General features: G+C 47.7%; 8 protein-coding genes across 17 annotated transcripts; 4 read left to right on the forward strand and 4 right to left on the reverse strand.

Annotated features, from left to right (window-relative positions):
• The first annotated feature begins 16,749 nt into the window (after positions 1-16,749).
• On the forward strand, positions 16,750-42,382 carry Prss36 (serine protease 36). Its single transcript, XM_035441613.1, has 21 exons — positions 16,750-16,786; positions 17,092-17,133; positions 17,301-17,336; positions 17,962-18,124; positions 18,461-18,741; positions 21,758-21,924; positions 31,266-31,515; positions 31,613-31,742; positions 32,047-32,318; positions 32,401-32,564; positions 33,545-33,782; positions 33,894-34,035; positions 34,345-34,610; positions 34,685-34,806; positions 35,057-35,333; positions 38,159-38,305; positions 38,526-38,543; positions 40,039-40,201; positions 40,902-41,173; positions 41,261-41,427; positions 41,557-42,382. Exons 1-21 carry the CDS (start codon positions 16,750-16,752, stop codon positions 41,878-41,880), a joined length of 3,678 nt encoding a protein of 1,225 aa, XP_035297504.1. The 3' UTR covers positions 41,881-42,382.
• A 79-nt stretch (positions 42,383-42,461) lies between these two features.
• Positions 42,462-55,124, reverse strand: Kat8 (lysine acetyltransferase 8). Of its 2 annotated transcripts, none has more exons than XM_027404522.2 (11): positions 54,882-55,124; positions 53,260-53,334; positions 53,009-53,184; positions 47,754-47,807; positions 47,483-47,647; positions 46,257-46,346; positions 43,852-43,992; positions 43,668-43,761; positions 43,414-43,564; positions 43,110-43,264; positions 42,462-42,656 (listed from the first exon to the last, which is right to left on the reverse strand). In XM_027404522.2, the coding sequence occupies exons 1-11, from the start codon at positions 55,090-55,092 to the stop codon at positions 42,592-42,594; spliced, it is 1,377 nt and encodes a 458-aa protein (XP_027260323.1). In that variant the 5' UTR covers positions 55,093-55,124; the 3' UTR covers positions 42,462-42,591. The 2 variants fall into 2 exon arrangements, with proteins under 2 accessions (XP_027260323.1, XP_027260324.1); XM_027404523.2 differs by lacking the exon at positions 42,462-42,656 and adding an exon at positions 42,675-42,857.
• A 4,336-nt stretch (positions 55,125-59,460) lies between these two features.
• Positions 59,461-64,679, reverse strand: Bckdk (branched chain keto acid dehydrogenase kinase). The gene is made up of 12 exons (XM_027404524.2): positions 64,575-64,679; positions 63,630-63,994; positions 63,439-63,507; positions 63,253-63,363; positions 62,941-62,988; positions 62,746-62,865; positions 62,567-62,665; positions 62,318-62,391; positions 60,721-60,849; positions 60,552-60,641; positions 59,998-60,156; positions 59,461-59,910 (listed from the first exon to the last, which is right to left on the reverse strand). The coding sequence occupies exons 2-12, from the start codon at positions 63,822-63,824 to the stop codon at positions 59,766-59,768; spliced, it is 1,239 nt and encodes a 412-aa protein (XP_027260325.1). The 5' UTR covers positions 63,825-63,994; positions 64,575-64,679; the 3' UTR covers positions 59,461-59,765.
• Positions 64,680-70,024: 5,345 nt separating this feature from the next.
• On the forward strand, positions 70,025-72,216 carry Vkorc1 (vitamin K epoxide reductase complex subunit 1). Its single transcript, NM_001265617.2, has 3 exons — positions 70,025-70,199; positions 70,985-71,094; positions 72,013-72,216. The coding sequence occupies exons 1-3, from the start codon at positions 70,027-70,029 to the stop codon at positions 72,213-72,215; spliced, it is 486 nt and encodes a 161-aa protein (NP_001252546.1). The 5' UTR covers positions 70,025-70,026; the 3' UTR covers position 72,216.
• Positions 72,217-75,010: 2,794 nt separating this feature from the next.
• On the forward strand, positions 75,011-80,434 carry Prss53 (serine protease 53). The gene is made up of 10 exons (XM_035442193.1): positions 75,011-75,275; positions 76,426-76,446; positions 76,566-76,728; positions 77,180-77,445; positions 77,563-77,717; positions 77,851-78,070; positions 78,729-78,879; positions 78,958-79,199; positions 79,284-79,429; positions 79,626-80,434. The coding sequence occupies exons 1-10, from the start codon at positions 75,218-75,220 to the stop codon at positions 79,905-79,907; spliced, it is 1,704 nt and encodes a 567-aa protein (XP_035298084.1). The 5' UTR covers positions 75,011-75,217; the 3' UTR covers positions 79,908-80,434.
• Positions 80,435-80,467: 33 nt separating this feature from the next.
• On the reverse strand, positions 80,468-89,993 carry Znf646 (zinc finger protein 646). 4 transcript variants are annotated; one of them, XM_027404491.2, is made up of 3 exons: positions 89,858-89,993; positions 82,292-87,640; positions 80,468-80,963 (listed from the first exon to the last, which is right to left on the reverse strand). In XM_027404491.2, the coding sequence occupies exons 2-3, from the start codon at positions 87,555-87,557 to the stop codon at positions 80,863-80,865; spliced, it is 5,367 nt and encodes a 1,788-aa protein (XP_027260292.1). In that variant the 5' UTR covers positions 87,558-87,640; positions 89,858-89,993; the 3' UTR covers positions 80,468-80,862. The 4 variants fall into 4 exon arrangements, with proteins under 4 accessions (XP_027260292.1, XP_027260291.1, XP_027260290.1 ...); XM_027404490.2 differs by lacking the exon at positions 89,858-89,993 and adding an exon at positions 88,994-89,408; XM_027404489.2 differs by lacking the exon at positions 89,858-89,993 and adding an exon at positions 88,733-89,408.
• Positions 89,847-105,107, forward strand: Znf668 (zinc finger protein 668). 4 transcript variants are annotated; one of them, XM_027404518.2, is made up of 3 exons: positions 89,847-89,986; positions 97,642-98,310; positions 98,851-105,107. In XM_027404518.2, the coding sequence occupies exons 2-3, from the start codon at positions 97,664-97,666 to the stop codon at positions 100,064-100,066; spliced, it is 1,863 nt and encodes a 620-aa protein (XP_027260319.1). In that variant the 5' UTR covers positions 89,847-89,986; positions 97,642-97,663; the 3' UTR covers positions 100,067-105,107. The 4 variants fall into 4 exon arrangements, with proteins under 4 accessions (XP_027260319.1, XP_027260317.1, XP_027260318.1 ...); XM_027404516.2 differs by lacking the exon at positions 89,847-89,986 and adding an exon at positions 90,039-90,167; XM_027404517.2 differs by lacking the exon at positions 89,847-89,986 and adding an exon at positions 90,474-90,803.
• Positions 105,108-115,697: 10,590 nt separating this feature from the next.
• Positions 115,698-123,163, reverse strand: Stx4 (syntaxin 4). 3 transcript variants are annotated; one of them, XM_027404527.2, is made up of 11 exons: positions 123,003-123,163; positions 122,740-122,841; positions 122,562-122,655; positions 122,346-122,420; positions 121,414-121,484; positions 118,111-118,219; positions 117,963-118,039; positions 117,644-117,781; positions 116,179-116,289; positions 116,011-116,109; positions 115,698-115,927 (listed from the first exon to the last, which is right to left on the reverse strand). In XM_027404527.2, the coding sequence occupies exons 1-10, from the start codon at positions 123,030-123,032 to the stop codon at positions 116,026-116,028; spliced, it is 891 nt and encodes a 296-aa protein (XP_027260328.1). In that variant the 5' UTR covers positions 123,033-123,163; the 3' UTR covers positions 115,698-115,927; positions 116,011-116,025. The 3 variants fall into 3 exon arrangements, with proteins under 3 accessions (XP_027260328.1, XP_027260327.1, XP_027260329.1); XM_027404526.2 differs by having other exon boundaries at positions 122,562-122,661; XM_027404528.1 differs by lacking the exon at positions 123,003-123,163 and having other exon boundaries at positions 122,562-122,683.
• Positions 123,164-136,328: the final 13,165 nt, after the last annotated feature.

Genomic DNA, 136,328 nt, shown 5'->3' on the forward strand with positions numbered 1-136,328 from the left:
TCTGTCTCGCTCCCTCTTCCCCTCCCTCTCTTTGGCTGCCTCTCACTTGTGAATCAGGTGTAAATGTCAGGCCTGCCTGCTGCTGCTGCTATGCTGTGCTGTGCTGTGCTGCTCTCCACATCAATGGTGATGAACTAACCCTCTGAATCTGTGACTCCCAAATACTCTCTCTGTAGACCAGGCTGACCTGGAACTCACAGGAATCCATCTGCCTCTGCCTCCTGAGTGCTGGGACTAAAAGTGTGTGCCACCACTGTCTAGCAAACGTTTCCTTTTCTAACTTGCCTTCCTTATAGTCTCTTCACAGCAGTAGAAAAGAACCTAAGACAAGGAGGAAAGTGGGGCCCTGGAGGTGATGCTCAGTAGGTAGTGTCTAGACTACACAAAGCCCTGGGTTGGGTCCCCAGCACCTGTCCTACTGTGCCTAGTGAGTGCCCTTTGCCTATAACCCCAGAGTCAGGAGAATCAGAGATTCAAGGTTATCTTTAGCTACATAGGTAGTTCAGGTGCATCTGGAATACATAAGACCTTGTCAATAATTAAATAAAATAGACACAATGATGCATACATGGAATCCCAGAACTGAAAAGGCTGAAACCAAATGATTACTTCAAATTCTAGGCTATCCAGAAGCACATAACAAAATCATATACCAAAAACCAACAGAAAAAATAAATAACTAATGAGAGAGACCAAGTATTGTGTAACAGTTTCTTGCTAGATTGAAATACTCCACCATACAGGGAAGCTTCTTAAAATAGAAAAGAACTGTCAGGCAGTGGCGGCACACACCTTTAATCCCAACAGTCGGGAGGCAGAAGCAGGCTGATCTCTGTGAGTTCGAGACCAGCCTGGTCTACAAGAGCTAGTTCCAGGACAGCCTCCAAAGCCACAGAGAAACCCTGTCTCGAACACACCACCCTAAAAAAAGAAAAAAAAAAGATAGAAAAAAAACCTCAAAATAGCTTCAAGAAATCCCTAAAACTGACCAGATTCACTAGGCCCCTCCCTCCCAAGAACAAGAATAAACAATAAAGACTAAGAGTCACTCTCAGACAAGCCCTGGGGTAAGGAAGAAGCAGAGATTAGTCCAATAGAGTGTAAAGAAGCAGAGGCCAGCTGAGCTGGCTGTGCATCTGTGGGCTGTGGGACTGTGCTCCGGATTTCCAGCTTTGGTGAGCTGTCACCTGTGATGGGTAATATAGCTTTTGAAATACAGCTGTCCTTGAGTCATTTCTACTCCTGTAAGTAACCACTCACTCATATTCCTGCAGTTAACCCCAATAAAGCTTGTTAGTTCACCAAGTTGGGACTTTGGTGGTATCCATACTTTGGTCTGTTGTGGGCTCCCTATCTGGGCCGAGTAGATGCTTGTGTTTCATCTCCCCAGGAAAAGTCTGTCACATAACACCAAGATATAGGCATGTAGCTCACAACTATAATTCCAGCACTTGAGAAGCTGAGGCAGGAGGATTTCCTTCAGTTCAAAGTCAGGCTAGGCTACAGAGTGAGGCCCTGTTTTTTAAAGTCTTATTGGTTTGCTTGTGGGATTTTTTTTTTTTCCGAGACAGGGTTTCTCTGTGGCTTTGGAGGCTGTCCTGGAACTAGCTCTTGTAGACCAGGCTGGTCTCGAACTCACAGAGATCCGCCTGCCTCTGCCTCCCGAGTGCTGGGATTAAAGGCGTGCACCACCAACGCCCGGCTTGGGATTTTTTTTTTTTAGACAAAGTCTTGGTATATTGCCCAAGCTGGATCAACTGCTAAACTCAAGGGTTCTGTTTCAGCTTCCTCAATAACTGGGATTGTAGTCCTGAGCCTCTGCACTTTACCATATCTGGGGAAGGGCTATGGGTGGTTGTGTTAGAGATAGCAGCTCGCTCAGTAGCCAGGCAAGCCTCTACATGGAGGTCCTGCAGAGTGCTGAGATCACAAATGGACCACCACACCTGGCCTGCATAAATTAGCATTACACTGTGCATAGATTGCCTAATCCAAAAAGCAAATTGATCTTTTTAAATAATGTATTTTACTCTATGTGCATTGGTGTTTTCACTGCAGGAATATCTGTGTGAGGATGTTGGGCTCCCTAGAACTGAAGTTACAGACCATTGTAAGCCACCATGTGGGTACTGGGAATTGAACCAGGGTCCTTTTGGAAGAGCAGTCAGTGCTCTTAACTGCTGAGCCATCTCTCCAGCCCCCACAAATAGACTTTTACAAATGTTTTTAGTAGGTTGGTTGGTGGAGGCACAATGATCAAGGAATTGGACAACAGCCTTGGCTTCATGACAAGTTTGAGGATAGCTTATGCTAAGTGAAACTGTGTCATGGATTGGCAAGATGGCTAGCTAAAGCCAGGTGATGCTTCAAGCCTTTAATCCCAACACTCAGCAAGCAGAGGTAGACAAATCTCAGTGAGTTCAAGGCCTGCCTGATCTACAAATCAAGTTCCAGGACAGCCAAGACTATTACAAAGAGAAACCTTGTATCAAAAATCAAAATAAACAAATAAATAAGCAGCCTGCTGAGAAGAGTTATGGCCTTCTCACCAGGATAACTAAACGGAAATGATGATTTTTCTTTCTTTTATTGTTTATTTAGTTCGGTGCTGGAGATCAAACCTAGAATTTTACACATGCTAAGCAAGTCCTCTGACACTGAGCTATGTCGAAGACTCGATTGACTGACTGACCGTGTGTGTGTGTGTGTGTGTGTGGGTGTGGGTGTGTGTGGGGGGGTGTAGATGCCCACAGAGGCCAAAGGAGTTGGAGCCACCAGAAGCTAGAGTTACAGGCTTTTGTGGGCAGCCTAACATGGGTGCAGTGAACTAAACTCCAGTCCTCTGAAATAGCAGCACAAGGTCTTAACTTCTGAGTCACCCCACCAGCCTGATGAATTAATTTTTGAGACAAGATCTTATTGTGGAAACCAGGCTGAACTCAAAGTGTCAGTCGTCCTGCCTCAGCCTCCCGGGGCTAGGATTATAGATGTGCACCACCACAGCCAGATTTATACTTTATTTTGAGGGGGTGTCCCAGGAGACAAGGAGAACCCCCCCCCTCCTTTAGACAGAGTTTCAATTTGTAGCTCTGGCTGACCGAGAAATCACAGGAATCCTCCTCCAGGCTGGGCAGTGGTGGCACATGCCTTTAATCCCCTGCTCTCAAGACCAGCCTGATCTACAGAGCTAGTTTCTCTAAAGCCACAGAGAAACCCTGTCTCGAAAAACCAAGAAGAAAGGAAGGAAGGAAGGAAGGAAGGAAGGAAGGAGAAAAAAAAAAGAAAGAAATCCCCCTCCTGCCTTGATGTGCTAGTACTAAAGGCACACGCCACAGAAGACCTAGAAGAGCTCTCTTAAGCAGTGCTATCCATTTATGTAATTATAACCATTCTAGAAGCTACACTGCATTTTTGTTTGGTTGACTTTGTCATTTGGCGTCCACCACCACCCAGCTTTAAAATCATTTTTTTGTTGTTGTTTTGGGTTTTGTTTGGTTGGTTAGTTAGTTGGTTTGGTCAGTTTTGATTTGTTTTTTTGTTTTTTGTTTTTGTTTTTGTTTTTGTTTTTTGAGACAGGATTTCTCTGTGTAGTCTTGATGGTAGTGGAAAGTTTTCGCATCCTGGTAGTTGCTTCCAAAAAACCACTCCAAGGCTTATATTAATTGTAAATGCTCAACCAATAGCTCAGACTTATTACTAACTAGCTCTTACATTTTAAGTTAACCCTTATTCCTCATTCACACTTTGCCACATGGCAGTATCTTTATTCACATGGTGGGTTCATCTCCTGCTCCCTCTTTGGCTGCTGGCCACTCCTCTGGCTCTGCCTTTCCTCGTCCTGTCATTCTGTTTGGCTTTCCCACCTAACTATCCTGTTCAGCTATTGACCTATGAGCTTGTTTATTAAACCAATCACAGAGACATATATTCACAGTATAAAGGAATATTTCACAGCATTTCCTCCCTTTTGTCTAAATAAAAAGAAAGGTTTTAACTTTAACATACTAAGATTATATACAACAAAAACAGCTATCAAGTAAGAAGTATAGTTACAATATCTAGTCCATTTGTATTTGGCAAAATTAAAGAAAATATTCTAGGGGCTAGAGAGATGGCTCAGCTGGTAAGAGCACTAACTGCTTTTCCAGAGGACCTGGGTTCAATTCCAAGCAACCACATGACAGCTTGATGTTGTCTATAACTCCAGTTCCAGGGGATCTGACACCTTCACACCAATGAACATAAAATAAAGTTAAATAAAAAAAGAAAAGAAAATATTCTATTATCTATTTTATCTTTGTGACTCTAAGATTTTACATCTAATTTACCTTTTATCATAATTAAGGAGATTATATTTTAATTATAACTATCTAGTCTGCACTCCATCAAAGACCCCAGAAGGGTAAAATGTTACCTAATGACAGGGACATCAGGCTGCCTGGACAGTCACCCTAGGTTCCTCTACAGTGTTGGGGCATCCAACTCTGGCCTACAGGCCTAGCATATCTGACAGACTTTCCTGTGAAGCAGGGAACTTTGAAGGTCTGTCCTACCTTGTCTTAGCAAAGTTCAGCAGTCACCTTTCTTGCGTCCTGCTGGTCCAGTTTGGGCAGTAAAATGTTAGCAATTGAGGCAAGGGCAGTTTCTCTGCCCACATGGCTAGCTTTTGCCATAAAGAAAACAAACTCCATATGGAATATAAAGGAATGTTCCACAGCACTTGGCTAACCTGGGACTCTTTCTGTAGACCAGGTTGGCCTCGAACTCACAGAGATCTGCCTACCTCTGCCTCTGGAGTCCTGGGATTAAAGGTGTGCGCCACCACTGTCCACTGGCTTTGTCTTTTAGCAAACTAGAGCTTCACACATTTGCTCTACCACTGACCTAGAGCTGTAAACCACCTCACCCTAGCAACTACATCTTGAAAAGTAGAATGAGTGGAAGAGAATGTTTACAACATTTCTTTAATGTATATATATATATATTTTAAATCTTCACAATCTGGCTCGGCCACACACTCCAAGAACGCACAGAAAAGAGAGCAGGATGGGGGCATGTTTTAATAATTTCTTTCTTTCTGAAATGCAGTTATGGGTGCTTTGGTTCGGTCTGGTCCTGTCCTGACTCAACAACTATGGCTTTTGAGACATGCCTGTGGCACCGAAGGTGGCAATCCACTGGATTGGAATTATCCTAGCCAGAGGCTCAAAGGAAAAGGATCCGAAAGTGAAAGGACCAGTTCACAGGCCTACTAAGGCCTGAGGCTCGCAAGAGAAACTCAGTGTGGTGGAGCTTCCTAGACTGGCACCGCCCCCAAGATGAGAACCTATGAGGGGTTCTCCGGGTTCACAGCCCGGAGACTATGAAGCAGATCACGCCTTCAAAACTGAGCCAGGAGTGGGCGTTTAAATCACTACTGTAGTTGCCTCAGTCAATGATTTTAATAAATTGACTTCATCAACTGATTAATGATAATAGTAATTTGTGGTAATAGTAAAGATAATAGAATAACAGTAATTTGTGGACTGGCAAGATGGCTTAGCAATGGCAACCACTGGCTGCTCTTGCAAGAGAACCCAGGTATGATTCCTAGCATCCACATGGAGGCTAATAAACACCTTTAACTCCAGTTCCAGGGGATCTGATGCTCTCTTCTGACCTCCACAGGCACCAAAAAGACACAATAGATGCAGGCAGAACACTCAAATACATTAAATAATAATAATAATAATAATAATAATAATAATAATAATAATAATACATTTTTAAGTAACAATGAAGCCAGGCAAAGTGGTAGTCCACACCTTTAATCCTAGCACTCAGGAGGTAGAGGAAGGCAGATTTTTGTGTTTGAAGACACTCTGTTCTACAGAGTGAGTTCCAGGACAGCCAGGGTTACACAGAGAAACCCTGTCGGTGTGTGTTGAGAGGGGTGGGTAATGATGAGAGTAATTTTCTTCTAAGGCTTTTGAGCTGAACAGAAATCAAAGAACCTGGGGTCAGCAAGATGACTCAGCAGGTAAAGGCATGACCTGAATTAGATACCTGGATCCATATGGTAGAAGGAGAGGACAGAATTTTGAGACTTATCCTTTTACCTCCACATCCAATGCTGTGACATTGGTGCTGGCAGATATGAACACACATTAAACAAAAATTTTAAAAATGCTTTTTAAATCTGAGAACTTGCCTTGGGAGTGGACTATTTACTGTACATGTGTGAGGACATCTGTTTGGATCTGCACACTGTAAAACCCCACAGCGCTGGTCTGTGACCTCAGGGCTGTGAGGCAGGAAAGGAGAAGAAAGGGTATGAGACAGCTGGATCCAGGAAAGGGGAAGAAAGGGTATGAGACAGCTGGATCCAGGAAAGGGGAAGAAGGAGTTTAGAGACAGCTGGATCCTCAGAGCACACTGTCTATCCAGCCTAGCAAATCAGAGACTTCTAGGTTCAGTGAGACATTTCTCAAAAAATAAAGTAGAGGGCCTGGAGAGGTGGCACACCCATTAAGAATGCAAAAGACCTGTCATACACACACACACACACACACACACACACACACACACAGAGAGAGAGAGAGAGAGAGAGAGAGAGAGAGAGAGAGAGAGAGAGAGAACCAGAGTTTTGCAATGGTTTCCTTTCTCTCATAAATGACTCATATGAAATAATTTTGAAATGTCTTAAGAAACTAAAAAGCAGCCAGGTGGTGGTGCACACACCTTTAATTCAGCACTCAGGAGGCAGAGTTTGAAGCCAGCCTCGTCTAAAGAACAAGTTCCAGAACAGGCTCCAAAGCAATACAGAGAAACCCTGTCTCAGAAAAAAAACAAAACAAAAACAAAAACGAAAAACAAAAAAAACCCTGTTTTGCCTAAGGTTTTAGTTTGCTTTCTATTGCTGTGATTCAACATCATGACCAAATGCAACTTGGGAAGGGAAAAGTTTATTTGGCTTATACTTCCATGTGCTGGTGCATTACCAATGGAAGTCAGGCAGGAAACATGGAACTCAAGGCCAGACATGGAAGCTGGAACTAAAGCAGAGGCCAAGGAGGAACACTACTTACTGGCTTGCCCTCCATGGCTTGTTCAGCCTGATTTCATATTAAACTGCAGACCACTGGCCCAGGGGTCTCACCACCTACATGAATCACTAAGAAAATGTTCTACAGGCCGATTTCATGGGGGCATCTTCTCAGTTGAGGTTCTATACTCCCAGACACATTTTTCTTATCTCAAGTTGACAAAAAAAAAAAAAAAAAACGGGCTGGAGAGATGGCTCAGAGGTTACTGGCTGCTCTTTCAGAGGTCCTGAGTTCAATTCCCTGCAACCACATGGTGGCTCACAATCATCTTAATGAGATCTGGTGCCCTCTTTTGGCCTGCAGGCATACATGCAGGCAGAACACTGTATGCACAATAAACAAATAAATCTTTAAAGAAAAAACTAAAAAAACAAAAGAAAAACAAAAAACCTAACCACCTCCCCAGTTCTAGGGGTGCTGAGGCTGGAACCCCGGGCTTCCTATAGGCAAGAAGTCTAGAAGCTGAATAGTCTCAGCTCTCACCACCTCACTCCTGTTTTTGAGACAGGATCTCACCATTTAACTTTGGCTGGCCTGGAACTTATTATATAGACCAGACTGGGCTCAAACTCAGAGATCCTGTCTCTGATTCTCAGGTACTGAGATTAAAGGTATTCACACCCAGCCCTTTATTTGTTTGATTGTTTCAAGACAGGGCTTCTCTGTATAGCCCTGAAACTTGCTTTGTAGATCTCAATGGCTTTAAACTCATGGATATCCCCCCCCCCCGCCTCTCTCTGTATTCCAAGTGCTGGGATTAAAGTCAGGCAGCACCACAACCTGACGATATTTTTGTTTTTAAGACAAGGTCTTCCTATGTTGTTTAGTCTGGCCTGGTCCTTAAGGCAGTCATCCTGCCTCCGCCCTCTTGAGTGTTAAAATTTTGTTTTGTTTTTGTTTTTCGAGACAGGGTTTCTTTGTGGCTTAGGAGGCTGTCCTGGAACTAGCTCTTGTAGACCAGGCTGGTCTCAAACTCAGAGAAATCCGCCTGCCTTTGCCTCCCTAGTACTGCTACTAAAGACATGCACCACCAACACCTGACTGCATGTTAAAATTACATATATGAGCCACTACTGCCAGATTACACATGAACTTTTATATAATACTTGTTATGCCCGGCATGGTGGCACACGCCTTTAATCCCAGCACTTAGGAGGCAGATCTCTGAGTGTGAGGCCAGCCTTGTCTACAGATTGAGTTCCAGGACCACCAGGGTTGTTAAAGAGAAACCCTGTCTCAAAAAAAATACTTGGTTATAAAACAAATATTGTAGAAAAAAACTCCAATTCATATAAGGCTCAATGTACAAATTAATACCTCTCTATAACCACAAGGGGGCGAAAAGTTCAATCCTGCCCAAACCTGCTGGTGAAAAGCTCTTTGGAGTTACATATGGACATTTGGACTTCTTTGTTTATATATAATTAATTATATGATTTTTTGTACAATTAGAATGCCGTGATGTTACAAAAAAAACCTCTCCCTTTTCTCTCTTTGTATATGCAAATGCTGCCCACAGTGCTAAGGACTGAGCCCAGGGCCTGAGATGTGCTGGGTGAGCACTCCACCACTGAGCTACTTTCTCCAGCCATGTTCTATATATTTTGAAATTTTTATTTTTTGTATTGAGTATTCTGCCTGCATGTATGCAAGTGCACTGTTTGCATGCTATACCTGTGGAAGCCAAAGGTGTTGCGGGGGGAGGGAGTCAGCTCCCCTGGAACTGGAGTTACAGGTACCTGTGGGTACACAGAACCAAACCTGGCTTCTGGAAGAGTAGCAAGAGTCTTAACTGCCGAACCATCTCTCTAGCTTCCAGAGGTAAATATTTTAAACTTGGCTTCTATGGTGGTTAATTTTATTTTATTTGTTTGTATTTGAGCCAAGGTCTCACCTTGGAGCCCAGGTGGCTGGAATTCACACAACCTACAGGAGAAATATCTACTATGGTATGACTTACTGAAGGACCACAATGCTCCATTCACCACATTTACCAGAAAAGTTCAGAAAGCTTTCTGTCCCTGGTGATAGGTTTTCTGTACCACCAATAATAGGTTTCTTTGCTGACGAAGTAAGCCATATTAAGTCGAATTAAAAAGTAAAGGACCAGGTTATTTGGGCAAAGAGAGCCAGAGAGGGGAGCAGGAGAAAAAATCAAATGGCCAATCTAAAGGAGGGGGATTAAATACCCTGTAGGTGTGTGTGTGTATTGGGGGGGGTGATGACATGTTCTCCATAAACTGGGGTTGTGACCAATTGTAACGCTTTAGACTGGGATTAGGCAGCTTCAGGGGAGGAGCCGCCAGACTCCAAGAATGTGCAACTAGGCTTTTGGGCGGTTTTTCTGAGAGGGTTGGGGTTTGGCATCCTATCAACTCTAGGGGCTGCAGCAAGTCCCATTTCATTTGTCAGGGAAGCACCCTGTAGTCACTGTCCTCAAAGGTGGAGGGTCTTTCTCCCAGCGAGCTAACAACTCCTCAAACTCCAGCCCAGTTATTCCTTATCTACCGGGAACCATCCTCCAAATGACATCCAATGCATTCCCTTAAAGGGAGATGCACTTGAAGTAAAGCGGTTCATCTAAGACCAAAGTACTGTGGTCATTTCTGGATCCGTAGGTGACAGCAGGTGCACACAGGACGGCAGGGTGAAAGAAGAAAGGCGGAGCTGGTGACCTGGTGCCAACCGGATTAGGAGATGGGCATTTCTGGTCCAGTGAAATGGAAAGAGAAACAGTCATTCTTGCCACAGGAGAACTCAGGAGGAACGGATGGAGTCAGAGTTGGTGGCGCACGCTGGATGTGCAGGCCTGCAGCCTGGTCTACAGAGTGGGTCCCAGGACGGCCAGGGCTACACAGAGAAACCCTGTCTTGAAGAGAGAGAGAGGGAAGGAGGGAGGGAGGTGATAAGTATTGGATCCCCAATTATTGAGTATCTTCCACCGGTGCAATAAGTCAAAACAGACCCAGTTAGTAAATCCAGATTTAATAAATAGAGCAAAGCAACTCCCAGGAGACTCTCAGAAAGGCAGAAGAGAAATTCCGCGGCAGGACTGTGGAACATGTCTTAAATATCCTGTAGGTGTCGTCTGGTCTTGGTCAGCTCTGGGGGAGGAGCTGGCCCTTAGCGGGCTTTTGGAGGTCTGGAATGGGAGGAGAGAGACCAGAGCTGGAGATTCCCAACTGCAGGATACTCGGAAGCACTTCCTATCAGAGACCTCCAGGTGGCCACACTGGGCTCGAGTTTGGGTATGTATGAGATCCTCACTTTCCTTCCGGTCCTGCAGGATGAAAACTGAGCAACTCTCTCTGAGCAACTGAGTGAAAAATGGATCAAGACAGAAATCAAGAAGAAAACCGAAAACTTTTTTTTTTTTGGGGGGGGGGGGTTGAGACAGGGTTTCTCTGTGGCTTTGGAGGCTGTCCTGGCACTAGCTCTTGAACTAACAGAGATCCACCTGCCTCTGCATCCCGAGTGCTGGGATTAAAGGCGTGCGCCACCACCGCCTGGCGAAAACCGAAAACTTTAAAGAAACGAATGAAAATGAAAACCCGACCAAAATCTGTGGGACAAGAGGCGGTTCTAGACATGGCACTGTGTCTACATCAAAAAATTGGAGATCTCATGTTAGTAACTTAGTGGCACAGCTAAAACTCTAGAACAATAAGAAATAACACCCAAAAAGAAATAGCAAGAGAGCTGTGTGGTGGTGGTCGGTCCATGTCTTTAATCCCAGCACTTGGGAGGCAGAGGTAGTCAGACCTCTATGAGTTCAAGGCCAGCCTGGTCTACAAAGTGAGTTCTAGGACAGCCAGGGTTACACAGAAAAATCCTGTCTCAAAAAAAAAATAGCAAAAAATATTCAAACTCAGGGCTGACATCAATAGAAACAACAAAAATACAAAAAAAAAAAAAAAAAATGAAGTGGTTCTTTGAGAAAATCAGTAAGATTGATAAACTCTTAGGCAAATTAACTAAAAGACAGATCTAAATAAAATTAGAGATGAAAAGGAACATCACAGTAGATGAGAAAATACAGAGGATCATAAGGACATACTTTAAAAATCTGTACTCCAGGCTGGGCAACGGTGGTACACACCTATAATCCTAGCAGTCAGTGGCCAAGGCAGGCAAATCTCTGAGTTCCAGGCCAGCCTGGTCTATAGAGAAACCCTTCCTTGAAAAAGACAACAAAAACAACAACAACAACAACAAAAATAAATCTATACACTACCAAACTGGAAAAATCTAAAAGAAATGGATAAATTTCCTCTTTTTTTTCTTTCTCTTTTTTTTAAAATTCAAGATTGGGTTTCTCTGTGTAACAGCCTTAGCTGTCCTGCAACTAGTTCTGTAGACCAGGCTGGTCTGGAACTCACAGGGATCCACCTGCCTCAGCCTCCCAAGTGCTGGAATTAAAGGCATGCACCAACACACTGCCAAGGGGAAGGTTTTATTGTAGATATGAGAGAGCAAACAGCCAGAGGCACCTGGAAGAGTCCAGAACAGAGACAGAAAGTAGACTGAATATGGCTAGGGTCATCTGCAAAAGAGAGGAGAACAGCAGGGGGTAGAGAAAACACAGTGAGAGAAGCAGGAACAGAGACAGACATACAGAGCAAACAGAGCAAGAATAGCAGGATTGTAAGGAGAATGCATAGCTGGTCAGAGGAAAGCTGGACAGAGTTGAGGGTAGGGGAGGAGCAGAGAAAGACTAGCATGCTAGCATGGACTTGTGGCATGGAGGGAACCTGGAGGCCAGCATGTGCCTTGATATTTTAATAGCACCATAGGTAGACATATGTCCCTTCGCCAAACCCTGAGGAATACTGGCTTGTATCTAACCACCAGAAATCCTCCTATAGCCCAGGAGGAGCCCATTTCTGGATCTTTGGTCTACCTTTTTAAGTGGTGGTACATAGGCAGGTTCTTTTCTGAGGACATGGCAACTGCTTGAATGGTCTTCAACAGAGTAACCCAGTTACTGGAAGTGGGGTGGCTTTCAATCCTGAACACAATTTTTAAGAAAAGGTTTTATATAGCCCATGCTGGCCTCAATCTTGCTATATAGATACCTCAGCCTTGGGCTGGAGAGATGGCTCAGCCGTTAAAGGCTAGGCTCACAACCAAAAATAAAAAAAATAAAATATACCTCAGCCTCCCGAGTACAATTGCTGGTATGAACTGTCATTCCTGCCTGTGGTTTTAACTTTGGCACAATGGCTGAGTCTTAATTTACTGCAACTGAAAAGTTACCAGCCTACTTCTCTGGCAGTGGTCCAGCTGCTCAGGCTGCAGTCTTGTGGGAATTCTGTTCCCACAGGTACCAGCCTTGTTGCCGCCACTAAAGTTAGCTTTAACTAAATCTCCATCATTCTATGTATAAATAAGATGAAAGATTCAAAGGCTGGGGTGAAAACCTGCTAGCTCAGAGATGCTAGGTAGTAAGTAACTAGCTAACTTTTCCTTGCTGGTGTCTTTGAAAAAAAAAAAAAGCGTCCTTCAGCTCTACCCAAACAAAAAGAGGCACACTACTCCAAATCCCTCCCAAGTACTTCCTATGTCTCCCTGTCTCTCCCTGATGCCTTTTGATGCTCTATTGTACCACAAATTCTAACTGCCTTAATAATAAAAACCAGGAGTCAGATATAGGGGTAAATGCTGAAAGATCAGAGAGACAAAGGAGCAAGCTACAGCCACACCTTACCTTGCCAACTTCTCAGCAGAAAAAAGAGAGCTCCTGTCTCCTCCCACCTTATACTCCTCTCTCTGCCCAGTCAAATCACTTTCTGTCTGTCTGTACAGACCTCCAGATCTCTATGGTTAACTAGTGGCTAACTCTGCCCTCTGATCTTTTTTCTTTTTCTTTTCTAGCTTTGAGGCAGTCCTGGAACTAGCTCTTGTAGACCAGACTGGTCTCGAACTCACAGAGATCCTAAGTTTTGGGATTAAAGGCATGTGCCACCAACGCCTGGCCTGCCCTCTGGTCTTCATGCAATCTCTAGTTGTTAGAGTACAAATAAAATATCATCACACTATGATTACTTTCTGTCAACTATTTGCTAACTCAACCACCTGACCCAAGGTTAATTTTATTTAATCAATGCAAATGCAAATCCGGGGTTCATAGTGGCCTAACATCCCCCAACACTTGCCTAAACATATTATTGACAGGAGATTCAGCCCTGCCTGGTGTAGCTAATCCTGAACATGTGAAGAGTCTTACATGTTTTTATTTGTTGTGCCATTTTGTTTTGTTTTTTTCTCTTCATACATTACACAAGTGTTACATCACTGTGCTATACCCCAACCAGTTATTATTTATTAAATTTATTTATTCATGTTGGTAGAAGGAGGGGGAGGGTTGAGACAGGGCCTCCTGCAATTCAGGCTTGCCTTGAACTAGTCATGTAGTCAAAGTTAGCCTTGAACTCCTGATCCCACCTCTACCTCCCAAGTGCCAGCACTGCAGGTCTGCACCACCAGGACCAACCTATTCTATTTCATTTTGCTGTAGTCTGTATCTCTGTGTACTGACCATGCCCTTCACCACTGAGCTGGCTCCCCAGTCCAGAAAAGGAAGAAAGAAAGTGAGGATTATCTAAGAGGTGCTTTTTTTTTCCGGGCAGTGACAATTTTCAGTTTTCTTTGTGTTTTTTTTTTCTTTTGTTTGTTGTTATTCCCTGAAGTCATTTCAGAAAAATAAATAAATGATCTGGAACCCTTTTCTTAAAAGAAAACATCTCTTTTATTAAGAAATGTAATAATATCAAAAGCTTGGCTTCAGAAGGCCTGTTTTTCCCAATGATGAAAGGTCTCTCTATCTTCCAGGCCTTTGAGAAGCTGCATAACACAAATACCAGAGTGTATCTGATGTAACGTTGCACCTTTTACCGACATTTTCAGTCAAGGAAGTCACTTTGGAGTTGGTTCACTTGTGTTTCCTTAACTGACCCTTGAATCCATTTAGAAACTCCAATGTGTCTCCTCTCCGGGTGTGATGGCTGTAAAGCTCAGATGTGTACCTTAAGAACAAAGCCCAGTGAACAACCATTTCTTCACAACCATCATCTGGTCAAGACATCAACTTTCCTGTGCTCTTTCCAGTCAATGTTGTCACCAGAAAGGACTTCCCTTTCCTGGCTTCTAGCACCATCTGTCAGTTTGTCTTACTCCTAAATTGTATGTGAGTAGCCAAATATGACAGCTTATGCCTACAACCGCAGGACTCAGGAGCGGAGGCAAGAGAACTGCAGCCAGCTGAGGCCAGCCAGAGTTACATTGTGAGATCCTGTTTTAAAAAGAAAAAAAATAGAGAGCTGGGCTGTGGCAGCCTGTGCCTTGAATCCCAACACTCAGGAGGCAGGGGCAGGTGATTCTGTGAGTTCCAGGCCAGCCTGGTCTGCAAAGCAAGTTCCAAGACTGCCAGGGATACACAAAGAAAAAACTCTTCCTTAAAAAACAAAACAAGCAAACGAACAAAAAATAGAGGACTGGAGACATGGCTCAGGAGTTAAGAGCACTGGCTGCTCATCCAGAGAACCCAGTTCAATTCCTGGCACCTACATGGCTGCTCACAACCATCTTGTAACTCCAGTTCCAAGGTAATCCAATGCCCTCTTCTGGTCTCTGTGAACACTGCACACACATTGTGCACAGACAAAAGGCAAACAACCATACTAATACTGCTGATGATAATAACAGCAACAGTAAATATATTTGAAAACAAAAGCTGGGGAAATGGCTGAGCTGGCAAAGTAGCTGCCTCAGACTTGGGAAACCCTGAGTCCTGTCTCTCCAGTACGGATAAAATAGGTGTGATGGACTGGGCAGTGGCACCCGCCTTTAATCCCAGCACTTGGGAAACAGATGCAGGGGAACCTCTGTGAGTTTGAGGACAGCCAAGGCTACACACAGAAATCCTGTCTCAAGAACCAAAAAAAAAAAAAAGACAAAAATAGTAGTGATGGTCCATTCCTACAATTCAGATACTTAGCAGGTGGAGGCAGGAAGATTAGAAGCAAGACCAGCCTGGACAACATATGAGTCCTTGCTGCAAAAAAAAAAAAAAAGAGAGAGAGAGACAGGAAAAGGGAAATGAAAAGGCAATATATAATTGAAATAATAGATTATGACACGTATTCACTGACGATAATTTCTATGAGGTTCATTCATATTGTTGCACACATAGTAATTCCTTTTTGGAAATGGGTCCTTCTTATGCTACCAGGGCTAGCCTTGAAGCCCTGAGTTCAAATGATCCTTTTCTCTTAGCCTCCTGAGCAGCTAGGATGACAGATAGATGCCACCATTCCCCAAGAGTAATTAATTGTTTTCATTGCTGCAAAGTATTATGTTGTATAAATACACCATAATTTGTCAATTTTCCTTGTTACTAGACTTTTATTTTTTGGCTTCTGGCTCTTGTAAATAAAGCTGTTATGAGACTATGTTATGCTACATTGTGTTTTGTGACAAGGTCTCAGGTAGCCCTCAAACTTGCTCTACAACAGTGGTTCTCAACTTTCCTAATGCTGTGACCCTTCAATACAGTTCCCCATGCTATGGTAACCCCCAACCATAAAATTAATTTTGTACTGCTTCATAACTGTAATTTTGCTACTGTTATGAATCGTAAATATCTGTGCCTTAGGCAACCCCTATGGAGGGGTTGAGACTCACAGGTTGAGAACCACTTATCCACAGCCAAGGATAACTTTAAATTCCTGATCTCCTTCCTGTACCTCCCAAGTACAGGATGTGATGAGAATTAGTCACTCCTCATACACCTCACTGTCCTTTGTTAAGACCGGGTCTCATTCTATAGTCTAGGATAAGCGGACTGGAATGCCTTCAAACTTCACAGTGTTGGGATCACAAATGGGTACCACCACATTCAGTGCCTTACATTTCTTAAGCAGGCTCCTAATGATAAACAGTATACCAAGAGGCTGAGTGGTTTTCCTAAGTCACATACAGAGAAGCAAGTGACAATCCTGAGAGTCTACCACCCTAGATCAGGGGTCAGTAGAAAGTCTCAGTTTTGCCAGGCTGCTCAGTCCACTCCAGTACCCTTAGGCCTTGCTCAACAGACCGGAGTCTGTGATCCCTTTGTTAGGATGGAATTGAATTCCCTGGAGTCCCTGTCCCAGCCCTGGCCAGTAACACCAGTAACCAGAGCTGTGTGAGAAGAAAAGGCCAAACCACTGGGGAAGTCACGCCCCAATCAAAGGTGAGGTCTCAGGTGAGCCATGCCAAGGGCTACTGCTCAGCTTGGTCCTGCCCTTCCAAGGGCTCAGTGCATGTACTTACAGCAAGCACCCCCATCACTGTCATTTTACTTGGTTTTAACACCCAGAGTTCTCTGCTCATCTCTCCCACATACAGCAGGTATCCTGGAGCTAGGACACCTCTGCTGTTTCCATTCTGAGCCTCCAGACATGTGAGATGCACCTTGCACCCGAGTTCTGGGAGGGGCCTTTGAACTCCTTACTTTCCCCCTTTCAGCCCCAGATCCTCTCAGATTCCCACAAATGGGCTCTAGCCAGGAAGGGTGTGGCTACTCCTGGGACCATCAGGAGGGACCAGCCTCATAGTCAGTGACAGTGTAGTGGCAGGAAGCAGCCTTTCACCTCTCTGGGCCTCCCTCTGACTCTTGTGGACCATGTCCCAACATCTATTTCTCCCCGTTGTCATAATGGGTAAGTTGGCCAGGATGCCAGCACCTAGAGAAAACTGAAAAGCAGGATATGTATCCTGTATCCTTTATAGATGGTGAGATGTCAGCAGAGGCAGAGAAATAGGGTGTCAAGAGGAAGAAGGGGAGGGTGACAGAAGGAGGGAAGGGGCAAATCAGGAGCCTGAGGGATTGTGTAGAAGGCGAAGGGGGAAGGGAGGCCCCTGCGCCATGGGGAGATGGAACACTAACCCTGGATAGAGGGAGTGAGAGCCACACCTAAGTGCATCATCTCCCCAGCCTTTCCGTGTCTCCCTCTTGTCTTTCCAGTGGTCAGCCCCAGCCCCATCCCAGGCGCCTTCCAGGATTCAGGTGAGAATGCTAGACAAGGGAAAGTTAGGCACAGTGCCCTTGGTGCAGGCCGGTCAGGGGGCTGAAACAACAAGGAGGCAAAAGCTGGGTTAGAGCAGGAAGATGGGGGCTGGGCAACGTCGGGGTTCAAGTAGCAAACATCTCTCTCTCTGCCTTCTGTCTTCTAGCTGTCAGTCCTACCCAAGGAGAATCTGAAGTCTTAGGTAAGAGGGAGGCATGAGTTGCCTTGGATCTTGAGGTTTTTTGGTTGGTTGGTTGGTTGATTGGTTGGTTGGGTTGTTTGGTTGGTTGGGTTATTTGTCTGTTTGGTTTGGCTTGGTTTTTTGAGACAGGGTTTCTCTGTGTAGCCCTGGCTGTCCTGGCACTCACTCAGTAGTCCAGGCTGGCTTCGAACTCTGAGATCCACCTGCCTCTGCCTCTCCAGTGCTGGGATTAAAGGTATGCACCAAATCACCGCCCAGCTTTGTTTTGTCTGTTTTTGTTTGTTTGTTTGTTTTGCTTTTTTTGAGTCAATGTCTGTCTAAATAGTCCTGGCTGTCCTGAAGCTCGCTCTATAGACCAGGCTGGCTTCGCACTCTCAGAGATCTGCCTGCCTCTGCCTCCTGAGCGCTGGAACTAAAGGCATCACACCCGGCTGCCTTGATTCTTAAAGAAGCTTCCCGCTGGCTAGGTCATGAGTGCCCAGGAACTCAGCCGTGCCTTGGTCATGTTCAGAAGGGCAAACTGAAGGAGTGCATGGAGGTTCAGACTTTCTCCCCAGTTACCAGGGTCTTTGGAATACGAAGTTCGGAGTGGGAGGGCTTTAACTTCCAGGGGTCTCCATTCCAGATTGCGGCCGCCCCGAGCCCTCTTCCCGCATCGTGGGGGGCTCCGACGCACATCCCGGCACTTGGCCGTGGCAGGTGAGCCTGCATCACGGTGGGGGCCATATCTGCGGGGGCTCTCTCATCGCTCCTTCCTGGGTCCTTTCCGCTGCTCACTGTTTCGTGACGTGAGTAAAGTCTTTGTCCAGCTCTCTCCTTCAAAGGCTAACCTCGCCCTGCAGCTCGCCCTTCTCTGCTTACCCTTCCTGCCCGGCAATGTCATGCTGTCCAGGCTGAATACCCTGGAATAGGAATTATCTTTCCAACGTCCACTGACATCTCCAAGTCCTATTTGACCCTTTCAACCAACCTCCACTGTCTCGGCCCCAAATCTGGATCTGACTGTTCACCCCCTGGGTTCCTACTGACCCATCTTCCCCGCGGCTGTGAGTCTTCGGCCCCAAGGTGATCTGCTGACTCCGTGGGACCAACCTAGTCCCCTTCTCTCCCCGGCACTTGAGCAGGAATGGGACCTTGGAGCCCGCGGAAGAATGGTCAGTCCTGCTGGGCGTGCATTCCCAGGACGGACCCATGGACGGCGCGCACTTGCGGTCAGTGGCCGCTATCCTGGTGCCGCACAACTACAGCAGAGTGGAACTGGGCGCCGATGTGGCTCTGCTCCGCCTGGCCTCACCCGCCAGGCTGAGCCCCTCGGTGCAGCCGGTCTGCCTGCCTCGCTCCTCGCACCGCTTCGCTCACGGCACCGCCTGCTGGGCCACTGGCTGGGGAGACGTCCAGGAGGCTGGTGAGTGGGGCGAGCGACTGCCCTTGCAAGGGTGGGTCCCGGAGCGCCCTAAAAGCTGGTGGGTGGCCCCTCAGAAGCGGGGGCCTAAAGGGAGCGAGGGACCCAGGCGGACCCTTGTGTAGCCTTCTCTGCCCCAGAGGTTGCCCCCACCTCTGGCCTCACCTTTTCTCCCAGTTTTTGTTTTTGTTCTTTCTTCTCTTTTCTCTTCTGGATTTAGGTCGGATTCGGGTTCCGATTTAGGTCGGATTTGGGTTCCGTCCCAGCTCTTTCAGACAAAGCATTCCCCCTGCACATTTCCTCGTGCGAAAGGAGGAAAACAGCTCCCAGGGTGTTGGGTGGCTCAGAGGAGAAAGAGCAAGCGAAGCCTATCTATCGTCCAGTGGCTGTCACAGCGTACTTAACCGGCTGTGGCTACCTTCTGTAATAGGTGTTCAAGCACTGACGCTTAGCACCCGCTTGTGCTTCCATAGCCCTCCCTTCCGTTCTATCCATCCCTCCTCAGTCCGTTCCCCACTTTCGGTTCTCCCTACTCAGAACACTCATTCACTTACTCTTTCGCTAAAGCTGCTTCTATGTGCCAGGCACTGTGTTAGACACGCTCTGAAAGAGATAACCCCAGTGAACATAACAAGAAAAACCCACGCCTTCTAGTAACTGCTATGTCGGAAGGTGTCAGCAGGCAGGCTACTTTTTGTTTGTTTGTTTTGTTTTTTGTTTTGTTTTGTTTTGGTTTGGTTTTTCGAGACAGGGTTTCTCTGTGGCTTTAGAGGATGTCCTGGAACTAGCTCTTGTAGACCAGGCTGGTCTCGAACTCACAGAGATCCGCCTGCCTCTGCCTCCCGAGTGCTGGAACTAAAGGCTTGGGCCACAACCGGCCCGGCTACTTTTCGGTTTTCAACCAGCCCGACTGACTGTTCAGTGTTACTTTGTCACTAGCAAACATGCCCATAGCTATTCCACATCTGCTTTGGTCAGACTTCAACAGGCCTGGGGCTTTGACAGGAGCTTTGTGGAGGAGTTGCTACAGCTGCTGCTTGCAGGGGCGCCAGGGGTTCCAAAAGTGATCATGAGCACCTGGGAAGTCTTTGTGGAAAGAGTCAGGGCATCCTGACTATAGCCTTCAGAGCAGATTCCGGGGAGGAAGTGTGGAGAATGTGTCAGAGGGAGGCCATCCTGAGGGCCCTAGGGGAAAGCTAAGAAGCTAGACTGAGTGGCAGGGCAAAGCTCACAAGGGTGTTGAGACTGGATCTTGAAGATCTTAAGGTCAAGCCATCAACTCAGGGGTCCCCAGACCACCCCCAGACTTCCCTAGCTGAGCTCCAAGGAACAGGTTCAGCCATAACCTGACCTCTCAAGATTCTGTGTGAGTCTGGAAGGACCTCTTCACCTTCCCAACCCCTCTCTGGCTCCTGAGACATCAAAAGTAGCAGCTGGGCTGCGTGTGGTGGTGCCACACCTTTTAATTTACCACTCCAGAGGCAGAGGCAGAGGCAAAGGGCTCTCTGTGAGTTCGAGGTCAGAATGCTCTACATGGTGAGTTCCAGAACAGCTAGGGCTACACCTGGAATCCCAAAAGGCTAGCACTGGGGCCCAGGCTGAGCCTGGAGCGTCCACTTATCGTTTTAGTAAAAACTCAAAGCTGAGTTATAGAAACATTTCTCCTGGAAGGAGCAGGTGCAGAGTGAATTAGGAAACCAACCAGTCAGGAGGCTGGGCTGCTCACTCAGGCCCAGGGTTATGCTGCTTGCACTGAGGAGTAACAATGGAAAACTGACATGTCACAAATGACTTGTGAACTAATTTGGGAAGGTGAGGTAAGGCTCAGCAGTTATAAAGCAATTGTTGCTTGGCAGAGGACCCCGGTTTGGTTCCTGGCACCCACATGGTTGTTCACAAACAAATGCAATTCTAAATACCTCCAGTTCCAGGATATCCTATGCCCTTTTCTGACCTTTGTGGGTACCAGGCACACATGTAATATGCATACAATCAGGCAAAATACTAATATACATAAAACAAAATAATCGTTTAAAGAGGGGAGAGGGGCTTGGCAGTGGTGGCACACACCTTTGGTCCCACCACTCGGGAGGCAGAGGCAGGTGAATCTCTGAATTCAAGGCCAGCCTGGACTATAAAGTGAGTTCCAGGACAGCCATGGCTACACAGAGAAACCCTGTCTCAAAAAAAAAAAAACCAATAAAATAAAACAAAATAAAAGGAGAACAGTGATGACACCCAGATTCTTTTTGTTGTTGTTATTTTGTTTTTTGTTTGTTTTTTGAGGTGGAGTTTCTCTGTGTAACCCTGCTGTCCTGGAGCTCACTCTGTAGACCAGGCTGACCTCAAACTCAGAGATATGCCTTCCTCTGCCTCCCAAGTCCTGGAGTTAAAGGCATGTGCCATAACACCCAGCTACTTTTTATCCAGTTTCTGTTTGGCAAATGGATACAAGATTACATCTAATACACATGATATCTTTGTGAAAGGGATGCTTTTGGGGGGGGGGGGCAAATACAACTCCACACCAGTATTGAGAGCTTCTTAATGATTTTGGCTCCTCCATATTACATTATTGTCTGGGAACCTTGTATCATACACAACCTGTACCATCATCTATGACTTCTCACTGGCTACTTGCAGGAGCCAAACCCAAGAAGAGAAGAGAAGAGCAACAGATGATGTGGTGAAAGCAGTAGGCCAAGATGCCACCTTTTTTTTTTTTTTTTTTTTTTTTTTTTTTTTGCCCACATAGCCCAAGATGGCGTCAAAATTGCTATGTAGCTGAGAATGGCCTTGAGTTTCTGACTCATGTGCCACCACACCTGTCTTATTCCATTCTGGGAACAGAACAGAGGCCTTTATACATGTCAGCAAGCAATCTACCAAATGAGCTACATCTCTAGACCCATGTCGATAGGAATATCCATGAGGCAGCTGAAAGGGGCAAAACTAAGGTCTGGGAAGATGTGCGTTTCATATCTGATTCACAGTCTCTATTCTCTGGTTCTGCCCTCAGACCCTCTGCCTCTCCCCTGGGTGCTACAGGAAGTGGAGCTGAGGTTGTTGGGAGAGGCTGCCTGTCAGTGTCTCTACAGCCGGCCTGGCCCTTTCAACCTGACCTTCCAGCTGTTGCCAGGGATGCTGTGTGCTGGCTATCCGGAGGGACGCAGGGATACCTGCCAGGTGAGAGAGATCTCCTAACCCATAGAAATGAAGGAGTAGACATATTTGAGCCTCATCTTCAATGGAATCCGGGCTGGGGAGTATGGCTCATGAGTACAGTATGTGCCTAGAACCTAGGAGGCTCTGGTTTCAATCTCTGACAACAAAACAAACAGAAACCCAGACAGCCTGGCACAGCAGGGCACACTTGTAATCCTAGCAATTGGGAAGTAGAGGCCAGAAGGATCAGCTCAAGGCCTGTCTGAGCTACACAGAGGTCAGCCTAGGCTACATGAGATCCTATCCCAAAACAAAACAAAGGGATTATCAATGAGTAGGACTGACATAAAGATTATAGGTGAATGAGATCTAGGACTCAACACATGTAACTATTACTCATGGGAGCAAAATGTAGTAAGATATTTGGCTCTAGAGTTAGTTCCTGCTCTGTCTGCCCCTTTGCCCCCTGAGGCATGGGTTAGGGATGGTGGGAGAATGAAGAAAGAACAGACAGACAAGCCGGGCATTGGTGGTGCATGCCTTTAATCCTAGCACACGGGAAGCAGAGGCAGGCGGATCTCTGTGAGTTCGAGACCAGCCTGGTCTACAAGAGCTAGTTCCAGGACAGCCTCCAAAGCCACAGAGAAACCCTGTCTCGAAAAACCAAAAAAAAAAAAAGACAGACAAACAGCAAAGCTGAGATTAGACTCCCACCACAATTGGGGACCTGGGGGTGTTTATTAGACACAGCATGGGGGAGGGGTTAGCTAGACACAGTAGGAGGTCTCTAAGGTAGTCTCAGGCTGTAAACTTCCCAGGGAAGGCTGCAGTTGCTAGTCACCAATCAATTGTTTTAGACTCCTGAATTGAGCTTTGCCACCCATCTTGAGCATAGCCGATATGAGGAAACAGCTTTGCCAATATCTCATGGGTCCAAGGCCTTGGAATCCTTGACATGGCCTTCCCCAAGTCAACTATCCACATTCACTCAAGATTTCATTCACTCAGGGTTTTTGTCCATTTCCTTCACAAATCCGGCACCACCAGCTCTTAGCTGTGCGGCTTTACCCTGATGTTCACACCTCACATCTGAAAGATGGCAAAAATATGTATGTCAAAGTATTGTTACCATGGTTAGTGACCTCACTGAGATCTAAAAAGTATTAGCTATTATTTTTCTTTTTCCAAAGCCCAGTTTAGTAGGTACCCATCAAATAGTTATTGGGGAAAATGAATTAATTCTAAACAGAAGGGAATTTTCCAGATAATTAGTTGGTGGCCAAAACAGTATATTTGAAATAACATTTTTTGAGAAATGAAAGCCAGCATTCATGGTAGTGGTGTGGAGACAAGGTAAATTGTCTGGGCTTCCAGGACCCATTGACATAATCAGTTTCTGTTTTTAGTTTAGACTTATTTATTTTTACTTTATGTGCATGAGTGGTTGCTGACGTGTGTGTGTGTGTGTGTGTGTGTGTGTGTGTGTGTGTGTGTGTGTGTGTACCACGTGTGCAGTGCCTGCAGAGGCCAGAGGAGGGCACCAGATCCCCTAGAACTGGAGTGTTAGAAACCAAACCTGGGTCCTTCCCAAGAACAACAAATGCTCTGATAACCACTGAGGCATCTCTCCAGCTCTAATCACTCGCTTTCCCTCATCCTGAACATCTTTTGCTTACTTTTAGACAATTTCATACATACATGTATGCATTGTATGTTGATCACATCTACCCATCAGATACTCCCAAACCCTTCCCACCTCCTACCTCCTACCTCCATATTGTCTCCTCTTTTAATTTTTGCAACTCACTTGAGTCCAGTTAGTGCTGCCTGCTGGAATGCTGGCTGATTTCATGAATTTGACCATGTGCAGGTGAGCTGCAGTGGGTTCATGAGGTCATCTAGTGACTGGAAGACAGCATTTCACAGCACTCCTCCTCATTCTCCAGCTCCTGGGTTCTTTCCACCTCCACTTCTGCCCCGTTCCCTGGGGGACAGTCACAGGGTGTTGATATAGGTGTTCCGCCCAGTCGTAAGGACTCAGTGGTCACTTATTCTCAACACTCTGACCATTATGGGTCTCTGCATTAACTGATGCCCACTGCAGAGGAAGCTTTGAAGATGGAGAGCTGCATTGGTCTGTGGGTACAAACATAAATATTTAGAAGGTAGTTTGCAACATGTGTATTTACCAAAGCAGCAGCAGTAGACTCCCCAATAAGGCCCATGACTCCGTGGTTTACAGTACCAGGGATAGAACCTTTCTTGAACAGGGCCTCCAATCCAATCAGAAAGCAAGCAGTTACCTCTGTGACCTTCATACCACTATTTCATCCATGAAACATCTTGCTTGTCAGGTCGGTATTGTAGCATTCAGGGTTCACCGCTGGGAATTACTATTGATGACTTGAATTCTCCCACAAGCATTCATAACACTGCGTAGCACCGTGAAAGCCAGCCAGCAGGGAAGAAGTTTTCTGGTCAGTTTCAGGTTTATTTCTCTGTGTACTGCAACCGAAGTGTGCTGTGTCTTCGCAACAGAATCTTACCATCAAGAGCAATGGCAATAGTCTGTGTTGTGGGGGTCTTTGGGGTGACTCACAGGGAGGTGCCCCATGCCTGACACTGAGATTTTCGTTTAATAACCTATGGCTTCTTGGGGAAGCACTGTGCACAAATAGAGGGTTCTTGTGTTCAAACTCCTTTAAAAATTTTATATATATATATATATATATATAGAGAGAGAGAGAGAGAGAGAGAGAGAGTTTAAAACTTTATGTATGTTTAAAACAAACATACATATTTATTTTTTGACAGGGTCTCACTATGTATTCTTGACTGGCCTAGAACACTCTGTAGAACAAGCTGTTAATTATATTTTTACCCAAAGTACTGGGTTTCCGTAGGGTTTTCCATGAATCTTTAGTTTTGGTTAACTTACCTGACTCTCCTCTCTGCTGTCTACCCATCCCTATCCTAACATAACCCTGTAATCCCCCAGTATACACCCCCTTTATATCACATGTATTCTCCTAGGCCCTTACCCTCTGAGGCTTCTTCCCTTTCCCCTCTCATGAGCCTTTTCTGCCTCCTGACTTCTACAGCCACTGTAAATTAAACATACAAAAATCTAGACATTTGAAGCTAAGATCTATAGATGAGAGAGAATATGTGGCATTTATCTTTTCTGGGCTTGGTTCACCTCACTTAATATACTATTTTTCAGTTCCACCCTCTTTCCTGCAAATTTCATTTTTTAAAGATTTTATTTATTTATTATGTATACAACATTCTGCTTCCATGTATATCTGCACACCAGGAGAGGGCACCAGATCTCATAACGGATGGTTGTGAGCCACCATGTGGTTGCTGGGAATTGAACTCAGGACCTCTGGAAGAGCAGCCAGTGCTCTTAACCTCTGAGCCATCTCTCCAGCCCAAATTCCATTTTTTAAACAGATGAATAAAACTCTATTGTGTATAGTCACCACATTTTCATTAGTCATTAATCAGCTGAGAGATGTCCAGGCTGATTGTATTTTCTAGCTACTGTGAGCAGCGCAGCAGTGAGCATGGATGGCCAGGCTTCTCTGTAGAAGAATCTGAAGTCCTTTGGACATATGTCCAGGATAGCTGCATTATATGATATTTCTATTTTTAGCTTTTTGAGGAGCCCCCACGCTGACTTCTATACACTTGAATTCACAGTCCCACCAATAATGGGTTGGTGTCCCCCTCCCTCACATCCTCATTAGCATTTGTTGTCATTTATTTTTATTTTTTAATTTTTTTGGCAATAGCCATTCTGGGAACGGAGAGATGGCTCAGTGGTTAGGAGCACCAGCTGCTCTTTCAGAGGTTATGGGTTCAATTCTTAGCCATGTACAACCATCTATATTGGGATCCGATGCCCTCTTCTGGCCTGCAGGCCTACATGCAGACAGAGCATGCATACCTAAAAAAAACACATAAATAAATAAATTTTTAAAAATTTGCCGGGCGTTGGTGGCGCACGCCTTTAATCCCAGCACTCGGGAGGCAGAGGCAGGCAGATCGCTGTGAGTTCGAGGCCAGCCTGGATAGGCTCCAAAGCTACACAGAGAAACCCTGTCTTGAAAAACCAAAAAAACAAAATAAAATAAAATAAAAATTTAAAGCCCCTTTTTTTAAAAAAAAAGAAAGAAAATAGCGGGGTTGGAGAGATGGCTCAGAGGTTAAGAGCACTGACTGCTCTTCCAGAGGTCCTGAGTTCAATTCCCAGCACCCACATGGTGGCTCACAAACATCCGTAATGAGATCTGGCGCCCTCTTCTGGTGTGCAAGCATGCATGCAGATAACTGTATACATAATAAATAAATAAATAAATAAATAAATAAAAACAAAATAGCCATTTTAACTGGGGTGAGATGGAATCTAAAGAAGTTTTTTTTTTAAATCTTATTAATTCAAACTTTGTTGTAAAGAACTTAGGGAGGGAAAAAAGCCATCGTGCTGTGAGAGTATCTAGACCGAAGTTTATACATCTCAATGAACCTCTGTCCAGCTTGAACAGCCATTCTGAAACTGCAGAACTTCACATCAGGTTTTACACTGTGACTATCAATCATTTTTATGTCTGGTCCATCAAAACCAAAGCAAACCAAAATTGAAAAATCCACAACATTTAAAACTAGAAAAAAAACATTAGCTTTCTACCTATAACTCATGTACTATACCTGCTTCAGTCCTAATGTCTAGCTCCTTCTTGTTCTTTCCACATGTTATATTGTAGCCACATGTACTCATGTTTATATACATACATACATATTATAGGTTAGGAGCCACATACGTGACGCTGTGGTTTTTTTTTCCCCTTCAAGATTATAGTACCTCAGTATTATACGTTCTAATTCAATCCATTTTCCTGTAAATTTTGTGATTTCATTTTTGTTTAGAGCCAAAATATTCCATTTTATCTATGTACCATATTTTTATTGATTATCTGTTGATGGACAATTAGATTGGTTCCATTGCCTTGCTACAGTGAATAGAGCAGCAATAAACATGAGAGTGTAAATATCTCTATGGTAGTGTATGGAGTTCTCTGTATATGTGCCCAGATTGGCTTAGATTAGTCATTTTGTTTTTATTATTGTTTTGTGTTTGTTTTTCGAGACAGGGTTTCTCTGTGTAACAGCCCTGCTGTCCTGGAACTCACTTCTAGCCTCGAACTCACAGAGGCTGCCTCTGCCTCCCAAGTGCTGGGGTTAAAGGCATGTGCCACCACCACCCAGAAGTAGTTCTGTTTTTGTGTTTTTGTTTTGTTTTTTGAGGAACCTCCCAACTGGCTTCCATATGGCTATATATCAATTTGTGCCTCCAATAGGCAGTGAATAGGGGCTCCTCTTTCTCCATATCTCCTGCAACACTCAACGTAGCTGGGTAGTGGTGAGGTCACTCTGTGAGTGGGAGGTCAGCCTGGTCTACAAAGTGAGTTCCAGGATAGACTCTAAAGTTACACAGAAAAACCCTGTTTCAAAAACAAACAAACAAACAAAAAAAAAAAAAAACCAAAAACTCAAAGTAGTTTTAATTTGCATTTCCCTGATGAGTAATGGTGTCGAACACTTTAAAAAATGTTTAGCAGTTTTTTTGTTTTGTTTCTTCTCTTGAGAACTCCCTGTTCATTTCCATGGCCCATTTTTGTTTTCCTTATGTTTAATTTCTTGAATTCTTTGAATATCCCATGCTGTAGTGGGGATATTGAGCTTGGCAACCTGGCTCAGCAAGTGTATGTTCTCACTGTGCAGCTTGGCAGCCTGAGTGTGATCCCAGGACCCACATGGTGAAAGAAAAAAAAAAAAAAAACTAAGTCCTGAGGGTTGTTCTTTGACCTCTATGTTCTGGCCGTGGTACTTGAGTGAGCACACACACACACAATAAACAAACAAACAAACAAACAAACAAACAAATGTAATTTTAAGGGGGGTGTAGAGATGGCTCAGCATTTAAGAGCACTGGCTGCTTTTCCAGATGTCCTGAGTTCAATTCCCAGCAACCACATGGTGGCTCACAACCATCTATAATGAAATTTGGTGCTGTCTTCTGGCATGCAAGGCATACATGTAGGCAGAACACTGTACACATAATAATAAATAAATCTCTGTTAAAAATGTAATTCTAAGGGGCTGGAGAGATGACTCAGCAGTTAAGAGCACCGACTGCTCTTCCAGAGATCCTGAGTTCAATTCCCAGCAACCACATGGTGGCTCACAACCATCCGTTATAAGATCTGGTGCCCTCTTCTGGTGTGCAGATATACATGGAAGCAGAATGTTGTATACAAATAAACAAATAAAATCTTTTAAAAAAATGTAATTTTAAAAACAGAAAGGCCAGGCATTGTGACACATGCCTGTAATTCCAGGCAGAGGCAGGCAGATATCTGAGTTCAAGGCCAGCCAGGGCTACATAGCAAGACCCTGTCTCAAAAAAAAAAAAAAAAAAAAAAAAAAAAAAAAACCTTATCTACGGAAAAAATTGCTTATCTAGTACAATAGCTACTAGTCACATGTGGCTACTGAAATGTGTCATTGAAAAGGAACAAAAGGAAAGGTAAAGCCACACCTGATATTCCAGGCCTGTAATCCTCACACATGGAAGTCTGAGGCACGAGATCCCAAGTTCAGATCTCAGAGGCTAAGCAGGGGCCTGGTTAGTACTTGGAAGGGAGAGCTTGAGTTCAAGGCCAGCCTGAAATACATGGCAAGACCTTGGGGGTTGCAGGGGAGGAAGGAAGACAGGTACTCGTCGAGTAAGGACTTACCTCAGAAGCCTGGCGACCTGAGTCCTATCCCTGGTACTGGAGGCAGAAGCAGAGAACCAGCCCTACAGCTGTTCTCCAATTTCTACTTGTGGGCTATAGCCTGGCTCCTCCCATCACACATTATAGAGATAAAATAAATACATGGTAAGAAAAAGGAGCCAGTGAGATAGCTCAGAGTGTTTGACACACAAGAGGCTTAAGTTCAATTCCTGGGACCCACATACAGGTGGAAAGACACACACACACACACACACACACACACACACACACACACACACAAAAAAAAAAAAAAAAACATGTTGAAGCACTGGGAATATTTCCGTTGTAGAATGTTCAGCTAGCCCTGAATTTGACCCCTTGCAACACAGAAGCAGAGAGCCATGGTACATGCCTATAGTCCCAGAACTCATGAGGTGATAGAATCAGAAAGATCAGAAGTCAAAGCCAATTCAGCTACACAGTGAATTTGAGGCCAGCCTGGGCTTTATGAGACCTTATCTCAACTGAAACAAAATGAGAAACCAAAACTGTATTTAAATTTAAATAATCAGAACTGGAAAGTTGACCCTATGGTTAAGAGCACTTGCTGCTCTTGCAGAGGGTCAAGGTTCAATTCCCAGTACTTTTACAATCTCTGTAACTCTGGTTCCAGGGGATAAGCATCCTCTTCTGACCTCTACAGGCACCAGACACACAGGGTACACAGACAATCATTCAGGCAAAATACTCACACACATAAAACGCTAAAGCCAGTTTTAGGAAATATAGTTGCTTTGGGTTGTTAGCTACTATTCTGGGTAGCATAACTCTACAGAATGTTAAGCCTTTGTTTGTTTGTTTGTTTGTTTGTTTGAGACAGGGTTTCACTCTGTAAATTTGGAGCCTGACCTGGAATCCTGGAACTTGCCCTGTAGACCAGGCTGGCTCCGAACTCACAGAGACCCGCCTTTTTCTGCTGAGATTAAAGGTGTGCACCACCACCGCCTGTCTCCCTCAACGAATTTATTAATTTGTTCATTTATTCGCTCATTCACAAACAGGGTGTTACTATGCTGCCCAGGGTAAACTTGAACGCCTCCAACTGCAGTCTCTAGAATATCAGGGACTACAGACATAGGTACCATACCTGCTCTTGTTGCTTTTTTTGTTTGTTTTTTGTTTTTCAAGACAGGGTTTCTCTGTGTAGCTTTGGAGCCTATCCTGGCACTCGCTCTGGAGACCAGGCTGGCCTCGAACTCACAGAGATCTGCCTGCCTCCGCCTCCCAAGTGCTGGGATTAAACCAACCCCCACCACCAACCCCCAGCTCTTGTTGCTTTTATATAGCCTAGTTCTAGCAGCATCCTCCTTGGATAGTATCTATTTTATTTTTACATTTATTTATTTACTGTGTGTGTTACACTCTATATGTCAAAGCATATGTGTGGACATCAAATGACTGACAGCTTGTGGGAATTAGTTTTCACTTTTCACCATGTGAGTCCTGGAAATTGAACTCAAGTGATCAGGTTTGGCAACAAGTGTTTATTTGTTTGAAGACAGTCTCATGTACCTCAGGCTAGCCTAAAAACAGCTATGTCACTGAATCTTGATTCTTTCACCTCCCTCGTGTTGGGACTCCTGTATGTACCACCATGCTTGGTTTTGATGTTTCTTTCTTTTTGTGATTGAGTGTGTGCAATGTGCAGGGGTGTGCGTATGTGTGCAGGTGTGCTGGCAGAGGACAACCTTGGGTGTCATCTTCGGGAATACAGTCCACCTCCTTTGAGACAGGGCCTCTCATTGGCCTTGAGCTCACCAATTAGGCTAGACTGACTAGCCAGCAAGTGTGGAGGGTGCTCCTGTCTCTGCCTCCCTAGTAGCTCAGGTTACCACATTTTTATAATGAATTTTTTTAAGATTTTATTTATTTATTATGTATACAACATTCTGCTTCCATGTATATCTGCACACCAGAAGAGGGCACCAGATCTCATAATGGATGCTTGTGAGTCACCATGTGGTTTCTGGGAATTGAACTCAGGACCTCTGGAAGAGCAGTCAGTGCTCTTAACCTCTGAGCCATCTCTCCAGCCCAGGTTACCACATTTTTATATAGAGATGGAATTCAGTTTCTTAAGTTTGCAAGGCAAGCATTTTCCCAGCTGAGCAAACCCCCTACCCAGTCCTTGATTTACTTTTTAAAGAGGTTGCTGAGGGGTAGAGCTCAGCATTTGTGAGACCCTAGGTTCAAGCCCAGCCCAAAACAAAACTTTAGGGACTATGACTTAGAAACCTTAGGAATCAGAGACAGTTTTGGGGTGAACTATTTACAAGAATCATTCAGCTCTGAATGAGACCCACAGGGTTCTCCTGAAAGATCTCTGACACACTGTCTAGATGCTCTTGGCTTTGGCTACTCAGTGGTCCTGCTTTACCAGGCTTTCTTCTGATTAGGGCTGTGTATAAGACAGAGGTGAAGGAGCTAAGTTTGGACAGTTCCTAGAAGGTGGCTGTATGTTAGGCCAAAACGGGGTGTAGATTCTTGAACTGGTATCTGACTTGAGTCATCTATCTTTAGGGTGACTCTGGGGGACCGCTGGTCTGTGAGGATGGCGGCCGCTGGTTCCAGGCAGGAATCACCAGCTTTGGCTTTGGCTGTGGACGGAGGAACCGCCCTGGGGTGTTCACTGCAGTGGCTCCCTATGAGTCGTGGATAAGGGAACACGTGATGGGTTCAGAGCCTGGGCCTGCCTTTCCCAGCCAGCTTCAGAAGCCCCAGTCAGGACCCTGGGAGCCCAGAGAAGAAAATTGTACCTTTGCCCAACCAGGTGAATGGCTGATGCACTGAACCTGACTGAGCTGGGGTGGAGGTTGCAGGGTTAAGGATCTCTGCAGACCCCCTGACCCAGGCCTCTCATTTCGCAGAGTGTGGAAAGGCTTCGCGGCCAGGGACCTGGCCCTGGGAGGCCCAGGTGATGGTGCCAGGCTCCAGACCCTGCTATGGAGTTCTGGTGTCGGACAGCTGGGTGTTGGCACCCGCCAGCTGCTTTCTGGAGTGAGTGAGAATCCACATAACAGGCTCTCTTGCCCCTTCCCACATTAGTCAGAGAGACTGGCTCAACCCTTCCTCTGGGGTGGGAGTTGTAGCTCAGTCTGTAGTGGGGTCCCCATTGGAGATTATATAACCCAGCACAAACAGGGGTGCATAGGAGGCTCCTTCCAAAACGCGAGAGCCCCAATAAGAGAGTGGGGGAGGGGGTGGGATTCCAGCGTTGGGCGAAACATTCAACCAGAAGATGCAGTCCAAGCCTGGGAAGGGAGGTTTGCAGCGTGTGTGCTGAATGCTCACGCGTCCTCAGCTACCCCATCCAGCAGCCTCGCACCTCTGACAGCCCACCCCGCGACCTCGAGGCCTGGCGGGTGCTGCTGCCCTCGCGTCCGGAGGAGGAGAGGGTGGCACGCCTCGTGCCGCACGAGAACGCTTCCAGGGACTCCGCCTCGGACCTGGCGCTGCTGCAGCTGAGGACGCGCGTCAACCTGACCGCCGCCCCGAGTGCCGTTTGCCTGCCTCATCCCGAACACTTCTTCCTGCCCGGGAGCCGCTGTCGCCTGGCTCGCTGGGGCCGCGGGGGTGCGCGGGGCCCCGCACTGGGTGGGGTGGGAGGGGCGGGGACCGCGCGGCCGAAGCACCGGCTCGCCGCTCTCTCCCCCAGAATCCGCACCCGGCTCCAGCGCGCAGCTGGAGGCGCAGCTGATGAGCAGCTGGTGGTGTCACTGCCTGTACGGCCGCCAGGGGGCGTCAGTGCCGCCGCCGGGAGAACCGCCGCTCTGGCTTTGCCCCGCCTACCTGGAGGAGGAAGAGGCGGGCCGATGCTGGGTGAGCGGCAGGAACCCGCCGCGAAAACCGGGACTCAGCTGGAGGCGGGAGGAGCTACGGACCGGGGAGGGGCGCTTGGGGCCTCGTGTTTGTGGTGCCAAAACTCTAAACAAGTTTAGTCCTTGCCTTTTTTTTTCGAAACAGGGTTTCTCTGTGTATCCCTGGCTGTCTTGGCACTCATTCTGTAGACCAGACTGGCCTCGAACTCAGAGACCTGCCTAGGTCCGGCTTTATTCCTTCTTTTAAACGCGTGAGTGTTGGAGATCCTCGTGAAGCAAGTGCTTTACCGACTGAGCCATTTGGCCTTTTTTAATTTTAAGAGAGGGCTGAAGCTGGGCGGTGGTGGCGCACGCCTTTTGAGTTCCAGGACATCCAGGGCTACACAGAGAAACCCTTGTCTCGAAAAAGAGGGAGGATGAGAAGGTGTTGGAGTTTGTCAAGTGAGGGCTAGATTTTTACGCAAATTAGTGTTGGAACTTGGCTGGAAGGGTGATTAGTCCACGAAAGGAGAATCAGAGAAAAGTTTTTACGCCCTGACAAGCCTCTTCCCCCCGATACAGCAATCCAAGTCAGACCAAATCAAACCGAATTAGAAAAAGCCCACGTTTAATGGATACAACGCTCCAGGGTGGCCTTCTAGCCCCCCAAGAGAGGAGATGGGAAAGGGAGATGGGAAAAACCTCGAGTCTGGTCTCTGGGGGGCAGTTTAAATAACCTGTGGGAGTGGTCTTGAGTATCTCTGGGGGAGGGGTCATCACTTGACCGGCTTTCTGTGATGCAGCAGGGTTTGGAGGGAGATGGGGAAGGGGGCTTGGGTGGAACCTCCACCATAACATTCCAGATTCTGGGTATATGGATGCCAGGGGCTGGGGCCAAGCTTCCACCACAACAATCAGGATCCCAGGAAAGCCGAGAAAAAGCTGAGGATCTCTGCACCTGCAGCCTGTGCTCACGCTAGTAATAATACTGTTTTGCTACAGAAAGATTCCGGTTGGAGCCTTCTGTGTCGTGAGGAGGGGACGTGGTTCCTGGCTGGATACAGAACCCTCTCAAATGGTTGTCTCCGCCCCCGAGCCTTCTCCCCACTGCAGACTCACGGTCCATGGATCAGTCATGTGACTCAGGGAGCTTACCTGGAAGATCAGCTAACCTGGGACTGGGGCCCTGAGGGGGAGGAGACTGAGAAACAGATTTGTCCCCCACACACTGAGCACGGTGGTGAGCAGTGGTCTGTGAGGCTTAAGGGTTCCTGGGAGTACTCAGATCACAGCAAAGCTTCCAGGGGGCAGTTTTGGGACTCCCGCTGAGATGGCCACCTCCTCTCTCTAGCTTGTGGCCTAAGGCCAAAGGCCACTCCAGCTGGTGTGTTGTGGCCCTGGCTGACAGAGGTGCATGTGACTGGTAATGGAGTCTGCACTGGGATTCTGGTTGCCCCGGGCTGGGTCCTAGCAGCCACTCACTGTATTCTCAGGTGGGTCTCTCTTAGCCACAGGCAGCTTGAGAAAAACTGGGTGATAAATCAAGGACTCTTTCAGTAATAGGACATTGTCACTTTGGGGTTTGTATAGTACAGGGAAAGGACTGGGGGATGGCTTTGCTGGGATGTTTTGGTTTGGTTGGCTTGGGGGGTGGAGGAGGTAAAAATCTTTTGAGACAGCAGAGAAGTCACAAAGCAGTTGGTGAATGGTCCTAGAGACCTATTCTGCCCTTTTCTTCTGCTGGGAATGACTTCACCAGTTATGGAAGAAATAGGAGGCGATGCTGTTTCCTGTTCCCACAGGCTGGGCTCTACAACAGTGCCTTACATTGAAGTGTATCTGGGCCTGGAAGGGGCCAGCTCCCTCCCACAGGGCCACCAGGTATCTCGCTCTGTCATCAGCATCCGCCTGCCCAGGCACTTAGGACTTAGACCCCCCCTGGCCCTACTGGAGCTGAACTCTCGGGTGGAGCCTTCCCCATCAGCTCTGCCCATCTGCCTCCAGCCAGGGGGTATTCCCCCAGGGGCCAGCTGCTGGGTGCTGGGCTGGAAGGACCCCCAGGACAGAGGTGAGAGCCCTTGGGTCATGGGAATGAGGAGTTACCTCAAGCCAGAACTCTATACAATTCTCTCTCCTCTTTAGTTCCTGTAGCTGCTGCTGTCTCCATCTTGACACCACGACTCTGTCACTGCCTCTATCAGGGCATTCTGACTCCTGGAACCTTCTGTGTCCTCTATACTGAGGGTCAGGAAGATAAATGTGAGGTACAGGAGCCTACACATCTGGGACCAGGGAGGGAAAAGGTAGTTCTGGGCAACAAGACCCTATTCAGATTGGAATTTCTTGGTATTGGGCTCCAGATAGGGAACAACTGGTATTTCTGGCCTACATCTTAGAGAGGAACCAGGATACCTAAGGGTGGAGATGAGCAGTGCTTTGTGATGGACCCTAGGGAAGTTAAGAGGACCAGAGGCAAGGGTAACAGACCCATTTGGCCTTGGCTCCAATTTGCAGGTGACCTCGGCACCTCCCCTCCTGTGCCAGTCTGAGGGAGGCCCCTGGGTTCTCATGGGCATGGCTGTTCGAGGTAGCCAGGAGCTGTTTGCAGCCATTGGCCCTGAAGCTGCCTGGATATCGCAAACAGTGGGAGAAGCCCATTTCCTTCCTCCTAGTGGTCCCCCTTACTGGCCTCCTGAAGACAGTGACCTCTGCCCCCAAGACTTGGCAGGAGCTGCGAGCTCCTCTAAGGTAGCTGCTCTGCTTCTGCTCCCACTGGCTCCACTGATCCAGGGCTGAGTCTGGCTCTTCTTCACACCACCCATCAGGGCTGGAATGTGGCTCAACCAGCCAGCTCCCAGGCCTGGAGAGGGCCTCTTCCACCTATACTATATCAGCTTTCAGATAATTGGACCTCAGTGCTGGCCTCTTTGAACCTAGGAATCCTTGGGGGTGCGGGAGGAAGAGACAATAAAGATGTAAATACAGACACGTGGCCTTGTGGCATCTCTTAGGTTGCTGAGGGGCCAAACATCTCAGAGCTAAGGGGAAAGCCCCAAGGATAGGGCTCTTCCCTCTTGGTGAGTCAGGCCTTGGGATCCCAGGAAATGTGTCCCCTATAACGTGGCAGCTGTTCCCTCATTCCTGCCTCTGGGCGGGGGAGGTTAGGTGGACAGCTGGTTGTGTGTCACCTCTCTATTGGAATTAGTGTCTCCAGCACCTGCAGCATACCTCAGCCCTGGTTTGGTACCCAATAGACTAGGAACCATTGGGATATAAAAGCCAGCCCTAAATATACACCCTAATGTATAATGTACATTCTTAGAGTCTCTAGCCTGTGTGTGCATACACACACATACACACGTGAACCTCGGCCCCCTTCAAGAAACTCACTTGTTCATCCTATCCAGTGCCCCCAGGATTTGGGCCACATTCATACAAATCCCACCTCTGCGTCCGCCACTCACCTGTTATCCAATCCATACCGCAAGGCATGAAAACTGGAGCCTGAAAAATAAGTTCACCACGTGCTGGTGTCCCCCTGTTAAGTGGGAAACACATGTGGCCACACCTTGACTAGGGATCAGGAAATGGTCAGAGAAGAAACGAGGTTTGAGCACATAAGATAGTACACACGGACCTGAGGAAGGGGTGGGAGTTTTACTAGGCAAGAGGGGTCACTCCTGAAGTTGGGGGTTGCAGTCTGTCGCACAGGTAGGAAAGGGAGACTAGAGGTGAGTAGAAGGTGGCTCATGCAGGCTGAGGAGGGTAGAGGCTGTTAAAGGCTTTCCCTTCATGCACAGTGACTATTCTTCAGGTCCTCCCAGGAAGTGCATTTATCTACCTGCTCTCAGTACCAAGCCAGCTACCCCCACATGGATCCTGCCTCATTGTTTCCCTAAACACACCCTGACTCCTAAAGTCTTGCCCCTCCCCCCCCCAGTCAACCTCTCCTCTTTACCCCCTCCAGGAATTCTCTGACCCCTGGGCTGGGCGGGAGTCCAGATGCCTAGGCTTCTAGGAAGAGAGTAGAGGAAGCAAAGCTCTATTTTTCCTCACGCTTAAGCCTAAGCCACATCCCAGGTGCCACACTGACAGCAGTCCTAGGAGGCTGCCTTTCCCTGAACTCTTTCTGTGTGCCTGTACTTGTGTGTATACACACACGCAGGCAGACACCCATACAAGCAAGTTCTGAGCCTACTGCTCTCCACCTTGCTTTTGAGACAGGGTTTCACTGAACCTGGAGCTTGTTATTACATCTAGACTGATGGCTGGCTAGCAAAGCCCCAGAATCTTCTGTCTGCACTTTCTCCCACCCAGTGCTGTACTAGGCTTACAACCTAGTACTTACAAAGTACTAGACTTTACTTGGGTGCTGGGGATCTGAACTCAGGTCTTCATGCTTGCACAGCAGGAGCTTTACCCACGGAGCCTTCTCCCCAGCCCCTGGCACCCTGCACTACAGATGTTCTTTACCACACTCCAGCTTTGTCTTTTTTTTTGGGGGGGGGGCTCTATGTAACCCTGGATGTCCTGAAACTTGCTATGTAGACCAGGCTGGCCTCAAATTACAGAACTCCACCTGCCTTTGGTGGGGGGACAGGACAGGACAAGACAAGACGACGGGATGACTACTGGGATTTAAAGGCATGGCCACCACGCCTGGCCCAGCTTTGTAAGCTTTGTTTTGTTACCATCTTTCCATGTCCTCTAAGGGTTTGGTTCTCAACACTCTTCCTCCAGGACCTCTCCAGCTGCTATGCAATTAAGAGTCCCCTCTCGTTTTGTCTGTCATAGCTCCTGGCTTAAATTATTCAATAATCGTCTTTTATTATTTGATTCAAGTCTGACATCCCTACTTCATCATAATCTCAAGGAGGTCATGGATGGTATAGTTTGCCACTTGTGCCTGGGGCCATAATAGGTACTCAGCAAATACTTGTTGGATGATTGTCAACAGCCAGACAGCTCAACACCTGCAAGAAGGCTGCAAGCTTCACAGAGGGAGCCTGCCAGGAATGGCCCTGGCCTGGGGCATCCCCCATGTCCTAGTCTTAGATACCTGGCCCGAGGAAGGAGGGCAGGAGTGAGCAGTGGCTGTGGCCCCACAATAATAAAGCCTGGGCCAGGCTGCTGTGTGAGGGGTCGGGATAGGGTACTGAGAACCAGTAAGACCTGGGAAGTTGGCTGGCCCTGAGGGTTTCCAGCCCCACCTTAGACTGCATTCTGATTGGCCAGGGTCAGTTTTCCTCCTACCAAAACCACCCCCACTCCCCAAGGAGTCTGAAAGGACTACAGAGATCTGAAGCAGGAAAGAAAAAAAAAAAAAAAAAAAAAAAAAAAAAACACTGCTTTCAGCCAGGAGGGCGTGGCTGAGGGAGGAGCCCACAGGTAGTTGCTTTCTGCTGAGGTGCCTGGAGAGGTCTCTGTGGGGCCAGGTTGTAAGGCGCATCAGGTCCACACTGGTCACTGCAGACACTAAAGGTGTGTCTTCCTTTCCCTGTGGCCATTTCCTGCCAAGAAGCCCCACATTCACACTTGCTTCACCTCTCCATTCTAGATCCTGGGATTCCTCACTTGCGATCAAGCCGACCATCTAGATCCTGCCTTCAAAGCCAGCCTTCCATTCCTTCCTTGTCTACCTCGAGTCTCCCGCCCGTCCGGGGCCCTCGTCCTGGGCCATGGCCCTAAGGGTGGACCTGGGACCTGGGCAGCTAGAAGCTGTGGCCATTCTGCTTCTTATGGGATTGCTCCAGTCAAGAATGGGTAAGTATGGATCGGCAGGGAGGGAGGGTTGGAGAGAGGACACTGTCGAGAGCAGGCAGAGAGCCCTGTGTAGCATATGAATCTCCGTGTTCCCACCATTTAGCCATTTTCTCCAGTCAGCCCCCTCAGCAAGGCACTGTCCTTGGGAAAACTGGTTGTTATTAAGGGGTCTGGGAACTCAGGCCTCCCTGCTTACTCCTCCCTCTTTCTTTCCCTCCAGGAGCTGACGGGACTGAAGGTGAGGCTTTCTGGGGGAACTGGGAGAAGGGAAATGAGGGTAAACCAGTTTGGAGTCCCCTGGTGGGCTATAACAGCTCTTGTCACCCTGCTGAGTTTGCTCACCTAACCACACTAAGGGCCCCAACAGCTCTGTGAGTATGGAACCATGGCTCTTGTTTTATGAGGAAACTGAGGTGAAGAGAAGCAGGGAGGTGTCCAAGGGCATAAATCGAAGTCTGACTCTCAGTGTGGGTACCTGAGGTGGTTCTGAGAGAAACTACACAGACCAGCTCCGAGGCAGACTGGTTTTCAGTCTCAGCTTAACTATTTAGTGGCCTAGTCTCCTTCTCTTTCTAAGCTCCAGTTTCTTTGCCTTGAAAACCTGTCAACTCTGTTTTTCTAGGATTCCCAGAGATTGGGAAGTGAAAGCCCCTTTGGGCCTAGACTCGCTTAAGTAGTAGCCATTGTCATGATTATGAGGGAATGGAGGAAGAGTCTGGTGGCTGTTTTCTCTGCTTGAGGAAGATGGGAAAGGCCCTTGGAACTCTACTCTCCTGCTAGTTCAGTGGGGGCAGGTCCACATCAGAGAGAATCCAATTGTTTCAGTGTTCAACCACATCCATACTTGTATGCTCTGTGTGGGTACAGGTGTCCCTACGTAATGCACAGACTGGTGCAGGTGGGACAGTCATAGGCATGAGAACAGTTGTCAGCCTGGACAGTGGGAAGAGAGGGCCCTGGAAGCTGAGAGCAATACCTATGACTCAGCCAACTCACTCAGAATAGACTGTGGAGGGGCTGCACTTGGGAAGACTCTCTGACCTGGCAGAGAGAGGGTGGGAAAGGCATGGGAGTACGGTGATTGGGATTAACAAAGGTCCAGAGGCGAGTAGTGTATGACCCAATGAAGTGTCCAGCTGGATAGTCAGAGAATAGTGCCATGTGCATCTGGAACACACCTTTTTTTGTTTTGTTTTAATTCTTTAAAATTTAGTATTTTGCCTGAATGAATGTATTTGTGTTATGTGTCTGGTCCCTTTGGAGATCAGAAGGTGTCAGATCCCCTGAAACTAGAATTTAGGAGAGTTGTGAGCTGTTATGTGGGTGCTGGAAACCAAACCTAGGTCTCTGCAAGAGTAGTAAGTGCTCTTAACAGCTGAGCCATCTCTCCAACCCCTGGAATGTATCTGAAGGTCAGCTGGAGCCATGGAAGAGCTCAGCAAGACTGTGACTTGGCCACATTTGTGGTTTACAAAGATATCAGATATGTAAGGGATAGACTGGATAGAAAGCAAGAAGGCTTGACAGGAAGGGACTGCCATGACACTTGAATAGGACAGCACCGGTAGTGAACTTCTCACAGCTGCTGAATCCTAGAGTGGGAAAGGCAGCCAAATATGAATGCACTTCCCAGGCTCTGAACCAAGTCTCCAGTGTATCAGGGTGGCAGGGCTAAGGACTGCTGTGGGGACCACAGAAGGGCCAGCTCTCACCTTCCCTTCTTCCATGCACAGCCCCCTGTGGTGCAGTCATGCAGCCACGCATCACAGGCGGTAGCAGTGCAAAGCCTGGCCAGTGGCCTTGGCAGGTCAGCATCACCTATGAAGGCATCCATGTGTGTGGCGGGTCTCTTGTGTCGGATCAATGGGTGGTGTCAGCTGCTCACTGCTTCCCCAGGTACTAACTCGGTGGAGGGGCAGAGGGGGGTCAAAAGTGGGTTGGAAACAGCATTTGGGTGACAGACCTGAAATCCCAGTACTGGGGAGGTGGAAGCAAGATCAGAAGTTCAAGGTCATCCACAGCTACTACTTAGTAAATTCAAAGCCAGCTTGACCCTGTTTACATTAGACCCTATTTCCAAGAGAGAAAGAGAGAGAAAGGGAGGGAAGGAGGGAGGGAGGGAGGGAGGGAGAGAGAGAGAGAGACAGAGAGAGAGAGAAAATCTTGCCAGATCATTGTAGGTCAGACTAGTTCCTGTTGTGGGTTTAAGAGTATCAGTAGTCAGTCAGGCGGTGGTGGCGCACACCTTTAATTCCAGCACTCAGGAGGCAGAGACAGGTGGATCTCTGTGAGGTCAAGGCCAGCCTGGTCTCTAGAGAGAGTTCCAGGATAGGTTCCAAAGCTACTGAGAAACCCTGTCTCGAAAGAAAAACAAAAAAATCTCTGTTCAAAGCCCACTTAGTATACAGGCCAGCCAAGGGATAAATAATGAGATTCTATCTCATAAATAAAAGGGACCAGCCAGAGGTAAAAGTGAGGGTTAGGGTCATGGGTAAAACTAGACCATACGGGATCTGAGTCAGGACAGCATAAGGCAGCAGGAGTCAGTGTTCAGAAGAGGTCTCTCAGGTCCTACGCTTTGCTTCACTGCCTGCAGAGAACACTACAAGGAACAGTATGAAGTAAAGCTGGGAGCCCATCAGCTAGACTCCTACAACAACGACACTGTGGTCCGCACAGTGGCTCATATCATCTCCCACTCAAGCTACCGTGAAGAGGGCTCCCAGGGTGACATTGCACTCGTCCGCCTCAGCAGCCCTGTCAGTTTTTCCCGCTACATCAAACCCATCTGCCTCCCGGCAGCCAATGCCTCCTTTCCCAACGGCCTCCACTGTACTGTCACAGGATGGGGTCATGTGGCCCCTTCAGGTGAGGTGGGGCACTGGGTGCCAAGAGACAGGGAAGGGAAGCTGATTGAAGCTGGGGACCCTGATTAAGTACATTTTGTTTCCACAGTGAGCCTCCAGACGCCCAGGCCACTGCAGCAGCTTGAGGTACCACTGATCAGCCGTGAAACCTGCAGCTGCCTATACAACATCAATGCGGTGCCTGAAGAACCCCATACTATCCAGCAGGACATGCTGTGTGCTGGCTATGTGAAGGGAGGCAAGGACGCTTGCCAGGTAAGCACAAGGGCCAGGGAACAGAGGAGACAAGTATACCCTGAGAGGTGGAGGGCTGAGTGGAGCTGGCGTGGATGACTGTTTGCCAGAGGTCTGTCCTGACAGAGCTCTTTTTCTTTTTTTCCTTAGGGTGACTCTGGGGGCCCACTCTCTTGTCCCATAGAAGGCCTCTGGTATTTGGCAGGCATTGTGAGCTGGGGTGATGCCTGTGGAGCCCCTAACAGGCCTGGAGTGTATACTCTGACTTCTACCTATGCCTCCTGGATCCACCACAATGTGGCCGAACTCCAGCCTCGTATGGTTCCCCAAACTCAGGAGTCCCAGCCAGATGGCCACCTCTGCAACCATCATCCTGTCTTCAACTCAGCTCCAGCCTGGGGACTGTTAAGGCCCATACCTTTCCTGCCACTGGGCCTGGCCCTGGGCCTCTTCTGCCTTTGGTTTGAACATTAAGCTACTTGACCCTCAAAGAGGACCATGCTTCCAAGACCAAAAGCACACCCAGGGACATGTGACTGTTCTGGAGCACAGTGCACCAACTTGATCTTTGAGCCCATCCTTCTGCATTTGCTCTTTGGAATTATAATCTAGGGCCAAGAAGTTACACTGTGGAATGGGCCAGAAATTTTAGCCACCTTTCTCTATTATCTGCAGCTTATTGGTTAGGCTCCTATGGAGCTCCCAGAAGCCTCAACTAGGAAAATGAGCCCTGACTTCAACCTGTGTCTAGTATACAGGACAGCTGCCTAGCTGACTGCTGCAAAAGTCTGGCTTCAGGGCCCTACCCATCCTGCCTGATGAGCCCATTACTTTGTCCTCTTCTTGTCTCCCTTTCAGACAGGGAAGACCTCAGCTTTACTCCACTGGCTGCCAAGCCTGCTTTGAGCCCAACTCCTGGACTCCGGAGGACTGAGCCCCCACCGGAGCTGGCTGGGGCTTGGATCAGGATGAGGGATAAAAGGAGCAAGGAGCAAATGTTTTACACACAACTGGCTATATGTGAGATGAAATGAAGAATATCACCCTTTGTCATCTCCTTTGTACCTCCAAAGTCCAGCACACCAGCAGAATTTACTTTATTAAAAAATGACACAAAACAGGTCTGTACACATATTTACAGGTTAGAGGCCAGAAAACGCTGGTCCAAAGCAGGGCACAGGCGACTCACTTCTTAGAAAGCTTGACTTGTTTGTGCTTGGGGGGTGCCCACTTGAGGCAGACAGAGTCCACTGTGGGAGAAAAGAGGCATGAGAGGCCCGTGGGTCAAGTCTGCTTACACCTGGCTGCTCTTACTGGGCTCAGGCCAGGTTTCACCTTCTCAGGGTGAGAACAAAAGGGTAATCTCAGTCCTGAAGAGGGGGAGGGAATCCCAGGAATGAGTAACCTGCTCTAGGTTGAAGTCCTAGAAGCTGGTCCGACTGGTTTGGGATCTTGTAACAGGAAAAAAAAAGGGGGGGAGTGAGGAGAGGACTTGGCTCTTATCCCACACCGTCAAACACACATGCTATCACCTGGGCGCGCGCATGTGCGCGCACACACACACACACACACACACACACACACACACACACACACACACACACACACACACACACACACACACACACACACACACACACACACACACACACACACACACACACACACACACACGCCAGCAGCAGCAGCAGCACCCAACATACCTGTGATAGGTGGTTTCTTATACTGGGCACTTTTGAGGTGTTCCTCTACCAGCTTAGGTGTGACACAGATCACGTGCTGGCCCTTCCAGTACTTGACCATGTTGAGGGACTGCAGGGTGCTGATGATGTCATTCTGGGTGATGCTGGTCATTTGGCTGTAGAGAAGGAATAGAGTACATGGAGACAGCAAAAGGGGTAAGAGGCGAGATCCATGACCAATCTTAGGAGAGCCCGTTCAAGGGCCCTTCACAAGGGCCCTTAAGGACAGTATATCCTGGACCTGGCTGGAAACCAAGGCTCTTACCTGAGATCTTTGATAGACAATGTGCCCCGGAAGTCTCGCAGGATCTCTAGCAAGACCCATGACCAGTAGCTTCGGTAGCTGAGTTTTCCCAGGTCACTCAGTGGCTTCTCTGGAGAGCCTACAGTACTCTCCAGCTTGGAGAGCTCATAACCTGGCAGTTACAGAAAGAGAACCTTAAGGATCCAGCTTCTCCCGGCCCCACCTCATCCTTCCCAACTATAGTACCCACTTCCTAGACGGCAGCAGTTACTCACTGAAAGCAATGAGAAACTTCCCATAGCCACGCCTCTGGTAGGGGGGCAGGGTGAGGATACAGGCTACATTGTTTCCATCGGGGGATTCCTTCTCCTGTGGAGTACAGGGTATTCAGGTCCTTTGAGGGTCCTAGCCCCCAATCTGGTTTATAACACCCTCTTCCCAGGCTCCCCAATCTAGTACCTTGGAAAAGTAGCCGACAATGTGGGCCCCTTGCCTATCTACTTCCGTCAAAATGTAAAAGACAAAGGGCTCCACGTCAAAATACAAGGTCTTGTGGTCCAGGAAAAGCTTAGCCAGCAGACACAGGTTCTGACAATATATCTAGGGATAAGAGGTAGAAACATGCTAAGCAAACAGTACAATGCCTCCACTGTCTGGGGACCAGCAGCCACTCTGAAGCACTCTAAGTACCAGGCTTCACAGAGGAGTCAGTCAGGGAAGGGGAGTAGGCGCCTCCCTGGAACAGAATCCAAAGCAGAAAAGAGTCTTCCAGTCAGTGAGGTGGACAGGAAGGAGGCCCAAGTGAAGTCTATTTGCACCAACAGTAACAGAAGAGCTGGACTGATCATAGCTTCCTTTATTATTTATTTTATCTTTGAGACAGGGTCTCATGTAGTCCTGGCTGGCTTGGCCTCAGACACAAAGAGATCTGCCTGCTTCTGCCTCCTGAGTTCTGGGACTGCAGGTGTGTGCCAGCCTGCCTTACTATCTGACACTTTAAAATATTAAATTTTGTTAGTGGGGAGGAGGCACACACGTCATGGCACACATGTGAAGGTCAGAGAACAGCTTCCAGCTGTTTGTTCTCTCTCCATTATGGGTTCCAGGATAAACTCCAGTTGTCAGGCTTTCATAGCCAGCACTTTAACCTGCTGAGCCATCTGACCATTTTTGAGGGCTAAATAAAGGGTAGGGTTTTACATGCATCATTGGCTTCAATCTTTACAGACATTAACTTGTGTTTCAGAACAGGAAACTGAGGCCCAGAGAGAAGAGTGCTTTAGGTTCCACAGCTGGTGAATGCCAGGGTCCAGGCTCTGTCCCACTCATAGGTGAGCCCACACCAGTCTATACAAAGCTGCTAAGCAGAAGCTGGTAACTGCCGACTGGAGAGATTTGCAGTCAGACCAAAAACCTGAGCTGTCTGCCCAATTGGACACAGTTGCTAGGTTTCAGTCTACTTGATGCAGACAGAGAGGCCCACTGAGATCAGCATCAGGAAACACAACAGCACAGCACCTTACAGTTGGCTTTTTAATACAGATTTAAAGGGTTTCCAATTTTTGTTTTCTGTTTTTCACTTTCTTAATTTTTTTGTTTTGTTTTGTTTTGTTTTTTGATTTTCGAGACAGGGTTTCTCTGTATTGTTTTGGAGCCTGTCGAACTCACAGAGATCCACCTGCATCTGCATCCCAAGTGCTGGGATTAAAGGCGTGCGCCACCACTGCCTGGCCCTTTTTATTTTTGAGACAGGGTTTAGACAGCCTACAGCCCAGGTTGGTCTCAAATTTGTGGCAATCCCCCTTCCTCAGCCTCCTGGGTGCTAAGATGATGGGTGTGAGTCACCACACACTGGATGTCTGGGTTTTCACACCTCTTCTGCTCTCTCCCAATCCAACACTGTGTGAGCCCAGCACTGCTAGTCTGCTGTGACTAAGGAGCCTGAGTGGGGAAGTGTGCTGTTGATTTAAGGCTTCAAAGCTGGCAGAAGGTGGAGCTGGCAAACGCCATCCCCACCCCTACCCTGTTTCCAGTGGAGGCCCCTTCTGTCATTCTACCAGTTCAAGCTAAAGGAAGTCAGAGTAGCTGGCAGGGACCAGGCTCGGTATTCCCCTAGCTCAAGGCTACCTGAGCTCCAACAGGTCTCCAATAACAATAAAGACCATGTTTACTAACAGCCTAATAGATGCCAGTCACGTGCTACATACCTGACATTTGTGGTCTCATTTGTTCCATCAAACAGATGAGGTAAATAATTATGACTCTTATCTTATGGATGCGGAAACAGGAACAAAACAAAGTTAAGTAACTTGTCTGAGGCCAGCCAGGAAGTGACATGGTGATCTAAGGTACCTACCCTCTTCATCTTGTACTACATGGCCCTTCAGGGGAGATTAGAACACTTGCTAAAGCCCTCCCAGACCCAACAGGCAGAAGTAAAGGAGGTCACCAAAGCCCATCCCTGCTCCCATTGCAGTCATTCCTCTGAGAAGCAGGAACTCAGGCTGGAGTTCAGAGCCGAGTAGGAAATCTCTTACAAAAGCACTTCCCCTTCCAGGCAAACATCTTTGGGTCACATAGAAGGAGGAAACTGAGCAGCCTCCAGCCAGACAGTCTCTACTTGAGGCTCCAGAACTGTCAGAAGAGAAGTCCCCAGAAACAGAGGGGAGACTGGCCTGAGGTAGTATACCATGTGGCTGTGTTAACTATGCTCCATCAAAGCCAAGCACCAAGAAACATGAGAGACCTCACTTGGCCAAGAGTAGATATAGATACCCAATGAAGGCTGGCCTCTGCCTGGTGGAGGTGATAAGAACTGCCCAGGAGACAGCCAGTTTCCCACAAGCCCCGGGCTACCAGCTCACCTTATGGTCTTTGCCGTCCACTTCATACACAGAGATGTTGCTCTTGCGATAGATCTCCTTCCCAGGGGGCTGCCGCCACTGACACTGGCCCTGGGGAACCAAGTGAGGGAACAAGCTTCAGACCTTTATTCTCTGCTGAGTTGAAGCACTGTGTGGCAATCTCTGCCTCTTGGTTTTACCATGTACAGGCCCCTATGTTCAATGCTTTATATCCAGTAACCTTTGCTTCCTCATCAGACTAGGATCTATTTCTTAACTAAGGCACAAAGAGGCAAATGACTTGCAAGCATCACAATCAACTGATTTTGGGTCTGGCCATGACACCTCTTTTCCTAAACCTCATATATTCGCCTCAAGTCCAGCTTTGGGAGACTTCCTGCTGTGCCAGTGAAAAGCGCCCCCTTCCTGCCAACTGTAGGGCAGCACTTCTTCCTACGGGCCAACGTCACTGCTCAGGAGCTGTGCCTCATTTGCCATGAGGAGTCCAACACCAGGCTTTATTTTAGTAAGGGGCAAGTAACTTGAATAGTTTCGTCCCCATTCCGTAAAAGAGGAAACTGAGGTCTGAAGAGTGGCAATGAGCTGGTCAGTTACTCTGCCAGCTGTGGGAAAGCTGTCTCTATTTTCTTTTTCCCTTCCTTTCTTTAAATAAACTTTTTTTTTTTTAAATGTTATTTTTTAGCTGGGCATGATGGTATACACCTTTAGTCCCAGCACCCTGGAGGTGGAGGCAGAGGCAGGTGGATCTCTGTGAGTTTAACGCCAGCCTACAGCTTCAAACCAATACACACACACACACACACACACACACACACACACACACACTGTATAGGTATGTATGTATGTGGGTATGTACACTAGAGTACAAGTTCCAGCAGAGACAAGAGGAGGACTTTAGATCTCCTGGAGCTGGAGTTACAGGTACCTGTCATGGGTGCTGTGAACTGAACTTGGGTCCTGTGCAAGAGAGTCCAATGTTCTTAACCCCTAAGCCATCTCTTCAAAATCCTGCTTTCCTTTATGTGGTCCAAGCCAGCCTAGAACTCACTATGTAGCTGAGAGTGACCGTGAACTTCTGTTCTTCCTATCTCCATCCCTAGGCACTAGGATTTAGGAAATATCACACCAGAGGAATCCAGGGCTCTAGTCCCTTGGGCAGTTTTTTCCCAACTTCTCTGGACTCATCCCTGGGTGGGTGACTGCCTCTGCTGCAGGCCCAATCTCACCAGGTGGAAGCGGTAGCTCTTCTCATACTTCATGTACTTGAGGCAGTACTCGCAGAGCCAAAGCTTGGGCTGCTTCCCATAGTCTTCTGGGAAAGGTGAGAAATACCAGGCATCAATTTCATAGTTCCCAATGTGGATCTTGTCTACATATTTCACTTTGGTGATCTGCAGACAGAGAAGAAAGTAGGGGGCAGGGCACAGCTCAGAGCTCAGCAGGAACGAGGAGGGCAGGGAGTACCCCAGCTGGTCCCCAGACACTGCTTATACTTACCGCCTCATGTTCCTTTTCCAAGGCTGCTGTGGTGGGGTCCATCTCTGCATAGGTCTGGGCAAGAAGTGCACAGAGATGAATAGACATGGTTAGACTGTCCCCAATCCCCCTGTCCTCCCCCTGTCTTAGAACTCAGTGTTTACCTACTGTCATTTACAACAATAAGACCTCATAGTAATAATAATAATCGCAGTAACAACAATAATCATGTTGATAGTTCATTTGTTTTACTTGGTGAGAGCTGGCTCTTCTGAGCTCCTCTCCTATCTGCCTACCTACCCACATATCCAGATGCCTCAGGCTGGACCTTGAGCTACATAAGGAGGGCCTGGGGTCAGGCCTGGTTCAGGGTTAGGTTAAGAGCTTCAGCCTGGCAGTGGTGGTGCTCAACTTTAATCCCAGAACCTGGGAACCTAAGGCAGGAGGTGCTAGGTCAACAAGTATGAAGCCAGCCTAGACTATGTGGGAACCTGTGTCAAAACAACCACAAAAACAAAAAGAAAACCAACAAAAATCAGATTGAGGCAGTGTGGTGGCACACATTTTTAAATCCCAGCACTTGACAGGCAATCTCTGAGTTTGAGGCCAACCTGGTCTACAGAGTCAGTTCCAGGACAGCCAAGGCTACATAGAGAAACTCGGTCTCAAAACCAAAGAAAGAACTTCCGTGTACACTAGGTCATCCAAGTCCAGAGTAAGACCCACTGCTGGCCGGGTGGATCTCCCTCCTCAACACCAGACCTCAGCAGCTTCTGAGGATGCTCCGTGAGGTTCCCCCAGCCTTCTCATGCCAGACAGCAGGTATCCAGAAAGGACAGCGGTACCTCTTAATCAGGGTTTCTCCCTAGAGATCCCTCTTCCTCCTGGGCCCACTCTTAAACATCACTGTCACTGGGCTGACTTGCTCTTAAGACTTCTCCCTCACCCTGGTGGCTGATCTAACCAGTGGTCAACTGAGTCAATGCCAATTCCTATCTCATGGCATCTCTAGAATCAGTTCCGGTGGAACTTTTCTCTGGCCCACTCCAAATCATCACTGCTACTTTAGGTCTGAACAACTGACTAGGGTTCCTTAAACTCCCTGTTACATCTCGGCCCCTCAAATCGCAGCTATCAAAAGCACTTTCCATCCTTCAACCTTTTACACACATACTTACTCCCACTTTGAGAATGCCCTTCCTCTCTCTCTCTCTCTCTCCCTTTTTTTTTTTTTTTTTTTTGGTTTTTCTCTGTATAGCTTTGGACCCTATCCTGGCACTCACTCTGGAGACCAGGCTGGCCTCGAACTCACAGAGATCTGCCTGCCTCTGCCTCCCGAGTGCTGGGATTAAAGGCATGCGCCACCAACGCCCGGCTGCTCTTCCTCTCTTCATACTCTATATGCTCACCTCACCTAGGCACAGAGCACAGGTCAGGTGAGTCGTCTGTGACAGAGCTCTGTGAACTATCATGTATAATTATTTTTGCTCTTTTCTGTCGTTCAAGGCCCAACATATTACCCAAGCATCTTCCAGGAAATCTGACTAGATTCATATCTTTGTGTTGGATTGTTGTTAATTATGGGTTTTTGTTTTTTTGTTTTTTGTTTTTGGTTTTTTGAGACAGGGTTTCTCTGTATTGCTTTGGAGGTTGTCCTGACCTCGCTCTGTAGACTATGTTAGCCTCGAACTCAGAGATCTGCCTGCCTCTGCCTCCCGAGTGCTGGGATTAAAGGCGAGTGTCATCAATGCCCAGCAATTATGTTGTTTTTGAGACAGGGTCTCAATATGCATAGCACACTGGTCTGGAATTTGCCTTGTATCCTAGACTGGCCTTGAACTCCAAGCTTAAAGAGAAATTCTTCTCTCAGCTGATCAGTCTTTCCTACCTCAGGTCCCCAGTGCTGTGACGACAGGTGTGCAAGATCACACCTGGCCTTGACAGAGAATTCTCATTGCAATTTTACAGAGTAGTAAACAGACAGAACAGGATAAAGTCACTTGCCCATGGATACCTGCAACTGACAAGCCCTCTACAGATATTATTTCATTTAGCTTTTATAATGAGTCTTTGAAACAAGAGTGCTTGTTAGTCTCACTATACAAAAGAGGAAACTAAGGCACAAAGAAGCAAAGTCACTTGCCCAAGGTCACAGAACAGCCTTGGTCTGCCCAATCAGACAAAGACAGGAAAAGCAAAAAGAACAAAGATTTTTCTCTTCAAACGCCTCTTTTTTTTTTTTTTTTTTTTTTTTTTTGGTTTTTTGAGACAGGGTTTCTCTGTGTAGCTTTGGTGCCTATCCTAGCACTCACTCTGGAGACCAGGCTGGCCTCGAACTCACAGCAATCCGCCTGCCTCTGCTTCCCGAGTGCTGGGATTAAAGGCGTGCGCCACCAACGCACGGTTTAACTGCATTTCTCAATATTCACAAAGCACAATTCTTTTCTGCAAATACATGAAAGAATTACAGAACCACTATTTTTCTTAAATGTGATTTATTTAGAATTAAACACTAATTAGAACAGGGCATGGTGGGACACACCTGTATCCCAGCACTTCAGAGGTGGAGGCAGGGAAAGTCACTTCAACGTCATCCTTGGTTATATAGCAAGTTTGAGGCCATGTCTCAAAAAACAACCCAACCAACCAACAAGGAAAAGTCCCCAAATAATTAGGAAGATTCTGAAGCACCTTGCTGACAGTTTTATCACTCATCCATCACTATTCAGCCCACCCACTGGAGGACAGCCTTTTAAACCTGTGCTGTCCAAGCGCTATTTGAACTCAAATTCATGACAACTAAACAAGAAAACTCTACAGCGCTGTTACACAGAGAAAACCTGTTTCAAAAAACATCCCCTTCCCCCCAAAAAAGAGTTCTACTCAAACTGGACATATACAAACTAGTACTGCAGAGAGCCACAGGTGACTAGAGGAGCCACAGTATTTGCTAGCAACAGCCCATAAAATAGTTATAACAGTTCAACTAGATAGTACTACCCTAGACCTGGAGAGTCTTCTAGCTTAGGACACTGAAAACATTTCCTACTAAAACATAGCTGGGACTGTACACAGTTGAAATGTCTGTGTATATGTACATGCATAGATTATTAAGTCAAACAAAACTATATCAAAACAATACTTACCACTAAGAAAATGTAAAACACCCATATTGTCTACATTATCCTATTTCTCTCTTTCATTAAAAATTTTTTTAAAGGGATGGAGAAATAAATGGTTTAGAGGTTAGGAGTATTTGCTGCTCTTGCAGAAGACCTGGGTTTGGTTCCCAGCACCCACAAGGTGGCTCACAGCCATTTGTAACTGCAATTCCAGGGAATCCAATACTCACTTCTGAACTCTGTGGGCACCAGACATACATGTGGTACACATGCAGGGAACATTCATACATAAACCTAAAAAGCCTTTACAAAATGTAAATATTATACATACCACACAAAAACAAGTTCACAACCTATTAATACAGTGTCTACAGTGAGAAAAGCACGCTGCACTGTATTCCCCTAGAGCTCAGATGAGCAGAACTACAACACTGAGGCTCTTGGCTGCTGTAATGCCTTAGTGTGGAAATCAATGTAAGACTGTAAGTCTGCTCCCTCTTCTGAATTATTCAGAAAAATATAACTTTTCCTTTTCTTTCTTTCTTCTCTATTTCCTCTAAGCATACTTTCCTTAACACTTTGGGCTTTCCCCAACATTTTGGCTTCCTTACTCCTCTAAAATGCTGATTCCTTCCATGTGGTTGACTATCTACCATATATCTGATCTCCATGCCATTTTAAATGACATGATACTTTTCCTAAAGTTTACACCCTGCTTGCCTTGGGGCTTTTCTTTTAAACTCTAATAAAATTGTCAAACTTCTAAAACAGAAAGAAAGAAATGGAGGTTCAGAGTAGGAGGAACATAATCACCAAGAACAGTCAAGGCCAGTCTGAGCTACATAGTCATAAGACACCAGACAGCCAGGCACTATGACTCACTCATGTAAGCCTAGCACTCAAGGCTTAAAAGTAGGCACAGGGGAACCAGAAGTTTAAGATCATCCTTGACTATGTAGGAAGTCTGAGGCCAGCCTGGCTACATGAGACAGTCTCAAAAGAACAAAATGGGCCACTGAGATGGCTAAGTGGGTACTGTTATGTGCAGTGTAAGCCTAGAGACCTAAGCTTGCTGTTATGTGCAGTGTAAGCCTAGAGACCTAAGCACGATCCCTGGAACCTACTTCACAAAGTTACTCTCTAGCCTCCACATTCTCAAACCATGGCACACATAACCCCCCCAAACAATAAATATTTTTTGAAATATATATATTATTATTATAATATATATATACATATATATATATATAAAATTTTATTTTTTAAAGAAGAACCCTGGTTTGGGTACATTTGTAGAATGTATCAAAACCATGATTAGGGTCTGGCCCCTAAGATGATGTACTTCCTAATGAGATTTCTTTTCTTTTTTTTTTTTTTTAAGATTTATTTAGTTTTTTATGTACATTAGGGTTCTATCTGCATGTATGTATGTGTGAGGATGCCAGATCCCCTGGAACTGGAGTTACAGACAGTTGTGAACTGCTATGTGGGTGCTGGGAGTTGAACCCAGGTCCTCTGGAAGAGCAGCCAGTGCTCTTAACAGCTGAGCCATCTCTCCTGTCCCCTAATGAGATTTCTAAACCTACCAGTGCTCCCTCTGTAAACTGAGAATAATGCTCAGCAAAAGGCCACTCTGAAATATCAGAGCAAGGAAGGAATGAAGTATATTTAACCTAATATTTAGGCTCACAAACCATTAATGTGTGTCATAACTCCTGCCCACCTTTTAACCAGCTGTTTAACTTTAACATGCTAACTTCTCTGAGCCTACTTCCTCATGTACAAAAAGAACAAAATTTTCCCTGTGGTGATGGACTATTGGAGAGGATTTGATGAGTTTTTACAGCACTCAGCATGGTGCTGGATAACCAAGTAACCAATATAATTTTGTTTTCTTTTCCTTCCTTTGGAACTTCAAGTTCCAGAGTTCCAGCCCTAACTGTACCATTTCCTTGCTGCAAAACAGCAAGTCTCTTCTGTCTATAAGTTGAGATTTTTTACATCTGAAGAATAAATGAGAGATAAAATCCCTAGCACACTACAAGATTTCAAATGAGAGGAGTTATGGTTTTGTTACTGGGGCCCAAGAGGCCGACTGGGCTTGGCAGAAGCAGCAGGGCCTCCTGAGTCCTAGAGAAGGGAAAGGGCCAGGACCTTCTGTACGTGGTTGATCTCATCATGCTTTCGTTTTTGGTTTCGAGTGATCTTGCGCTCAGGCTGCTCCGCCAGCTCACTCAGGTATTTCTCAGAGTTCTTTTGCACGGCATCCTTCACTGTCTTGGTCAGTGCTAGTCGGTTCTTGTCCACCCATTCGTCCAGTCGCCTGTTGACTGTTAAGATGGACCATGAGGAACTGACCTGCTACCTCTTCCTTCCACCCAGGCCCAATGGCCCCAAACACTCACAGCCTACATAGTGTACATAGAATTCTTCTCGGCCCTCCTGGTCATTCACTCTAGACTGGATCACTTCTGCTGAATCTGTAAAGAAAAAAAAGGGGTCAGATGCACTGAGGGATGATTTCCAAATCCTTGTGTCCACATCCAATATTGTACTTATTTACCCTGTAAGGTGAGTTAGGTTAGGACTTTAGTTGGGTGGGTGGGTTGGGGGGGGGATGCTGACAGAGAGCTAGAGATTTGAAAACTGAGAAAACCTGGTATTTAAGTATGCTTAAGTCTAGCTCCAAATTCAGTGATCATTTTATTCATTCATTTATTTGGGGGACATGGGAGCTAGCTAGGGATTAAGACAGTTTAAGCTTCTATATAATTAATTCTTCCTTCAATTTCCTAAATGAATGTAACTAACTGACCACATTATTTTGACTTTCTGAATCTTAGTTCCTTCATCTAGAAAGTAAAAAAAAAGGCTTAAAATTCTTTAGCACAATGACAGATTCCTAGCAAATTTGTCTAGACACTAAAGCTTGTCTGGCCTTCTGCTGTTATTGCTGGACACAGAAAGCAGATACAGCAATGAATCACAAGAGAACTTGCTCTCTAGAGGTTTCCCATTTTACACAGAGCAGATAATTTTAACATGTTACATATATTATGGCTGAGGTCTGAAAAAAAATATTACCAAACATACAAGCAATTAACTTTGCCTGAAAGGGTCAAGAATGGGATCACCATGGAAGACAAAGTTAGGAGATGAGTTAAGAGCTAGCTAGGCAAACATGAGAAAAGTTAATGCATTCCAAGAAGAAGGCACAGTCACTGGAGGGCAGAGCAAGGCCTGGTCTTTACTGGGAGTGCTTAGTTTCTAAAACTGGAGTAGACATGAATGCTACTTTTGAGTTTTGTTTTTGAGACAGGGTTTCTCTATGTAGTCCTGGCTCTCCTGGAACTTGCTATGCAAGCTAGGCAGGTCTTGAACTAACAGATATGCCTTCCCAGTGCTGGGATTAAAGTGTGCTTTGCCATGCCCGACGTTTATTCTAGTTTTAAAATTACATTTATCTATTAGGGGGAGTGGTTGTAGGTGAAACCAGAGGGCAACCGGTGAGATCACTGTCTCTTTCTGCCATATGGGTCCTGAGGACAGAACTCAGATCCTCACGATTGGTGGCAAACACCTTTATCTGCTGAGCCATCTTAGCTTGGGGTTTATTTTGAAGAGGGAAGGAAATGGAACATACGTAAAAGGAAAACGTGTTTTTATGAACTGGGCGTCCTCTTTGCTGACGATGAAGGGGGCGAGAGAAATGTAAAGACAGACAAAAACCAAACAAAAAAACACCAGTGACGGAACAGAGCAGCAGAAATGAAGCTTGAAATCAGGCAGGAATGGGTGTTCACACGCTTACAATGTGATCACCTTACTGGTGGCTTCACAAGAGAAAACAAGCATAAAGCCCGACTGCAGTCTCCCACGAGAGAGCTGGCTTCTGCGTCCTTACCTTACCTGGGTCACCACCCTCACCCCAGGACTCCCAGCCCCAAACTCCGCCCCCTGGAGCAGCCATTCGTAAGCCCTGCCCCATCCCTAAGCCCCGCCTCCAGGCCCTGGACCCCGCCCTCACGCCAGGTGCTATCGGGCCGCCGGCACAGGTACGTTTCTCCGATTTCCACGGTGACTTCTGGTTCGCCACGCGCCGGGGTCGGCGGAGAGACGCGGCCCGGAGACCCGGCAGGCCCCTCGACTGCCGCATTTTCCCCGGGCCCGGGCTCGCCCTCCCCCACAATTCCCGAAGTCGTTGCAGCAACTGCGGCTGTTGCTCCCTGTGCCGCCATTGCGGTACCGGAAGTGGTGCCGGTGACCTTAGAGACGGCCGCTTTTAATTCCGGGTCAGCGGGGGATGGGGCGGAGTCTCAGCGTTTAGGGGGTAGGAGACTGTGATGTGGCGTTTGTTTCGTGGTGGGCGCCCCGTAGGGCTGCTGGTGGTTACGCTGTGGAAACACGTCCAGCCTGAGTTTTTCCGCTCTCTTTCTTTGAGACGGTTTCATGATATACTCCTGACTGATTTAAAGACGCGCCACCACGCCCGGGGTTTCTGTTGTTTAGTTTTTTGAGACAGGGTTTCTCTGTGTAGCCCTGGCGTTCCTGGAATTAGCTCTTGTAGACCTGGCTGGCCTCGAACTCACAGAGACCCGCCTGCCTCTGCCTCTGCTGGTATCAAGGGCGTGCGCCCCCCGTGTGTTATACTTGCTGACCTCTCTCCTCTCACCTTAGGTTCCCAAGAGCTGGGATTGAACACTAGCACCACTTTCCCATTTTTTGAGAAAGGCATTTTCACTGGCTGGTCTCAAACTCATTGAATTAGTGACCGTTATCTGGGGATTACTGTTGTGTTCCATTATATTGGAGTATGAAACCCAGGTCTTCATGCATGCTACTCACCCCATAGTTGCCTCACTTGTTCAGGGTGGGAGTTAAAAACAATTGAGACAGGGAAAGAACAGATGTGTCAAATAAGTACCTTCAGAATAAGCTTTTTTTTTTTTTTGAGACAGGGTTTCTCTGTGTAACGGCCCTAACTGTCCTGGAACTAGCTCTATAGAGCAGGCTGGCCTCAAACTCAGAGATCCACCTGCCTCCGCCTCCCGAATGCTGGAATTAAAGGTGTGAGCCACCGCCAGCCCCCCCCCCTTTTTTTTTAAAGAATCACTTGTCCCAACAGGGCTCAAACCTGTAATGTTGCCAGAGGTAACCTTGAGTTCTCATCACCTCCCAAATGTTGAGGTTAGGATGTGTTACCATACCAGGTTCATGCACTACTAGGGATTGTACCTAAGGCTTCATCAATGCTAGACAAACACTACCAGTGAACTACATCTCCAACCAGAATGACACCTCTTAAAGGTGGGGGGCTGGGGGGACGGCTGAGCAGAGACACAAAGAGCTATTTGGGCAGTGGCTAAAGAATCTTGAGTAGCGACTGTTTCTGAGTAGTGTACCAAATTCATTGAGATTCTGTAAAGATTAAACCATATGTACATATGGTCAAGTCATAAAATTATATAAACCATATAACAAAATTCAATTTAAACTTCTTATTTGGTAGATGAAGTAGAGCAACACACATCTAATTTGCTTTGCCTATTCACCTTTTATCCCCCACAAAGATCAGGTAAGGTGTGTTTTCTGTCATTACTGTGTTGGGGCAACTAACGATTAATAGCCTGCCCAATGCATATTTTAGGAACTGTGCCATAGGCAAACTAGTAGATGAAAAGAATAACCATTTGTTATATAGGAACTTATTTCCTGAGCTTTGCAGAACTGAGAAATATGTAGTGATTAGGAATGGGTGTGCATCTGTGAGTTATGTTGTATTTAACTCTGAAGCGGTGTTACTTTGCCCAGCTAAAACACTTGATTGGTCTTAGGAAGAGCTGAACGGCCAATAGCTAGGCAGGAGGAAGGATAGGTGGGGCTGGCATGCAGAGAGAATAAATAGGAAGAGAGGATCAAAAAAAGGACAACGGGCCAGCCACCCAGAAGGAAAGAACTATATAGAGAGCAAAGAAAGGTAAAAAAGCTCAGAGGCAAAATGTAGTTAAAGAGAAATGGGATAATTTAATTAGAATAGCTGGCTAGAAACAAGCCAAGGTAAGGCCAGAAATCCATAAGAATAAGTCTCCCTGTATTTATTTGTTAGCTGGGTGGCAGGCTCCCAAAGAGTTATAAAACAAAAAACCAACTACACACCCCTTTTCAGGATTGTTATTGCATTTACTCAGACTTCTGTTACCTCACTTCATCTTCACCTGACATCTTCAGTTACAGGTAAAGGCCTTCCTAAGTAAAGATTAACCTAAGCATAGTAAATCCATTGATCAGATGTGAGCACACGTACTCCTGTGCTGCCTGCACGTCATCCATGGTTCTAACATGCAAATCCAAGTTTTCTTCCTAGAACTGTATGGGGACTGCACACAGACCACCCCTGTTATGTGTATGAGTATGGGCATACAAGCATGCAAGTCAGAGGACTTTTCAAGGTTCAGTTTGTCTTCTGCCATGAGTTCCAAGGGCACAACTCAGTGGCAAGTGCTTTTCCCTGCTGAACCATCTCACCAGGTTCTTTCTGCTGCAGCAATCTGTGTCGTTTCTCTGTGTGTCACAGCTATGTACTTTCAAAGACTAGAACATGAGACTTTTCTTTGACAACTGCCTAAGGGATTTGGTGAGACAGGGTTTTGCCAAGCAGTCCAGACTGACCTTGAACTCTTTATCCTCCTGTGTTTTACCCCAAGGGCCAGGATCTCAGGTGTGTGTCACATTTGATTCTGCCAGAAAAGGCTAAAGAGTTTTGTTTTTGTTTTGAGACAGGGTTTCTCTGTGTAACAGCCCTGGCTGTCCTGGAACTCACTTTGTAGACCAGGCTGGCCTCAAACTGCAGAGATCTGATTGCCTCCCGAGTGCTGGGATTAAAGGCATGGGTCACCACCTCAGGCTAAGAGTTTTCAGTCTAGGAATTTAAATCCTTTCCCATCTCCACATCCCAAAACAGGGACTGTCAAGTGAGGGAATCAATTACCATGGAGCTTAACTCTCTCATGTCTGCTTCTGAGGAAGACGGTACTAGCTCTGGAGTTTTTATTAAGATCATTTACTTAACCTCTCCTGTTTCTTTTCATGGTTCCCCTACTCACTGTTGGAAGCACCTCCTACCCCCAACACACAAAATGGGATCAAGGACATTACAGTACCAACCCTGGGACCACTTTAACAAATTATTTGAACACAAATCTTCCTCAGGATCAGCTCTTAAAGAATCCAACCTGGGGGGCTGGAGAGATGACTCAGATGTTAGGAGCACTGGTTGCTCTTGCAGAAGTCCTGAGTTCAATCCCCAGCAACTACATGGTGGCTCAAAGCCATCTATAATGAGATCTGATGCCCTCTTCTGGTCTGCAGGCAAACGTGCAGACAGAACACTGTATACATACATAATGAAATAAATACATTAAAAAAAAATTTTTTAAAAACCCAACCTGAACCATCCTTTCTTATCTAAAAACCCATCCATGGAGTCCTACTGCCTCAGGGTAAGGCCCATGCTCCAAGCATTGCACACTGGCTGCTGCCTACCCTCTGGCAGCCAGCAGGATTTTCAGTGTAGCAAGACATTGTTACAGTTTCCTACCACCTGCCATTTGGCCCCCAGATACAATTTGCTGTCCCCCCTCAATCCAACAGTTCTTCCCAGGAGAGGCAGGAGATGGTATTGACCCACAACCAGCCTCGGGAAGACAACTGACATGGTCTATCCCCAAACTCAGGTGGCAGAGGCTGGAGAGACTGCAGCAGGTTCAAGGCCAGCCTGGTCTATAAAGTTTCAAGCCAGCTAAGGCTACAGAGAAGCAGTCTCAAAGAAGAAAAGTCTGGGGATGTAACTCACTTAGAAGAGTGTTTGTCTAGCAAACAAGAAGCTCTGGGCTCTGTCCCTAGCCCAGCATAAAAATAGGTATGGTATTGGATGACTGTATTTCCATGGTGAAGATTAGAAGTTCAAGGTCACCCTTGACTAATAGCAAGTGCAAAGCTAGTCTGGGCTATAGGATACCCTGACTCAAAACAAAACAACCCAGCAAACAAACAAAAAGACCTGATTCTTCTATCCAGTCCCACCAGGCAAGCCCTTAGGTCCTAACAAGGGTAAGAGGCACGTTCAGTTGAAATCCCATCTGAAGTTCTGTTCTGCACAGTTCTATTTGTGTGCTTTCTGTCCAAGTCCTTAGCCTTCCCTAAGAGGACTTCTTTGTCTGTGTGAGGAGGTCTCTGCATAACCTTAGGCATTTCTTTTTGCAGCCACAGTGACCACAGTTAGCAGACAATATTTTTAACCTCACTCAGGCTCAAGAATCAGATGGCTTAAAAGGCTGCCCAGTCTAGTGACCTTCACCTCTAAACTCCATGACTGCCAGGAAGGGGAGAGTTCCATATCGTCTGGGGCCCAGAAAGATTTGTTCAATGAGCAGAAGCTGCCAAAGTCACCCCCACTCCTGCCAAGTTAAATAGGCAAGAGCCTTAGGGCCAGTCCTCCTCCTGCCAGGGTGCCAGGCTAGCTAGATGCTGGGACATGATCAGGTTAATTCCCAGGGCCCAGGAAACCCAAAGGGGGCAGAAACAAGAGCTCATCTGCCCTCCCAACATTTAGGGCCCAAGAGGGCATTCAAAATGCAAACTTTAATAAACAGCAGGTCAAAGAAGGGTTCCTCAAGAGTGAGAACAGCAGAGCTGGTATTAGAGGCCTCAGGGGCTCCTGCTTCCTCCCCTCCAACACTTGGAGTAGGAAGCAGTGGGCCCTGCTGAGGAGGAGTGGTGCCCAGCTCCATGGAAGTCCACCTGTCTGAGGCCCTAAGCCCCACAAAGCTGTAGTGTGTGGAGCGTAGTGGCCCCCACCAGGCCGAGAGGGTCCTAGGAGGAGTGTGGCAGGCTAGCAGGCCAAAATCCGCAGTCAGATTCTGAAGCTCTCCTCCCGGCCATCAATGTGGCGGAGCCGCAGGTAGACATCTGTGCCAATGCCCTGCAGGGACTGCAGCTGCAGGGAGCCACCGAGGTACTCCGCATAGGCCCTGGACGTGGGCAGCCCGAAGCCAAAGCTGGGGGCAGTGGACAGGATAGGGGGCTTCAGAAGCTTGAGTGTCCTGGTCTACCCTTCCCCCCATCTTGGGCAGGTGGGGCCTCACCCATGCATAGGTCCTGACTGGCCGCCACTGTGCATATCCAGGTGGCCGAAGAGGGGGCTGATTCGGGGGTCCTGGGTGCTGGCCTCAGCTGTGGTGAAGTGGTAGTCCATGACTCGATCCAGGTCTTTGTGAGCAATTCCTCCACCCCTGTCTGAGATCCTGGCAGGACATTGACAACAAGGACTTGGTCAGGTCTGATGAGGTCTCACTAGGTCCCTAAGCAAACAGTGCTGAATCTGACTTCCTGTTTCGTCTAAGGGTAGAATGTGGCTTTATTTATCTAACACCTCTGCCGGGGCCACAGACTACTTTCTCAGACGATTTGACATTTACTCTTACTCTCATCAAACACCATTTGCCCAACTCCAGGTTCCTCAGCTGGCCCCAAATCCACAATGTCCAGCTCCTGGCTGAGAGTTCTCAGGATCCATGAATATCTTTTCTACCAGGATCCAAGTCCCAGAGGTGGGCAGTTCTGCTTTGAGGTCCTACAGCAAGTTAGAAATAGTGCCCGGAATCTTCATCCACCCCAGCCCAATTCAATTTGAGCAAACCTGATGATGAGATCAATATCATTATTGGCGATGGTGATGACCACATCTGGAACATTGTAGGGAGTATCTAGGTGACTCTCCATGGTGGCTCTATTCAGGAGAGAAAGACCAGAAGATGGTGGCATCCTAGCTTCTGTCTTTCCCCACCCAGCACAACCAGCCTGCCTACCTCATGGCATTCTTGAGCAGCTCAGGCAGGATATAGTCCAGCGGCATGGGAATGAAGGGGAAACGGGCAGCCACATGTCCATTGATGCGGACTCGAGGGGCATTGCCATACTTGTGCTCACACAGGCGTCTGTGGATATAAAGGCTCAGTAGATGTCCCTAGAGCTGTAGTTCTTCCCAGGGGGCACTGAGCAACGCATAGATATTTTGCTCATCACACTGAAGCGTTATTTCTGGTGTCAAACGAATAGAAGCCAAAAGTTGCACTAAACAGCCTATGCAAAAGGCAAAAGAGCCCTCCATTAGCTTAAGATATCAATAGTGGAGCTGAAGAAATGGTTCACTGGTTGTTAAGAGCACTTGTTCTTGCAGAGGAGTCAAGTTAAGATCTGAGCACCCATGTTGGGCAGCCCACAACTGCCTATAACTCTAGTTCCAGGGGGACCTCTGTGAGCACCAAGCACAAGCATGCACATACATACATGCAAACAAGCACTCATACACATAGAAGACAAGTAAATCTTTAAAGAAATGTCAATAGTGCCAATGCTGAGAACCCTGCCTGAACTGCACATGGTGACATACATCTGTTGTCCCAGCACAAAGAAGACTTGAGACAAGCCAGGCACAGTCACACACTCCTTTAATATGTAGAGGTAGGCAGATCTCTATGAGTTCAAGGCCAGCCTGGTCTACATAGAGAGTTCCAGGACAGCTAGAACTACCTGATGAGACTTGATCTCAAAAAAAGAAAAAAAGAGAAGGCCGGTGTTGGGGGCTCATGGCTTTAATCCCAGCACTTGGGAGGCAGAGGCACGCAGATCTCTCTGAGTTCAAGGTCAGCCTGGTCTACAGAGTAAGTTCTGGGACAGCCAGGACTGTTTCACAGAACTCTGTCTTGAAACTCCCCCACCAAAAAAAGTAAAAGAAATGGCTTGGTGGGGACTGGAGAGATGGCTCAGCAGTTAAAAGCACTGACTGCTCTTGCAGAGGACCCAGGTTCGATTCCTAGCACCCATATGGCAGCTCACAACTGTCTCTAACTCCTATTCCAGGGGATCTGACACCCTCCCACAGACATACATGCTGACCAAACACCAATGTACATAAAATACAATGTAAATAAATAAGTAATTTTTTAAAAAAGGAAGAAATGGCTTAGTGAGTAATGGCACTTGCTGCCAAACCTGACTACCCAAGCTTAATCCCCTGATTCCTGAATAGTGGAAGAGAAAACCGACTCCCATCAAGTTGTCTTCTGACCAAACTGTGGCACACACTTATCCAAACAAATACGCGCACATTATATTTTTAAATGTAATAAAAGATAAACAAAACTGGCTGGAGAGAAGGCTCAGTAGTTAAGAGCACTTGCTGCTCTTGCAGAGGACCCGGGTTTTGTTCCCCAGCACCCACATGGTGCACAGACACACATACACATTAAATAAAAATACTTTTTAAAAAACAAAACAAAAAAGAAAGCTTGCCCTAGACCATACAAGGACTCATACAGACAGACGCCTTCCCCATACTAGGACTCAAACAGATACCTTCTCTTGCCCCTGAGACATGTACCCCTTGCACCATTCTAGTCTCACCTGGCAAAATCCACCCACTTTTCAATGATCTTCTTTGGTGATAGACGAGTGCAGATGATGCCAACAAAATCAGGCTGGCAGGAAAGAAGACCGAACTAGCAAAACCCCACTCCACCTCAGCAGCCAAACACCCACCATTTCTGGAATGCCAGAGCTGCCCCAAAGCCCGTCCCCAGCTCCAAGGGGGCTTGTGGCTCACGTGCCAATCCCCATTTAACATCTCAGGTCAGTCTTGGGGTGAGGCTGTACCTTGTCTTCATGCAGTGCCAGGTGGTGAGTAGCCAGCATTCGGATCCCAAGCCTTGAAGTCAGAGTCTTGTCCAAGAAGTACCGGACCAGCTTTTCATCCTAGAAAGGATTGGCCTCTGAAACCTGTGTCCCTTCTCAACCATCCTGCTTTGCCAGGCCCATTCTGTATTGCCTCTGACCTCTATGTGTTTCCGGCTCTCTCGAAGACCCTCAGCTAACAGGGTCACGACATCCTTGTGGTCATCTAGCAGCTGTCGAACCAGCTGGCAATACTGGGCCTCATCTGCCTGGTCCTTGATCTGCAGATCACAGAGTCATAAGCACAGTGGTCCGACCCTCACCTTGGCCCCTCACACTACTCTGCCCAGCCTCACCGGAGGGAAGTCTGTCAGCTTCTGGAAGGCCCGGATGTATAGCTCGTGCTGCATGGAATAAGTATGGTGGGAATTCACAGAGCTGCCACTGCTACTTGAGTAGAAAACAGTCACCCATAGGGATTGCCACCCAACTCAATTAGTAAGGTTCAAGCCCCATAAACCCTTCCAATCCCCACGGTTCTGTAGGCTTGGCCTCTGATGTCCTGAGGCTTAGTCCCATTCGGACTTGACATCTTCCAGCAAGCCTGGTCTCCCCTACTTGCCTCTTGGACACTTGTGCATACTGATAGAGCGTCCCGTCTACCTTACCACATGCAGTATGGTGGGATTGCAACCAATGATGAAAGGAAGGCTACGGAAGCCCTTGATGCGGTGAGCAATCCTCACTGGTAACTCTTGCTGCAAGTAGCGGCCACTTTTCTAGAAGAAAAAGAGGCGAGGGCCTAAGCAGCAGGCTGCAATCTCTGGAGCAGAGAGGAAAAAAGAGAGCCTTACCAGAAGGTGGCTGCCATCCTGTGAACGGCCAGAATAAAGCATCATGGTGGGGGTGAGGCGGACTGAGGGCTAAAAGGGAAGACAGACTTTGAGCGCCAGATATCCAAAACCCCACCAGCCCCACATTAGCTCAGTCCTTTCCCTTAAAACTTATTCCATCTTGACTTCTGCTAATCACCCAAAAATCTTACCTTCTCTGCTGCCACGTCGATGGCTGACTGGTTGTAAAAGGAGGTGACAGTCTTGGAGCGTTCCCTGGCCAGCTCTACATGGTGTGTATCGGTGACTGATGTTGATCGAACCCGGAGTGACAATGAGGACCCCAAGACGGGCCGAAGTGAAGGCCCGCCCCGAAGGCCGCTGCCCAGCACAAAAGTCAGTATCATTGTCCTGTTTCTTTGTTGAACTAGGCTGCCGCTATAGGACTGGGGACCCGACAGGTAGTGGTGACCCCAAAGAGGACCAGAAAGTGAGTGGGCAGGGCTTTTCTCGGATTTCAGGGATGTGGGTCCCTCGAGGATGCTGACATGCTCAGCGCCGGCAGAACAGCTTCCATCTATTGGAGTGGCAAAAGACGGTCGTAAAGGTCCGAATCCAGATGGTCTGCACTATTTCTCCAAGTGCACACCACTATCCTGAGACCTGGACAATCTTGCCCAGCCCTAACAACCACCAACTCCCCAGACACTCAGGCAACACTCTCCGGGTGTCCTACTCTTTCTTCTACGTAGAACTCAACCCGACGGTGTGTGTGCACGCTCGGGGAAGTGGGTGGAGTAATCTCCGGTCCATTCTAGCCACAAAACCTCACTCCAGCTCTCTCAGGTTCTGGACAACCTCATTCAGGGGGTGGATCTGACCCTTAATCAGCATTACGGGACCCGAGCCTTTGAAGAATGGCTTGCGTTCGTGCGGCAAGCATAGCGTACGGAAGAACTGGGTACATGCAGCAAAACTGCGGTCCCAGGGCTTCCCATCGGAGCTCCCCCTCCGCTGGGTCACTTAGTCCGGCCAGGGTCCCCCCATATGGTAGATGCCAGCCCCCGCCCATGCGCACTCCCGCGCAGAGGTGGAGGCTGAGGACCTGTGCTGCCCAGCGTTCGCCGGAGGGGTTCTGCGTGAGTTACTCCACTTACCGCGAGGCTAGACCCTGGGCCCGGGTCCGAGGGGAACCGCCGAAGCAGTCGACCCGCCCGGCTAGCCGAGCCCGCCTGTGCCCTCCTCCGATGTAACATCGCGCGGGTTGTGTGGGCCCAGTGCCTCCTGGGAGTTGTAGTTTGACCACGAGAACTCGCAAGGGCTCCTGCCCATCGGGCTATCCCCCACCCCTTAGGATAAGTCATTTGGCTTCCTCCAGTGGTCCCGAATTACCAGTGGCCTGTCATCGACTCTACCTTTTGTTCTATAAAATGAGTTCCGTGGGAGCAAAGTACTAGAGAGCAGGAAAAACCCTTAGATGTCTACAGAAGAGATCCGACATGTTTCTCGAAGGTCCCATCCTTAAAGCTCCTAACTCATTCATAGTCTGCCTGGTTCAAACTCCAACTCAGCTCCCTCAACACCCGAGGAAAGTTAGCTAATTTCTCAGGGCTCTAGTTTTGTTACTGGCAAATGTCGTCATACCTAAAAATTCATATACACATAACTGTAGATTATACGAATTTCTATGTCCAAGCTTCCTAGAACAGTGCTAGGTGTAGAATTAGCACGAGCGTTACTATTTCTACCTGCCTGCAAGTTAACATGACTGGGTGGCTTTTCTGCCCCACAAGGGAAGTAGGGTGCTTATGGAATAATAATAGCCTCTACTCTGAGGAAGAAAACAGTGTGGTAGCTGTGCTAGAGACTTCACAGGAGGTTATGAGAAAGCAAGGTGCAGGGTGAGCCGAACATGGCCAGGCAAGGAAACTGGGACCGGATAAAGAACAGCCTGGATGATCTGTGGGTATGGCTGGAGCCATATGGAATCGGGGAAGAGAGGATTCATGGAGTGGCCAACAGCTCCTGAATCAAGTCTGTGCTCTGGGGAGCTAGGAACCACCCAATGATTTTGTTTTTACTATTTTGAGGCCAGTTTCAGAAGACTCACTATTGTAAACAGACTGGCCCAGAACTCTGTCCTCCTGTCTCACCTCAGCCTCAGTTTACCAGTAAGTGTCACCACACGTGGGTTCTCTAAGGGTTTTAATTATCCCCTCCTTAGAACCCTCCGGCTGTGGTGATGGGAAGATGGACCAGATGGCAAAAAGAACGGAGAAGACAATTACAAACATTTGGGTCTCCTGCTTGATTCCTCCCCCACTACGATCCCCCCACCCCACCCCACCCCTTTTTTTTTACAACTTCCTGGCAACATCGTGGTGCAAAACTAGGAGGCCATTCAGCTCTGGCAAGCAGGCATAACTTTAGCACGAGGAAGGCGGCAGAAAGAACGGTGACAGCCTACATCACAAGCAAAGGACTCTGAGTGCCTGTTGGGCTCCAGGACTTGTGGCTCACGTGGCTGCAGCGTGGATGGGCGACACCCCAGGCGGCAACAGCTGCAGCCAGTAGGCGGAGATGTCTGGCAACCGCTTTCCCTCATTTAACCTGATTCTAGACTTGGTCGGAACAGGCTGCAGCTGCCAGCTACCTAGGTTGGGCACACATGTACTTATCTTTGTTAGCTATTCTATAAGGTGGGTACTGTTATCATCTTCCTATTACAGATGCAAGGATTGGGACGCAGAAAGATTTGAAGACTCATCTCCCTCTCTCCTCTGTTCTCACCATCTTGCATTCATTCTACTCCAGTCACACTGGTGGCCTCTGGATAGTTCACCAAACATAGTAGGCTTATTCCACCTCTGACTGGCTGGTCTCTCTGCATGGAACACTGTTACCCTAGATATCCACATAGTGTGTTTCTCCATCTCCCCCCAGGTTTTACACAACTGGGTGAAGTTCACACTGTCCATCCTAATTAAAATTGCAGTTGCTTCCACCTCCCTCACTCTGCTTTTTCTTGTCTGTACCATCATCGCCAATTTCTTTGGTTCTGTTTTAGTTTTTTGAGACAGGGTTTCTCTGTGTAACCCTGGCTGTCCTGGGACTCACTCTGTAGACCAGGCTGGCCTTGAACTCAGAGATCTACCTGCCTCTGCCTCCCAAGTGCTGGGATTAAAGGCGTGCGCCACCAATGCCTGGCTATCACCCATTTCTTGTCTATACCATTCTCACCAATAACACACACACACACACACACACACACACTGTGGAAAATATATATATCACATTTGTGCAAGTGGGAAGTATAGTGAATGAAACCCAGGATCTCATACATGCTAGGCAAGAGTTCTACCATTGATCTCCACCTCCAGCCCCAAAATTTATTAATTGCTAGTTCCCTATTTTCAACAATATAAGAAGACAGCATGTGGGCTGGAGAGATGGCTCAGAGGTTAAGAGCGCTGGCTGCTCTTCCTGAGGTCCCAAGTTCAATTCTCAGCAACCACACAGTGGCTCACAACCATCAGTAATGAGATCTGGTGCCCTCTTCTGGCATGTAATGCAGGCAGAACACTGTATAGGTAATAAATAATCAGAAGAAGAAGAAGAAGAAGAAGAAGAAGAAGAAGAAGAAGAAGAAGAAGAAGAAGAAGAAGAAGAAGAAGAAGACAGCATGTAAAATATTTGTTTGACAGGGCTGGAGAGGTGGCTCAGCAGTTACTGATGAGAATCCCATCACTCACATGGCAATTAACAACCATCTATATAACTTCATCTATAACCAAAAAAGGATCTGACACCCTTTTTTGGTCTCTGAGGGTACTGGATACACACAGTGCACAGATATACATGCAGACAAAACACCCATACACATAAAGTCAAAACATAACAAATCAACAAAAATATGTTTATGGGCCTTGTTTTATTCCAGACCCCTAATCTTTTTTTGTTTTTGTTTTTTGTTTGTTTGTTTTTTCGAGACAGGGTTTCTCTGTGTAGCTTTGGAGCCTGTCCTGTTTTTTTTTTAAGATTTTATTTATTATGTATACAACATTCTGCTTCCATGTATATCTGCACACCAGAAGAGGGCACCAGATCTCATAACGGATGGTTGTGAGCCACCATGTAGTTGCTGGGAATTGAACTCAGGACCTCTGGAAGAGCAGCCACTGCTCTTAACATCTGAGCCATCTCTCCAGCCTATCCTGTTCTTTTTTTTAAAGATTTATTTATTTATTTATTTATTTATTTATTTATTTATACACACTCACACAGGATTTCATTAAGTCCTTATACACTCATTCAAGGCTTTCTTGGCTCCCCACAGCACAGGATTAATTCATTAATTAGTTAATTCTGGCTAGATATGATGACACATGTCTGTAATCCCAGCCCTTGGGAAGCTGAGGTAGGCGTATTGTGAAAAGTTTTGTCAGCCAGGGCTGTATGGAGATACTGTTCTAGAAACTAAGGATATGCTATTTCTGTTTCCTTGCCCTTCCATGTTTTTCTTTTCTTTTTTTTAAAGATTTATTTTTATTTTATGTGCATTGGTGTGTTGCCTGCATATATGTCTGTGTGAGAACACCAGATTCCCTGGAACACGTGTTACAGATAGTAGTGAGCTGCCATGTGGGTGCTGGGAATTGAACCTTGGTCCTCTGGAAGAGCAGCCAGTGCGTTTAACCGCTGAGCCATCTCTCTAGTCCCCCTTCCCTGTTTTTTCAAAGCTACTAACATTCATTATTAACTTAGGACTCCCTCTGTTCCTTCTGTGGTCACTTCCCTGTGACTCTTTCCTGTGATCTTTCATTCTTATTGGACCCACACAGTAATCCAGGGTAGTATCTCTGACTTATTTACTTATTTAGTTTTAGAGGCAGAGATTCATGTAGTTTGTGTTGAGGATAACTTTGAATTCTTGATCTTCCTGCCTTTCCTCCCAAGTTTACCACCATGCCTAGCTTATCCTGTATGTATTTATTTATTTTTACTTGTTTCTCTGTATCTGAAAATGAGATCTTGAGAAGGAAAAGAAAAGATCCTAGCTGGTATAGTGGTGCATCGCTTTAATCTCAGCACTCTGGCGGCAGAGGCAGGCTGATCTCTCTTGAGTTCAAGGCCAGGCTGGTCTATGTAGAGTTCTAGGACAGACAGTGCTACATGGACCCCATCTACAAAAATAAAAGGAAGAGATCTTAAATAAGGGAGGTGGGAAATAGGGAGGGAAACAGAATACATATACTAGGAAAGGAGGAAGGGGATAGCTGGGGGAAGAAGGGAACTATCTGGGAGGCATGACAGGGAAGGGGAGAAGCAATGGGGAATAAAAATAATGAAGAATAAGTATCTATGAACAGAGATGCCACAATCAACCCATTATTCTCTATGCTAATCCTAAAACAATAAAAATCCTATGACACGAAAAATAAAATGAATACTTTTTGTATTTGTTTTCCGAGACACAATTTCTCTGTTTTACAGTCCTGACTGTTCTAGAACTCATTTTGCAGATCAGGCTGGCCTCAACACGAATAAAATGAAACACCAGGGTGCCCACTTTGATCCTATGCAGCATTAATTCCCTTTTTGTCTTACAGCCTAACATAGTCACTAGTTCTAAGAATCTTTGGAAACTGACGTTTGTGCCCAGCACATTCTCTGAAATAAAAGTAGTAGATGTGAGAAGGAGCAGCCAAGGAGGAGGGCAGCTGTCAAGGAAGAAATAGGTACTTTAAAGCAGCAATTAATACCACTTGGAGGTCAAACCATTGGGCATAACGTCCTGGTCCTGCTTGCAACTAGGTGTTAGGGGAATGTTCTGGGGTAGCTAGTTTATTATGTGATAAGGAAGACGGGAAATATAAAATCTTCCCAAATCTTACAGTAAGATAGAAAGGTAGAGGGAGCTAGTGAAGGAACTCCATGCAAGTGGGAAGGGTGGAATATCTGTAAAGGTGAAATAATATCAGAGGAAGTGTTGCGTTGATTCAGGCTCGGGTTTTGCCAAGAGGGCACCACAACGGTAGCAAGGTCTGGGAAACCTCCAGCAGTGTGGCCAAGATAACGGGATTTATTGTGAGGGGAAGGGCCCGCTCTGCCCACAAGGGGCGCTGGTGAGGCGCGAGGGACGGCTGGCGGCTACCTGGAAGCTCAGGTCACAGCCCAATGGCATCTGAAACAATTTCAGGGGAAATGCTTCCTGAGTCGCATCACAGTTCTCGCTGGATTCCACTAGTCCGTTAATCTCTAGACATGCCAAATGCATAAAACAGGGCTTGGCATAGAGAACACGCTAAGCACCGTTCTATTAATAGTAGCTTTACCACTCTAGAGACTCCATTCCCCTTGATGTCTTGCAGCCTCTCCGACTACGATTCCCATCATGCCTAGCAGCTGCCGTACCAAGAATTCCCCAGGTCCCTTAATCCAGTTTACCAGCCCAGCATTCCCAGCTGTCGTGCCTAAAAACAACCAATTGGATAGGAGAATGGCAGCCGAGGCGGGTCAACCTTCGGGGCGGAGGGGCGTGGCCATATGAGGCCCCGCCCCCGCCCCGTGGCGGGTCCTTCCCTCCGGCTCCTGGTCTGGGCCGCCAACATGGGCACCACCTGGAGGAGCCCGGGACGCAGGCGCCTGGCACTCTGCCTCGCTGGCTTAGCGCTCTCGCTGTACGCGCTGCACGTGAAGGCGGCGCGCGCCCGAGACGAGGATTACCGCGCTCTCTGCGACGTGGGCACGGCCATCAGCTGTTCACGCGTCTTCTCCTCTCGGTGCGTGCGGAAATGGAAAGCATGGGGTCCTTGAAGGCCAGGTGTACCTGACGGCCAGGTTGCCGGATGATTTTGGAGTCTGGGATCGCAGTGTCCGCAGAACGGACACTTTGAGAGTGGACTGCCCCAGGAGTTTTTGGTGGGTAATCGGACGTGCACAGAGGCTGGACCACTCAGAAGATACTGCTGTTTGAACGCATTCTGAAGATGCCAGTGAATAACTGATTGGAAAACTGGAGGAAGCAGGGCAGACCTCAATGGCACAAAGCGGGAGGAGGTGGTGGAGCATCGCTCTGCTCAGGGACAAAGGTGGCTCACTCTGGTTGTGCTGGAGGACCGGATGTTAGTGGGTGGCGAGGGAACTGTAGCCATGTAAGTCCAAAGCAAATAGATTGTGCTCCAGGTGTCCCAGTGTGGTCACCATAAAGGACGATCAAGATGAAAAAATTAAGAAAAAAACCGTATTTTTGAGTTTGTGGGGTGGCACTGCTTGCCACTATATGCATGTGGAAATCGGAGGTGGTTCCCTCCTATTTTGTGAGTCTTGGGGATTCAACCCAGTTGACAGGCTTGGCAGCAGGCACTTTTATTTGCTGAGCCATCTCACCAGCTCCTGAAGTTACAGATGGTCTGTGATGACAAGCCAGGATAGAGCCAGTGACATACCAGGTCACTGACCTTTGAATTCTTAGTGGGTGGAGAGTGTTGCTAATCGATTTTCCAGGATAAAACCCAAGAGGCACTAGGCTGACCACACTTAACCAGGGTTCTTTCACTCCCACCAGGTGGGGCAAGGGCTTTGGGCTGGTGGAACATGTGCTAGGATCTGACAGCGTCCTCAACCAATCCAACAGCATATTTGGGTGCATCTTCTACACCATACAGCTGTTGTTAGGTGAGTGGCTTTGTCCCTTCATGACCTGTCTTCCCTAATTCAGATCAGCCCCACCCCATGCCTTGGTGACCCAGACAGTTGACAGTCAGCTGCTAATCACTGAGCAACCTGGTCACAAGGAGACAAAACAGGAGGACACCAGCATCCTAGTTAGTTCAGGAAGCCAGAGGCTGAAACCCCCCCCCCCAGGATTTCCCAGCATCTCAATTCTTTTTTCTTTTTATTTGGTTTTGTGTTTTGGTTTGGCTTGGTTTTTCGAGGCAGAGTTTCTCTGTAGCTGTGGAGCCTGTCCTGGAACTTGCTCTGGAGACCAGGCTGCCTGGAACTCACGGAGATCCGCCTGTTTCTGCCTCTCTAGTGCTGGGATTAAAGGCATGTGCCAACAATGCCTAGCTTCTTGGGTTTTTGTTTCTTGTTTTTTTTTTTTTTTTGGAAACAGGGTTTCTCTGTGAAACAGTCCTAGCTGTCCTAAAACTCCCTCTGTAGATCAGGCTGGCCTTGAACTCACAGAGATTTGCCTGCCTCTGCCTCCCTGAGTGCTGGTACTAAATGCGTACTCTACCACACCTAACTGGTTTTTGTTTTTTGGGGTTTTGTTTGAAACAAGGTCTCATGCATTCCAGGTTGACCTTGAACTGCTGAATCTCCTGTCTCCATCTCCCAAGTGCTGAGATTATAGGCATAAACATCCAGTTTAAAAATGCTTTTTGAGGGGACTCCAAAGGTGACTTGTATTTCACCGAATATAGACTTTAGCAGGAGTACTTACTGTTTGGGTCCCAAGGATTATTGAACAGATAAGGCCCATCAGATCCTATCTTAGAGAACTTTTACCAGATGCATGTGCCATCCGTCTGTCACTGGGGAGGCATGGCAGAGTTCTAGATGTACCATTATTGATCCTGTCTTGTTTTACAGGTTGCTTGAGGGGACGCTGGGCCTCTCTCCTACTGGTACTGAGTTCCCTGGTGTCCTTCGCCGGTTCTGTCTACCTGGCCTGGATCCTGTTCTTTGTGCTCTATGACTTCTGCATTGTCTGCATTACCACCTATGCCATCAATGTGGGCTTGATGTTGCTTAATTTCCAGGAGGTGCCAGAACACAAGGCCAAAAGGCCCTGAGGTCCCTCCTCATGCTAAGCTAATGTAACCTGCTTTGCCTTGGCACATGAGCCTTGCCCAAGAGGGTCATGTGTGGGTCCCTAGAAGGCCCTGTTCCCTTCATTCCAGTCCCCCTCCATAACCACACACAGGACAATGACCAGATGTGCCTCTAAGTGCTGTTCCCAAGGGCTGCTTTCTGCTCTTGGCTAAAGAGAATGGTTTTAAACAATAAATTTTCCTAAGTTGGTCGAGTCTGAAGCGTATGTCTGCTGGGGACCCTTTGGGGTGTTGGTCTTTCCCTGTTATTGCCTTCTCTGAAACTGGGATGAGTCAGAATGGAGGGCCTGTCCGGGAGGGTGGCTGCATCATCACCAGCATGTGTCGTCAGCAAAATCTGGCACATTGGCCCCCGCATCCAGGAAACAAGCTAGCGCCTGCTGCCTACGGATCAGACCTCCTGTTGTAGGAGGGCCTGCCACACACCTGGAGGGTGAGCTTGCTTGGAACTTCTTTAAAATTTATTTATTTATTTTTTTATGTGTACTGGTGTTTTGCCTGCCTATATGTCTGTGAGAGGATGCCGGCTCCTCTGGAACTGGAGGTCCAGGCAATTGTGATCTGCCATGTGGATGCTGGAAATTAAACCCAGGTTCTCTGGGAGAGCAGCCAGTGCTCTTAACCACTGAGCCATCTCTCTAGCCCTGCTTGGAAATGTCTTCTATAATCCAACTTGAACCCCTGCAACTACCTCACCTATCATCCCAAGCCCGTCTTAACACCTGCATAGGACCAGGCTAAGATTCTCTTTCTGTTTTTCCTAATATACACTAAGGACTTGACATCCCAAGCACTGTCTAAGAACCTGTGATATAGCCGGGCAGTGGTGGCACACTCATTTAATCCCAACACTAGGGAGGCAGAGGCAGGCTGATCTCTGTGAGTTCGAGACCAGCCTGGTCTACAAGAGCTAGTTCCAGGACAGCCTCCAAAGCCACAGAGAACCCTATCTCGGGGGAAAAAAAAAAAAGAACCTGTGATAGTAAATTTATTCCTCGATTGTAGGAGATAGTCACTACTACTGTTTGTCTATTAGTGAGGCAGGTTAGGTAGAGAAGCTGCTGTGCCTGAGGTGACATGTCTAATACTGGGGAAGAGTTGGGGAGGGAAATCTCAGACTAACAACACATCCCACAATTCACATTGTAGGGCTTTGCACATGCTAGCCAAGTGCTCTACCACTGAGCTGTTATGTAGCCTGTCTCATAATCTGAGCTGCTTGGCTCACATCTGCTCTAAACTCCGCTCACAGTTGCCTCTGTATTGGGGTCAGGGTTCCTGAATGGTGGAACTAGCCTAAGTGAAGAGTTGGAAGGTTCTAACCTCCATCCTAGCATTTGCAAGAAAGGAAAGCAACACTTTGCTGACAAGGCAGCAGGCCAGAGAGAGGTTGGCACGAGACCCACCCCTTCACACACAGCCCTGTACATGTTCTCTGAAGCAAACCTAGGGAGGTGTATGAAACCTGCCTGGCCTTAGCCTGAGGGAGACAGGGAAGCTGCAAGGGGAATCGATGGAGTCTGCCACTGCTCCGAAGGTGAAGCAGAAGTAACTGGACTAGCAGTCAGAAGTCAACACTTTGAGATTGGTTGATTGGTTTTTGAGACAGGGTCTTGCTCTATAGCCCAGGCTGGCCCTGGACACAGTAGGTAAATCAGGCTAACCTTAAAGTCAAAATTCTGCCTCAGCCTCCAGGTACTAGGATTACAGATGTATATCACAATGCTGGACTTTTAAGAATTAAAAAAGCTGGGCGGTGGTGGCACTCGCCTTTAATCCCAGCACTCAGAAGGCAGAGGCAGGTGGATCTCTGAGTTCGAGACCAGCCTGGTCTACAGAGCGAGTGCCAGGATAGGCTCCAAAGCTACACAGAGAAATCCTGTCTTGAAAAAACAAAACAAAACAAAACAAAACCAAAAAAGAAAAAGAAAAAAATGATTTTATGTGTATGAGTATTTGCCTGCTTGTGTGTCTGCACGCCACATATGTATGTACCTGGTGCATGAAGAGAGGAGAAGAGAGTGTTGGAGCCCCTGGAGCTGAAGTTACAGGAGGTTGTCAGCTGCTGTGTGGATTTGGAAATGGAACCCAGGTCCTCCAGAAACAGCAGCCAGTGAAGAAACCAAAGAGCCAACCCTCCAAGCCCCTAAGCATTTTAAAATATTGTTTATTTATTTATTTATTTGTTTGTTTTAGAGAGAAAGTGTGTGTGTGTGTGTGTGTGTGTGTGTGTGTGTGTAAGTGCATGTTGAATGCCATGACATGTGTGTAGAGTTCAGCTTGCAGGAACCCTTTTTCCACCATCTGGGGCCCAGGATCATACTCAGGTCATTTGGCTTGTGGCAAGTGTCGTTGTGCTAGCCCCCTAACTATTTTTTGTTTAAGGGCCTGGTGAAATGGATCACTAAGTAAAGGTACTTACTTGGTGAGTTCAAACTCTGGGATCCAAATTTTCACAGGTTTCTCTCTCTTTGAAATAAATTGATAAAACAATAATAAAAGACATTCCTTCCAGTCCACTTGATGAAACAAATTTAATTATTTGTTGTTGTTTTGTCTTTGTTTTCAAGATTGGAACTCGCCTTGTAGACCAGGCTGGCCTTGAACTCACAGAGATCCGCCTGCCTTTGCTTCCCCAGTGCTGGGATTAAAGGCATGTGCCATCACCACCCAGCTAAAATTTTTTACTATTATTCTGTGCATATAAGTGTTTTGCCTGCATGTATGTCTATGCACCACATATGTGCCTGGTGACTTGGGAGGGCAGAAGACGGTGTCAGATCTCCTAGAAGTGGAGTTACAGAAACCCAGAGAGGGGTAAGGACCACACAACCACTTGGCTCCCTTCTAGCCCAGGAAAAGTAACACCTGACTCTTAGATGATTGGGGGCGGAGCAGGGGTGGAGCCAAGGAGACCCAGGTAGCCTCTCTGAGAACAAGAACACTGAGTGGCCTGAAGCAGCATGAGGCAGAGCTGGGGACCCGGGCTGCTTATTGTGGGAGCTGTGGTCATGATAGAGGGTAAGTCACTCAAGTAGACTGAAATTTGGTATGTAAGGGATCCTGAGGGGCTATAGTCTCCCTGTGGATGTTCTTGGCTAGGTGTGTTGTGTGAATGTGTGGGGGTGTTGTGGGAGTGAGAGGAGGTAACAGCCTGCTGTCACAGCACTTTGAAAGGACCTGTGTCAATACTTTTAATCCTTACAGTAGTTCTTTGAAGTAGATACTTTGAGGTAGGTTCCTATCTTGGTGGGGAGACTGAAGTACAGAAAAGCTAAGCGATGTGCTTGAGACTACAGTCTGTACCCGAGTTAGGGAGGAGCTGAGATCACCGTGTCTGTAGATGGCAATCTCACATGTGTGTATTTTGCCCCATCTGATACTCTACACGCAGAGTGACCTCAAGTATGCTCTGGCCCCACTCACTTGGAGCTGGCATACTAACTTTGCTTCAGAAGTGCAGTAGGCCTATTTGGTTGAGCCTGATGGGTTACAGGCAGGGCAGGGACCCTCTGGAAAGGTCGGCCTCCAGAAAGGTAGTTTGATTCATGAGCACAGGGGTGGAGTGAGTCTCACTTGGGGCCTCCTTCACTTTGGACATGACACAAGCCTCTAATCTACCCTCTTAGGCTTCCACAGCTGAAGGGACAATTAAGCTAATGTCCTTCACATACACAGGCCACCTCCCTGACTCAGTGATGGGGGCAGGAGTTAGGGGTTCAGAAGCCTGGAGGGCTGGCCTGCTCCCAAGGTAAATCTCAGGCCTTGCCTCTTGGGCCCAGGAGTGCTGAGCACAGCTGAGAGAATTAATGACTGCATACTCTGAATGGGCTCCAATAAAAGCTGCTTTTCAGCCTCATATAAATATTTTCATTCTGGGAGGGGCTGGTAAGGTAGCCAGTCATAGATAAGGACCCAAGCCTGTCCTTCAACTCATCTCCTCCACCAAGCCTGGGTCTGGCAGTTAAGGCACCTCCACATCTTTTTTGGGGGGGGTGTTGAGACAGAGTTTCTCTGTGGCTTTGGAGGCTGTCCTGGAACTAGCTCTGTAGACCGGGCTGGTCTCGAACTCACAGAGATCCGCCTGCCTCTGCCTACCGAGTGCTGGGATTAAAGGTGTGCGCCACCACCACTGGGCACACCTCCACATCTTGTGTCTTTTTCTTTCTAGGTCTTCAAGCAGCTCAGCGTGGTGAGCGGTGGGGACAGGCGACCTGGGCTGTACTCATGGATAATGGAGGGGGAATGGCATTGTGTGGTCCCGAGGTCAGGACAGTGTCTGCAGTTAGCATGACTCACCCTTCTCTACAGCATGTGGGCAGCGTGGCCCTGGCCCTCCGGAGCCTCAGGAAGGCAACACGTTACCTGGTGAATGGCCATGGCAGGCCAGTGTGAGGCGACAGGGGGTTCACATCTGCAGTGGCTCCTTGGTGGCAGACGCCTGGGTCCTCACAGCTGCTCATTGCTTTGAAAAGTGAGTCACACTTTGGGTCAGTCTTTCAGTTTGAGGGTGGGTTTGTCTCTGTACTTCCCTCACAAGACTGTTTTACCTCTAGAATAATGAAGTATCATTTATGGAGAATGCTGTGTAGCTGACATGTTACCAGCTGAACTTTAGCAATCTCTCATGGTAGATGCTTTCTTCAGAAAGAAGTAAATGGGCCTGGCAGTGGTGGCTCACACCTTTAATCCCAGCACTCAGAAGGCAGAGGTAGGCAGGTCTCTGTGAGTTTAAGGCCGGCCTGGTCTACAGAGTTACACAGAAAAACCCTGTCTTCAAAAAAAAAAAGTCCCAGAGGACTAAATGGAAACTGAGAGGCGGGAACTGTGCTGAAAGCTGTGTGCTGTGTCTGCTCATCTCTCCCATGCCTGTGCTGTTCACTAAGTTGTCATGTTCCCACTGGGCCTTGCCCTTCTCCTTTCAGGGTGGCCACAACAGAACTGAGCTCCTGGTCTGTGGTCCTAGGATCTCTGAAGCAAGAAGGGCTGAGCCCGGGGGCTGAGGAGGTGGGAGTTGCTGCCCTGCAGGTGCCCAAGGCATATAATCACTATAGCCAGGGATCAGACCTGGCCCTGCTCCAGCTCACTCATCCCATAGCCCATACAACCCTCTGCTTGCCCCAATCCACCCATCATTTCCCCTTTGGAGCTTCTTGCTGGGCCACTGGCTGGGACCAGAACACCAGTGATGGTAAGTATTGTCCTAGCCAGAAGTCTATAGAGGCACTCTGTTGCCCAGGCCCAGCTATACTAGGTCCCAAGTCCCATTGCTTCCCAGAGCTAAACTCAGTTTTATCCCCTTTGGCAGTTTCCAGGACCCTACGGAATCTGCGTCTTCGTCTCATCAGCCGCCCTACCTGTAACTGTCTCTACAATCGGTTGCACCAGCGGCTGCTGGCCAGCCCAGCAAGACCTGGAATGTTGTGTGGGGGTGCACAGCCCGGGGTACAGGGACCATGCCAGGTCTGATGAGTACAGGGGAAAAGGGAGGGCCTAATCTTGGGCTAAGGGCTCACAGAGAAGGGTGACAGGGTTACAGTCACAAGGCATCTGGTCAGGGCCAGGGCTCAAGTGACTCCCTTTGCCTTGTTTTCAGGGAGATTCTGGGGGACCTGTGATGTGTCGTGAGCCTGATGGACACTGGGTCCAGGTTGGGATTGTTAGCTTCACATCAAAATGTGCCCAAGAGGACACTCCTGTGCTGCTGACTGACATGGCTACTCACAGTTCATGGCTGCAAGCCCACCTTCATGGGGCAGCTTTCTTGGTACAAGACCCAGGAATTGTGGAGAGCAGTGATGAGAACAGCTGTGTAGGTAGGTCTGAGCGTGGGTATTGGAAGCGGGATGTATGGGGACACCCAGGACACATGAAGGATTCCTGGGCAGTGGGTAGAAGCCACAAGGAAGCAAACCAGCTCAGACACTGAGTCTAGACACTGCCAACAGAGAACTAGGTTTGTTAAGGCCCCCTTTAGCTCCTGGGATAGAAACAGCCCTCTGGGGCCAGGAAGATTTACAGCCTTGGGTATGAGTGTCTCTGAAATCTGGCTGGTTTCAGGGGGAAAGCTGCAAGTTTCCAGGCAGAAATCCAGGGAGGCGAGACAGGGCAGTGACTGCAATGCAAATTGCATGCAAAGTCATTCCGGGGAAGGAAGCTAGGTTCTTATAACAGCACGAACAAGCTAGGAATTTTAGGGTTGGTCCAGGCTTGGGGAAGTGCAGGTGGGTGGGGGAGTGGGGCAGAGACCTTCCAGGTAGGGCTGGCATGGATTACTGTCAGACATCAGCATGCATATTGGCTCTGAATCCAAGTGGGCTACCTGGTTTTGGTTACAGAGCTAGGTTAATCTATAGGTTAGTTAGCTCGAGAGTCAAGTGAGAAGAGGGTACTGGAAAGACCTGCTGACATACAGAAGCACTCAGCACTCAGTGACCATTTAACAAACTGGGTGATGTAATTCACCTATTTCAGCATGTGGCTCCTTGAGGACTGGAGGCCCGCAGGCAGGAGCCCTGTCTCAGTGGCCCTGGGATGCCAGGCTGAAGCACCATGGGAAGCTGGCTTGTGGTGGAGCCCTGGTATCAGAAGTGGTGGTGCTAACTGCTGCTCACTGCTTTATTGGGTGAGCCTTACGTCTCTCTCCTTTGGGCCCCTTGCCCAAGCTCTGTCACTCAGTGCTATCAACTCTGCCTCTCAACAGTCGCCAAACCCTAGAGGAATGGAGTGTAGATCTGGGGACTGGACCAGAGGAACGGGGCCTGAAACAACTCATTCTGCATGGAGCCTACACCCACCCAGAGGGTGGATATGATGTGGCCCTCCTGCTGCTGGCTCAGCCTGTGACATTAGGCCCTGGCCTGAGACCCCTTTGCTTGCCCTATGCTGACCACCAGCTGCCTGATGGTGAACATGGCTGGGTTCTGGGGCTGACTCAAGGAGCAGGTACATAGTAATGGGGACCCTGGCAGTTGGCCATTGGACTTGCAGGCAACTGAGGCATCTAGCCTCATCCTTTGCTTTTTATAGGCAACAGCTACCTCCAGACAGTACCTGTGACAGTCCTGGGGCAAATGGCCTGTAGCCGACAGCATGCAGCCCCTGGGAGCACAGGCATTCCCATTCTGCCAGGGATGGTATGCACCACTGTTGTGGGTGAGCTGCCTCAATGTGTGGTGAGTTCGAATTCCTGACCCTAACCCAGCAGACCCCTGGCATTCTCATACCTTCCTATCAAGCTTGGCTGCTAGCCCTGCTTTCTCACCTGAAACTAAACCCTGGTACCAGCTGCCCCCAAACACCCGGCCTATAGCCCCCAAGCTCCTCCCAAATGGTGCAGGAAGTTACCAAGTATAACCTTCTCTCTAACAGGGCCTATCTGGGGCACCACTCATCCATGAGGTCAGGGGTACATGGTTCCTGGCTGGACTGCACAGCTTTGGAGACACCTGCCAAGGACCTTCCAGGCCTGCAGTCTTCGCAGCACTCTCTGCTTATGAGGACTGGGTCAGCAATCTAGACTGGCAGGTCTATTTCGCTGAGAAGCCAGAGCCCGAGGCTGAGCCTGGAAGCTGTCTGGTCAACTCAAGTATGTGTCGCTATTCACTCTTCCTCTCCAGCCCTGGCTCCCATCTAGAGAAAACACTATTATGACTCATCTCTAGCTGTCCAGGGTGTGGAGTACAGCAACAGACAGACCCACATGGACTTTAGGCAGCAGGGGTCTCAGCTTCTTGGTCTTCAGGTCTCCCATACACCACAGGGGCAAAGATGATGGATCTTGCTTCTTCAAGGGTACTAAGAGAGCTATAGGGATGGGGCCAAATTAACTTCCCTCCTCTCCTTGACAGGCCAGCCAGTCAGTTGTTGACTGGTGACTCTAGTTTACTCACAAGATGCCAGAAAAGCCAGGCAACTCCCACGTCAGCACCCAATGCTACGCTTTGCTCCTGCCCTTCCCTGTCCTGTCCTGTGGTTCCCAGTCCTGAGGCAGGTCCAACAGCTGTCTGGCTGGGAGTGAGCCTGCCCGGGGAAGCTTTCCATGAGGGCCATAACCCCACCCCCAAGCTCTGCTTCCCAACAGAGATGTCTCCAGTGTCCCTAAACAATTCTTCAGATACAACCACACCAACAGCTGTTGTGAAAAAAAAAAAAAAAAAAAAAAGTGGTTTTTTTGGGGGGAGGGGAGCAATTTTCCTTTTTTAAAACTTAAATAAATTGTTACAAAATAGATTTTAGAAAATAAGTTACAAACTATAGTAAAAGGCTCCCCTTCCACAGGCAACCTTCCCACCTGTGGTATGCTTTGAATATGCCTCTCCCTGGGTTAGAATCTGCCTATCCCAGCACTGTGGCAGAGCCTGGCCCTGGAAGAACACGGTGACAAAAGCTTGGGAAGGAGATCCTTCATGGATACAGACACGAAGACTACATCATGTCCTTCTTGACAAAGAAACCAGATCAGGGTCCTCTTCATGGGAAGAGATGAGGATGCTCAAGCAACTCCTGAGCAAACTGTGGAGATGAAGACTCTCTCTCTCTCTCTCTCCTGCCTGCCTGCATCCCCAGCTTCAGTGAACTGTTCTTTGGAGACCTGAAGTTCTGAAGTTCAAACAGAGAAGTTGAGGTCTGCAGGCCACTGGGGTGAGGGGTCCAAGAGAGAGGCTGTAGAGGAATCCCCTCTGCTTGTTACTGATGCCACTGAAGCTCCTAGGGAGAGAAGGAACAGCGGTCACTGAGTGAGGCCTAAACCACCTCTCCAGACCTACAGGTCATTCCCTGACATGAGCCTCAGAGACAGAGAAGTGCAAGTGGCCAGGACAAACCGCTCACTGTTAATGTGTTCACCTACCGTGTATAAGGCTTTAAGTACCATGCCCAGTATCGCCCCCTCAACAAAAAGACCAAGCCCAGGAATCCTAGAACCCCTATTTATTTTTACAGTCTTGGCTAATAGGCTCCTCACTCATTCTACTTGAAATGACAAGAAACCCTTTGTCCTGAGAGCCATTTCTTCAGTTCTCAGGAACCATCACCACTGTATTTTTGTCCTTCTCAGACAAGCTCTGGTCAAGGGCATACCATTTCAGGGACACCCTCCCTTGGTGGCTACAGATGGAATAGATTTTCCTCCCTAAATGTGGAATATGAGCTTAAGGCTTGCTGAGTACACAGACTGCCCCATGCCTCCACAGACTTGCCCTTCAATGGGCTGGGGTGGAGACCAGTTTACCCCCAGATTCACTGTGATAGAGATGAGAGATAGACTAATGAGTGCTGCTGCTCGACTGGGCCTGTCTTCAAAGAAACAATTATCTATGAGTCAGTCTTTCAGTTAAAGGGCTGTGCTGGGGGGGAAGGTGCTGGCTGAGAAGGCAGTTTGATTAGTTACTGTAGGATCGATCTGTAGCAGCAGAAGGCAAAGGTTAACTAAAAGGAAGAACAAAAAGATACAGTGCAGCACTCACAGAAGGTCCAAGAAAGAGAGGCAGAGACAGACTACAGGGAAAGAGAGACAGAGAGCCAGCACTAACCAGTAACCCAGCAAACTGGCCAAGTCAGCAGTAACGAAGCCAGTTAGGAGTCACCAGCCGAGCAGGCAGACCCACCTTTGCCTCAGCCCCGCAGGCTATTCCCTATCCACCCTCATGACAACCCTCCACCACCCCCTTACTCATTCTTAGGCTTCTTGTTCACTCTAGGAAAGACCAGAACCCAACAAGGCCCATTTTGTCTTTTTTCTCTGGAAGTCATTACTGGCTACACCAGGATTCCCAGATGTGGTAGTTTCCAGATATCTCTGCCCACTGAAAGAAAAAGTACTGCCCACCCACCATAGTGTCCATCTTCCTGACCCGGGATTTATACTTCAGTGGCTCAAAACCATTTCAAACTAGTTAGTACATGTCCAGGCCTCCAACCACTCAGAAATCCACTTGATTCTCCTTGCTTCCCTTACCTCCTCAGGGGCAGGGGTGCTTTCTACCATGTGCCAGCCTCTTTCTGGGTCCTCTACCCAACCCACTCACCTCACATACCTGAGCTAGACATGGTCCACTCCTCCTGGTGCTGCTGCTGGTGCTGCAGGAAGCTCGTTTGGTGGCGAAAATGGCGGGGACAATGAGAACAGGTGAATGGTCCCTCCTGGGGAGCATGGACCCGGCCATGGCCCTGTAGCCGGGCAGCTGTTCGGAAAGCCTTACCACAGATGTTGCAGCTGTAGCGCTTGGGGTCTGTGTGGGTTCTGCTGTGATTCTTGAGAGATAGTAGGTTGGGCAGAAGTTTGGGACACAGGGAGCAGGGGTAGAGTCCAGTGGTATGAGCCTTCTGGTGGTTCAACAGGCTACCAGCATGGCGGTAAGAGCGCCCACACTGAGCACAGCAAAAGGGACGTTCCTTGTCTTCAGCTGCTGTCAAATTTGCTCCTTGTCCTACATCAGCTGGCTCCCCATTCTCTTCTGGGTCTCTAGGAGGTTTGGATGGGGCCTCCTGAGCTTTCCCTGGACCAGGGGGATCCACCTCTACCATCCCAGCTTGTGGATCTCTGGTCTCCTCTGTCTGACTTGGCGCCTGATTATGGTCAACAGCATGAGTCTGCATGTGTGTGGCCAGCTCAATGTGGGACTCAAACACTTTGCTACAGTTACTACAAGCAAAGATCTGGGCAGCAGTGTGGTTGTGGACTGTAGTGGTCACAGCACTCAATAGCTCTTTGGAACAGCGCAAACAACTGTGACAGTCTTTCTTGTTAATGTCGGGATTCAAGAGGCCATCAGGTTGGCAGTAGGTCTTTCCACACTGACTACAGCAATAAGGGCGGCTCTCTGGTTGGAGCTGAGAGCTGCTGTCTCCATCATCCCAGCTATCCATATAACTTGCAGCAGGACCGCTGGACTGGCTCTCAGAGAGGTCTTCCAACTTGCCTTCTGGTTTGGTTAACTGGTCCTGAAGACCCCAGGCACCATTGTGATTCATTTGTCCCCTGTCTCCTTGACACCCATCTACCTTCCCTATTTCCCAAGAGAAAGATTCTGTGAATTCTGAACCTGCTGGCCTGCTGGGACTCTGAATGTGCTCCCTAGGCCTCTGGGTTCCATGCTCCAGCTGCAGGACTGACTGAAGACCTTCTGACCTGGCCTCCAGGCCCCAGTCATCAGCAAGGTTTTCCTTACTGCCTTCCGTATCATGTGGGCCTCCCTGGCTGCGGGCCAGCTCCAGTTTGCCCTCCTCATGCTCCTGCAGATGCTGCTCCAGGGACCCCTGGCCAGGAAAGCCACAGCCACAAAGGGTACAACGCACAGCTGCTGCCCTCCGGGACGCCCGCCGCCGCCGACTATCAGAGTGCAGCCTCTGGTGGTCTTTCAGGGCTGTGCGGTTGGAATATGTCTTAAAACAGAAGGGGCAGCTGTATTGGCCTGTCTCATGGATGCACTGATGGTTCAGGAGGCTGCCAGCATGGCGGTAGTTCCGGCCACATTGCCCACACCTGAAAGGCCGATCCTCACGAATAAGCTTCTGGGTGCCCTTACCCCTCCGTCGCTCAGTATGGACCCGCTGGTGGTTGGCCAGCTGCTTCCGCAGGCGAAAGGCCTTCCCACATTCACTGCAGCGGAAACGCCGAGGGTCTGCATGGATGCGCCGGTGGTTCTTAAGGGACATGAGGTTTGAAAAGCCCTTGGAGCAGGCCTGGCAGCCAAAGTGGCCAGTCTGGTGGCTCTGCCGGTGATTGATGAGGCTGCCAGCATGCTTGTAGGTACGGCCACATACTTCACAGCTAAAGGGCCGCTCAGAGCTGACTTCAGTTTGACAGCCTTTCTCTGCTGTCTCCAACCTGTGCTCCAGTTCCTCCTCCTTTACAGTGGTCTCCTCCCACACTTCTTCTTTCACCCTTGCCGGCTCCTCAAAGGGCTCCACTTTAAATTCTTCCTGGAGCTGCCCTATTAATGCCTGTTCCTGCCCTGCCTCTGCCACATTCTGGGGTTCGTTGCTGCCTCCTGCCTCTGAGATAGGACCCACTTGGGGCTCTGAACCTTTGCAGCGAGGGTGGTTCCGCAGATGATTCCGGTAGGCAGCCAGGTTGGGGTAGCAGCGAGAACAGACAGGGCAGATGAAGTCACCTGTCTGATGGATCTTCCGGTGGTTAACCAGGCTGCCTCCATGACGATAAGTCTTGCCACACTGGTTACATCGGAAAGGGCGGGGGTGGGACTCCAGAAAGCTTTCACCAGCCTGCATGCAAAGGCTGTCTGCAACTGTGCCATCTACTCCCTCCTCAGACTTAGTGTCCTTACCCTCTTCTGAGACAGAAGTCACTGTGCCCTCAAAGACATGATCTGTAACTATTTCTATCGAATCAACTGATCCTTCTAAGTGGCTAGGAACAGTCTCTGTTGTATTACTGGAACTTTGACTTTGGTGATGACGCGCCAGGCTCCCCAGGTCATCATAGGTCTGACCACAGCAGCCACAAATGTGCCCATAACCTGCTCCATCTAGAGCTTCCACCTCCCGCTGTAGCTGATTCAGCAGCTCTGCTTCTGAAAGCTGTAGGGGAGGACTATGGGTAGAGGCTGCTTCTGCTGTGCCTTCCTCCTCTTCTTCTGAGCCCTCAGGTATGCCAGAAGTGCCGTGAGCCTGGCGCAGGTGATGCCTGTAGTCAGTCCTCCCAGGAAAGATCATACCACACAGACAACAGAGGAAGGGCTGTGCTGAGGCTACCTCCCCTGGCCTGTGGTTCTGGAAGTGACTACGCAGGGCAGGCAGAGAATCAAACTCCTTTGGACAGAGAGAGCATTGATAGATGCCTGGAGGGTGGCAGGACCTATGGCTCAGCAGGCCAGCAGCATGGGGGAAAGATTCCCCACAATCAGAACATGTGTGAGTGACTTCAGCCTTCCAGACAGTGTCAGTGTCAGCAGGGTGGGAGGAGTCAAACTGGCAAATGCCTGGCTTCTGGTCACTATCCACCCCAGGGAGACTATCATAGAAGCCAGCTTTACTGCTTTCCTCATCACCTGGAATGTCTAAGTGATCAAGGAAACAGGCCTCTTTCTTTTCTAGTCCTTCCTCAGTGCCAGTGTCTTCTTTAGCACCCAGGAAACAGGCTTCATCCCTTCCAAGCCCATATTCGCTGCCTTTAGATCCCACCTGCAAACAGTCCCCATCCCTTTCCAGGTTGTCTTCAGCCCCACAAGGACTTTCTCCCAAAGGGTCTTGGGAAGAATCCAGGTCTTCATCATTTTCCAGCTTCTGGGTCCAGGTACCCGCAGGTGCGAGTTTGGACTCTTCTTCACCAGTACTATCTTGTTTCTGGTGCCTCCTGTTCCACTGCCGACTATGACGTCGTAAATGGCTCTTCATGGCAGCCATGGTATGGAAATGCTTGGCACAGGTCCCACAGCTGAAGTCTCCTGTCTGGTGGGTCTGCCTGTGGTTGATAAGGCTGCCTGAGTGGCGATAGCTCTTTCCACAGTCTCGACAAGCAAATGCTCTAGGTGGTGACACGTTGCTGTCTGTCCTGCTCTTTTCTCCTTCCCCTGCCTTGTGCGTCATGCCATGATGTTCAAGACTCTTGAGATCTTCAAAGAGCATACCACAAATGTTACATATCTGTTGTGTTGTCCTATCTGCTGTGGCCTCTTCTTCATGTTTGTATACATGCCCTTGATCTGTGTGGAATGCTGCTTCTGTTCCCACTGGGTCAGGTTGTTCCTTCTTGACAGGGCTAGGTGAACCCTCAGTCCCTGGGTATGCACTTCGGCGTGTAGCCTTGCAATGTACACGCACATGGTTGCGCAGAGCCATAAGGTTAGGGTATTTTCGAGGACAGAGTGAACACTGGTATTCTCCTGTCCGATGGCTGTGGCGGTGGTTCACCAGACTCCCCCTGTGGCGGTAAGCCCGACCACACTCATTGCACTTATAGGGACGATGGTCAAGGTTGCTCTCGGGGACCTCTTCCTCTTTTTTGGTAGTCTCTGCCAACATATGGGCAGTTGAGGACACTTCTTCCCCAGTCCCTTGCCGGGGTCTATGATGAGCACGAACATGGTTTTTCAGAGCAGCTGCATTGAACAGCTGCTTGGAACAAACTGAACAGGGATAGATACCTGTTTGGTGGCTCTTTCGATGGTTGATGAGACTACCTGCATGACGGTAAGTACGACCACAGTCCCCACAACAAAAAGGTCGATACTCCTCTGGGCTACCATCCTCTAGCTGCCCAGAAGTGCTGAGCTCCCCAGAGCCATTCAGTATCGGTGTTTTGGGTAGCTGATTCCAGCTCCTCTCATCCGTATGTCCATTTGTGGTAAGCATCTCTCTCTCTTCCCATGGCTGTTCCTGCTTTTCCCCCTCGTGGGACTGCTGATGTTCCAGTAGATCCCGAGGGAGCCGGAAGGCACGAGGGCAGTGGGGACAGTGGTAAGGTCGATACTGAGCGTGGAGTCGTGAGTGGTTCTTCAGAGCCATGAGGTTAGAAAACTCCTTAAAACAGATGGCACAAGGGTAGATGCCCAGAGTGTGGCTCTGGCGGTGGTTGGTGAGGCTCCCAGCATGCTTATAGGTCTTTCCACATTGATTGCACTTGTATTTTCGTTCCTCCTCAGCAGCAAGTGGCTCAGTGGATTCCTGGCCCCCTGTGAAGTTCACTACTGATTCAGCCAAATACTGTTCCAAATTGCTAAGCAGGTTGCTGGCTGGAGTGGGGAGTGGTGGTGCTCCATCAGAATTGGTGGCGGGTACCCAGTCCTCTGCACTTTCTTTAGGATCTGGCTGGATTTCTAAGCCTTCTCTTGATTTGGTCGGTGGATCTTCCCAAGTACCTGGAACTGCCCTGGGATCAGCTTCAGAGTCACATTCACCTGTCTCTTGTACATGCTTTGTCTGACTTTCCCAGCCTTCCCTAGAATCAAGTCTCTGACCCCAGGATTCAGTAGACATTGTCTCGATGTGACCGTGTGAAGTGGTTTCCTTGGCATGTGGGGGCCTGTGCCTTTGGTGTCCCTCAAGAGCATGAGTCCTCATGTGGCTCTGGAGGGCCAAGGGATTAGTAAAATCCTTGCCACAGGTGGTACAGGGGAAAAGACCAGTTTCGAGGTTCTGTTGGTGGTTGACAGAGGTCCCTGGGTGATGGTAGCCACGCCCACACTGCTGACTTCGAAAGGGGTGGGGGGAACCGTCAGCCTCCTCACTGTCCTGGTTAGCAGATGGATGGAGCAGTTCTCGATGCCGAGACAGTTCTGGGAGGTTAGGAAAGTGGCGCTGACAGTCAGAGCAACTGAATGAAAGGGGCATGTCTGCCATACATCAATGCAGTAGAAAAACCTAGAGGCTCAGGAGGAACAGACAGGTGGCAGCGGCATCTTTCTCTGCAGAAGGGCCAAGGCCTGGAAAGAAGGGGCGGCAGTCAGAAGGAAGGACTCAATCAGTTTTGCTTCTTGGATATGTGAGCACCACATTCACTAGAAGTCACTGAGAGGTTTCCCCACCATCCATGCCAAGTGACCTGCTTTTTATTAGGTCTGGAGGTACCATCTCTTAAAGCTTTACTATGCACAAACTTCTAGAAAAGTTCCCCTAGGCATAAGTCATCTCTAGAGCCAGAGATAAGGAAACTAAAGTCTAGAGTCTAGGCTCTAGACAGACCTAACTAATTTTGTTTAGACAGTACATAATGGATATTACTGTTCCTATGTCTCTGCTCTCTATAATTCTGGGACAAACTAACAAGAATCTATGAGCTTTTAACAATAAACCAGAACTATTTCTGGCTCTGGTGGAGGTGGTGGTGTTTTGAGATAAGGTCTTACCTCCCTCTGCAGCTCAAGCTGCTCTGGAACTCCCTATGTAGCCCAGGCTAGCTTCAAATTCATGGAGTTCCCTACCTTAGTCTCCTGAGAGCTCAGATTACAGGTGAGAGCCACAACAGCTGATCAGGCCTTGCAATAAGAGAAGTCCAATTCTTTCTTCACTCCTCAGCTAAACTGAATGCTCTGAAAGCACTGACAAAGCAGCAGCTTTCTTCAGCTGCCACCTAAGGCTTCCTAGACGTTGGAGACCCTTTCAGAGAAAGGGCGCTCAGTTTTTCTCTGCATCACATTCTTTCCTAATGTTTTTGAGCATCTGTTTAACTTACTTGCTTTAAATACATGTGATCCCATCTCAGGTTGCAATTTCATTTTATCCTCTGCTTTTTTTGCTCTATTCTCTGCCTGCTTTACCTTGCTGTCACCATCTTTTTTTTATTTTCTCTTCTACTTCCTCTCTGCAGTCTTAAGATGACAGCAACTCAGGCAGCACTGTAACCATGTGCCAGGCACTGCTTTTAAGTGTAGTCTGATTTGGGGAGGGAGGCATTTCAGACATGGTCTCACCATATAGCTCTACCTTCCCAAGGGCCACCATGCCCGCCTTGTGAGTGTATTATTTATGCCACTAAATCTAATGCCTGTATTTCCCCAGTTTTCACATAAACTCACTGCAAGAGGCAATCTTCATTCCAAAGCTCTCGTTTCCCCAGTAGCTGCCACTCATTTCGGTCACTTCATCTTGACTTTCTCCGAGGCTGACTCCAGTCTCCTGGGACCCTAAAATAACTATTTCTAATCTCACCAGCTGAGTCTGTTCCCAGAATTCTCTTTTCTCAAAACTTCTTAAGAGTCCCTTTCCCTAATCAAGCACCATCATGGTTCTCTACAGTCATTCGTCTTTTCTGCCAATTTCCTCCCTAGATTCCCTACCTCGCACCAGGAGTGCCTTCTGGTTCCCGCCGCCGGCGCGTCCGTTGGAGGTCGTGAACGGGAGCGCGCCTGCGCACTGGGACCCTTACCCTAACTGCAGCCGCGAGCCCTAAGTGGTTGCTGGTGCGAGGGCTCTCGAGCTCGCATACACAGGCACACCCAGCCAGGGTTCCCGGGAGTGGTAGATGAGGGAAAGAAGGGGGGGAAGGAGGAGATAGAGGTAACAGGGCACGGCAGGTGTGAGCCAAGAGTCTACCCCAGTTCCGCGGACACTTCCTATTGTTAGTAGGAATCAGGAAGTGTCCTAGGTGCTAAAGCTTCCCCCAGAAACTTCCGCCTAGGAACACTTCCTGTCTCTCCGAGCAGTGTTTCTACACGGACACGCTTCCGGCGCTATGTTCCGGGTGGGCCCAACTCTGTTTCGTTTTTGTTGCTTTTGAGACTGGGTCTAGCTATGCAGCCCAGGCCGGCCTCGAACTCGCAGAAATCCTCCTGCCTCGACCTCTGGAATGTCGGGATTACAGGCGGCGTGAGCTACCCCGCTCGACTGTGGGCGCAACTCTGGCTCCGCCCACGCAGGTCAGCGCGGCGTTCGGATGGGCTTAAGCCACACTTCCGTCCCGAGCTGCTAAAATCGTTCCAGTGCTTGTTCAGTAAGCACAGCAGTAAAAAATAAGCAAACACTCTGCAGCCCCGGCTACAGTACTTTTGTGACACTTTCCACGAGGTTCCATAAAAGACTCTTCCCAAGACGGGCGTGGGGGTGGGGACCCTCGCTAAGTTCACGGCTCGTTGTCACAGAAAATGTGGACTACGAACGGACTCGGGCGCCACAAAACCTGAGTGCTCTCCGCATCTTCCCACCTAGCTCTGGAGACACCTCCGGCGACCTGGCGGGTGTACACCGTCGATCGGCCCGGCGTCCCGTCCCCTTAGCACCCAGAGACCCTTCGCAAGATACTTCTCTGCTACTGGAGGCTCGGGGTTGCTTCCGTAAGTTTTTCCTTCCTCTTGAGCAAGGAAGGCGCCCTTCCACTTCCGCCGTCTGGCCGCCGGCCCCGCCCCTAACCTCCCTCTTGCTGGGTCCTAGCGCCGGCCCCTCGCCGAGTGTCCCGGGCTCTGCCGGTGCTAGACACCGCCGCCGAAGCTGCGGAGCCTGCGGACATCCAGCCAGGTAGGACACGTCTGCGGGAGTCTCAGGGGCCTCGGGCAGCGGGCACCAACGCCGTTTGAGCTGCCTCCCGTTTCCCCGCTGATGCCGAGCGGACGGAGTTGACCAGGCGCGAGCATCGCGGGCGGGGCGAGCGGTGATCGGCCTCGAGCGAGCTGCGGGCCCAGCAGGTCCTAGAACCCGCCCGGTGCCCCGCCGGTCAGCGCTGTGGATGCCTAGGCTCCGCGGACGCGACTGCCGGTCTTGCTCCGCGCGGGCCCGGGGGTCCTAGAGTCCGCCATGTTACGGGCTTTTGTCTGTGTGGCGACGGCCTCCCAGCCAAGTCCTCCGCGTCTGCGCGCCCCCCTCCCAGTCCGAGGTCCTGCCCGCCCCTCCCGCGGTCCTAAAGATCGCCATTTTGCAGGTCTTTGTCCTGCTCTCGGTCCTCTGTCCATTCATTTGTCCATCCCTTCCTTCTTCATTCATTCTGTCTTGCTTCGCTCGCCGAAGCCACGTTATCCTAGGGTTTAGTCCCACATGAGTCAGCATACAGCCCCGCTCTGCGGGGGCTGCCTGTCTGGCGAGGACACCCGCACAAACGCGGTTGCAGAGAGCGAGGAGCGCTGGGTTTCTGCAGCTCTTGTCCCTCCTCAGAGTCTGGTAGGCCCCACCGCCCTGCAAACTCCCATTTGCTTCAGGGGCCCCGTTCGGCTGAAGATATCGAGGCCAAGAGCGCTATGCATCCCTCATCTTTACTGCTTGTTAAATATTCTTGAGGGCACGGAGTATTGGGGAACGGAGTATTGGAAGCATGCAAGAATCTTCCCGTGGGAAAAGGAAAACGAGGGCTCCTGGGCAAAGAGAATTGGATATGGAGGTGGTAAACTCTGTGAATTGTGGATGGAGCTTAGGTTGCTGACCAGTGGGGACACCGCCACAGAAACTGAGGCTGGGATCATTTTTGAGCTAACTAACTGGTTGTTAGGCCTAAGGTATACTTAAACATTCACCCTAACACAATCCCATCAACTCACCAAAAGGCTCAAGGTCTGTTAGGCTTATTTGTTGTCTTGAGGAGATTGGGGAATGTGAGTACCTGTTTTATTTTTTAACCACACCTGCGGCCGGGGAGGGGAAAGCGAGTCCGCATTAATTTAAGAGATGTCACTCCTCTCACAGGCGAGGAGTTACACTGTGTTCCATCACAACAGCCGGCAAAAGGAAGTACTGGGGTGATGCTTGGATCTGATGACCTTGTAAAGATGGGAATTTCGGTTAATAAATAGTTGGTGACTGAATCTCACAAACTCCTACGATGGAGGAATCAGAGGCTGTAGACCTGGTTTTGAATTCCACCTGAAGTTTGTTTTCAGTCACCAAACAGTTTGGGACATAAAGAGCATTTAGAACAAAGGGCCCTGGACCCCGGTGCTGGAGGCAGAAAATTAACAACCAAATAATAAAATGTGTTGGTGCTAATAAAACAATAGTCAAAGGGACAGATGGCAGAAATGTGGCTGACTACCTGGCTTCAACTACTAGCTCAATCTATGACTAATTACTTGGCATTTCTGTGTTGTCTCTTATTTTAAGTACTTGTTTAATTAAATTTTTATTTATCTTGTGTGTGCATATGTGTGGAGGTCAGAGGACAACTTATTGGAGTCTGTACTCTCTTTCCACCATGTGGGTCCTGAGGCTACAACTCAGGTACTAAGGCTTGATAAAACCACCTTCTTACCTACCCAGCCCTTTTCTAGCCCAAGAGGACTGAAGTGCTACTCTTATGACTTTATTTAGGCTTAATTACTGCTGAAAAGGCCTTGCTTCCAAACACAGAATTTTAGAAGAACACAAATGTTCAGCTGTAACAGATTTCTAGGAATTGGGAGATGAGCTTGAATAGTTGGATCAGTGAGCATAAAATGCTAATGATACCCAGTTCATAACAGTGAACCTGCAGGTAGTATTTAATTCAGATGACACCATAAAAAAATGCTATTTGAAAGGAGAATTTAGACAGTAGTTAGCCAGGATAAAGATATCATTATTTAAAAGAAGTCTATGAGGTGGGGTGACATACCTTTAAATCCCAGCAGGCAGTCAGGTGAGTTCCAGGACAGCCAGCCAAGGCTATATAGTGAAACCTTGTGTCAGTGGTACAGTAGTGAAATGCTTGCTTACTAAGCATGCATGAGAGTAAATTCGATTCCAAGCACTGCCAGAAAGAAAGGAAGGTAGGTGATCAAAGCCAAAGTACATGATCCACACCTGTAATCCCAACACTGAGCAGGCTGAGACAGGAAGAATCAGGGCCAGCCTGGGCTACATAGTAAGACCCAGTGCTCCGTCCCCAAAAGGTAGTCAAGAAACCTTTATATTTTTATGTGTATGAGTGTTATGCTTACATGTATGTGTGTGCACCAAGTGTGTGCCTATAACTGGAGTTAGAGGTGGTTGTGAGCTACCATGTGTGTGATGGGAACCAGACCTGGGTCCTCTGGAAGAACAATAATTGAGTAATTGCTCTTACTCCTGTGTCGTTTCTCCAGTGCCCAGAAAAGCCTTCTTAGGTGGAAGGAGATGGCCAAGCTTGAGACCTGAGTTCAGCCTCCTACACCTGTATGGGAACAGAGGAGACTTGACTCCCGAAAGTTGTCCTCTGGCCACCACACATACACCCTTGAGAGTGTACATACAGAGACAGTCAATACATTTTTTTAAAGAAGAAAGAAAGCCTTGATAAAGGAAGTGTCTGGGAGCTAAGACCCAATAGTAACCAAAGAGATAAGACACAAAGATGCTTAGGAGACTTCGAAATAATGGTTCTGACCAAGAGAGCTGCTAGTGTAAACACCCTGAGGTGGGAAGAAATTGAAGAAGTTGAAAATGAGGACAAGAGGCATGAGTGGGTGACACCTAGTGATAGAAACAAGGAATTGAACAGAGCTAAGCAGGAGTGAGATGGATTAGGGATTTGCTGATCATAGAAAAATACTGGTATTTGTCTTGGGAAGTGTCAGGATTTGACTATAGATTTCTAGTGGATAGTAATGAAAAAGTCTAACTTAGGGTTTGAAGTTTGAGTTTTGACTCTGGGCATCTCTGTGCACTTTTTGTCTTGTGAGGATTTAAAGCAGAGTTGTAGTAAAAATGTGTCCCTCCTAGAAGCACTTGAACACCTAGGAGATATGAGTCTGTCTATCTATCTACCTATTTTTCTTTTATTTGTGGTACTGAGGATAGAGCCCAGTGCTTGGCATGTATCAAACAGGTATCCTGGCTGACATATCTGATTCTTAATGATCCACAGAGTTTGTTTAAAGTGCAGATTGTAGGGCTGGAGAGATGGCTTGGTAGATTGAAACACTAGCCATACAAGCCTGACAATCTGAGTTTAAGCCCCCAAAACCCATGCAAAAATCTGGATTTGGTGGCACACATCTGTAATCCAGCACCGCAGACAGGAAAATGTTCAGGAACCTTGCCAGCTAGCTAGTCTGGAGCACACAGGGTAGCAACAGAAACGAGAGACCCCAGTCAACAAAGTGGAGGGAAGAACTGACTCCCAGTTGTTCTTTGTGTGCGTGCGCGCACGCGCGTACACACACACACACAGAGCTAAGAGAGGTGGCACACACCTTTACTCCCAGCACTCAGAAGGCTAAAGTAGGTGTATCTCTGACTTCAAGGACAGCCAGGGATGCAGAGAAACCCTGTCTTGAAGAGAAAGAAAGAAAAAGAAAAAGAAAAGGACTCTGAATCTGTGTGTATGTACAGACAGAAGACAAAGGAAAATGTGAGATCCCCTGGAACCTGGAATGACTGTTTTGTGAGCTAACATTGGTGTTGGGAACTGAATTCATATCCTAGAACAGTGGTTCTCAGCATTCCCAATGTTTTGACCCTTTAATACAGTTCTTCATGCTGTGGTGACCCCCCCCCCACCATAAGATTATTTTCATTGCTATTTTGTAACTGTAATTGTTATGGATTGTATTGTGAATGTCTGTGTTTTCAATGGTCTTAGGCAACCCCTGAAAAGGGTTGTTCCACCCTGAAAGAGGCGAGACCCACGGGTTGAGAACCAGTGCTCTTAACTGTCTAGCAACCCCTCCTGCCTATGACTATTATTTTTAATCTCAAAGAATAAAAATACAGGTTGTAGTGTCCTACATGAACTTCCTTAGAAGATGGTTCTCTCTGTTTGCTTTTTTCCCCTCAAGACAGGGTTTCTCTGTGTAGCCTTGGCTGGCCTGGAACTCGCTCTGTAGATCAGGCTGGCCTCAAACTCACATAGATCTGCCTGCCTCTGCTAGTGCTGGGATTAAAGGAGTGTACCACCAATGCCCAGCATTTGTTTGCTTTTTAAAAAGGATTTATTTTTATTCTTTTTGTATGTGTGTATGCATGTGTTAGGACATGTTGCAGGTGCCCAGTGAGGCCAGAAGAGGGTACCAGATCCCTTGGACCTGAAATTACAGGTGGTTGTAAGCCACTCAGTGTGGTACTAGGAACCTGATTCAGGTCCTGTAAGAACAGCAGGGCTCTTAACCACAGGGCCATCTCTCCAGCCCCAGGTTTTTGTTATTTAAGTCAGGATCGTGCTAGGTAGCTCAGACTGATCTTGAATTAATGATCCTCCAGCCTCAGCCTCACAAGTATTAGGATTGTAGGTGTGCTTCCTAGATGAGGGTTTTGATGCAGGGGTTTGTCAGACCTCACTTGGAAAAATATCACTCTTTGCAAGGGTGGGTGTGATGAGGCGTAACCTGGCTCTCCATTCTTCATGGAGCTAGGTGCCTGCTGGTACCCGTTAGACACTTCCCACATTTCTCTTATGTGCCTTAGGAGGGATTTACCTCTCCGTCAGAACAGAAGACTGAAGCACAGACCAGGCTAGGGGCCAGAGTTCAAGATTAGCAAGGCTGAGTGAGACAGTGCTGGCTACTGGCTCTGGTCTCAGGGCAGTGTTAGCAAGATGAAAGAAGGTATAGGTGCAACGTGAACTCAGGCCCCTGGACACTAGGGCAGGCCCAGACTTGTGGGCAAGGGCTCAGACATCTTAAACGCCCAGAGTCAAGTCTCAGCTGTGTCAAGTTTCTAACTGTGTGACTTGACAAAGTCTCTTTACTCTTAAAACTCAATTCAGTCTCATCAATGGGGTCGGTGATTCCTGTTTCAAGCAATGTGAGAATTATGTAAGGCGTCACATCCAGCTGCCTGGCTCTGAGATGACCCTGAAACTGAGGGAAGCAGTCTGGTTCCGGTCAGTCCTCATCGGTCCCATGAGTTAGTACTGTTTTTAACTTCCATTTTTCAGGCAAGAAACTGAGGTTCTAAGATACATGGTAAATTGTACAAAAAGTCATGTCAGCTGAGACATGGTAGCGGTTAGATTTGAATCTGGGCATTATGATTTCAGAATATACTTATTTACACTGAAGTACTGTTTCTCTGGATCTTGCTGTCTTGTTTTGTTTTGTTTTTCCGAGACAGGGTTTCTCTGTGGCTTTGGAGGCTGTCCTGGAACTAGCTCTTGTAGACCAGGCTGGTCTCGAACTCACAGAGATCCGCCTGCCTCTGCCTCCCGAGTGCTGGGATTAAAGGCATGTGCCACCACCGCCCAGAGATGTCTTGTTTTTTTGTGGAAGGATGAGTGGATATATGCAAAAAGGTTAGGATGCTGTGGAATTTGACAAGTACTTAGTAGATGTGAGCTGTCTTTTTTTTTTTTTTTCTTTTTTTAAGCAGTTCTAGGGATCAAGACCAGCCAAGCCTCATGTATCCTCTTTTTGTTTTGTGTTTTTCCTTTAGGAGAAATTTAGGAGGCTAAGGATGTGTCTCAGTGGTAGAGCACTTGTCTTGCCTGCACCAGGCCCTGGGTTCAAGTCTCAAAAATTTCCCTCCTCCCCCCAAAAAATGCTTCCTGGTATGTGGGACTACTGACCCTAAGGAGTATCTCACTCAGGGTTCTCTCAGTCAGCCAGGTAAACTGCTTCTGTAGACCTTCTCTGGAAAAGGCCCAGAGCATCCCCCGACCCCAGACTTAGTTCAGGTCCACCCTCCTTCTCCATCCCAGCTCCTGTGGTGTGCAGATGAGGGCACAAGTCTATAAACATCCTAGAAAATGATCCACAAGCCTGAACATAGAGCCCTGGCCCGCCACCCTCTAGGCACACCTGGCGCTCCTTGCCCTCTCTCCCTGCCTCAGCCCCACATCTAAGATCCTCTTAAGAGGATCTGCCCTAATCCTCTTCCCTTCATCCCTCAGGGAGGATGAGCGGGTGTTAAAAACCAATGCAGCTGTTAATCCTATTTTTTCCCAACTATGATCCTAGGAGCAGCTGTGTGGATGTTGTCTGGGCTCTTGGCCAGAAAGTAGGGACTCAGCAAGAGCTAGTATCCCAGGAGGCCTCGCTAGCTCAGACATGTCAGTTGTGAAAGACTCTTACTGCCAGCAGTAGGTCAGGCTGCCTTGAGAGTGAGTGAGCTCCCCATGTCCAGAGTTTTGGAACAAGGACTAAAAGGGGTTAGAGCTCAGATGGACCAAAATTCCTGTCTGGGGTGGAGTCCCTATCACCATGCATGGTCAGACCAACCAGGGGATGGTGTGCACATATCGAGACCCGTTACCTCCAAACGGCGGCGGATTTGGTTACCTCCAAATGGCCAGCCACCCTGTCTAAACATTGACTCCTCTCTCTGGACCCAAGGCTGTTTTCCCTTAGTGCTTGGAGACTTTAAAGCCTTGGCTGGAACTGAGAAAGAAGATTGTAAGAGTAATGGAACCTAGGCATTCTGAGAATGCCCAGGGGTTAGCAAACTGACAGGGTTAGGAATAGAATATAGTGGTTCTTTTGTGGTTCTGGCCTCTTACTGGTTTATACCCCTAATGAGCAGATCACAAGGGAGACTTGAACACAACATCAAACTTGGGAACCAGTAGCATAAAGGATGTAGAGTCCTGTGGTTTGGGCTGAGGAGCCCCAGATTTGGAAGTTCTGGTATGATTCAGTTAAACCCTTTGAGACTGGAGAGCTGGCTCAGTGGTTAAGAATACTTGCAGTTCTTGAAGAACATTCAAGTATGATTGCTAGCACACAGGTGGTAGTTCATGCTCACGGACATCTGTAACTCCAGTTCCAAGAACAGCCTTTCTGGCACTAAGCATAGACATGGTACCAGTAAAATAAAAGTAATTTTTTTTTCCTTAAAGATAGGGTTACCTCAGGGCCAGGCAGCACGCCTTTAATCCCAGCACTCAGGAGGCAGAGTCAGGCAGATCTCCATGAGTTTGAGACCATCCTGGTCTGCAAATCAAGTTCCAGGGCAGCCAGGACTGTTACACAGAGAAACCCTGTCTTGAAAAAAGAAAACTGAAAGAAAGAAAAGGAAAAGATAGGGTTACCTCAGATCTTGAGAGGGCTTTAGCGAAAAGGGAACCCTTGAAGAATACAGAGGGATGGCTTTGATCTAATTGTTACTTCTTTTTCAGAGAAAGCCAACCCACCAAGGCCATGGAAGTGGAGGCTACAGAGACCAAGTCGCCAGGCCCCTGCTACAAGCGTTCTGGCCGCCGTTTTAAGTGCCTGCTCTGTACAAAGACATTTCCAAATGCTCCCAGGGCAGCGCGCCATGCTGCTACACACACACCTACAGATTGCTCAGAGGAGGTGAATGAGGTACAGCCAAAGGTGGGTACAGAGCCCAAGGCCGAGGAAGCCAGTGGAGACAAGGTGTCTGGCCCAGTAGCCAAGCCCCGGCCCTATGCCTGCCCGCTGTGCCCCAAGGCCTACAAGACAGCTCCTGAGCTACGCAGCCATGGGCGCAGCCACACGGGTGAGAAGCCCTTCCCATGCCCAGAGTGCGGCCGCCGTTTCATGCAGCCAGTGTGCCTACGTGTGCACCTGGCCTCGCATGCTGGTGAGCTGCCCTTCCGGTGTACACACTGCCCCAAGGCTTATGGTACACTCTCCAAACTCAAGATCCACCAGCGTGGGCACACAGGTGAGCGGCCCTATGCCTGTACTGACTGCGGCAAGAGCTTCGCTGATCCTTCAGTGTTCCGCAAGCATAGGCGCACCCATGCGGGCCTGCGACCCTACAGCTGCGAGCGCTGCGGCAAGGCCTATGCCGAGCTCAAGGACTTACGGAACCACGAACGGTGAGACCCCTGGATACAGCTTGGAAACAAAAGTGGGAACTAGCATCTTAGTAGATTATTCCGATCGGAAAGGGGACAGCTGGATACTTACCTAGAGATGGGAGCACCTGGTCAGGCTAGGTGGCAGACAGAGCAAAATGCTCAGACTGGAGCCTTGAGAGCGGGTGGGGTCTTATTGGCCTAGATTCCAGTATAGCTGGAAAGGGAACGGTGTTTGGAACCTGTCACCCACAGCAGCAGGTCCTAGGAAAGATGGAACTTTAGATTTTTTGTTTTGGTTTGATTTTAAAGCAGAGTTCTTTAGTTGCCGTGGCTGTCCTGGCTCACTTTGTAGACCAGGCTGGCCTTGAACTCACAGAGATCAGCCTGCCCCTGCCTCACAAGTGCTGGGATTAAAGGCGTGCGCCACCATTGCCCAGCTAGATTTCCTCACTCTAGGGTACAGCCCTGTAGCTCTTAGGGAGTTGCAGCCCAGACAGGCCATAGGGCTGTCCCATGTGAGTCTGTTGCCATCTAACCAGGTCCTCCATTACTCCGCAGGTCCCACACGGGTGAGCGCCCCTTCCTCTGCTCTGAGTGTGGGAAAAGTTTCTCCCGATCGTCTTCCCTCACCTGCCACCAGCGGATCCACGCAGCCCAGAAACCCTATCGCTGCCCGGCTTGTGGTAAAGGCTTTACACAGCTCAGCTCCTACCAAAGCCATGAGCGCACACATTCGGGCGAGAAGCCCTTCCTGTGCCCTCGCTGTGGCCGCATGTTCTCCGATCCCTCGAGCTTCCGCCGCCACCAGCGGGCCCATGAGGGCGTGAAGCCTTACCGTTGTGAGAAGTGTGGCAAGGACTTCCGGCAGCCAGCCGACCTGGCCATGCATCGGCGAGTGCACACCGGTGACCGGCCCTTCAAGTGCCTGCAGTGCGACAAGACTTTCGTGGCTTCCTGGGACCTCAAGCGGCATGCACTGGTGCACTCAGGACAGCGGCCATTCCGCTGTGAGGAGTGTGGGCGAGCCTTCGCAGAGCGAGCCAGCCTCACCAAGCACAGCCGCATGCACTCTGGCGAGCGTCCTTTCCACTGTAATGCCTGCGGGAAATCCTTTGTGGTGTTATCCAGCCTCAGGAAGCACGAGCGTACCCATAGAAGCAATGAGGCTACAGGAGCTGCCCCCCAGCAGGAGCTGGTACTGGGACTGGCGCTGCCTGTAGGCGTCGTGGGTGAGGGCTCAGCTGCCCCCGTGGCAGGTGCAGCAGGGCTAGGGGACCCTCCAGCCGGGCTGCTAGGTTTACCCCCAGAGTCCGGTGGAGTAGTGGCCACACAGTGGCAAGTTGTAGGCATGACTGTGGAGCATGTGGAGTGCCAGGATGCTGGCGTTGGAGAAGCTACTGGTACTCTGGGAGATGCAGCAGAGGTGGGGGGTGAGGAGGCTGATGAGAAGCCCCCACAGTTCGTGTGTCGTGAGTGTAAAGAAACTTTCTCCACACTGACGTTGCTACGCAGGCACGAGCGCTCACACCCAGAGCTCCGGCCCTTTCCCTGCACCCAGTGTGGTAAGAGCTTCTCAGACAGGGCTGGGCTTCGTAAACATAGCCGCACCCACAGCTCAGTACGCCCCTACTCCTGTCCCCAGTGTCCTAAAGCTTTCCTGAGTGCTAGTGACCTGCGCAAACATGAACGCACCCACCCTGTGCCCCTTGGGACCCCCATACCCCTAGAGCCTCTTGTGGCTTTACTAGGAATGCCAGAAGAAGGGTCAGCTTGAAGCTCAGAGCTCCCTACCACATTCTCAGTCTCCAGATCCCTGCCACTGGGCAACTAGCTCAGCTCTCAAGCCACCAAGAACTGGGGACAATGAAGGCTGGCAGCACTTGTGAGAGGCATTCATTAAAGCATTGGCTTTGACACCAGGCTGTCTTCTGTATTCTGGTTGAGTTAAATTTCAGTGGAGATCCCAGATTAACACAAATTATAAGGGTCTTGGTGGTGTTTTGTTTTGTGACAGGATCTCACAGCTTAGCCTGATCCAGAACTCACTGTATAGCCCAGGCTTCATCTTGAACTCAACCAATCCCCCTCTCTCAGCCTCCCAAGTACTAGAATTATAGGTGTTTACCACCACATGTGGCTCCTAGAAGGGTCTTGCAATTTATTGTTTGTCAAAGTATATTTTGGGTTTCTTGTGAAAGAGCTTTCAGTGGCCAAGTCAGGACAGGAAGGAGTCTGTCTTTGAGAGTCTGGGGTTAAAAGGTGTTTTGAAGCATTAGTCCTCTAGTGAGCAACTCTACAGAGCTTTGTTTAGCCTACACTCAGGATCATGAGACCTTTATTGAGTATTTCTGTCTTTTTATAGATTGGAAGCTGGGGTTAAACGATTATCTTTTCTCAGGGCTGGAGAAATGACTCACAATTAAAAAGTACCCAGCTTGTCTCTCCACCTACCTTTAAAAAAAGTCTGCCCCCCTCAGATGTTAGACAACTAAAAAAAGATTATCTTTTCTGTTTATCACAGTAACAAATTAGGAGACATACTTGGAGGAACAGAGATCCCTCTTCACATTAAAACCCATGAGCTACAAAGGAGTAACCCTCATCTTGGAAAGTGCTGGGTGGGCTTGGTGGTACACATCTGTAATCCCAGCACTCTGCAGACAAAGGCAGACAGGTCCCCGAGGCCAGCCTGGTCTGCATAGTGTGTTTCAGGATAGCCAAGACTACATAGAAAGACCCTGACTCAAACAAACAGACAAAACTAAAGACCGTATGAAAATATCATATATGTGGCCTAAGCAGTGGGGACATACTATGTACCTAAATGGACAGTGTTGTTATTAAAAGATGTTGATAGGCTCCACCATTCTGAGGCAAAGGCAAGGGGATCTCTGTGAGTTCAAGGCCAGCTTGATCTCTATTAGGAGTTCAGGCAGGCAGGGCCACATGGTCTCACACACACGCACACACACCCACTGACAGTAGGGACTTATCTTGGTGGTGAGGTCCTAAGTTACCTACTATGTGTGAGGTCCTGAGTTCTATCTACAGCATTAGGAGGAAGAAGTTGACTTTCCCAGTTTAATCTTTAAATTCATTGCCTATGCAGCTTTGGCTGGCATTAAATTCACAGTGTAGCCCAAGCTGACCTCAAACTGGTACGTCTGCTGTAGCTACCCAAGCATATGCCATCATATGCCATCACACCTGAATGTCTTTCATTTGTAGGAGAAACAAAACAGAGCAGGGTGTCCCTCTCCTGTGTGTTTGCTACCCTTTCTTTGTATTTCATCATGCCTGCTGGTTGTCAGTGCAGTGAAACCAAACTTGAGAGCAGATTATTTTGCCATTCTCCTAGATTTGTGAGATTGGTATCAAGTCTGGGACTGGTCACTGTACACACACTGTAACGGGCCTGTGAAGCTCACACCAGTCTCCCCAGTGCTGTGATCATCCGTGTTTTCAATATGGCCATCACAACTAGAAAGTGGAAGATGACTTGGCCCGTGGCTTGCTGCTGGCCTGATGTTTGCCTGTGTTTGGCAACATTGATGGTTTTGAAAACATCCAGTGGCACAGTAATTGTGCCATTATGGTGTATAGAAAGAGCCCAAAGGATTTTTTTTTTAAAGATTTATTTATTACATATACAGTGTTCTGCCTATGTGCCAGAGAAGGGCATCAGATTGAATTGTAGATGGTTGTGAGCCACCATGTGGTTGCTGGGAATTGAACTCAAGACCCCTGGAAGAGCAGTCAGTGCTCTTAACCTCTGAGCCATTTCTCCAGCTCCCAAAGGATTTTTTTAATCCAATCTGAAAATCCAAAGCTCATATGGAACATATTAAGCACTTGCTCTGCCACTGAGCTACACCTCCAGCCCATAATACTTAAAAACAAAAACAAAAGACAGAGGTGATGTGTTTGATGCTAAAAACCAAATATTAGAATAAAAAAATACATGATTGGTACAAAAATAAAAGTCAACCAGTAGAGTGAGAGGATCCAGAAATGAGTGTGTCTGTGAACTTACTGGTATCTATTAAGTTTTGGAGTGCTAATGATTGAACCAGGTGCCACAAGCAGGCTGTGCAAACACTTTACCACTGAGCTATATCTCTAGCCCTTTATTGTTTTTTATTTTGAGATTAAGTTGACTAGACTTTAGCCTGCTCTGCAGCTGGGACAGACTTGTACAACCAAGCTCAACACATTTTTATCAGTCGTTCCTTTATTGTTTTTGTTGTCTTGTTTTTATTTTTATTGTTTTTACTTTGTGGTTTTTTTGAGACAGGGTTTTTTCAGCCTCAAACACAAAGATTCACCTGCCTCTGCCTCCCAAGTGCTGAAATTAAAGGCGAGCCCCACGCCCCACCACCGCCCGGCTTGTTCTCTTGTTTTGCTTTGCTTTTTTGACACAGTCTTGCTGTGTGGCCCAGAGTGGCCCTTGATCTTATGATGTTTTCATTCAGCATCTAACGTTTTGGGATTACCACCAATTTTTGTGAATTTTTTTTTTTTTTTTATGGTGAAGGTGATTGTTCACATCACTGGGGAAAAGAAAGACTAGTATATAGCTTTCCTTGAAAAATATCTAGATGACTCCATGAATTTTATCTTCATTATCACATGGGCATACATACATGCATGAACACACACACACACACACACACAGAAAGATACCAAGAAAATGAGTTATCCAGGTGTAGCCCCTATGTCTATAATCCCAGCACTTAGAAGGTAGAAGCAGGAGATTTAAAGGGGTCTAACTTGAAATGAGACTGTCTCAAAAGTGAAACAATAAAAACAAAAACAAAAACCTACCTGTTACATAGAGAACCCTCTGTCTGGGGGGCTAGAGGAAGAAAAGAAAAAAGCAAAACAAGGTGAAGATAAGATTTGCAGACACAGAGCCAGGCGCAAGCCTTTAGTCCCAGCACTCAGGAGGCAGAGGCAGGCTGATCTCTGAGAGTTCAGGACAGCCCCCAAAGCCACAGAGAAACCCTGTCTCGAAAAACAAACAAAAAACGATTTGCAGGCACAGAGTTTTAAGTTTTGGAATGTGGCAGGGTAGAAGCCATTAGTATGTTCCCCTTTAGGGTCAAGTTACGTAAGTCCTCAAATTTTCATGGAATACTTTAATTTTTTTTTTTTTTAAGAGTTAGCTGGGTGGTGGTGGTACACACTTTTAATCTCAGCACTCTGGAGCAGAGGCAGGTGGATCTCTGAGTTTGAGGCCAATCTAACACCACCCCCCAATTACATTTAACTTGTTTTGTATGTGTTCACATGTATGTGTGTGGGTACATATGTACCATGGTGCGTGTATAGCAGTCCGAGGACAGCTTGGGCGAGTCAGGTCTCTTCTACCATTTAGAACTTAGGGATAGAACTCAGGTTGTCAGGCTTTACAGCAAGCACCTTTGTCTGCCGAGCCGCCTTGCCTGCCTGGCAGGCTGCTGAATAAGAGTCTAGGTCACACATTATGGCCACTAGGGCCTCCCTTTCCATTTGTAGCTGTAGCAAAGCTAAAGGCCAACGTGAGCCAGAACTCCCTGCCTAAGCTTATTTCCTTTTCCTCCTTTTTTGAGAATCTTGCTATAGGAACTCTTTTTCCTTTCCTTTCCTTTTTTATTTTATTTTTTTAAGATAGTGTCTCCCAGTGTTAGCCCAGACTAGCCTTGGACTTGAGGTGATTCTCCTGCCTCAGCCTCCTGAGTGCTGAGATTACAACCATGCACCACCACACTGGGATTCGGTGCCTTTGTAAGAGTTGAGGACCACCACGTTGGCAATGTCGGGAAGGAACCAGGATGCAGTTCCTATCTGTGCCCACCTGCTAGTCATGGGGGACACTGCAGCAAGCAGCCATAGTTCAGGAAGGGTAAACCAGGTAGTGAGCCCCAGGAGAAATAGCAGAGTCTCAATGGCAGAGATAGCAGAGTCATGCCCAGGTTCTCAGACATTAGTATTGAGAGGGAAATCTTTTAGGTACTTGAGATGGCTCAAACAGTAAAATGTATTTGGTACCAAGCTTGACAACCCAAGCCAGCATGATGGGAGGAGAGAACTGATTCTTACACATTGTCCTCTGACCTCCAGCAGTGATGTGGTACACACACACACACACACACACACACACACACACACACACACACACACACACCCCTAAGTGTCAAAAATGGAGTGGGGAGAGGAGGGCATACAGTACTTGGGAGGCAGAAGCAGGTAGACACTGAGGTAGCTCTTGTCACCAAGGCTGATGACCTGAGTTTGATCACTAGAACCTACATTGTCGAAGCAGAGAATTCACTACAGGAAGTCACCCTGTTGACCTTCCAAGCACTCTGGCACAAATGCACATGAACATATACACAATGAAAACATGCATAAAGTTTATAATTTATTTACAAGCTTTGTTTTTAATTTTTGTTTTTGATTATACGTTTGTGGGTCATATGCATGTCAGCACAGGTGTTCACTGAGGGTTTCGGATCCCCGGGAGCTGGAATGACAAGCAAATGTGAGCCATCTGATGTGGCAGCAAATTCCGAAGAGCAGAGCCATTCCTCCAGCCACCATAGATGTATTTTTACAAGCTGTGTATGTTTCTTATAGCTAGAAACCCTTAGACTTAAGATACTTGGCCCATTTTGAGTTAATTTCTGTAAATGGTTTGAGGCAGGCGGTTCAACTTCATTCTTTTGCCTGTGAATTTTCAGTTGTTTCAGAAGCATCTGTTGAAAAGACCATTCTTTGTTTATTGAATTGTCTTGGCCTTCTTTAAAAAAAAATAAACTAATTGTAAATATGAAGGGTTTTGTTTGATTTTTAGCTGGGGATCAAACCCAAGGCTTGACACAAGCTAGGCAAATGCTAAACCACACCTTCAGCTTCCTGTCAATTATTGCAGGGTTTTAAAAAGAGATTTGTTATTTATTTCTAAGTTTTTGGACTTCGTGTATGTCTGTACATCCAGAAGAGGGTGTTGGGTCTCCTAGAAATGCATTATGGATGGTTGCGAATGACTCTGTGGATCTGGGAACTGAACCCTAGACCTGTGCAAATAGCAACAGATGCTTTTAACCCCTGAGTCATTCTCGAGCCCCTGATTAGTACAGTTTTGTAGAGACTTCAAATCAGGGCCTATGAGACTTCCAACTTTGTTATTTTTTTTTCTCCCAACTTGTTTTATTTCAAGATAATTTTTTTTCTGGCCCCAAATTCGCTATGTAGCCCTTGCTGGCTTCTAACCCACCATTCTCCTCCTGCCTTGGCCTCCCGAGTGCTGGAGTTACAGATGTCTGTCATCACACTTAACTCCATTTGGAATTTTGGATCAGATTGTCAGATTTTGCTGTCAAGGACTTTAAAAAGCTAGTTAAGGTTTTGGTAGTCGTGCTGAATCAGTTGATACCTATGCAGTATATTACCATCTTAACAGTATTGAATTTTCTGACCTGTGAGCATGGAAAGTTTTAAATTCAATTAGATATTTATTTCAATGTTTAAAGTTCTAGTTGTTGCTCTGTTTTGTTTTGTTTTTAGGGGAGTTGTTTTTCAAGGCAGCCCTGGCTGTCCTGGAATTCACTCTGCAGACCAGACTGGCCTTGAACTCAGAGATCTGCCTGCCTCTGCCTCCCAAGTGCTGGCATTAAAGACCTGCACCACTACCACCCAGACTTAAATATTTATTTTTATTGTGTGCATGGGTGTTTCACTGGGATGTATGTCTGTGCACCATGTGCTTGCAATGCCCCAAGAGGGTGTGGGACTCCCTGGAGCTGGAGTTACAGACAGGTGTGAGTTGTTATGTTACCTAGGAATACAAGTACAGGTGTCCTGGAAGAGCAGCCAGTGCTCTTAATCTCTTGGCCACCTCTCCAGTCCCACCTTAGATCTCTAATTTCTTTCAACAGTGTTTTTTCATTTTATCTATAAATCTTACACTTCAGTTATTAAATTTATATCAAAGTATTCTTTTTGCCAGGCAGTGGCACTGCACGCCTTTAATCCCAGCACTCAGGAGGCAGAGGCAGGTGGATCTCTGAGTTCGAGGCCAGCCTGGTCTACAGAGTGAGTTCCAGGACAGGCTTCAAAGCCTCAGAGAAACCCTCTTTTGAAAAACAAACAAAAAAATTCTTTTTGTTGCTATTACAAATGAATTGGTTTTTCCTTCATGACATTTAGTTTTGTTTTGAGACAGAGTCTCACATAGTCTGGGCTGGCCTCAAACTCACTAAGTAGCCATGGCTAGCTTTGAAACTTCTTATCCTTCTGCTTCTCTGGTGCCAGAATTATAGGCCAGGCACTGTACCAGGCTTAAGTGAATCATTTTATCTATTTCACTTTTGAATTGATACAGTCTCTTGATAGAATGAGGAAGTTCCCTTTCATTTCTTTATTGTGTTGCACTTAGGTTGACTTGGAATTCAGTACTCAACCAAGAATGACCTTGAACTTCTGATCCTCCTGCCTCTACCTCCTAAGTGCTGGAATTACCAGCTGGTAGCCATCTCACACCTAGCTTATTTGGTGCTTGAGATCAAACACAGGCCTTTGTTCATGCTAACAAGCACTCCACCAACTAAGCTACAGCTCAAGTCTCTAATAAGTTAACATTTTTTTATTTGAAAGCAAGTTTTATTTTATCAAATGTATTTTCTGTGTCTATTAAGATTGTTCTATGGCTTTTGTTCTTTGTTAATAATCACTTCTGGGTAGTAAGCAAAGCTTGTATTCCTGGGACAAATCCCACTTGGTCATGTCATATAACCGTTTTTTTCACACGATGTGGGATTCAATTTGTTTTGCTAATAATTTTACTGGAGACTTCTGTGTCTGAATTCCTTAAGTTTTTTTTTTTTTTTTAAGATTTATTGATTTTAGTTCTAGGCCAGCCTGGTCTACAAAATGAGTTCCAGGACAGCCAGAGATATATAGAGAAACCCTCAAACCCTCAAAAAGCCGGGCCGGGGTGGCACATGCCTTTAATTGCAGCACTTGGGAGGCAGAGGCAGGCAGATCTCTGCAAGTTTGAGGCCAGATATTTGTGAGACTACAGTGTGGGTGCTGGCAAATGAGCCCATATCCTCTCTCTACAACAATAACAGGTGCTGTTAACTGCTGAGCTATCTTTCTAGCCCAAGATTTTTTTTTTCCCCCCTTGGGACAGGATCTTGTGTGTTCCAGGCAGGCCTCAAACTAGCTATGCAGACAAGAATGACTTTCAACTTCTGATGGTCTCTTTCGTGCTGAGTGCTGAGATTACAGGTGTGCCTTACTATATCCACTTTATGTGTTGCTAGGGTCAAACCCAGCACTTTGTGCTGGGATTGAAAGCATGGGCTATCATGCCTGCAGTAATGTCTAGAAGTCTTGACCTCTGTCCCTCAGTCGTCTTCTCTAATTTCCCTAACCCCTAGTTTCCTGCCAGGTCTTGCATAGCTGGTGAATGCATAAGCACTGGCACTAAGACAAAAGCTAGCATCGGCTATCCGTCTGTGGACTGTGGTCACCATCCGCTGTGAATAAACAGGCTCACCTTGGGCTCAGTCCCCAGCAAAGGAAGAGGTGGTGGCAAAGGGAAAGAGGGAGGAAGGGAACTACTACCTGTGGTAGAATATTATTTTAAGGCAGGTGACTTTTGTTTATGCTGCATTTGTTTAACTCTGTAAAGCCATGATTCTTTTCCTGTCTACAACACCTTATGGTCTAATAAAGAGCTGAATGGCCAATAGCAAGGCAGGAGCAAGTATAGGCGAGGCTGGCAGACAGAGAATAAATAGAAGGAGAACTGAGGAAGAGGAGCAGAGCAAGAGAACAAGGAGAGGAGGATGTCAGCCGTCTTGCCACCCAGCCACCAAGCAAGTAAGAAGAAAAGTAAGATATACAGAAGAAAGATAAGTCTAGAGGGAAAAGATAATTTAAGTTAAGAAAAGCTGGCAAGAAACAAGACAAGTTAAGCTGAGCATTCGTAAGTAAGAATAAGCCTCCATGTGTGATTTATTTGGGAGTTAGGTGGTGGGGACCTAAAGAGTAAGAGCAAAAGAGTAAAAAGCAAACAACAATAAGTACCTTATTTTTTTAAAAGACATACTGTCATGGAACATGGAGCTCATGAATTTGGCCAGACTGGCTGGTCCTAGAGATACTTCTTGATCTTCCCACGCTGCTGTGCCTATCTTCACATGGGATGCTAGCTATTCAAATTCAGGCTCTCATGCTTCTGCAGCAAACACTACCAACTGAACCATCTTCCTAGCACTTATTTGGGTTTGTTTGCTTTGTTTATTGAGACAGAGTCCTGCTATGTAGCCCAGGCTGATTTCAAACTTGAAACCCTTCTGCTGGAGCCTGCTGAGTGCTTGGATTACGACTCTGAGTGACTATCCCCAGCTTTTGAGTCTTCATTCTGCCTTAGTCTTCCATCGCTAGACGCAGATTTCTCTGTTATTTGGATTTATCTGCATAATCCAATTTTAACCTTCATAATTAGTGACTCTAGTTATATCTACACAGTCCCTTTTGCCAGCTATCTGTGATGATAGAACCTGGAGTACTCACAGCTCTTTAGGATAGAGGCAGGAGGACCGAAAGTCAAGCATCAGTCTGGGATACCCTGTGAAATCTAGTCATTGATCAGTTAACCATTCAGCCAATCACTGGGTGTGTAGTTCAGTGGTAGAGTGTCGTTTCCTGGTATTTCCAAATATAATCCACAAAACTGAAAACAAAACAAACCCACTAAGCACCTTTTGCCATGTAAAGGAATATATTGGTAGACATCAGGGCATGGAATATTCAGGGAGCTGTTATTTTACCTAGTGCATCTCTCCTTCTGACCATCTGACCACATGCAAAAAGATGTTTCCCCAAACTCTAACCCTGTCAAAATCTCATAGTCTAAAGCTCCAGATGTTATTAGTCATCAAAACCAGATGCAGGTCACACTGTGGGTATGGTTTTTTTCTGTAGCACACTTACTCCACTGTGGACCTGAGCGACTGAAGAAGGGCTGAGATGTGGCTCAGTGGTACAGGCTTAGCCAGCATATATGAGGACAGGGGTTCATTCCCAGCACTGCTCCTGCCAACAATGGGAGAGATGGCTCCGTGTTGTGAGTGATGACTGTTGTTGCAGAGGATCTGGGTTTGGTTCCCAGCACCCAGACCTGATAGTTTACAGCTGCCTGTGACTCCAGATCCAGGGGAATTAAACAAACCTTTAAAAAAAATGTAAAGTCTACCTAGGAGCTAGGTATGGTGGCACTCGACTTTAATCCCAGCATGTGGGAAGCAGAGGCAGGCGGAGCTCTTTGAGCTGGACATGTAGTGATGTCCAGGTCATTTGGGGCTACTAAGAAAGACCCTGTCTCAAAACACAAATAAACAAAACTCCACCTTGGAAAATTCCCTTAGGTTTTCAGACTAGAAATAATCCCTCACAGCTTCATTCCACCCTCTGAGTCTCAGTACCAACCTGGGTATTAGTCATCCTTCTTAAAATAGCTCCTGTGAGAACCGACTAGGAGATCTATCTCCAGCGTCCTGCCAGTTTTACCGTTTTATTTATTTTGAAGACGGGCTCTCACTATGTAGCCCTGGCTGGCCTCAGACTCCGAGAGATCTGCCTGCACATCACCGCTCAGGCCTTTACTTTTTGAGATAGTCTTGATATGCAGCCCAGGCTAGAATCAAACTCTCCATCTTTTTGCCTTAGCCTCGCTCCCCTGCAAAGGGTAAGAGCTTTCTGCCATCCTTTTTCATGATGCCTATTACAGTTTCAGAATATCTTAGCAATTTATTCACCTGACTCCTCCACTATCAGACGTGGTATGTACAAGCAGAGACCTCACCTTTACTTCTGTTTCCCTTCCCCAGGCTCTACAATAATGTCTGGAATGTTAGTCTTGCTCAATAAATATTTTGTGAATAAGTTACGAAACTGAGTTAGACGTAGATAGACATGGACTAGGAAGTATGGTGCGTGCAAGTGTGTATGTGCACGTGCGTGCGCAAACACACACACTTACATGTTCATACCCTGATTGCTGGAATATGCTAACATTAATTTATATGGCAAAAACCTTAGAAGACGTGATAATTTACAGACTCAGCTGAGGAAGTCTGTCCAACAGCACAATTATCATCTGTGGGCCTGTGCAACTAGATGGGCTGGAGATGCAGCATGGTTGTCTGGGCAGGTCCTATGCAATCACAAAGGCATTTATTTTTGTTTTCTGAGACAAGATTCCCTGTGTATCCCTAGGGGTCCTGAAACTACCTGCAGGCCAGGCTGGCCTCAGAGATTCACTGCCTCTGCCTCTACCTAGCTCCACAAGGCATTTATAAGAGAGACACAGACGCTACTGCTACAGGGGCTGGAGAGATGGCTCAACAGTTAAGAGCACTGACTGCCCTTCCAGAGGACCTGGGTTCAATTCCCAGCAGTTCACAACTGTCAGTAACTCCAGTTCCAGGGGATCTGGCATCCTCACACTAACATGCATAAAATAAAAATAAAGTTAAAAAAGTTCCTGCTAGAAAGTGGTGATGGCAGACTGATGTGCTTTCCAGTGGAAGATGGGCCCACCAGCCAAGGGGTACAAGCAACCATTAGACCTGAAAAAGGAACAGATTCTGCCCTGAGCCTCCAGTAGGAAGCAGTCCTACACACTCTGCCTTTGCTGGGTGACACTGGCTTTGGACTTCTCACCTACAGAATTGTGAAATAACAAATGTGGGCTGTATGCCTCTAAGTGTCATAATTTGATAATGAGTAATAGCAAATACATGCTTGCAATCCCAGCACCAAGGAAGCTAAGCCAAGAGGATCAGCATAAGTTTGAGGTCAACCTGGGCTACACAGTGAGTTCAAGGCTAGCCTGGACTGGTGCGAGAAAGATGGCTGGAGGTTAAGAGCACTTGCAGAAGACCCAGGTTTGGTCCCTAGCACCCACACGACGACTCACAGTGACTCATTTCAGGGGACTGTGCCTTCTTCTGATCTCCATGGGCAGGTGGTGCATATCCATTCACTCAGACAAAGCACTTAGGCACATGAAATAAATTAAAATTAAACTATCCTGAGCACTATGTACATAGTGAGACCCAGTCTCAAGAAACATGCACACACAAGTACACATGCACAGAAGTGAGTACAACCTAAAGGGGCTAATATTTGTGTTGACAGTGGCCACTGGTTAGCCAATATTAATTCTCCCCTCAGTTCAGAGTAACAGAATCAAAAGAGCCTAAACTGGGCATGGTAGTGCCTTCTGGAAGTCCCAGCACTTGGGAGGCTGAGGCAGGAGCATTGGGAGTTCAAGGCTACCTAGTGTGAATCCAGTCTCGATTACACTGTAATCCCAGTCCTTTTAGGAGGCTGAGGTACAAGGACTGCCAAGAGTTTAAAGCAACCCTGGACTACAGAGTGAGACTATGTCTCAACAGCCAAAACAAAAATACCCATAGAATTTTTTTTTTTAAGACAGAGTTTCTCTGTGTAGCCCTGGATGTCCTGGAACTCCCTCTGTAGATCAGAGATCTACCTGCCTCTGCCTGCTTAGTGCTGGGATTAAAGGTGTGTACCACCACTGCCCAGCAGTATTAGACTTACTGGGCAATAAAGATGTTCTTTCTCAGCAACAGTTTGTGGTGATGTGATTTATATTCTAAAAATATAAAAGCAAAAATCACCTGTACAACTTGTACTGCAATTTAGGGGAAGTGCAAACTATTGGCGGGGGTGGCACACTCCTTTAACTCCAGCACTCAGGAGGCAGAGGCAGGGATCCCTGAGTTTGAAGCCAGCCAGGACAGCCAGGGCTACACAGAGAAACCCTGTCTTGAAAAACAACAAAACAAAGATGTGAACTATACACTTGATACAGCTGTGTCATAAAGATGTTTTAATAGTTTATATGTTATGGTGTGTGTATATGTGTGTGCATGTTCATATGTAAGACTAAATATAGAGATCAGGACAGCCACCTTCCACCTTGAGAAAAGGTCTCTTGTTCACCAAGCTAGCTGGCTCTCAGGCTCTTGGGGGCTCTCCTGTCTCCAACTCCAGTTCACCAGAGGCCCATTGGGATGGCCTACGTGGATCACCACATATGCTTCATGTGAGGCCTGAGGATTTGATCTCCTGTCTTCAGGCTTATACAGCCCTCTCTGCTGTATCCCACCCTCTTTAGACAATGTTTCGTGTTTCCCAGGCTAGCCTCAAACCAAGGATGACCTTAAACTGATCCACCATCCTCCAGGTCTGCACAGCCATATCTCACTATCTTTCTCTTTCCTTTTTTGTCTACTGATAGACTTGAGGCAGAACCCAGGCTAGCCCTATGGCACTTGTTATGCAACTCACACTAGCTTAAGACTCATAGTGACCCTCCTGTCTTGGCCTTCTGAGCTCTGAGATTACAGGCATACACCACCATACCTGACTGTAAATAACGGCTCTGTGGATAAAGGTACTTGCCTCCAAGCCTGATGACTAAAGTTTTTTTTTTAATTTTATTTATTTATTATGTATACAACATTCTGCTTCCATGTATATCTGCACAGCAGAGGAGGGCACCAGATCTCATAACGGATGGTTGTGAGCCACCATGTGGTTCCTGGGAATTGAACTCAGGACCTCTGGAAGAGCAGTCAGTGCTCTTAACCTCTGAGTCATCTCTCCAGCCCCTGATGACTAAAGTTTAATGGGACTGCACACCATGGAAAAAGAGAACTATAATCTTTTGAGTCATTCTCTGACTTCCACACGTGTATACAAGTAAATAAAAAATAATAAAAATTTAAAGACAAACATCCAGCTGCATAGATGTAGGTGTCCAGCATCTGTATCAGACCTCAGCAAGTGCCTTGATCTTACTTTACTTTGAAGGCAGCTTGAAATTGTACAAAGGAGGCCAACAGGCCAGGGGTGAGCTGCAGCTGGAAGCCTCTGGGAGAAAGATGTAAAACAGGGAAGCCTAGAGTCCCCAGAGCCAAATACACGTGGTGCTCAGGCAAGATCGCTCTGGTCCCCAGCTTCCCCACCCAGTAGTCATCTGTTAGCATCTGTCTGTTCCATGGAATGACAGCTCTTTCCTGTAAAGTCCCAGCTCACTGGCCCAGCCATTCCTCCACAAGCCCAAAGCCTTTCACCTTTGCAGAAGTTTCACCTTGTCTCTTAAACTCGGTGATCCTACTTTTGGGTATGTCTGGGGTGATGCTCAGTACATATAAGCTTGCTAAAATGAGCCACTTTATGCTGAGGGGAGGGGCTGCTCCCTGGACACCAAGCAATCCTGATGCTCCTCAGGGAAAACCTAGGCTCTCTAACCCATTGTTTCCCAGTTGAGTTCAAAGCACTTGCCAGACACAGACAGCAAGACAAATGAAGTCTAAGGCCAATACTCCAGTTGTTGGATGGCCATCAGCCAGAGGAAGGCGGGCAGGGACCACTTAGCCAATCCCCCTTTCTGTCCCTCCCCAAACAGCCAGGAAGTGTACCAGCCTGTCTCCTGTAGCCCTTTCAGGACTCAGCACAATTAAAGGGAGTGGTGCCTGAGCAGTATGGGACGGGGTGGCTGGAAAGCCTTGGTGATGAAGGATCACTGAATGTAACCAAGCCTGAGCCAGAAGCAGCTTACCAGCTTACTCCTGAACTGTCCTCACAAAAAGCTACGCCCCTCTCCGGAAACCATGCACCTGGAGGAGAAGCTCTGGAAAATTTAGAATCGGGGCCAGCGAGATAGTTCAGCAGGTAGAACTTGCCACAGAAACCTGACATCCTGAGTTTGACCCTGGAACCCAGAACAGAAGAAGAACACCTACCCCTCAAAGTTTAACCTCTGACCTCCCTTTTTTTGTTTGTTTGTTTTTTGTTTTTCAAGACAGGGTTTCTCTGTGGCTTTGGAGGCTGTCCTGGAACTAGCTTTTGTAGACCAGGCTGGTCTCAAACTCACAGAGATTCGCCTGCCTCTGCCTCCCGAGTGCTGAGACTAAAGGCATGCACCACCACTGCCCGGTGACCTCTGCATTTTTATTTTTTTATTTTTGGACAGGATTTCTCTGTGTAGTCCTGGAGCTTCCTATGCAGACCAGGCCAGGCTCAAACTTATAGATCTGCCTCCTGAACGCTGAGATTAAAGGTGGCCCACCATGCCAGGATGCACACTCATTTCTTTTTTTTCCACTGAGAGACAAAATCCTTCTAAGTAGCCCTGAACAGCCTGGGTTGTGTTATGTAGACCATGCTGGCCTTGAAACAGAATCAGGACCTGTAGCTAATGTATCTTATAAAAAACTAGGCTCCAGGATCCTTTGCCTACTTCCACAGATAATCTGAATAAACCAGGGAGCCACTAGGGCTGGAGAGATGGCTTAGAGGATAAGAGCACTGCCTGCTCTTCCAGAGGTTCTGAGTTCAATTCCCAACAACTACATGGTGGCTCACAATTCTCTGTAATGAGATCTGGCGCACTCTCTGATCTGCAGGCCTACATGTAGGCAGAACATTGTATACATAATAAATAAATAAATCTTTTTTTTCCCTCTGAGACAGGGTTTCCCTGTGTAGCTTTGGAGGCTGTTCTGGAATTTCCTCTGTAGACCAGGCTGGTCTCAAACTCACAGAAATCCACCTGCCTCTGCCTCCCAAGTGTAGGGACTAAAGGCATGCTCCACCACTGCCTGGCATAAATAAATCTTTAAAAAAAACAAACAAACAGGGGCTGGTGAGGTGGCTCAGAGGTTAACAACACTGACTGTTCTTCCAGAAGACCCAGATTCAATTCCCAGCATCCACATGGCAGGTCACAACTGTCTGTAACTCTAGTTCCAGGGGATCTGATATTGTCACCCCAGTGCACATAAAATAAAGTTTTAATAAATTATAAAATAAATAAATAAACAAAAACCAGGCAGTCACTGTGGGGTGATGAGTCTCTAAGCCCTCTGGTCACAGGATGGGCACTGCTGGTTCCTCTGCCTGGCAACTTCCCTATTATGTTTAACATCCCACATAAATGTCCCCACTGAGAACTACTCTTCCTGTCTGGTCACGTGTTTCTCAAGATGTCTCTTCATCTTGGCCTCACCGATGCCACTAGTACCTCTCACACATACAACTCACCCATGTCCCAGTGCTGGGCTAGGCAGCTTATCATTTCAGGGATATGTTGTCCCAGCTGTGAGTGCTACTCTCCCTGGCCTACCTCACCCTCCCTGTGGGCAGAGCCAGGCTGCTGTGTTGCACTTCTAGAGAAGTCTGTTCTGAGCCTATCTCTACTGGGCCTGGCACCAGCAAAGGCCAGGAAGAAAGGAGAATAGATACTTGGAGGTCTGGGCCAGACTTTCCAGGAACACACAGGCATGGGTGACACCAAGCTTTCTGTTTTTCTTTCCTTTTTTTTTTTTTTTTTTTTAATTTTGTACAAAACCATGTGTCCCAGACAAACAAGACATTGCAAACTCTCTCCTAGGCATTGTGGCGTGAAGGGGAGGACTCCATGAATGATCAGCTGCCAACCCCAGAAGAGCCATATGCCCCTCTGCACAAGGGCCAGTGTGAGGGCGGGTTCAGCTGGAGGCCTGCCCTGCCTCCACAAATGCTGGGTCTCTGGTTCTCCCAGTGCCTGCAAGGGAAGGAGAAAGAAATGGGTCTGACAGGAGGCAGGAAGGCTAGTGCCAGGGATGGGGCAGGCCCACAGTATCTCACCAATAACATGTGGCATTATCCAACGGTTATGGTGATGCCAATGATGACAGCCAAGATGAGGACAGTGATAGAAACACAGATGGCAATCATGACTTTTTTCTGTGGGAGAGGGAGGGTCATGGAAAGTCACGCTGGAGAGCCCCAGGCTGGGACAAGAGAGTGGCTTACCTTCCGAGCCTTCTTCTGGTTCTCTAGGGCTATCTTGACATGCTCTTGCCCACGCTCCACATAGTCGGCTGAGCTCAGGATGTTCTTCTCAATACGGTTGATCATCTCCCCCTGCTCAGAGAAAGGGACAGTTCCAGGGAGGGATAACCAGGCCTGGGGTGGGGGAAGTTACTCTGCCCAACACTGAATGAAATAACCAAGGCATTCTTTGTTGTTCTTGTCTTGTTTTGTTTTTTTTGAGACAGGATTTCTCTGTATAGCCCTAGGTGTCCTGGACTCGATCTGCAAACCAGGATGGCCTCACAGAGATTCAGCTGCCTCTGCCTCCTGAGTAGTGGGATTAAAGGTGTGAGCCACCACCACCTGGCTAGTCAAGGCATTCTTGGCAGAAAAGAACCTACACTAACAAAGATAAGGCAGAACAACAGCTCAGAGTAAGCATGGCTTCCAGCCCCCACTACTGTCATATGGTCCCTTCTCTCTACTCTTTTGTACCATATAACCTCCATTTGCAATGGAGTCCTGCAGTCATCGCTTCATATGGCTGGTACCTATTTCACAGACAGTAAACTTTTGTCTGAACTTAGCCATTCTTCTAGGCCTGTCTCTATCCCTCTCCCTGACTCCTCCTGGCACTACCATCTTTGGTCCTGGTATTCGCACTGGATGAAAGCCCTTTCCTGTGACTACCAGCTGCACTGTGGAGTTCAGCTCAGGAGGTCAGGACAAGGCTGGAAGTTCACCTTGACCCCTACAGCCAGGCCTATGAGTGACATTCCAACCTAAGAGTGCCATTGAAAAGACTAAGATAACGGTTAGGGACAGCTTTCCACAACTCTAACAGCATTAAGGGGCTTTTAGAGAAGTCATGATCAAGGCCATGCCTAGGTGACGTGCAAGCTCGAGGCACAGGTGGGTGTTATGTATAAAGGAGTAACCATCGAGGTAGCTGTGGAGGTGGGCAGAATTTGACTGAGGATAAAGTGGGGACTGCCTGGGAACATGCTGGAGCTTGGAAGGGCATAAAAGCCCAGGGGAGTGTCTTTTTTTCATTTTTATTAATTTATTATTATGAATTTATGTTTTACATTCCAATCCCAGTTCCCCCTCCCTTCTCTCCTCCCACTCCCCCCGACTCCCACCCCCACCTCCCATCTGCTCCTTGGAGAAGGTAAGACCTCTCCTAGGAAGTCTACCAAGTCTGTCCCATCATCTCCTTGAGGCAGGACCAAGGCACCTCTCCGCCCCCACACTCCTGTGTCTTGGCTGGGCAAGGTATCTCTCCATATAGAATGGGCTCTGCTAAGTCAGTTTGTGCATTAGTGTTAGATCTTGGACCCACTGCCAGTGGCCTCATATATTGTCCCAGTTGCACCACAGTCACCAGGTGAGTGTCTTAAGGGTAGAGTTTAACTCCAGGTCACAGCTAGGGCTCAGGCTGCACAGGACTTCCTTGGGTACCCACCTGCATCTCCACCTCAGTAGCTAGAAAAGTGAAGATCTCATGGAGTTCACGGATGCTGCGCTCTAGCTGCTGGATCTCACTGTGTCGTGCTGAGATCTCATTCAGAGCCTGACGTGTCACCTGTGTGTCCTTCAGTATCTGGAGGGCAGACAGGAATTGGAGAAGATGTCACAGGGAGATCAGCGCTGGTCCAAAATTTCTGCTGAGCTTCTGGAACAGCCCTCTACCCTATGGCCCCAGCATTCTATTTCTCTACTGGTCTGGGCCTTGGTCTTAAAGATGGAAGGCCCATAGAGGGACGCTGGCTGTGGTCACTCACGTTGGACACGAACACTTCACTCTGCCCACTGTCTAGCATCTGCTCCAGCTCCTCATCAGACACCATTCCGGCGTTGGCTGTAACAGGAAAGGCCAGTTCAGAGCTGCACCATGCTCCCAAGCCCTGAGGGCCAGGTATCCCAACTCACTGATCTTCAGCTGCCTCCGAATGCGCTCCACATTCTTCTCTCGGTATTCCGACTGCATTGAGTTGCACTTGTTGATGAGCTCGACAAATTGCTGGGACAGGACCCCGTGCTAAGAACAGAAAGTCTAGCTGGGCATCAGCAGGAACTACTACCATGAGGTGCTGAGGCTATAATCGCCTTGGGACCTTGGCAGCCTCCTTTACTTGCCCGAATGAAAGCCAAAGGTCTAACCAGGGCCCCCATTATGCTATGACTTTGCCTCTTCCCACCCACTCCTCACTACCTCCTTCTCTTTCCTTCTTCCCTAGTAGTTTCTTCTCAACAAAACATGCTCCCATCGGCCTTAGCACACTGTTCCTTCTGCCTAGAATGCTCACCCCCACAAGCACCTTTAAGTCTTCAATCATTTATTTTTTAAATTTGTACTATTATGTGTATGGGTATTTCGCCTTCATGTCCATCAGTGCTCGACATGTGCCTGATGCCTATGGAAGCCAGAAGGTGTCAGACCCCTGAACTGGAGTTATAGAAGGCTATGAGCCACCACATGGGCACTAAGAACTGAACCCAGGTTCTCTGGAAAGACAGCTGTTACTTTTAACTGCCGAACCACGTCTCTAGCCCCACCTTATTTTTTGTTGGTTAGTTGTTTTTGAGACACGGTCTCAGGTAGCTCAGGCTGGTCTTAAGCTCATTGATGGCGACCTTGAACTCCTTGAGCCTCTGTGTCTACCTTCTGAACGCTGGATTACAGGTGTGCACCATGTCTGGCTTCACCTATTTATGAGTTTTTGATTTTCATCTTATTAATCATTACTACTATTCTTTGGTTTGAGACTGGGTCCCATGTAGCCCAGGCTGGCCTACTATTATTATAGGTGTGCAGCAATAGGGAGCTGCATTACGTAGTAGTGGAAATCTAACCTGGGGCCCTGTGTATGCTAGCCAAGCACTATAATAACTGATTGACACCCCCAGCCCTTACTTATTGTTTAAATTTATTTGGGGGTGGGTGGGACTAGGGAGATGGCTGAGCCTGTAAAAATGCTAGTTGCGAAAGCATGACAACCGACTTTCAATGATCCCAGACCCAGGTAAAAAGCCAGATGCGGTGGTGTGCCACTGTAATCCCAGCATGCCTCAAGTGAGATGGGAGGCAGAGGTAAGAGACTCCTAGTGCAGCAGCAGACGCAGACAGACCCCACCTAGGAGGAGGAAAGCCTATTCCTTAGACCTCAACATGAGTACCGTGGTGTGCATGTGCACACACGCACACACACACACACACACACACACACACACACACACTCACACTCACAGAAACAAACACATACTTTCTGAGTATTAGTGATTGACACCAGGGCTTCATGCGTGCTAAGCACAAACTCTACCACTCAGCTCTACTCTTCCCCTCATTTAAATTACACTCCTTCCCCGGGCCAGCACTTTCCCTCTTTTTATGCTGTTTTGTAAGCCTGGTGGGGTGGCCAACTCCTTTAATTACAGCACTGGAAGGCAGAATCAAGGATACCTCAGCATAGTGAGTTCCAGCGCAGTGAGATCTTGACTCAAATAAACAAAAAGTAAAACACTTATTTGGTGACTGTCTTGCCTCACTAGAATGTAAACATCTTAACGGTAGAATTTTTAGTTTAAAAGTCTGGCACACTGGTACTCAGTGTGCATCTGCTGAAAGCTTCTGAAGAGCAGCATTGCTGTTTAGACTGCAGGTACACTCATGGACTGCAATGGCACCACGCTACTGGCATGGAACAACAAGATGTTCTCATACCACAGCTACCACAGGTCCACTCTTATGGTGCATTATCCCCCATCCCTCTCCTGATTCCTTAAATAAGCTTATTCTCCTGAATCCCCACTCCTGCGCCCTTTCAAGATGCCTACCTACTCCAAACCTGACCTCCATAAATCCCAAGCACTCTTCACCATGCACCAGAGGGGCCCAGTCAAGTCACGTGAAATCTCCTCACTCAGACACTGCCTGGCATGACTTCTTCTCCACCAGAATTCCTCTTCTTCCTTTTACAAATGTTCTTTTTGTTTGTTTGTTTGTTTTTGTTTTTCAAGACAGGGTTTCTCTGTGTAGCTTTGGAGCCTATCCTGGCACTCACTCTGGAGACCAGGCTGGCCTGGAACTCACAGAGATCCGCCTGCCTATGCCTCCCGAGTGCTGGGATTAAAGGCGTGCGCCACCAACGCCCGGCTACAAATGTTCTTAAAAATATATTTTATTATGTGCCTTCATCTGTGGTATCCAAGGAGGTGGAGGGCCTCTTCCTAGAGCTGGAGTTACAGATGGTTGTGAGCCACCTGACATAGGTCACAGCTGGGAACAGCTGAATTCAGTTCCTCTGCAAAAGTGGTGTGTGCTAAGCCATCTCTCCAGTCCCTACATCATACGTTAATATATGTCTTTACTGTGTATGCACGGGGCAGGGCATGTGTGCCATGGCACATGTGTAGAAATCAGAGGACAACTCCCAGGAGTCAGTTCTCTGCACCCCATGGACCTGGGGCTGAATTGGGTTATAAAGCTTAGAAGCAGACACCTTTACCCACTGATCCGTCTTGCAGCCCCTCGCCATCTCTTAAATTCTATCTATGGGGCCAAGGATGTCCTTGCTTGTCATTTTAACTTACATTTATTTATCATTTATTTATTTATTTTTGGTTATTCAAGACAGGGTTTCTCTGTAGATCAGGCTGGCCTCGAACTCAGAGATCCGCCTGCCTCTGCCTTCACACTTGGCTCTTATTATTATTCTTTGATTTATGTGCATTGGTGTTTTACCTACATGTATGTCTATGTGAGAGTGTTAGATCCCCTGGAACTGGAGTTACAGATGGTTGTGAGCTGCCATGTGGGTGCTGGAAATTAAATCTGGGGCCTCTGGAAGAGCAACCAGTGCTCTTAATTACCATTTTTTATTTCTCTCTCTTCTTCCCTGAACAAAGCTATTAGTGACCAAGTCCTACATGAGAAATATCTTTGTTCCCTTTTCAGTCCAAATTCCCCATTTCAGTTTTGGGAAAATATGTCTCTCATAGCCAGGACAGAGTCATGTCTGACATAGCAAATTCTCTTTGAATGGCGGTGGCATGGTGTTATAATGGATTGAGAATTTTGTGACTGGGATCCTCTACCTAGACCAAATAAGCATAAAGGAAATTCATCAGGACAGAGATCCCAGATTCAACGGTCTGTAAGGGTTGCCCAGTCACCAGTTAGTAATCTAAGAAACACTTGATGAAATGTCCTAGTTCTAGGAAAATGAAACCAACCTGGGTTTTTTTCATTCTTGTGTTGACTGAGTTATAATTCTCATCAGCTTCTTCCTTCTGAGGCTCTATGGCTGTGGGAGAAATACGAGGGTTGATGGAAAGAAAAGCTTGCCCTGAGACTTCTAAAAATTGGCTGGGAGGCTAACTGATTTCTGTCTGGGCTAGCCTGATCTACCTACTGAGTCTCAAAAAATAATTAAAAAATTGAAAATACATAATAAAAAATTTTAAATGAATCAAAAAAAATTGTTTGGGTACCAGAATACAGGGCCACATCTACATTCCAGCCACATAATAAGGAAGTTCTTGTCTTCGTAGGATTTTTTTTTACAAAGTGACTTATGAGCAGGGATATATTTTAGTAGTGACACATGATGGAGGAGGAAGGGGGAGGAGGAGGAAAAAAGAAGGAACTAGGAGGAAGAAGAAAGAAGGAAGAAGGGGGTGAGATCAGCCAACTGGACCTGGTTACGGCAGGCCTTTAATCTCAGCATTCAAAAGGCAGGGAAAGATGGATCTCTGTGAATTTGAGGCCAGCCTGGTCTACATAGGAGGAAGAGGTGAGGGAGGGGGAGGAGGAGGCTAATTCTGATCTTCTAAGAGAAGTTTTTCTTTGTATTACATCAGTGGGTTCCCACAAGAGTGAAGGAGCCTCCTAAGAAACCCTCATCCATCTGCTCAAAGAACACACACTGGGCTTCAAGAACTGTAGCAGCAAGTAGTTTTGAATTTAGATGTAAAAATAGTAATAAAGGAATCTGAGAGGCCAGCATGTAATATATGCAAAGTACCAAGGCTTAGATGCCACAGGGCAGAGATCCTAGACCCAGACCTGCTCTGTGACCTGATATATCACTTGACTCCCCAGATACACGAGCATCAGGGCTGAATCACTGGGGATGATCTGGCTGAGGCCCTTGAAGTTCATTCACCTTTTAGCTGTGCCCGGACCTCTCTCCCCAGCTGTTTGATCTCCTCGCGCAGGTTCTGCAGGCCCTGCTTCATGCCTAAATGAGAGAAGGCCAACACTTCCAAACCACAGCCTCCACCACAAACCAAAACCAACCCCACCCCCGGCCAACATCTATATAGGACTACATCCCCCATAATCCACCGGGCTGGCGTACGTGAACCCGGGTTTCGCTTACTCTCCTCGGGAAGGGGCGTGGCCAGAATGGTGACCTGCTGTTTCTCCAACTCCCGGACTTTACTCTCCAGTTTGGCCATAGTTTGCCGAATTGCCTGGACCTAGAGAGGATCACCAAGGGAACTGAAGACATAAGTGGTACTGTAGTCCTCCCTACTGCTCGGTCCTCCGGGCCTTACCTTCTGGAAGAACTCGTCATCTGGGCTGCCCAGCCGGGCGGTACCTGGGTGCACCACCAGCGCGACTCGAGCCTCATCTTCGTCGTCCGAGCTGTTGTCCCCCTGCCAGGGCCGGAGTCATTGGCACCACTCGCTCGCCGCGGTTCTCGCCCCGCAGGAGCTATGGGCTTCCGGGATTTTCCTTCCTGGCCGTCAGCCACCCCTCCCGGACCCCAAACCAGGAGTCCTCAGTCCTGCGCGCCCGCCGGGCCCCAGCTCCTCACCTGCCTCAGCTCATGGGTCCTGTCGCGCATGGCGGCCCGAGCGCCCGGTCCCTGGACCTGAGCCCCGAGGGCCTCAAGGTTCTAAGTTTGGAAGTCCTGCACGAGCTCTCTCTCACTTGACACCCCCTTCCTCACCCTGCGAACCCCCAACGCCCCCACGAGCCCCCAGAGGTCCCGCCCCTTTCACCATGCACAGTCGCCGGGGAGAACCCGACCATAGGACCCCCAAAGTTCTACAGGTTGGAATTCCCTTCTCTTCCCCCCATCCTGCTCCCGCAGCCGCAGCCCCGCCCCTCGGGAGGATGACTCGGAGCATGCGCACGAGGTCTTGTCTCTTCCTCGCTAGGGGGAAAAGGCGGAGGTCGGAAGCAGTCGCGGCCGAACGGAAGCGAGGCCGCCTGGATCGAGAGCCCGTCCGCCCCCCCCCCCTTTCTACCGGAACATCTCATATTGGGACTGGAATCTAGTTGCCCAAAGGGTTGGGGATGCGTCATTTGCACGCAGTCTGAGAGCCTCGTATCTCACATCACCCCATGGCGCCCCCTCATCACGTGACAGACCTGGCCCCGCTCCGCCGGCTGCACGCCCGACAGCCGGTCACGTGTCCCGGCGCTGTCAGCGACGTCTCGGACTTCAGTCTCGCGACGTCCCCGATACCCCTGAGTCTGAGCTGTACCCCTTGCAGAAGGTGGGGAGGGGTACACCGACAGCTCTCAGCCACCTACAGAGGAGACCCTTGTAGACTTCACTTTCTGTTTTAATTTGGGGCCCTAGGGCGTGGGCGATCTGAAGACTTAAATTTGGGGGCTGTCAGTATCACGAGACCTTGAGAGTCAGAACATAATGAGATCGGAGGCTACAGCGTCAGAGGATTGCAGGGTTTTGTAGGCAGACAATCTGGGGGTGGGAAGTGACCTCAGCCAAGGTGGAACTCTTCCCCCTACACACCCTGCGTCCTCCTGGCACAGCCTCTGACAGGTGGGCGGCCTACGCCCTGTGTGAGCACTGCAGTCCCGCTGAGCTCGCCACCTTCAGATTTCAGAGCAGCTCAGACTGAGAGGAATGTATTGTTACCTCCGCAGCCCTGAAGTCCTAGCATGACTTGCTTTTCTTTTACGGAGTCCCCAGCACCAAATTCAGAGCTTGCTACATAATAGGCCCTCACAGCCTTGATCCGAATAGGAGCCTTTCATGTATCTGAAACTAAAGCCTGTGGCTTCTCTCACCGTCCCATTTCCCCAGGTTTGTCTCTCTGGACATATTTATTGGGCACATACTATAGAGCAGATATGTTTTAGGGGCTGGTGACACATCAGAAGCCAACAGACTAAAACCCCATGCACTTGTGGGGCTGTGATGCTTTTCCCTTTAGAAACTCCTGGATTTGGAAATGAGGGGGTGAGGATAATATGGCCCTGACCACCCCGCAGAGGGATGCGGTGTTGGTGGGCTTCTCAGGAGGCCCAGCTCTGCCTAGTGTGGTCCCCTGAAAATAATGTGGAGAAAAGTGCCTACTGTGGGGCCTGACTTTCAAGGTGTCATGATGCTGTCAGCCCCCAAATGGAAGTCTTCAGTTTGTCCATGCCCCTGGGGAACCCCCCAAAACAAACCAAAACATGAATTCTGCAAGGGTATCTTTGCCTATTAACTGCTGCCTCCCTGTTCAATTGCTACTTCCCTCCTACTCATCCCCTCCCTCTGACTCTCTGTTAGTATTACAAGGGGGGGCGAGTCGGGAGGTGACCTTAGCCTGTCTCCTAGCCCTGTATGTGATCGAGAATGTCTCACTGTTTCCCTCAGAGATGCAATTTTCCCTCTTGACATCTTGGTCTGACAGTTTCTTCCTTGCTTAGGGTAAGGATTGGAGGACATCAAGAAAGGTTAGGAAAGATGTGGTAGGTCTTGTAGACTGTTAAAGCTCTTATGTGAGCTTTGCTGCTGTGAGCTTGTGAGTTCTGCCTCTCTCTCTCTCTCTCTCTCTCTCTATCTCTCTCTCTCTCTCTCTCTCTCTCTGCCTTTCAATCATACCTGCCCATTTCCCAGCCTCTTGGCCTCCAGCGGCAGTGTGGAGTTTTTGGTGCTTCTATTAAAGCATCTCAGGCTTATAATATTCACTATTATTTCATTTGTGGTCTCTGGGTGTGATCACAGGTATTAAGATGATAACTTAAGGTTTAGGACACTGGGACCTCAGTATTTTCTGACTGTCAAGGTCTCATGATGCTGACAGCCCCCAAGTGGAGTGATGTTTGCCTCCGCTGAATGCTGTGTTCCGCCTAGGCCCTTTGTAGCCTTGAGTCCCAGGTTTATATAGTGGGTCTTGGGTGTGTAAGTATTAGTAGAGTATATACTTCTTCCGTTCTGTCTGAAACTCAAGCTGTCCATGGTCCTGAGGCTAGCAGCCTGTCCTGTCCTCACTGCCTCAGGTCTGATCCTCCCAACCCCAGCACCAGATGACCTGGGCTGGGATTCCTGCTCATTCAGCTCTATGAGGCAAGTCATTTAACCTCTCTGCTTTAGTTCCCATCTGAAAAGGAAAGGAGAGCAATAGCATTAAACTCCTAGTGTTTGATAAGTATTAAATAAGAAACAAGAATAGAATGGTGCCCACTGTGGCTGTCGAGTGTGCTTGCTATTGCTAGATGGTGATGATGGTGGAGACTGTTCCACTGAGGATTTCAGTAGCCCAAAGTCTGTGCCAGAAATTCCACTCTGCCGATTGTCCAGGATCTTCCTTCCGAGCCCCACTGTGCACCAGGTGCTCAGGCAGCAGTTTTGCCAATCCTGTATATCTCTTCTGTTTCCACCAGCACCTCTCAGGCCCTATATTTTGCTTACCTCTAGAATATAAACTTTAGAGGACAGGAGTTTTCACCTGCCTTATTCACTGCTGAGTCCCCAGTATCCACAACAGTACCTGGCACATACTAACTAGCTAGTCATGAATGAATGGAATTCTTTCTTTTGCATTTAATATTTGTATAACATTTAATATATCTGTGAGGCACCAATATAAACATTTTATAATTTTAATTCATTGAGCTTGGCATGGTAACACATGCCCATAATCCCAGTACTTGAGAAGTAGCATCAGGAGGATGAGGAGTTCAAGGCCAGCTTCAATTACTTACCAACTTTGAGGCAAATGGAGGTTACATGAAACCTCGTCTGAAGAAACAAAACAAGGGCTGTGTGTGGTAGCTTAGCTGGCAGCGCACAGAGAACAAGCATGAAGTCCTGGGTTTTCCCCTAGTCCCACATAAACCAGGACAGTGATACCCATTTGTAATCCCAGCACTCAGGAAGTGGAGCCAAGAGAATCAGAAGTTCAAGATCATCCTAAATTACATAATGAGTTTGAGGTCTGCTTGGGCTACAAGAAAATCTAGGAAAAAGAAAAGCATTGCAAGCCACATGACAATTCTATGAGATAGAGGCACTGTCGCTGTCTTTCTTTTCCAGAACAGAAAACTTGAACTGATATACCCAAGGTTACATATCTAGTAAGTGCCCTTAGGATTTGAAGCCAGACCGGCTCTAGGGTCTGTCCTTAGTGTGTTGGTTTTGTTGAGTTTCTTGCTGAATACCTGTACAGCAGACAGACCTGGCCAGAGGGGGAGTGGGAAATGAACTGCCAGACAGAAGGACTCCCCCCACCCCCACCCCTGCCCTCCTTCAGATGTTTTGTTTTTGAGGTAGGTTCTGTGTATGCAAATCTGAAGCTCACTGAATAGTGGGGCTGAGTAGAGAGGTGTGGGGTTACAGAACTATGCCACCATAACTAGGGTTATGCATTGCTAGGGACTGAACCCAGGACTTTGGGCATGTGAGGTCAGCACTCTGCCAGTGAGCTACACCCTAGCCCCAGGGCCTGTGCTGTATACAACTAAGGTCACCATCTGGGGACTGGGACTCAGAGTTAAAGCTCTTACCTCACATGCACAAGGCCCTGAGTTCAAGTCCCAGCAGTTAGAAGGAAAGGGGGGGAGGAAGAAGGAAGGGCTGTTCCACCATCCTCAGGGACAGTGTGTGTGCTGGACTGACCCTCTTCTCTGTGTTACGGTTCTCTCTCCCATATTTGCTGTGTTGGCACTGAGACAGGCCTTAGTCTGCTTTCCTGCTTTGTCCCCAGGAGCCAAGGGTAACCTCATCTTACTTAACGGCCTCTGTTGCCCCTGCAGACAGCGCTCAGGCTGTGGCTTTCACAAGCCCGTAGGCTACAGAGATGAAGCTCCTGTGGTTCACTGCTCAGGAGTGTGTTTAAGAGTTATCACTTGTTTAAAAGAATAAATAAGTTATATTTAAAAAAAGAGTTCTCACCTGGCTACCCTCTGGAGTTCCACCCAAGACTCCCATTCCTCAAACTACTCTCACTTCTGTGGCTTTACCTGATGGACACGGCAAGGCCTCCTATTCCGAAGCACTTGGGCAAATGTTCCCGAGTAAGCTCCAGGCCTGGAATCAATAGGCCTCCTAGAGGTCTCATCCAGGCTGTCCCCTCCTGGACATGGACCAAACAGCAAACATTGCCTGCTCTTATCAGGTTATCACCTCCTAAACCAAATCCTCTTCATCACACACATGCTGTTCTAATGGGCGACACTGGTCACCAGGCCACTGTTTTGTCCTTGGACTTTAATCTAAAGATAGAGGGGTTACAGGTATGCAGCTCAGTGGTAGACCCCTTGTGTATACACACAAAACCCTGGAGTTCACCCCTGGACACTGAAAAAAGAAACAAGCCACAATACAGATGGGTTGTGTAACTTGTTAGAATAAGGTCTGTTAAAATGTTACAAGAAAAGTAAAGCTGGCCAGGCATGGTGGTGTAACTCTTTAATCCCAGCACTTGGGAGGCAGACGCAGGCAGATCTCTGTGAATTTGAGGCCAGCCTGGTCTACACAATGAGTTTCAGAACAGCCAGAGCCATAGCTACATAGAGAGACCATGTCTCAAAAAACAAAAAACAAAAAACAAAAAAAAAAGGAAAGCAAAAATGGTAGGTAAGCATGGATTTGTAAGATTGGGAGCTGAGGACCAAGGAGGCTAAAGTGTAATGATTATTGCAAGTTTGAGGCTAGCCTGTATTATAGATCAGAGTCTGTCAAAGAAGATAATGGGGAAGAGAGGGAGGAGGAAGAGGAGACAGAACCCTTTGTAGTTGTGTGACAATAAAATATTGGCATAGCAGAAACATAAGCAAAACCAAAAGACAAATCAGAGAGTGGTATTTGTATTCTTATCATACGCAAATGGTTTATCATTCAACTATTTAAAGAGTTCCCATATACTGATAAAAAAAGACCAGTTTAATTTTTATTGTATTTATTTGCTTATTTGTTTTTTTTGAAACTGGGCTGGCCTCAAACATACTGGGATCCACCCACCTTTGCCTCCCAAGTGCTGGGATTAAAGGTCTGTGCCACTATGCCCAGCTCAGTTTAATTTTTAAAAATTGACAAAGAACAAGACAGTTCTCCAAAACATGTAAGTCTTAAACACACATGTTTAAGATGTCCAATATCCTACATAATAATAAAAAAAGAATCAAGCTGGAAGCAGTGGCCTAGGCCTGTAATCATAACACTTCAGAAGCTGAGACAGAAGAATGGTGAGTTCCAGACCAGCCTAGAGACCCTATCTATATAAAGTAAGCACTGGGGATGTAACCCAGTGGGCGAGTGCTTGCCTAGTATGCACAAGGCCATAAATTCAATATTCCAGCACCAAAAATGCAAAACTATACTGAAACACTACTTTATCCTGTTAGACAAGACAAGTAACTTAGGTGAGCAAGCAACTTCTTCACCCAGAGTGGTGGAAGGAAGGCAAAAGATACTTAATCACAGTGATAAACGAATATATACTCTTTAAATATTTATTTATTATCATATTTTGTTTGTTTGTTTTTCAAGACAGGGTTTCTCTGTGTAGCTTTGGATCCTGTCCTGGAACTCACTCTGTAGACCAGGCTGGCCTCAAACTCACAGAGATCCGCCTGCCTCTGCCTCCTGAGTGCTGGGAATAAAGGTGTGTGCCACCACTGCCCAGCTTTATTATTTTATTTTATGTGTATGGGTGTTTTGCCTCCGTGTGTGTGTGTGTGTGTGTGTGTGTGTGTGTGTGTGTGTGTGTGTGTGTATGCCCTAAGAGGCTAGAAGAAGGCATCACATCTCCTGGAACTGGAGTTACTGCCAGTTGTGAGCTGCCCAGTGTCATGCATAGAACTAAATCCAGGTCCTCTGGAAGAGCAAAAAGCACTCTTACCCACTGAGCCATCTCTCCAGGTCCTATGTTTGCTTTTTTGAGACAAGGTCTCACCATACTGGCACATAAGCATGTGCCAGCTTGCTTGGCTCCTATTAGTTTGATTCTTGAACCATATAAAAGTACTAAAAAGTCCATGTGATTTGCCCAGCAGTGGTGGCACTTTATCTCAGCACTTTATCTCAGCACTCAGGAGGCAAAGGCCAATCTCTGTGAGTTTGAGGCCAGCCTGGACTACCTAGTGGGGTCAGTGAGGGGGTAGGGATGTGATCTTGCAAATAGTCAGCTAGCCTTGAACTCTTGGGCCCAAGAGAACCTCCTTCTGAGCCCCTCGTGTAGCTGGGACCACAGGCGTGTGCTGCTGGGACTGACTGTAAATTGTTTGGTTTGAGACAAGGTCTAACCATGTAGCCCAGATTACCTTTTAATTTATGGCAATCCTCCTGCCTCAGTGTCTTTCATATTGAGATCACAGACATAAGATACCACACTTGGCTAACTACTTCAGCTTATTGTAAACTTTAAAGCAGCCCTAAGTTGGAGCCGTAGAGTTGGCTCTGATGTTAACAGAATATATTATACTCTTGCAGACGACCGGAGTTCAGTTCCCAGCACCAATATTGGGTGGCTCACAACCACCTGTAGCTCTAGACTCCGAAAGCACCAGCACACACATGCACTTACACATATGCAAACACAGATTGCCTTAGTTAGGGTTTCTATTGCTGCGGTGAAACACCGTGACCAAAAAGCAAGTTGTGGAGGGAAGGGTTTATTTTGGCTTACATTCCACATTGATATTCATCACTGAAGGAAGTCAGGGCAGGAACTCAAACAGGGCAGGAACCCAGAAGCAGGAACTGATGCAGAGGCCATGGCGGGGTGGTGGGGTGGTGGTGATGTTGCTGCTTATGGACTTGCTCCCTATGGTTTGCTCAGCCAGCTTTCTTATAGAATCCAGGACCACAGCCCAGGGATGGCACCACCCACAATGGACTGAGCTCTCCCACATTGATCACCAATTAAGAAAATGCCCCACAGCCAGAACTTATGGAGGCATTTTCTCAATTTAGTTTCCCTCCTTTCAGATAACCCTAGTTTGTGTGTCAAGTTGACAGAAGACTAGCCAGCACACAGATACACACATAACTAAGAACGAAATAACTTTAAAGAGAAGTCCTAAATTAATGGTATTTATTCCATGTAAGTGGATAGGGAAACTTGATGCTGTAAGTTATCAATTCTCCAGAACACATCTAGAAAGGCTGGGCTGTAATTTAGTCTCTACTATGTAACGGTGTGGTTTTGCTGCAAAGAAAGGCTGAATGGGATCCTTTGCAGAGACCAGGTGACTAGGGGAATATTTGGCTTTACCTGGGTTGAATTTCAGCTCCTGCTTGAGCAAGCTACTTCAATTGCTTGTACTTCTATTTCCTAATCTGTAAATGAAGATGATATTAACCTCAGACAGTCACTGGGAAAAGTAAATGCCTACAACATATTTAAACAGTGTTCGAGGGGCTGGAGAGATGGCTCAGTGGTTAAGAGCACTGACTGCTCTTCCTAGAGGATCCAGGTTCAATTCCTAGCACCCACCTGGCAGCTCATAACTGTCTGCAGTTCCAGTTCCAGGGGACCTGACAATGCACATAAAATAAAAATAAGTAAAATTTTAAAACCCCGCAATTAAAAAGCAAAACCAAACAAAACAGAGTCAGTACCTGATGAGCACTGGATAAGAGTGATGTGTCAGCAGCATCATTACCATTTTAATTAGTAACTATTCTTTATTAACATTTAAGTTAGCATGAAAAGACCATCACTATTATTAATAATATTATAGTCACTTTCAGGTTCATGAAGGTTTGATGGGGCAGTGAATGTGATGGGGAGAGGGACATAAAACCAAATTCCAAGACCCTAATGGGATAAACCTGGAAACAGGCTGAGTCAGCAGAGGAGCAGGAAGGGCGCACACTGCTCCTCTTCTTGAACTCAGATCCTCTAGTTCTAGTGATTTCCATGATCATTTTCTCAGCGAGTCCTTTCTCCATGCCCAAACCAGAAGGTATCAAAGCTGCTTTACGAGCTTAGAAACTGGGGTTCAAAAAAGACAGGCACTCACTCCACAAGGGCAGTCCTGGTGTCCCCTCCATTCTCCACTGACTCATGGTGAACACGGAGCAGAGCTTCCTTAGACACTAATAAATGGGTGCTCTGGCCCTATGATCTGTCCCCAAACAAGCAAGCTGTGGCAGGCACTATGTGCTATGGATGGGACAGAGACTTAACCAGAAAGAGTTCAGCAGGTGGATCAGCTGAGCATACGTGCTCCACTGAAGCACTGTCTTCCTCACAAAAAGAATCTCAGCCGAATGGTGGTGGTGCACACCTTTAATGACAGCACTCGGGAGACAAGGCAGACACATCTCTGTGAGTTCAAGGGCAGCCTGGGCTACAGAGAGAGTTCCAGGATAGCCAAAACTACACAGAGAAAACCTGTCTCGAAGCTCCCTCACCCACCCCCCCAAAAAAAAGAAAAAAAAAAAAAGAGAATCTCTGAAAAGTAAGCTAAATCTCCATAGTCTGTCTACGAGGCAAGTTTTCTCTGTGTGGCCTTGCCTGCCCTTGGAACTCTGGAGAGCAGGCTAACCTCAAACCCAGAGTGCTGGAATTAAAGGCATGCTCCACCACACCCAACCTAAAAAATCTCTGTAGCCTTAAATTACTCAAGGTTGGAGGGATTTCTGTTAGTTTTTTTTACCATAACCTGGCCAACCTAGTATCCAGCAATTCTCAAACCTGATTGCAAAGAAGTTCTCAGAGGTAACTGCTAAGAACTCAGGCCACATCTACGGAATCAGAATTTCTAGAAAAGAGGCTAGACAATCTAATGGGCTATCACCCAAACTCCATAGCAGTTAAGAAAAGTTGGAGAAGCTAAGCTGTAAAGGCTATGATAGAGAAGGGACCTCCTGGAGACAGGAACTTGAGGAAAGGCATGGTGGGAGAAAAGTGTGTGGAATGGCTTGAGCCAGGGGTCAGGGTGTTCACGAAATGGCAGCATGTGCCAATGTGAGCAACGGGGAGCAGAGACATTCCTGAACAGGGCCTGCCTGGTTATATATATTGAGAGTCTAGTAAGGTCACTCAGGTAGAGAGGCTGCAAAAGAAACTGATGCACAATGCAGACTCACCTCATAGGTTTATTTGGTAGATTTCAAGTGATCCTGGATGTGTTAAGTGGAAGTCACTAAAGATCTAGCAAAATGACACAGCGCTTGCCTCACCTACTCAAGGGTAAGAACCAATCCAGAGGACCACAAGCGAATGAAACAAAAACAGCAGAAGGTCAATGTACAAGCTGAGCATGGTGGCCGGCACATTTAAGGAATTAATTATTATGGTCTGTGTGAGTGTGCGTGTACCATAGTGTGAATGGAGGCCAGAGGATGACCTTCAAGAGTGGGCTCTGTCCCTTCACCATGGACTGAATTCCGATCTTAGGTGACAGCAAATGCCTCCACTTGAGCCACCTTGTTGGCCCTGGCAAACACCTTAAAAAAATAGCAACTTGGGAGGCTACAGCAGAAGAATAGAAAGTTCAGTCAGCCTGAGCAAGTTAGCAATACTCTATCTCAAAATAAAAAAATTAGAAGGAGGGGTTAGAGCCATGGCTCAACAGACAAGAGAACTGGCTGCTCTTGCAGAGGACCCAGGTTCAGTTTCCAGCGCCTACATGGTGGCTCAAACCATCTGTAACTCCAGTTCCAGGGGATCTGATGCCCTCTCCTGACCCCCACGGGCACCGTGCATGTACATACATGTGACTAAAACACATGTAAAATAAATATTCTTTTAAAATTTAAAAGGAGGAGATAGACAGACAGCTTAGCAGTTCAGAGAGCATACTGCACTTGCAGAGGCTCTGAGTTTAGTTCCAAGCACCCATGCTGGGCAGCTCATAGCTGCCTGCAACTGCAGCTCTAGAGGATTCAACACCTCTGGCCTCCACAGGCACTGCATTCACGTGCATGAACCCACGCACACACACACACATACACATACATATTAATAATAATAATAATAAATCTTGGCCAGGTGCATGCTTTTGGGCAAGTGGATCTTTGTAAGATTGAGGCCAGCCTGGTCTATATAACAAGTTCTAGGCCAGCCAAGGCTACATAATGAGAGCCTGTCTCAAATCATCATCATCTTTCAAAATAAGGACCAGAAATGTAGCTCAATTCTTGTTTATCATACCCAAGGTTCCAGGTTCCTGGGCGATGGTAGGAATTACTGTTGTCATCAGATCCTCTGTGTGTGCCATTAACTCTACACTCATTGCCTTAACAAACACTGTGTTCAAGGGTCCACAAAACCATGGGAAACGAGCAATAAGTACAATAGACAAAAATCGCCAACTTTGCTGGGCTTATTTTCTTTGTCTTTGTGCCTGGGTAAAGGTGTGAGTCAGCATGCCCCTTATTCAGATTTCTGGTGAGTGTCTACTTTATGCTTGGCTTATGTCAGTTCCTGGGAAAATGTAGTTGGCAGTTAGGCCTGTGCTATTCTGGTGGGAGGCTGGAACCTGGCCTCGCAGGATGCGGTGGCTTGAATAGGAATGGCCCCCACAGACTCATGTGTTGAATACTTGGTCCATATGGAGCGGCAGTATTCAGAGGTGTGGCCTTGTTGGAGGAAGTGTGTCAGTATGGGGGCAGGCCAGCATGGTGCAGTCTCCTGCTGCCTGGTGATCAAGATGGAGAACTCTCAGCTCCTTCTCCAGCACCATGTCTGCCTGCACGCTGCCACACTGCCCACCACGATGATAATGGACTAAACCTCTGAACTGTAAGCCTGCCCCAAGTAAATATTTTCCCTTATAAGAATTGCTGTGGTGATGGTGTCTCTTCACAGCAACAAGACCCTAACTAAGACACAGGATGAACGTGTGACTGTCAGATAAAGGACTCAGTACTATGCCACACCCAGCCTGCACACAGCAAGAGGCTCGGTGCATGGAGGTTATGATTTCTTGGCATGAAGGGAGGTGATGGGGAAAGGAGGTGACGTTGATATAATCAAATGGCAGAGTAGGCTTTTGTTTGTTTTAGAGACTTATTTTTATTTCATGTCTAAGAGTATTTTGTCTGCATGCACGTATAGGCACCACGTGTACCTGGTGCCTGAGGAGGTCAGAAGAGGGCTTCATATCCATTGGGACAGGAGTTACAGGCAGTTGTCAGTGCCATGGGGGTGCTGAGATCTGAAGCTTGTCCTCCGTAAGAACAGCCTGCGCTCTTAACTGCCCATTTGTCATTTTGAATTAAAGTCCCACTGTGTAACCAGGCTGGCTTTCAACTTGACATCTTCCTGTCTCTGCCTCCTGAGAGCTAGGATTACAGGTACATGCCACCATGCTAGGCCTTAGATTAGCTTCTGAGGGCGTTTCCGGAAGCCGTGGGATGTGGAGGTGGTGGTACAGCAGGTAGCACACTCAGACAGCTTGGAGACAACCATACCAGAATCCAGGGAGGAAGAGGGACACAAAGGAAAGGGCCCTCAAGAGGGAACAACATTGAGGAAGGACGTGTCCCTGGTGGTCCAGGTGAAAGGAAGGTGATGAGAGCTCAGACTGATCTGAGGTAGTGGGGATAGTTCAGGATGTGGCAAACCAGGGTTGAGATGTAGCTTAGTGTAGATCTCCAGCATCAGGAGGGAGAAGCTGCCAGAGAGAGCCCCACCTTGTAAGCCTGGACACACTACTTAGTCCTTTGAAGCCCCCGTTTGCTGACCTGTACACTTGGGATGGGGAGTGGCTCGGAGGTTGGTGAGTGGGACATGGTGGATACTCACAACAGCAGCACTGTGGTGGGGAGGGAGTAGCTGGGTCCTTTGATGGCAAACAGAAAGAAGCACTAGGTAGCCAAGGCTGGCCCTGTTTGGGGTCCCCTCACCACAGTGCTGGCCTTGCTCTCTACAGGTGAGTCTGACATCTCCAATTGCAATGCTTTTGTTTTGTTGTTTTGTTTGTTTGTTTGTCTCTTTGCTCTTGGCCTCAGGCTATAATCGGGCTTTCCTCTGAGAAGGGTCTGGTGTACTGGTGCAGGTGGGTGCTACAGGCATGAAGGCACAGAAAAGTGCAGTAGAGCAGGATGAGAACCTGGGGTCAGTGGACAAAGTGTACCTGAGTTCTGATCCACAGCATCCACAGAAAAAGCTGTGCATAACAGCACCCATCTATAACCCTGTAAGTGCCCCCCTACCAGGGGGTGGTGGAAACAGGAAGGCTCCAGGGGCTCTTGTCAACAAGTATAGCTAAAATGGAAAACTGCAGGATCAGTGCAAGATAAGATCCTGTCTGAAAAAAACTAAAAAGTAAAGCAGAGAGAGACAGAAGCCATCTAGCACTGACCTCTGGCCTGCATGTGTGCACATGTACAGGTGAGCATACCTGCATACATATGTGTACGGAAAGTCAAAGGATTAAAAAAGATGAGACCCTAGAATGATACCCAGGAACCTTGCTGAGGGTCATAGGGCAGAGGAGGAGCTTGGGAGGAGAAGGGAGGCAGAGCCCAGAGGCTGTGGTGGTGGGATAGGAGGCAGGCAAGGACACGAGGAAGGGAGAGTTTTCACAAGGAAGCCACTGGGTTTAGGAACTGTTGAAGGTCATGGATGTTAGGTCCTGCCATGACACAGACAAACCGTGTCTAAGGGTAGTTACCTACAGAGTATTTGGCAAAAACAAGGACAAAGCCCACTGCAGAGAAGGGGGAGAATTCCTGTGTTCTTAAGGGATGAGATGGAGAGAGGAGGGTGGAGGGCTCACTGGACCTTCTTTGAGCACCAGATTCAAGATTGCAAGTTTCAGCAGAGATTTTCCTTTCTTCTACCCCCCACGCCTCCCTACACACATCCCTGGTGTTAGGGGTGGAATCCGGGGCCTTGCAGACATGCTAGGCAAGCATGTACCACTGAGACTCATCCTAGGCCAGGATAAATGCCATTTGTAACAGAACCATCTAAAATGCCAGACCAGAAGGTCTCAGCAG

This window comes from Cricetulus griseus, chromosome 3 (assembly GCF_003668045.3).
Source record: "Cricetulus griseus strain 17A/GY chromosome 3, alternate assembly CriGri-PICRH-1.0, whole genome shotgun sequence".
NCBI classification, from domain to species: domain Eukaryota; kingdom Metazoa; phylum Chordata; class Mammalia; order Rodentia; family Cricetidae; genus Cricetulus; species Cricetulus griseus.

What these genes read in the sequence shown, in the direction of transcription:
- Prss36 (XM_035441613.1), top strand. Translation starts at nt 16,750, where the DNA reads ATGTCCCAACATCTATTTCTCCCCGTTGTCATAATGG. An exon ending in TTGTACCTTTGCCCAACCAG is followed by an intron (nt 31,516 to 31,612) that starts GTGAATGGCTGA and finishes CTCATTTCGCAG; the next exon opens with AGTGTGGAAAGGCTTCGCGG. An exon ending in AAGAGGCGGGCCGATGCTGG is followed by an intron (nt 32,565 to 33,544) that starts GTGAGCGGCAGG and finishes GTTTTGCTACAG; the next exon opens with AAAGATTCCGGTTGGAGCCT.
- Kat8 (XM_027404522.2), bottom strand. Translation starts at nt 55,092, where the DNA reads ATGGCGGCACAGGGAGCAACAGCCGCAGTTGCTGCAACGACTTCGGGA. An exon ending in TGGAAAAGGAACATGAGGCG is followed by an intron (nt 47,648 to 47,753) that starts GTAAGTATAAGC and finishes CTCTGTCTGCAG; the next exon opens with ATCACCAAAGTGAAATATGT. An exon ending in TTGTCTATCAAAGATCTCAG is followed by an intron (nt 43,265 to 43,413) that starts GTAAGAGCCTTG and finishes CCTTCTCTACAG; the next exon opens with CCAAATGACCAGCATCACCC.
- Bckdk (XM_027404524.2), bottom strand. Translation starts at nt 63,824, where the DNA reads ATGATACTGACTTTTGTGCTGGGCAGCGGCCTTCGGGGCGGGCCTTCA. An exon ending in TCGACGTGGCAGCAGAGAAG is followed by an intron (nt 63,508 to 63,629) that starts GTAAGATTTTTG and finishes CTTCCCTTTTAG; the next exon opens with CCCTCAGTCCGCCTCACCCC. An exon ending in ATCCCACCATACTGCATGTG is followed by an intron (nt 62,989 to 63,252) that starts GTAAGGTAGACG and finishes TATTCCATGCAG; the next exon opens with CACGAGCTATACATCCGGGC.
- Vkorc1 (NM_001265617.2), top strand. Translation starts at nt 70,027, where the DNA reads ATGGGCACCACCTGGAGGAGCCCGGGACGCAGGCGCCTGGCACTCTGC. An exon ending in TCACGCGTCTTCTCCTCTCG is followed by an intron (nt 70,200 to 70,984) that starts GTGCGTGCGGAA and finishes CACTCCCACCAG; the next exon opens with GTGGGGCAAGGGCTTTGGGC. An exon ending in CACCATACAGCTGTTGTTAG is followed by an intron (nt 71,095 to 72,012) that starts GTGAGTGGCTTT and finishes CTTGTTTTACAG; the next exon opens with GTTGCTTGAGGGGACGCTGG.
- Prss53 (XM_035442193.1), top strand. Translation starts at nt 75,218, where the DNA reads ATGAGGCAGAGCTGGGGACCCGGGCTGCTTATTGTGGGAGCTGTGGTC. An exon ending in GGGTACAGGGACCATGCCAG is followed by an intron (nt 77,718 to 77,850) that starts GTCTGATGAGTA and finishes CCTTGTTTTCAG; the next exon opens with GGAGATTCTGGGGGACCTGT. An exon ending in GGGGCTGACTCAAGGAGCAG is followed by an intron (nt 79,200 to 79,283) that starts GTACATAGTAAT and finishes TGCTTTTTATAG; the next exon opens with GCAACAGCTACCTCCAGACA.
- Znf646 (XM_027404491.2), bottom strand. Translation starts at nt 87,557, where the DNA reads ATGGCAGACATGCCCCTTTCATTCAGTTGCTCTGACTGTCAGCGCCAC. An exon ending in GTGGACCATGTCTAGCTCAG is followed by an intron (nt 80,964 to 82,291) that starts GTATGTGAGGTG and finishes TTCTCTCCCTAG; the next exon opens with GAGCTTCAGTGGCATCAGTA.
- Znf668 (XM_027404518.2), top strand. Translation starts at nt 97,664, where the DNA reads ATGGAAGTGGAGGCTACAGAGACCAAGTCGCCAGGCCCCTGCTACAAG. An exon ending in GACTTACGGAACCACGAACG is followed by an intron (nt 98,311 to 98,850) that starts GTGAGACCCCTG and finishes ATTACTCCGCAG; the next exon opens with GTCCCACACGGGTGAGCGCC.
- Stx4 (XM_027404526.2), bottom strand. Translation starts at nt 123,032, where the DNA reads ATGCGCGACAGGACCCATGAGCTGAGGCAG. An exon ending in TCGGAGGCAGCTGAAGATCA is followed by an intron (nt 118,040 to 118,110) that starts GTGAGTTGGGAT and finishes TTCCTGTTACAG; the next exon opens with CCAACGCCGGAATGGTGTCT. An exon ending in ACCAGAAGAAGGCTCGGAAG is followed by an intron (nt 116,110 to 116,178) that starts GTAAGCCACTCT and finishes CCTCTCCCACAG; the next exon opens with AAAAAAGTCATGATTGCCAT.